This window comes from Aythya fuligula, chromosome 4, assembly GCF_009819795.1.
Source record: "Aythya fuligula isolate bAytFul2 chromosome 4, bAytFul2.pri, whole genome shotgun sequence".
In the NCBI taxonomy this organism is placed as follows: Eukaryota; Metazoa; Chordata; class Aves; order Anseriformes; family Anatidae; genus Aythya; species Aythya fuligula.
The window spans coordinates 36,576,463-36,679,079 of record NC_045562.1 but is presented as its reverse complement, the minus strand read 5'-3'; the positions used below and the strand labels follow the sequence as shown (position 1 = coordinate 36,679,079).

Here is a 102,617-nt window from a genome sequence, read left to right as displayed (position 1 = left end):
CTTGAAGAAATCTTGCTCTCCAAGCTTACATCAGGCTGTCCTTGCTATGTGATGGTGTTAGGAAAGCAATGTCAAGATTACTGCAAATCCAGGAGAATAAACCAGGAGAGACTGATTGATTAAACACATCATTGCCCCTTCAGGGAGGGCCAAACTGCAGAGAGCAACGTGATAACTTGAATACTTCTATGGGAGGACAGATTTCCCTGCTAAAAAATGAAGTTGCAATTCTGTGAATGCACCAGAATCATATTAAAAAATAAAAAAAAAAAAAATCTATCGGTCTTCTTCAGAAATCCTAGCCTGCCTTTTAATCAATCTTGTGCTCTAATGAGCTCTCTTACCTCTCACAAATAGCATGCACTTCACTGGTGTTCTCAGTTTCTGCGCCTGAAGTACCGTCACTCACATCTGCCATTCAGTGCCTTAGATTCAACATCAGCAGTCAGCAACAGGTAAATCTCTCATCTCCCGTGCCGTTTTTTTCACAGGTCTTTGCCATGAGGACCATGCTACCACAGGTTGCAGCTTCTAGTATTTCGATCCTCATACTGCAGAAAGGAACTCATTCCGTAAGGCTGAGGAAAACATCGTTTTGCAATCTCAGTGATTTACCTATGACTGGCTGGGATTTCAGACACACCCCCTGGTGAGGTCCCCAAAAGCCAGTTCTGAGAGTGACTTATCCCCGCAGGATAAAATTAAACAATTCAACAGCTGACTTTAGAACTCATATATATCTACCTATTTTTTATCATAACATTTTCATGATCCAAACCCAAGCAGATTTCCACCACATCCAAGTCACTCTATGGCTTTTTTTCCCCTCCTCTTCTCTCCCAGTTTTCTTTCAGCAGCTCGGGAGAGGGTATTTCTCTTTCATTCATAATGTGGACTGGCTAGACTAGAACACGAACATTTTGTTCTGATTCATTACTAGAAACTAAGTTTGCAAATCATACATTATTCTGCTATCACAGAAACTTTTAACTGCACTAGAGACTAATTGTGATCTCCGTGTTCCTCCTTCCAGGGGATGAGGATATTCCTAGTTCTAAAAAGCAAGAAGGAAATATGACCACCATGCTTTTATCAGCAGCTATATTTCACAGCCATTTCCCTGCTCTCCTACATGGAAATATAACAAAGCACTCACAACGCTGTCTGAAAACACCACGAGCATTATTTTGCGTAAGCCCAGAGCTAATCACAGCAGCTCATCACACCCCTGATGTTCCCAGTCACACAGTGGTATGTCCTGAGAGTTCCTGCATCCAGAGACCCCACCATGGTGATGGCACTTCATCTCCTGCCTCCAGACTTTCTTCACGCAGCTACTGCTGAAAGCTGACTGCTGTAAACTGCAGATAGTGCAACTAGTTTCTCCATGGAGAGTTCAGATCTCTCTTGCAGCAAGCTGGCAACATCGCTGTGTCCAATGTCAGCCTCTAAGTTGTACAAGTGGAGTCCCGGATCAGAAGGGCTCTGAAACACGAGTGAGCTGAAAGAGCCACAAATTCCCTTTTCAGTGCTGAGAAATGTTAAATCATGCTGTTGAGTCCTGGAATGGTTTCCCTTTTTCATCCGGCCTGTGCAGTCGTTTTGAAATATGGGTAAGCTTACAGATAAACCTCCTGTAATGGGAATGAAGCCCTTTAAAATGTCTGCAGATCTGTGAGTTTGGGGGGAGTTAGTTCTGCAGAATTTCAGGCCCCTGCAACCCCTTTTCATCCAAGCGAATTCTTGTCGCGTTGGTTGTGCGGAGGGTAGTTTCTCTCTTACAGAATAACTGCCATTTATTTTGTTTTCATTTCAGATTGGTAGCCTTCAGGTTATCCTAAATCATCATCTGTCAGAGTACTGATACCTTTTCAGAGGAGTGCTGAGCACCAAGACATCTCCTAGCTGTAAAAAGGCTCCTTCCAAGTCTGTATGAACCTCTGAAGCATGGCCCAAGCCAAAAAATATTAATATTGCCACAGGCCATATCCCGCTGTGAATGAATCTATTTCTTCATCCTTTAAAATGATTTGATCTTCAATGGTCCACAGAGAATCTAAGGCTGATAATTTTTCCCAGAGATGTGCAAGACTCCAGAAACGTCCGACAGTGCAGTTACATTATTCTGACAGATTTCCCCAGTGATCTGAAAAGCTTCTGCCCTCTTTGCAGCTGTTTAATTAGCCAGCCCCTGCTCCACATACCCAGTTTGTGCAGGCCCAGCGTAACACTACTCACATCTTTGTTGTGCTGGGGAAAAATCATTCTGATTCCCAAGCAGAAGGGCCCGGACCATCGTGTTGCACCTCACCTGAGCATTCAGCACGGTGCTGAAGTACACCGAACAGAACCATGACCGTCTCCAGATGAGCATTTTTCTGCCAGCTGGTGCTAGCTCTGCTGGCTCACATTTCGTGAAGTCAGCCATCACAGTTACTTCTTGCAGGGCGGGGATATTCAGCAACTGAACACAATCCTGGTGCCGCTCAGACCTACACGAACTTCAGCAGGTGCAGTCCCTTGAGGATTATTCTTCTTAAAATAAATCTTCTCTCTCACCATGAATCCATTGTAACTTCTGAGCCTTGAGCTTTCACCTGTCAGATCTCCCACCCTAGCAATCAAAACATTCACTATGGGCAGCCCTGTGTATTTGAGAGCTCTCCTTCTCCCCTTCTTCCCTTCATCCTTCAGTTATCACCATTTATTCTGCTTCATTTCATTTTTTCACATTTCTGTGCTTTCTCATCTTTAAGAACAAATCTCCCTATCTGCCCAATTTGCCAAACTAACAGGAATCAGATGAAACTCTGCTTCTGTCTTCCCCTACAACTGCACTTACAAGGCTTACAGCAGTCTAACTCCCTCCTCCCCAGCAGCAGCTCCCGCCAGCCCAGGGTGAACTTGCCAGCCCCTGTGGACTGGCACGGTCCTCCTTTCACTGACCTCAGCCAAGCACAGCCCAAGGACCGTGTCCTTCAAGCTGTGCTCAGCAAAGCATTCCTCAGCTCTCAGTCCCCTAAGAGATGATACGCGCTGGAGGAGATATGCTAGCTTTGGGTTTGACCCCAGGAGACACAGAGCTGATCATATAAATGCTTAGAACCACGGAGACTCGCAGTGTTTTGTTCAATTGGACCCAGAGTAGCAAAACATTTTATTCCAAGTGCATTTTCATACACAAACACACGCTGCACTCCTCCGCTCTTTTAGAGACTTCTCCAATACCGTGTTTTAGTTCTTGTGTTCTTAAATAGAGCTTTCCTTAATTTCAGCATAAAGATCTTGAGAATCCTTCTTCTGGCTTTAGAGAGGGTATTACATAATTTTTTTCAAGTTTAAAGAACCGCACTGTTCAGTAAATTCAGCTCTTCATACTCCAAAATTACAAGGATAAGTGAAGTTACATCATGTGAATTATGAAGTGATAATGTCTTTAGTTCTGCCCCAATCAGAAGTGTAACTGTTTAAGGCTTGTAATAATCATGTTCAAACATATTCAGATTATAATTACTTTTCTTCTGATAATGATAGCCCGTCTGATTGGATGATTACCTATTTGACTTTGATAAGTCTCGAAGGTCAAAGAAGATAATTACAGACATCTGTTTTCTAAGAAAAATAAACTCTTGGAAAATAATATTTAAAGTGACATCTGCAAATAAGTGTTTTAGAAGCATGCTGCTCATGCAAAAGTCACAGGCAGGCAAATAAAACAAAAGCAAATTGTCAAGATACCAAGTTACCACACAGCCTTTGTAAATAAAGTGCAAGTTTTCTTTGGTTACTTACGTAAGCATAAATAACTTGTCTGATCAGAATATAGTTGAGTAGACATTAAGAATAAAAATAAATGAAAGAAAAATAATGCATGTTCTATGCATCTTTAAACCATTCTTGCAGGCATTATTTGTTTGAAAAATACAATTGTTAAACAAGAAAGCATCAGATTATGTACACCGCCTGACATTACTTCTAATGAAAGAAGAGGAATAGTGTTCAGAAGAAATAAGCCACAGTATTTTCATGTCCTAACATACAATGATTAGAATCAACTCACTTCTTTAATTTGAGCTGTCATGCTCTCCAGTGGCCAAAGACGTACTGATTACCCATTAGTACCAAGGCTACTACTGCCTGCTGAAGCATTAATAAGTGCTAAATGACCAGATCTGGAGCAAAAGTCACATACATTTGTCTCCAGAAGAGGTGAGAAAAGAGCTGTAGAACCCAACACAAGTTTTCTAGAAAACAAATGCTCTTCACTCACAGATGCTTTCCGTTTGCTTTGTATTGTCTACAATAAGTTCCTCTCCTGTCACATGACCATAAAAATGCCATCAAACCAAAATTTTCTACTCAAACCAATGATAAAGTTTTTCATTGCCAGTCTTCACCTGATATTGTCTACATCAACAAAATCCTGCTTTTAAATAGCTTTCCTCCTCAGCAGGCACTCAAATAGACACTTAACAGAAACTTCTGCACTGCTTTCCTTGCTTGGCTGGCAGCCTCAACAGAATGTGGATTTCAACTTTTTTTTTTTTTTTTTTTTTTTGTAAATATAAACAACCTACTTAACTTTCTGGATGTTCTCCAGCCATGAAGTGCTGCTTTATGTTGTCCAACAACAACAACAAAAAACAGAAACCACCACAACTTCCTAGAGCCAACTGTTGACATAAGACACCTCCTATTCTTTGTAATAAAGCCATAAGATCAGTTTCAGTAGTTATTGGAAAAAATCCAAGAGATTGGTACACACCATCATCCATTTAAATTCATCTGTAACCCTTGTTGTTTTGTGAAACTTTACCTTGAGGTGAAATTCCTAAATTCTTCTGCTTAGAACATAAACAGTAGAAAGAAACCAAGATATTATAACTTATCTGCCAAACTAGTCTCCAGAGATAGGCTGAAATCACGTTAGAATCACCATATCTTGAACAATGCAGTCAGCTGGGTTAGATGATTGCAAGAAGATGAGGATCTCATAAACTGAGAAACATCCATTTTAAAAGAGATCATACTGAGGAAGAAAAAAAAAAAAAAAAAAAGGACTATGCAACAGAACAAGGAAGAACACAAAAGCTTGCATGGTGAAAATGCACCAATGAGCATTCTGTCTTAGGAGGAAATGCAGGAGATAATGCTAGAAACTACTGGCAACATTAAACTGAGGATGCGGACAGCTGCAGAAGGCTTGCATCTTTGGAAAAGCAGCTAGATGGGTTTATAGTTTGTATGTTGAACTAACAAAACAAAAGATCAATGGACTAAACATTTACAATCCATTTCCAAAAGAATAACCACACAGTTGAATTTAGCTTTAAAGCACCAAAAATGCCATAATCTGAAGATAAACAAGTAGAAAACATGGGCAAATAGGTGGCTGTTTTATTTTTTTCTTTACTTTTTAAACATTTCTTGAAAATCTGAAGGTCTAAAAACCCTGGAAGCCACACAATAATGGGTAGAGCCTTTTCAGCTAAGGTCTGATTTACAGTATTGTGCTATAGCCCTCCAAATTATAAGACACCTGTTTTTTAAAATGGAAGACTATCTGTTGTCAAGGAAATGAGATGCTGAAGGAAAGTGTGCTCAAACTTTGTTAATATATGATAATCAAACAGATACTCTCTTGCAAGTGGGAAGATTTTTTAAACAAATGCAAATGAGTATTTGATAATGTTTAGATGCTCTTCCTGTTGCAGTACTTACATGAGAACAAACACAGATGAGTAATGGGATGGATTAACCCCAAATAAAATTGGTATTGTACAAATGTACAATAACAAACAGATCTACAGAGAGGTCTGAACAGATGCACCAGACACATGATAGGAGAAAGCATGTTCCCAAATTAGAGAAAGGGAAAAGAGGACAAGATCCACTAATGACCTTGCCCAAACTCATACTAAACATTTTTATTATTTATTTATTTATTTTTAATCAGGGAAGCGGTTTGAATTTGTCTTCCGATTTTCTACTCTCTTATTCTCTAGGAAGCATTCCCATTCTCCTGCCCCCAGAATAGCACTGATCAAAAGAAATAAATAACAAAGAATATTATTTTCGCCACCACAACTCTAGTATGGCAAGACAACAAGGACCTGTAATGCAGCCAGCAGCAGGCTAAGGCTACAGTTTACATCAGCAGAGGTATTGAAATTACACCAGACATCTTTGCGTGCAGTGGCGCTTCTCATTGTATCTGCCCATTTTCTGATCTCACCAGCTTTCATTTAACTAGATCATGACTTTGAGGTAGGTTTAAAAGAGCACCCAAGGGGCTGGCAGACAGCAGAACGAGGGGGAAAATCTTGTGCGGCTCCTCAGCTGCCAGGATGAAAGCAGGAGGCAGAAAGAGAAAGAGAGAGAGAAGCCTAGGATGTCATACATCTTCCTCCCTGCCCAAAGCGAGTCTTAAAGCAAATCATTACCTTATTACATAATTAGTCATATTACTGTTATGCCAAACAGTGCAAGACACAAATAGAAAGCATTCATCTGGTATCCCCATGTTTACAGAAGGTTACCAGCTGTGACAATGTCCCCAGGCACACATGTGCACTTTAAAAAATAAAATAAATTAAAAAAACAGCAACAAAAAAACCTCGAGGAGCATTTCAACAAACAAGTACGCTGATGTTTTTGTTTCTTTGTACTAGCTCTCAAAATGTTCCATCTGGGCAAAACATTCCAGCACTCCAGCCATGACATGAAAGTAATACACACGAGATCCATCCAGAGATCCGTACTGGGTGTATCTACCTGAAGTCGTATCCAAACCATCATTTTGTCACTGTCGGTGTTACTCTGTCCTATGATTGTATTGGAAAAAACAAACCAACAACTACTGATGCACCTCTTCAAATCACAGCTCAATACTGACCATAAACAAGTCACCTTCTAATGGTTAAACATCACTCAGGGCAAGAAGCCTGCTCACGTTTTCAAGCAGACTTTGAGCTGGCTTTTCAACTCAGGGAGGGGAAAGGAGTTATTTTACAACCCAACTGTATTGTTGGAGCATAAGCCAGGCAGTGGAAGGGAGACTCCTGAATCTGTTTTCACACCTTCTGTGCAAAAGCAGCAAATACTGCAGAAACTAGCAAGAAAATTTAGTTCAAAGTGGGTTTGCCGAAGCCCTCAACACCGGTCCACTTTATGTTCTGATACACAGACATAACTGTATAGTATAAAAATGTGATTGTTTTTACTGACTATCTATCTGTAGGCAAACAATTGTGCTTCAACATCATAAACAACATATTTTAGCTGGCAATAAAACAACACAATTAAAATATACATATGGGAAAGTTTTGAATTGCTTTTGGTCAAAGAAGAATGGCTCTCTGGTAATGAGTAACAAATGGCAAATCCTGGGTCCTGAGGCAGATGGCCATGGCTGTAACTCCACAGAGAGAAAACTGTAATGCACGTACACTTGAACATTGCTGTTCCTGATAAAATTTTTATTGAAATATGAAACCCAGGTATAAAATAACCCCAACATAATTCAAGAGTCAAATGCTAGTGAAGTCTCTCAATTAGTGTTGGAACTATGGGTGAAATTAATGGGCCACTCAAGAAGCAATGGATTATTTTAACTAACAAAATATTATTTCTTGCATGTTTCAGTGTTGTTTTTTTTTCCACAAGCTGTCTAAGCAATGTATAGGAACCTGAGGTCCTTGAAAATATTTGAGAACAGCACGTTAGTCTGATGTAACGCATCTGACAGGAAAGGAATTGCTCCTTCTCTAATGACTGCAGGAGACCTCATCTGATTCCTGGGATTGAAAAAACTTAGCCAGGTAACAGAAAAGAGGTTATTGTGTAATCTATAACCTTGCTTGGCAGGTTAGATGATTTTTGTGTGTCCAAATGAGAGCAGAAGTTCTGAAGCTCCGAGAAGCATTCTGCAGACAGTGACTGGGTAGGGCAGGTCCTGCAGGGCAAAGTCTTTCCTCACATGAAGTCACGGGTGTCCTGGCTTTCCTGACTGCCATGAACAACAGGAAAATGGAAACGATGCAAAAGGCTGTTTGCCTACAGCTGCTGGGAACAAGGGAATTATATGCCATCCATCTCTTTTAAAAATTACTCATCTACATTTGGGGAGCGGTGTGTATATACAGGGCTCCTCATAAAGGCAGCACTACAGGCAGAAATTTTCACGAAGGAGTCACAGGCATTTATTGAAGCTGGTTTTTAAGACCTGTATCTTTACTTCCTGGAGATAATTTGTTTTAGCAACAGATGCTAGACATGGTAACAGTCAGCAAAGTCAAACTTGCCCTGAGAAATGGGAAATATCCTACGAAAAGACGCAGGACTGCTAGTCTCAGTGATACTTCCAGCTGTTAAACTATTTCCTGGAGACAGGACCGTGAGATACCAGGAGTGATGCAATGTGCCACAGAAGACAGAAACAACAGCGGGTACCTCACCGCTGGGACAACATCGCAGCTGTGCTGCAGTGACTGACCCAGGGAGAAGTAACTCAGCCAAACACAGCTGCAATCACTGCCTTCCACCCCTCTGCATCCCACAGAGCATCTCCGTCTGCTCCTCCTCCTGCTTATATCACCCCGTGCTCTTCAAGAACAGAACGAGCCACGCATTTAAGCCAGCCTTTTTATTGTAAAAAGAACTTTCAAAGAGCAGCTGCTTCTCGGCTACCAACACAACCTGCCTGTTAGATTCCTGAGGTTTCCCAGTTCTCTTCCTGCCTCCTCTTCTTGTGCCTCGCCAAGGTGCTCCGTACCGGTCGCACCACGATGCAAGACTGCCTGCCTACTCGATATATTCCTGGGCTTGCTTCCCCTGGTGACTAGGAGATCTCCAAAGATAGCTGCAAGGTATCAGCAATATTACCCCACTACCTTTCTCCATAATTCCCTTCAGAAGGCTCTCCCCCTTGGTGACCAAAAGAAAAGCTTTGACAATGGTCAGACTATCAGCGTGCTGCAAATACCCCCTGGCACGTTGTCAGCATTATCCATCCCACTGCTTCTTCTTGAGTCCTCCTCATTTTAGTTTGTCTTACCTGCACCCTCTTTGGAGCCGTGACCTTTTGGTTCTGTATTTGTATAGCAGCAAACACAGAAATCCCTATCCATGGATCAGGTACACAACATAAATATCAACCATAACAAATCTGCAAAGGCTGAGAGGTTCTTTGAGAAACTCCTGTAGGAGCTGCCAGCAAGCTCAAGTCATATCGGTACGGTGGGCTACATTTATGTAAATGGTGCTGGTGCACCCCCTCATTTCTAAAGGACATCAAAATACTTCTAGGTACCATTTCAGGAAAAACATCAGAGCCATTTTGGCAAAACCTAGATATACTTTAGAGTTAAAAATGTGGAAAAAATCCCCCAATGCATTCTCAAGACTGTTGGCAGAGTTGTAAGAACAAACCTCACAAATTACCACACTCTAGCTCAAATCCAGAGGTAAATTTTACTCTGACAGCAAATATGGTAGTAGGAAACTTTTAGAAAAAAAAGTTTTTAATGTTGTCCCATGAGCTGAAGTATTTGAGATAAAGAGCTCACCTGTCCATCTGCAGAACTTTTCTTTATTCTTTGTCCCACATGACTTAATTTAATAGACCCAATTATGCAACCCAGTCTAATGCTCACCAGCAGCACATTTCCTAGCATTTCACTGTCTGGGTTATGTGAGCTTCTAGCAATGTAGCAGATATACAAGCTTGTTAAAACCTGACTACAGTTGTTCTGTAGTCAAAACAGCCTGATCTGAATTAAATTTTACCCCTTTAAATTTCATCCCTTTGCTTTCAGCATACCACATAACTCTCCTCCATCCTTGCTACTTGCCTAATCCAAATATCCAGAAGGTAGAGCTGTAAAATCCCTCTAATCACTGCTCATAAATAATATTTCTTCTGAAGCTGTATTTCTTATCGTACATAGTACTGACTAGAACATGGGAAAACGTCCTACTCAAGAAGCATTCCCCGTTCTACTCCAGACTTCAGCTTAAGAAGTTATTCACTACGTCCCTTTCTGTCAACAGTATCAGGTTGTTTCGTAAAGCACCTTGTACTGAATGATGGTATTTGAATAAAAAATGTAGTTTGAGGTATGGGGAAATATCATCGATACCAATACTGCTTCCCTTTTCTATAATCTTTAATTCTAGTTTGGGCACATTATCACAAAAATATTGAAACAGCAGAAAATAAATAAAATGTCTGATTTTTTTTTTTAACATTTGTATTGACTTGGCTTCTCATTATTACTTCCATAATTCCACTCAAAAGCCCAGCCTGGAAAGGACCATTTTGTACAAAGAAGTGATGATCATCTCTATTTATGCTTAAAATCAAGCCTGCTGTATGACTACACTTTCTTGTATGTGTCTAGTTTCTTTTGCCATGAATTTAAATCTTATCTACTAAGGCATATTAGCTGAGAAAACAATTCAAAGTCAACTGAATACATTTCTCAATAAGCTTTGGAAGACATAGAAATCAGAAAAAAAAATCTGTAAATCCAAATATCTTCCTTCCAAATCCCTTGCTAATTTCAGCAGCTTTCTATCTTATATGTGATACTGTGGGGCTTTCCAAGATGTATCGTGGCTTTTCTCCTTACCTCTCACTGGTCTTCCTGCATTCCTATTTCCCCCCTGCCCCACACACACCTTGTCACTGCCTGTTTTCATGCAACAGAACAAATTGAAGTACCCAGAAGTACCAAGGCATTCAGAACACCTTTCTCTCACTGAGCTACCGTGCTGAGTTAGGGTGGCTCTCTAACCAGAGCAGCTCATCAGCCAGGTTACTGGGCTCTATTCTCATCCCACTCTTAACAGGTGCAATGTTTGCTTCATCATACTGCTGTTTTTTTTCGGTTTTGTTTTTTTTTTTCATGAAAGGAAGAAAACTGTAAAAATCACCCTTTTAATTATACTGTCACAAATGACTTATGACTCCAAACGCCACTAAAATTGTTTCCAAAACATAAATTAAGTCCGATTGCTGCATTGCATGCGATACATAGCTAGTAAAGCTGCATACAGTGCAACTGCCAACATATAGGGAAGAAAGCTCATGCCCTCCTAAAAAGAGGTCACAGTAAAACTATGTTAAAGACATGGCATTTGTAAGATTTTTGCATTAATTATCCCCATATTTAATGAATGCCCACATGCTTGAGCTACCAGAGAGTAACTGCAAGGATTGCCTCAAGTCTGCACCACACTAAGAGTCCTGAATACAGTGACCTTATGTGACTGAATAGCAACTGACCTATCTCCAAATACAAACACGATAGATACTAAGTTCATAAGATGCTAAATGCTAAAATGAATTAGAGGTAAACAACAAAAAGCAGCGCTAGAAATGCTGAGGTTTGACTTTCTTGACTCTGCAGAAGTAAGAATTCATTGCTGAGTTTTATTACTCTGACACTCCTGGAGCCAACCAAACATTCCCTCCAAAATCAGGAGCTTTTATCAATTTGTTCACTTTCTATTCTGCTCAGAAATACATTCTCTTAAAACAAAACAAAAAAGTGGTTTAATTATATCTAAAAAAACTTTATATAAATATTAGGTGTATTACCAGGATGAAAAGCAACTGAACTACACTTGAACTTCACTGACTCACCTGCAGTAACTGATCATAGAAACACAGCATGGTTTGGGGGTTGGAAGGGACCCTAAAGCCCACCCAGTTCCACCCCCCTGCCATGGGCAGGGACACCTCCCACCACACCAGGTTGCCCAAAGCCCCATCCAGCCTGGCCTTGAACACCTCCAGGGATGGGGCATCCACAGCTTCTCTGGGCAACCCAGTCCGGTGCCTCACCACCCTCATAGTAAAGAATTTCTTTCTAATATTTAATATAAATCTACCTTCATTTAGTTTAATACCAATAACCTTTGCCCTATCACTGCACTGCCTGATAAAGAGTCCCTCATCATCTTTCCTGGAGGCTGCCCTTAAGTGCTGGGTGCTGACAGATGCATTCCTAGTGTGCCATGACTACACCGCAGAACGTGTTCGCTTAACTCACCTTTGTGAACTACCCTCTGAGCGTATGGAAATACTCATTGCCTCATTCATAATTTAAAATCAATGACATAATATCAGGGCAACAGATTAGTAAAACGTACTTCTCCATTTACTGCTGGTAATGGGAGCTAACCGTGCTCTCTGATGACCCAGGCAAGAACTGTCACAGCATCTTCAATTAAAAAAAAAAAAAAAAAGAAAAAAAGAAAAGGAAAGAAAAAAAGTAGAACAGTCTCTCAATCAGACTTCTTTTCCAAACGAACTGCTAGAAACACATTCCTTTTTAAAAAAATGAAAACACTGCCCTCCTTTGGACCAGACATCAACACTCTTCAGCTAGCTCAGAATATAACAGCAAAATCTGCTTCTGGAGGGTCGACGTCTGACAGCAAGGCATTGCATCCTTTAGCTGATTCCTATACAAGGTCCATCTTGCAAATGCCTTACAAACTACGCACCATGTGTTGGTTTAATATACCAGAGTACAACTGTAGTATAAATCACAAGGTGAAAGCTTTCTGGTTTGCTTCTGTAAGACACAGAGAACCATTTTAATACCCCTCATAAAGCTGAAGCATACTGAAAGAAAAAAACAGTAGGTAGCTTTATAAAACAGTATAAAAGTTTTGCCTGTTATTTCTAGATGTATATAAACACAGCTTATGTAAGGTGTAAAAAACAGATGAAAGCTGGAAGCTAGATAAACCATAATTAATCGAATTAGAAGTCCGAGCACCATCAGTGATCAAAATTTAGCAAAAAAAAAAAAACAAAACAAACAAACAAACAAACAAACAAAAAAAAACAAAAAAACAACACACAGGTTTAAAATCTTATCTAAAAGATAATACCCTCTATAAAATAAAATAATCTCACACAATGTTTGCCATGGACCTGTAGACAGAACTATTAATTGAATTGAACACTGTGCAGTAGTCTTTGGAACCAGCCCCAAACTGAAAGAATGGGCACACTTTAGACATTTTTGGACATCACTAGAAGGCTTGGCAATGTTGTCCCTACTTTAAATAGAGGGGATAATTTGCATACAATGCAGTGGACTTCAGAAAACATGTAGGTATCCCTCTCAGCTAATGAAACAAAATAGCTGTAGAGATCTGGTTTCCATACACATGTGAAGTATACAACACACAGAGCATGAATAATTAGCATAAATGAATGTCAAACTCATCACTGAGGACAGGCTGTTGATTTGGAAGGCTGCTGGAGGAGCGTGGGAGTCACTCCGCCGGGAACTAATGCACGGAAAGGGACTGAAGTCTAGTGGGAAAGTCAAAGATGAAGGGGACCTTCTGTGAAAAAAAAAGCATTAAGAGAAAAAAATATGTTTCTTTTTCCCTTTGTCAGGCAAAGACACCCTCTGACAGTTTGATCTGACTAATGAGAAAAAAGTGCTGTTAAAGTCACATTCTGAGAAACTGCTTCATTTTTGCACAGTTCTTCCTCAGAGTTTGTCAAAGGCAAAATTGAGTAGGCACCTCAAGATCTGGCTCTTCATACAGGGGCTGGATGTAGAGAACTAGCAAACCCTCCTTACAAACAATCCACAGAGCTTAGGGAACTTGTTTATCCATTAATTTCTTGCACAGGCAGGCTCAATCTTCACTTTCTGTCTGAAATTGCTTTGCTGGATGCCATCTCTAAAGTTGCTGCATTTCATTACCAAAGGACAGAACTCCTAATCTAATTATAAAGGATTCTTTATCCTCCACTATAAAGGCAGCATTTCATGTTAAGTTGTTCAGTATAATTTCCCTAAATATACAGCCATATTCTCCCTTCCCTCCCCCAGGAGCAAGTACCAGATTCTTGCCTCGTATTTATGATCCAAGAGTAGGGAGCTGCGAACCACGGCACAGAGGTGAGCTGCTGCCCATCGGATGATAATAATTTGCCCCCGTGGGAAGCAGACTACTACACTGTGCCTCCAGAACTCGTCAGGAGTCAGGACTTGCACTAAGTGACTGATGACAGAAACGGGGTCAGGTAAAGAGGGCTGAGAGGGAAAGAAAAGGTAAAGGTACTCAGAGAGAGAGATCGAGCAGAAGCACAGGTGGGGGTAAGCATGGAACTGGGATACAAAGAAGTAAGTGTGCAATATAACGAGGGGAGGAGGGGCGAAACAGATGTCACAGCTCTGCTTTAGGCCACAGAAACATTCTTCCCTAAGTCACAAAAAAACAGGGGTGTTTAGGGGTGCCCTGTATTTGGCTAGGTAAAAAGTTCTGTGACTAATCCTGTGAAACTGCATTAAAGGTCTGATCTCCCTCAGCGGCTAAAACTGCATCTCCTCAGGTGAAACAGAGCAGAGCCAACCCCGCAGGAACAGCTGTATTATTGCCATGCTCCCCATCTCTTTACTGTGAGAGAACAGCTTTCAGGTCCACCCCACGTCATAGAGGAGCTTCAGCTGGGGCACAGAACAAGCAAGGCTTTCTGCTGCTGCTTCACCCGGTAAACTTTTTGGTCTGTAATTCCACCACTAGATGTGCAACGTCTGAAAATAGCTATTCCATCTCTTGGCTTCTGGTGAATGTTTTGATAGCAAGATTTGCATACAGCACGCAGTTGCTATTGCACAGGGCCTGCAGCTAGCTCTCAGTAAATGACACATTACAATTTCATCTTGGATTGCATTAATACAGTGGGACATTTCTTCCAGTATCCAGTCCTGATCCGGGATGCTTTCATAATATCTTTGCTTTGACTCTCTATAAAAAAGGATTTGCTCAGGTCTGAAGAGATCTTAGAAGCGCTAATGCTCATAGTTGAAGAATGCAAAGGCTAACAAAACAATCCCAATATTTATTATTTTTTGAAGCTAAATCATTTACAGAATAGCATTTTTGAATCTTTGGGTTTGGCAATACTATCACAGCTTCATTCTTTCCTTCTTAAATAATTTACTTGGCATGGAAATTGAGTTGGTTCATACACACTGTTGTCTCCTTCCCCCTTCCAATACTTCCAGCTTTCCCAAATCAAAACTGGAAACCTTCATTCCACTGTGACAGGCTCCCCACCCAGGAAAGCTCACAAAGGAACGTCCCCAAAACCCAAAACATACATATAAAAGTCACTACCTCATAACAACCTCTTCCACAGTCTCAAAAGAATTAACTTTCAAAAGAAAGAACCTTAATAAAGTATTTTTCAAACACTGAGATACAGGAACAAAGTAAGCCCGCAGCCATTTAAGTGTTATGACTCATGAAATATGGCTTAAAATAACAGATTTTTTCCTTAATACTTCCTGATATTTCTCAGTTGTGTTCAGGTTCTGCCAGGGTTTACAGTTTTAAAGTTTTTTATCACAAGTCTTGCATTTTTAAAAATGAAATATAAGATTATTTTAATTTCAGGAGCTGAACTTTTTAAGAAAACACCAACTATTGCAAGACTTGCAATAGAACTAAGCTCTGGCAATAATGCTGGATGACACTGAACACAACTCTATTAAAGTCACTGGGATACAGCCCGTTTTATAGGGGCTAAAACGTATCAAAAGATCTCTTCTAGAAACTGTGCTTTTTCTCCCATGCATGAGGTCTCTCTCTGCTGTGATTTCTCTGCTATTGTATTATTATAAGCATTATTGATCATCAAAGTCCATTAAAAACATTTGTCACTTTAAATAATTCATCTCTCTAGCCTAGCTTCAGCCACAGATGCCATCAGCAATAACCTTCCAGGAGACTTGTACTAAAGAAAAACCAGCATAGCTGCAGCTTAAATAGACAACATTCAGGAACAAGCAAGACAAAAATGGTTGAGCAGCCATGTCACATGATTGCAGTATACTGGGGGTTTCTGTGAAGAGCATTAAAGAATCTCAGAGTTTTAAAGACCAGATATGCAACAACAGGAAATGAGAGACCTTCAAATGAGGCATCAGTTGGAGAATGTCAATAACATTTGTAGAATATGTGACCTTGCAAAACAACAACAACAACAAAGACATACAATGAAAGAATTTGTCCTTCTCATTGTCACTCTTAGTATCCGATTGCTGAATGACCAAATCTGACTGCTGAATGACTGACACCTCACTCTGCAGTGCTCACTCTGCAGGCAAAGCGTGGCAGCCTGTTTACTTGCCTTGGCAAGTGTTTCAGGTATGTGGCAGGCCAGGAGGCAGACAGCAGCAGAAAAACGGACAAATGACAAAATTCCCTCAGTGCACAAAGTCAGCAAGGCCAGCATATGCTGTTCCACATGACCCTCTCTTTAAAAGCCTGCAGCAGCAGCAGGCATCCCAGTTAGAGTACTTGCAGCGAAGCTGATCAAGCCCCAGGCAGACAGAATTTAGGCCACAGACCACAGCTGGATTTTTCAAAGTAAATTTGAAATGGCAAAATACTTCAAACTCCCTTATTTTCCCCTGCTAAATGCTAAGATTCATGGAGAAGATACAGAGGAGCCTATGTGCTGACACACTATTGGAATGCAAGCTGGTATCTGTCTTGCCACTGCAGCACAGAGCTTAGTAAAAGCCAACTTGTTGTGCTCCTGCAGCTAGCAGTACTTCTGAAGCCAGCTTCTGTATCGAGATCCACCCAATTTTGTAATCCTCTTGCACAGTAAAATCTATTAGTTTGTTGTTTAACCAACAATTAAATTCACGAACTGATTAGATCTCCCTCACCCATTTAACGATGGCAATTTTAATGGCTACACATTTAAAATCTGAAGTGTTTTCCATTTAACTGCCCTGTGGAACAGAGGAAGTGCACAGGTTAGATGGTTACAGACCTGGAGGACTCCAGGAAGGACTGAGAAGAGGGAAAAGTTCCTATGCTCTGATGGGCCACATTCGCTTCAGAAGGATTGTAATGGTCAACCACACCAGAGAAAAGTATAAGGAACCATCAAAAGCCTAAGGAACAGATACCCTGGAACAGTGTTATGTGCTGCCCCTTTTTCTGCATCAATGTATTGCAAGGTGGTGGAAGAAACATTTAGCATGACTGTAGAGTGATGAAAGAAAAAAAAAATGCTTATTGTCAGTTTCTAAACTAGTACTCTCCAGTGAGCTAACTACTAATTTCCTCGTATCTTTAATGAACACAATGAAACAATTATTACATATGGAGAATTTACCTGAGCCAGCACTGTTCCTGAATTAGTTCCATCTCCAGAACTACAGGTCAATGGAGTGAAGCAGAATGGGCTTTCGTTCAGAGAAAAGCAGACTGATGATCCCTAGCTGTTCCCAAAGTCCAATGAAAAGTCCTGTTCTGCTGCACGTTGCACGTGCCGAGTCACCTAGTTAAGAATTATGAAAAGCTGTATCAAATGAAAGAGAAAGGAGAGGGAAATGGAACACACAGCTATAATTCACACACTAGCAAAATATAGATTGGCTCGATAACTGCCCATTCACTGCCTAGTTTTACAGGAATTGTAATAGATTAAAACTTCAAGGAGTAATTGAAGTACTCTGGAGAAGCACGTTTTTTGTTTTTATTTTTAATTTAGTGGGCAAATGTTCCCCAAGTCTAGACAGACGCATGACAGGAAATCTGAGAGTAGAATGGACAAGTGTGAAGGAAAGTGGGTCTATTTTAAGACACACATTCCAGATGTTATGAACAAGTCACTCATTTTCAGACGGCAGAGGTCTAGATCCAACTTAAAAAAAAAAAAAAAAAAAAAAAAATCAGGCAGAAAACATCATGTACACATTTATCAAAATTAAACATAATAAGTGAGTGGGTCTGAATGCGAGTGGGCAGTTGTCATGGCTGGTTTCCAGGTGGCCAGCTGTCAGTGCAGCTTCAGAAGCAGCATTTGCCAATGCTGATACTCATTTGCATCGCATGCCCTCGGAGTGCATCTCCAAATTTGCAAGACTCTGACACAACATAGCTCGTGAGTATCCTAAACTGGGGTAAGTGCTGAGGCAGGAGGGGAAGGGCATATACAATGAAGAGGCTTGCCGACAAACATTAGCGCACCTCAGCTTACTGGTTAAATCTACAAATGACACATTTAATACACTTACTTCTGTCACCGCCCTAGTAAACTGCTGTTCTGCAAGTAGGTTACTGTCACACGGTGTCAGTCAGATGAGCTTGGCACATGCTGTGAATTTCCTAGCACTAGCACTGCTTTATTAGCATGCACTAAACACGTGCCACGGTGCCTTTCTAAGTTCATCAAGACAGAAACACACTGGCAGCTGTCACTTCCTAACAAGGCACATATTTTTAAAATGTTGTGTTTTATAGACTGTGTGTAACTGATGAAGCGGATGCATTTTTAGAATGTTTTGTGTAAGAAAAATAACTCCAAACACTTTGTTGTATGCAAGAAAATACTGGCAAATTTATACAAATGTGTATTGCACACAATGCAGTCAGAGCTGGGTTCTCCCCTTCACTCACAAATTCTTACCAGAAACAAATACAATGTTTTTAAACAGGATAAAAGCAGGATAGTGTATCTCCTAAGGATACAAAAATCCTTTTCCTACTGCAGAATCCCCTACTTACTCACTCCATACACCGTGCTGCTTACCTCGTACACATCCATGTTTGCAGAACTTACTTTTATCTTGGACTCCCATTCAAATCAGCAGAGCCCACCAAAACATCAGCCACAAGCTGTGTTACAACACGGATCTCCCCTGCCCGGAGGTGATGTCCCACTATTCTCTGAAATTAACATAAACCCATGCCTTCAGCGTTTCTGTGACTTCACCAAAAAAAAAAAAAAATCTTTTCTATTACTGACAGTGAAAAAGCATCAGAGCAGCACCAGGCATCTCTGTACAATTACACCTTTGGAACAAGGGGTCAGGAGGTCTGCTGAGCGGTACACACAGCAAAAACATCTCTTGGCTGACCAACCTCCTGTCTCTGACCCCACTCTTTCCTCTTGGCTTTCCAAGCTAGCAAAATATTTGAAAGAGAAGCCCTGAGAAGTGTTTCTGCAAGGTACCCCAGCTGGGGACTCCCAGAGATAAGAGAGCAGCACTGTGACAGGAAACAACTGCGGGAGGCGGAGGGGCTTTCTGAAAGTTGCAATGTTATAACTCACTTCATAAGAGCAAATTAGTGCTGGGCCCTGAACAGGTTAAGCCCTATTGAAACCTACCTCGACCGAGATACAAGCGCTGTTACACTCTTAGCAGAAACAGGGGGCACGGCGCACACTGCGTTTCAGCTCAGCGTTCACACATCTGTGCTTAACTCTGAGCCAGCTTCCTTTTCAGGTCACCATTAAATCATTTTAATGAGCAAATTAGTTACATGCCACTTACAGAATTAAAAACGTGAACAAGCCACAACCAGGCACATCTATACACAGGTTTTACACGGAAGGGCCAGGAGCCTCCTGCAATTTTACACAGGGGGCCTTACCGACTACACAGCCCTGAGCTCGGAGAATCATTGCAGGGCCAAAGCTGAAGGCATCCTTGGGCATTGATCTGTTGCTTTCAGCCAGGCAGCAACCTGCTCGTGTGCCTGCTGTTGGTACTCACCACGACAGGCCCAGCACAGGGTCTGTCCCCGTCCCGCTCCGGCCCTCAGCTTCCTCTGACCAAGGGCAGCCACGCAGCTGCCAGGTACTCCCCGGCCCCTCCTCAATGTGGTACTGAACCCCCAGAAAGAGGAACCGAAATTTTATAACCAAAGTAACTTTTACATTTCTGTCCACCATTCTCCAGTGAAGGTGGTTTTTTGGCCAAAACTGGCCAAATGGCCAAACTCTTGGTGCTGATGGCGAAGCCCACCACACAGCTCGGCGTTGGTCAGCCCCTCTGCTTGCAGCTGCTCCTTTCCGCTCTTCCTCACCAAACAAGCGTGAGGACAGCAAGGAAGGGGTACTTCTACCTCACGTTTGCATGGCTTCTCCTATCCAAATACCTTATTTCGCTAAGCAGCAGGCCCCAACCAAAGGAAGTGTTCCTGACCACGGCACTCATGGAGCCAAACAAGCCCCAGCTGTAACTGCAGGGCCTTTAACATCACGGAAGACGCAGGTGTGTGTGTGAAACATGAAAAACCTTGTTTCTGGCTCCAGAAGCTGCAGGGATCAGAGCAGCCCACATGAGGCAGCCAAACCGCTCCATGAACCATACCCACCTTCACCCTGAGGAGCCCCTCTTACTTGTTCCTGTTAAAATACCTCTCTTACTCTGCATCACTTCCACTGATGACTTTGATCTAGGCACGAACAGCAGCTGCACAACATCCATATTCACTACGCTACTGCGAGAGCCCGTGTCCAAAACCAGCTAATGATTTACCTGGAAACTGCACCTACCAGAGGGAGGCCGTGTGGCCAATACAACAGAACAATATTGACACAGGTGAGAGAAGCTAATTAAACATTTTAGACGAGAGTTACACAGTTCAGACAAGATACAACACATTCAGTTCTACAGCTGTATGATTTTACAAAATTCAGAGGTACAGAACGTATAATTGCAGGAGCTTGTAGGATATGCCCTTCCAAGCAGAGTTGTTGAAACGCTTCAACCATACAAAACATGTCTGAGAAGAATAAAGGACAAAGACAAAAGAACAAAATGCTTCCTACCTTTAATGGGAGGGCTCTGAAGCATGCTATTGCATCACAGTGGAGGAAGAAAAATGATATGGAATCCTTTCCACCAGAGCAAAAACAATCAAATTTCAACATGAGGACAAATAAGGATTAAAGCAGCTGCAACCAGCAGTGGCAAAGAGCAGAGCAATGAACACCAGCTGACCCCCCACTGGACCTGTGGAAGATTGCATTAACTGCCCATTTTCTCCTTTCTCCCATTCTTCTCTTCTTTTCTCATTTGGAATTTACAGGTCAATTTAAAACTGTATAGAAAATCATATAGGAAGGACCATGCACTCCATCTTTTGCCAGTGGAACTGATCGAGCACACAACATGCAGACTGTTCAGGACCAGTAAGGGAAATTTTTAGCTCCACTTGGAGAAGAACTAAGTTTGAGTAACACTCACCATTACTCTGAAAATTCAAGACGTGCTTGATTTTCAGTAATCTCTGAAATCAGTCATCAGTGCCTTCACCGACACCAACAGAAAAGCTTTATCAAAACTAAAACCACACGCACAAGCAGTTACAGGATCAGAAGAAAAACCAAAAAGCATTGCATTTACCATTTCTGTAAGTTGGGCAATGCTTCACAAAACTAAGTTCATTTTTCAGCAAGACTCCAGAGATGTTCCCAATTAAGAAAAAATTGTCAACATCCTAAACTTGGTCTTTTTCTGAATACAAATTTTGATTAAAAAAGATCCAAGTCAGGTGGACTCTGAACATGCAACCCCCTGAGCAGGAAGTGGTTCCACCGTTCACTACACCCTTTAATCAAGACCAGGGCCATTTATACTTTTAAATTAATTGCAAACAAATATTCTATTCCATGAGTGCAAAAGGAAGCTATTTTTATGTATGTGTATTTCTTCTTTTTTCTTTTTCTTTTTTTTTTTTTTTTTTAATACATGTTCAAACCATGTTCAGTTTTCTTTAAGAAGCGAAAACAAACTGCCCTCATAAGCGAGGTTTTCTTTGATCTCATTTTCTCTTCCTTCCTCCCACCTACTACCAGAGAACACCACATGCTCATATATAACTAACTTGTACACGTTAGCCAATTGGTTTTGATGTGACTGTTCAAGTGAAATTACTCACATTCCTAAGTATTTGAAGATTATATTTTAAAATGGTGGCTCCAAAATCTGTTCATTGCGTTTGCTTGGGCCATGAGTAACATTTTTGAACATTTAACGTTAAGACTTTCCATCTTTTCTTATCAAAAGATGGGAAAAAAAAAAAAAAAAAGAAAAAAAAGAAAAAACAGCGAACCACCACATGCAGCCCAAAAAAGAAAACAACAAAACCAACAAAAACCCGATTCAGGTGACGGCACAGCTCCTTCACAGAAAGAGCGTGCAATAATAGTGTTTGCTCAGCACATATCTGACGAAGCTGCTACAGCTCTTCAGCCTTCTGGCTGAACGATTTCCGGAAAGGAGCTCAAGGTTCAGCCGAGATATCGCACAGCACAACGTGTGTAGTTGCCAGCAGGATCGGGTAACACCTCCGTGGTGGACTCATTAAGGATTTAACAGGAGAAGTCACGTGCGCACTGAAAGATGGCTGCAAACGGCCATGCTTAATGCACTTCCCAGAAAACTTCAAGAGAAGGAAGCAAAATGGATTTACCCTTGGACGAGGAGGACGGCACTTTCACCAACATTTCTTTGGCAGATGATTCAGGTAAGAAGCTCTGGTTACCTACTGATACAATACAAATTCCATGGTCCAGATAACAATACCGTGCGAGCACACCAATCTGTAGATCCCAGTTATGAGGTACAATGCGGCTTTAGAAAACACCCTCATGTACCCTCACTTTTCTAATTCTGCAGTTGAATAAGCCTTGTGATTAATTAAGACTTGAGATTTCGGGGGAGGTGGGGCCTGCCAGAGTTTTGCTATAATAACGTATGGTAATATACATGCACCATCTGACAATATATAGCCTTTCATGGTTTAGAAAGTTACAGAAATGTTAGCAGTAGTTACCTCTTTCAAAGAAAATACAGATGTTGCTGGCCCTTCCACCTGAACATAGTGATGATCTCCGACATACTCTAGTGAGAGTTCACAAGAAGCAATGCAAATTAAGTGGTAACTGAAATGAGCAGATCCACTTGAACCCCAACTATTAAGCAGTAACTGTTTTAAAGGAAACTACAAAAAGCAAAGATTGCCTCCCCTTGCCCTTCCAGTTTGTGGAACAGAAATGATTTGGAATGGGAAGTACAATAGCTCTACATACTGGAAAAAATTGAGTTAATTGACAATAATTTACTTAGAAAGGTGCAGCCAGAGTATCAACTTGATCATATCATTGGCCATCATGCAGCTGTGCTAATTTACACCAGCTAGAAATTTGGATTGCTGATTAACGAATGCTACAAGTCCTTTACGTTTTATTTTTCAGAGGACTGTTTTGCTTTGTCTGGTTGTTTTAGCTTAATGAATTCAGTGTACTTGCTGCCTTTACCACGTATTTTAAAAAACCTCAGAGCGGATCTTTAAAATGCCATAAGCTCATCCAGTGCATAGCCCTGTGCTGATGTCATGAGGCTGGCCCTTCACAGTCAGACGAGTCTGCAGACGCTGCCACAAGCTGTGCTGTCGGGAGAGCCCCCTGCTTCTGCAGGTCTGGCTCTTTCTGTGCGAGAAGGAGCGGAACGGTGAGGGAAAGCTGCCCTGCCACACGGCTTCATGACTCGCCGCACAGCCGGTAGCGTGGCAGGAAGAGATGAGGGGCAGCACACAAGCTTGTCGAGGCTTTGCGTGGCAGCCACAGTGCTGCATGAGCTTGAATCTGCCTGGTCTCAGCTGTTGTTTTTTTTTTTGCTGCGTTGCTTGCTTGGTCTCTCCCCCAAGCCTCCTCTCTCCTCTAACCTCAGCATCCTTGCAGGTTGGAAAACGTTAACACGCATGAGAAAACACAGGCAGAAAGTTAAAACCTCTCTCGTTCGGACACAAACAAAGCTTCTTTATGCAAGATCTGATACCAATACCAGAGCTTCCACCACCCCAAGAGAAATGGGGTGGGGAGAGTCACTCACAAGTACAGAAAGAAATTCAGGGTAACTGAGAATAAGTGGTGTTTTCAGGCAAGCTTCTAATGTGAAGGCATATAGACAGAATACAGTAAGATACGGGGTGAATACGATAGCCCTGGTCCATTTTTTCTGCCAGAGGGCAACACCTAGAGGCCAGAAAGACAGGTGTAAGAAATTTTTTAATCTATATCAGGAAGAGACTGTTATATGCTTTCTAGCAAGCAGTCTTCCTTTCCTCTCCCACCTGAAGTCACAACCAATTACCATGACTTCGGAGCACAGAGGCTAACAAACAGAATGGGTCTCACTGCTGTAACTGCCCGCCTGCAGAAGAAGATTGATTCCACAAGAGCAGGGAGGACAACAAAAAGTTTTATACAGTGAGACAGAACATGTTTCCTTAAGATGGACAACAGAATCTCAAACAAGGACTAAAGAAACAGGGCTAACATAAGGCTTTCCCCCATCTCTTGGAGCATACTGACAAAAATACTACACAAGGACAAGCAGAACAACACGCTATGTATGCACAGTCTGATAACCTAATTGGAAAACAGCCTTCATATCAAAGATCCTTTAGTACACTGAAAAGCTGTTGTGGAAAAGCAACAGGGGTTACTGAGCCTGATTAACTGAGTGCAATCCATGAATGTTTCATAGCTATTGTTCTTTCAAAACAGCAGCATTTTTCTAGTTGTTAAATATACAGGTATTAAAAAAAAGAAAAAAAAAATCATTCTCATGTAAATCAAGATGAACATAAAAGGGCAGCAAGACAGAAACTTCTCAGTCAATATTTGAATAGCAATATCAAAAGCACTTGAAACAAGGGAAAGCATTCATTAACAGCATTTGTTAAAAGGTGAAAATATTTTAATCTTTAGTGAAAGTAATACCTTTTTCAGTAAGAAACTCAGCACTTGATAGAGTTCCCTCAAAAGAAAAGTACAGCAACAGAGGAAATCAAGCCAGAAATAAAACAAAACAGGGAGATGACACCCAACACCTGCAAAGATTTCTGCATTGCTCTTCTCACCAACGCTCAGTAAGTCAAGTTTCTGTTCATTGCAAGGAACCCCAAAATTATCTTTCCTATTTTTTCCCCTCCAAATACAGTTTCCAGAAAGCCAGTTTTAATGTCTGCATTTCTTACACATAACCCTCTTAAAAAGCAGAAACGACCCCCTAGATGTTCAGGCCTAGCTTAAAGAAACGCAAAATAGTTTTTCATCTCCGAGTTACCCATCAAGCCTTGTGGAACCTCACTAAAAAGTCCTTCCACAACCATTTGTACCAAACCTGCAGCTGGTGATTACAAGGAAGATCAGACAGTTCACAGGCCAACATGATGTCATGCACGTTGGTGTTCACAGCCTAACACTGCAAGGAGTTCAGTGCTTCATTCTGTTTAGAAATGCATTTTGGTGGAGTTAGCATAAAAATGGAAACATCTGCACTCCTGCACAACCTTGCAGAAGTCAGGATGCGGTTTCATTGGAAGGAGGACCACTTCAGCATTAAAGAGAAAACAAGGCCTTCTAGGCTTCCTTTCTGTAGGCTTTTCTAAAGAAAATGGTTTTTTTCCCCACAACTGAATGCACACAGGTTACCTCACCTGGCAAGGATCCATTCTCATATGGGGCCTAAAGAACTGCCAAAGCCTGGTCAATAAATAGGGACAGAGATGACACTTAGAGCAATGTAAGCCAAAATAGCTGTTCTTTTTCATAATTTGATTTGGTTGGAAAAAGCGCAAACTAAGAACTACTCATATTCTGCATCTGACAGAAGTCTTTCTTCAAGCTGTACATGTAAATTTGTACAAGGACGTTCTGTACTACAAAAGCCTTTTGAGGGTGCTGGGAAAAAGTAACAATAACTGCACAGAATTCTAGCGTAGAGCAAGATGAAAAAAAAAATCCTCAGAGGCTGTCATTTCTGCAGAGAAACAAAATGCAGATTTGACGCAAAGGGTGTGGCAGGGAAAAAGTATGAAGCCAATTGTCATCCTTTTCATCTTTTTCTTTGTGGAAATATTAAAGGAGAAAAAAGTACAGCTCAAATAGAAAACATCTTAGAAATATGTACAATATCTTCTTCTGTTAATGAGAAGGAGAATACGTTTCTATTCTAATGGTGAACAGTGAAGCCTCTGTCACCAGCTGGTTTACGCAGGCGCCTTTGGTGCCTGTAACGGTGCCAAAAAGGAAGTGAAAGGCTTGTTGGTTTGCACTGTGTACCATGGAAAAACAGGACATACACCAGACTTTTAGAAACGAAACATCTGAAAAATGTTTGTCATTAGCAGCAAGGACTGTTGGAATTGGAGTCCAGGGCAATGAGATTGACAGTGTGAGTGAAACCTCCTGTAGCTTTGTAACTGTGCAGATACATGCACTCAGGGTAACGATTAACGATGCCTGATCTCCTAGGGAGATTGTTGCTATTTTAAACAAAAAAAGGTTTTGCAGTGACATTGAGTAAATTAATTCCTTTTGCCAGCAATGTCAACTAGTTTTAGGAAATCTTAATTGGAACTTAGGATATGTGTAAGTATAGATAATTGCATTTGTAAAGTGAGAGGTGCTGTTCTTCTAAATTGAATGTAATATAAGTGACAACACCATGAATGCCCCCTGGCTTTGACAAAATGCCTTAGAAGATACAAAATGAATTAGTAAGACAGAAAGGGATTAGCACTGGATCTTGATTGGTTCAGATTTGACTTCAAGAGCTCTGACACACTGGTAAAAATTACAAGCTTTCTTTGTAACTCTTCAGTCAGAAACCCACTTACCTGAAGCGAGTGACCTAGCGTGTAAGTGCACAAACAGTTTAATAAACTCACCAGCAGAGCATTACTGAGGGCAGCATTCAGATGTTCCACCAATAAAGAGAATCCTCTTATTTCTTCTTAAAACTGCACTCTGGATGTCTGACTATGGAGTCACGTTGCTCCACAAGAGAAAACAATTAATTTCCAGAGTTTGTTAATAAAAAATTCTGTGATTCTGTGATTCTGTGATTCTGTGAATATCATTTCATTTTCTTTAGACTGTATTTCCTCTGAAGTAGAAAGCAGTAAGTTCATAAATAAAAACAAAGCAGAAGAGCTCTGTGAACACAGGTTACACCAAATCAGTTTGCCACGCAAAGTGACCCGATTGGCACAAACCTGTGCGTAATTAACATTTACCCCACTACTGCTGCCCCTCCATCCTAGGGTTTGAGATGGTGTTTTCTGTGAGGGCATAGACAAGAGCCAGGGTCAGCACTGCCGTTCGGGCAAATTCATCAACGGAAGGGGTAAATACAGCTCTCATGTGAAGTGTATGAAGTCCCTAGGCAAGGCTTGCCACGCTCTAAGAACAAACACGCTTCAGGAACAAACAAATTATTGACTGTAACGCCCCCACTGTAACGCAGGCGGGGGCGCAGAGCGGGGCTGAGGGGAGCCCGGCCCCGCTGAGGCGGCTCTTCCCGCCCTCCCCTCCCGTCGCCGCGCAGGCGCGTTGCGGAGCTCGGCGCAGGGCTGCGGCCGGGCCGGGCCGTGCCGGGGGCTGTGTGCGCGGGGCGGCCCGCGGGGAGCCTGAGGTGGGGCGCGGCCGCGGGGCGCGGGGGGAGGCTGCGGGGCTGAGGGGAGGGGGAGAAGGGGCCGGAGCGTGCCCGGGGGGGGGGCGTTATTTAACGGGGGGGCCCGGGAGGCGCTTCCAGAAGGATCCGCGCCGAGCCCGGCCTCGCTGCTTGAGGCCGGGTGCTGCTGACCGCCGCTCTCCGCTTCTCCCCCCGCAGAGCGCCGCTGGGGACGACGCCGGCCGGCCGCGGGGACAGCCCGTGCTGCGGGGATGAACGCGGAGATGGACGGTAACGGCGCGCTGCGTGCCTCTCCGGCGCCGGGTCGCTGCTTCGCGTGGCGCCCGGCGCTGCCAGAGGTTGCATTAAAGCTCCTGTGATTTGTTGCAGCTGTGGAGGCTGAGAATCAGGTGGAGCTGGAAGAGAAAACGCGGCTTATTAACCAGGTTTTGGAACTGCAGCACACGCTCGAAGGTTAGCAGTTTGGCTCCTCAGGTTTTTGATAAGCATGGTGTTAAGCAGAAGAGGAGAACCTTGCTGTTCTGCCCTGTCCTAGGCTGAGAGTGCTGCTGTCTGGATGTGTGTCACTTACGTACATGAAGGTACATAAACAAGGTCTCAGAAGTTTTAGTGATGCCAGCCGCTTCCCCCTCCCTCTTTCTGCAATGTATTATTTGCTTGATTCTGATAATACACAGCCTTTGAGTCTGCTCGTCACTGGACTTCCATTTCCAAGTAGCTCAGTTTGCAGTAACTTAATTCAAAAAGTCAAGAGAATACAGGTTAGCAATTAGTTTGTGTGACACACTTGTCATAAAATACTATACTACAACGTAGTTTAGGGAAAATGGGTTTCAGATAACACCTGAGAGTAACACAGTGGGAATACCTTAAGGTATTCAAGGTAATACCTTAAAGCAGTGTTTCACATATTAAGAGATGTGAATGGTTTGATGTAGGAACATAAAATATATTTGTTATTATATGCAATACTGTCTAACTTTTTTTCTTATAATATCACCTTTGCAGATCTCTCAGCACGAGTAGATGCTGTTAAGGAAGAAAACTTGAAACTGAAATCAGAAAACCAAGTTCTTGGACAGTATATAGAAAATCTGATGTCAGCATCTAGCGTTTTCCAAACCACTGACACAAAAAGCAAAAGGAAGTAAGGGTTGACTCACAAATGATGTCATTGTATTGCTGCTGTCTTTTTTTGTTTTAATTGGCATAGGCTTCATGAGCTAAAATACCTTAGTTTGTGGCTTTACTGGATACCTGAAAAGCATAAACTTCAGTGATAAGCAGAATTAAGAACATCATCATGAACAGGAGACATAAGTTTGTATATTGTTAAGATTAAGCAATGTGCAAATATAGTATAGAGATTTACTAGATTTTCATATTTGTTTTAAATGAGCATATCTTGTTAAAAACTGGATTCAGTTTGTCAGGTTAAACGTGTATGTTGGCTCTCTTTGAGGTCTTAGGGTAGTGTTCTTGACTAGCAAAATAATAGTTATAAAATGGTGTTGAAAACTTACTTGATAAAACTATTCCAAGTCTAATGGCATCACCTTTTTCACCTCGAGTATAGTTAGATTACTGTATAGTACCGTCCATATCTCTGCAAAGTAACTTTAAACAGAAGCCTATAAACCAGTTAGGAATTTTTGTGAAGTAGAAACAATACGACATAGTTTGCAGGGTTTGCATACAAAGTTACAAGATTTTTTTGGAAGGACGAAGGTAAGGGAAGGGGAACAAGGATAAGCAATGAGTATCAGGTAAATACCAAATTGATGCAATATTAATGTGTCTCATTTGCAAGATCTACCCTTCAAACTGTTTTTATTTCTTTGTTTCATCAAAGTATGATCATCTGCATCATAATGTATGATCTTCCTGAAGTTTTCCAGTTGTGTAGTTAACAGATACAAAAAAAAATAAATATCCTAAGTAATAAGCTTGACAGAAATAGAAAGCCAGCAGTGTTCTTCCTCATGCTCATTGTGAACAATGTGCAGAGAGGTAGTAAGAACAAGTCTTTCCTTACCACCTTTTTACTTTGTTCCTGAAGTGCCAAACTTGTCTTTGCTTCAGGCCTTAGAGCAGCTGTTTACCTGACTCAGAGCTAGCTGGAGCTTGTGAAGCACCTCCTGAGGCGCAGCACAAAAACATCCAAGGCATGAGAGGCAGCAGCAGCTGTTGCCTTAGATCTGTGCTGCTCTGAGCAATGCCTAGCATCAAGGTATCCTGTTTTTCACTGGCTTGGTTTTGCTAGAAGGTTTTGGAAAGGAGCTCAGCCCAGATTCTGGGCACCAGCACTTCCCATAGAGGGGTATGTCTAGCATCATCAGTATTAAGGAAGAGCAGAAGCTGAAATACAAAACGTAAGTTTTAGGTCAGTACTCGGTTGCATGTTTCACCTTGCCATATAGCACCACGGCAGACCTGTTTACGGATGTTACCTAAAGCTGAGGTCTGTCTCGTAATGAAGCTGTTTTACTTTAGCTTTTAAAAAGAGGAAGCCATTCAACTTTGTTGTGATGGATCCTGTAAAATAAAGCTGCAGGAAGTGAATCAGTGGATGTCACGGCAGAATAAGTCCATCTCAAAACACACTTCTTGGCAGCTAAGTGCTGCTATTTCTCAACTGTAAGCTGATAGTGTGAGGTCTCCCCCTCCCAAAGGAGAGTCCTCCCATACAGGTCGGTATAGCACTCACTGGAGTGTCAGCGGAGTCAAATGACTGCGAACAAAGCACTAACAGTTTGTCTCAAAGGCTGCTTACGAGTCTGTGTCAAGAAATCAGATTATGAAGAAAGTTTTACCTGCCAAGGCACAAGTGGCTGATACTGTTTTTGTCACAGGGTCCTATAACCATCTAACATTACTTGTAAATGTCTCTGGACTGCTTTGTCACTTTACTGCCAATCTGAAAATTTGATTAAGTCCAAGAACTTCTAGCAGATAGAATAAATTGCATGGCTAGTCCAGGGTTCGAGCATTAAAAAAAAACACCCAAGCACTTGACTTCTAAAAAATTTATTTCATTATAGCCATCCTAGCTTTAAAGCTGTGTCACTTCCACATCTCCATCTGCACTGTAGGAGATACCCACAAACACCAAGTGGCGACAGAGCATGCACTTTGTTAGACTTCAGCAATTCTCCCAAGATCACGTAATCTTAAAATCACAGTTGTGTATTGTAAGATTGGATAGTGATATTTTATCTATCGGTCTGTATATAGTAGTCATTTCATCTATATACCATTTTACATCCCACTGCTGTGGCCTTCATTTAACTTATGAGCATTTTAAAAGATGTTGTATTTCTGACTTTACACTAAATAAAAACTTGATTTGTCTCACTTTGGTTCAGTATTTATAAACCCTAAAACTTCCTGCAACTATCTGTAGTCAGAAGGTGGAAAAGTAGGTTTGCTATTATCTTAATTGTTTCTACACAGTTGAAGTGTCTGAGAGATGAGATGTAATTATCAAGAGTTGAGATTAAAACTGGGTTAATTACCATTTTCCATAAGCTTCCAGTTCCTGACTCACTTGGTATTTCCACCCATGAATCTTAGTATACTTTGCTGTTCAAACTAAAAGGAAACAAAACAAAACAAAAGGCTTGGCAGACAGCATCCACTGTTTTCAAAACTAAAACTTGCCAATCTCTATGTGGGGTTAACTTTAAGTTGGAAGATTTTACCTTTTCCTATCCAGTTAGCTAGCTCTAACATTAGACAGGAACTGGAATTCTTATTTCACCATGCTTTTATAACAGAGGAAGCTAATAGGAGGAAATCAAGTTGGAAGAAGCCAACCCATGTTCCCCCAGTCCTACATAGCCTCCCCTGAATGTAAAGATTCTCCATCTGGGCCTTGCTGCTGTCTGTAAGGCTGCCTGACTCAGCTGTGGCATAGCTGCTGGGAATGCAGGCTGTGGAGGTCGGCTGCTCATGTGGTTCCAAAGATGACTGACAGCTTTAATAGCAAGGCACCCTGTAAGAGGGTTATCATTAGTTGATTAATTTCAAAGCACTTTCAAGCAACCAGGATCAAGTACTTTTCTTGAAATGTGTTTGGTGATAAGTGAGCTACACTCACAAACTACAGGATAAAATCTCAGAGTTAAAAGTATCAACAGAAGGGTTCCTCTTTTGCCTTTTTTCTCATCTAGAGCCTCAAGTCCACTAAGCTCTGATATTTCTCCCCTAATTACTAGCGTAAGACTAGATCCAAGTAAACTGATGTGCATGAGGATGTCTTTTATCTGCAGGTTCCAGGTAATGGAAGTCATTAAGCCAGTATTAAAGAGCGAGATAGGCCTTACAAAGCCAGTACTGTTGCAAAGAGCACTCTCGAGTCATGACCTCCTAAAACAATTTTACCTGTAATAAATGAGTCTGTCCTTCTTGAAATAAGATACAAAAGATACTGATACGGCATCAATGAAGACAAATCCAAGTTCAAGAACTTAAGGGAAGACTAACATCCCCTATAAGGTGACCAATCCCTGAAGTAACTATATCATTACCAAGAAATCAATGTGCAGTGATTTAAAAACAATTGTCGTTGACTTCATATGCTGAGAAGATATTTCTTTTTAAGTGAACGAACTTCTTGCCAGTCACAAGAAAATTTGTCAGATTGAATATAAACTAATGTATTTCTCTGGTTTCAGCATATGACTGCTTTTGCTAGCAGTTTACATACCACCAGTATAGGCAGCTGCCAAGCAGCAAGAGGATTCCAGTAACTGGTTTTATTGTTTGTTTTAATGTACAGTTGAACTATTTCAATATACAGTTGAACACAGTAACAAAACAAAGTTTTTCTTATGATGCGCAGTTTATTTAAACTATATTAAGAGAATGCCCAGGTACTCACATCTGTAAAAAAAAAACAAAAAACTTAATCCATCAAAAATTTGTATCTATGTTAATAAATTTCATGTTAAGCAAGAATTATTAAATATTTTCAGGATGTAATGTACATTTAGCAAGTATTCTATAACCAAAGCCTATACCGTTCTGGCTTGGAACGTGAGAACTATAAAAGTTTGAAAAAAATCATTTGTATTTCAGTTCTGTAGATTTGATATCTGCATTCAAAAAAGCAAAACAAGTCACATTAGTTAACCACTTGTTCTATGAGTATTCTATTTTGAAATAGCTCTTAAAATACTGTAACCAATGTCTAAAGTGAACAGATGACTACCCATGTAACAGTATCAACAGAAATAAATAATGTACAATAAAAATTGTTACTAGCACTAAATCATCATACAAAAACAATTATTGCATTTAGCTCTGCACAGGAAAAAAAACACATCTTTTCTCTTAGCAGTGTGAACTGCTGTAGATGCTACATCTATACCACAATCCTCTTTTAGCTGAAATGTGTCAACAGCTAAAATGTGTGCTAGAGCTGCAAAAATATTATAATTTATTCATGTTTTTAAAAATATTTAGAGTAAAAGTTTATCTCCAACTAATACTAATTTCTAAGAATCCTCAAATCTTAAGAATCTTAATTTTTAAATCAGTTGGCCAACTTTCAATTTCGCTTTTATTCTAGATTTGAAGCATCAGCTAACTCATCACAGATGGTGTTTCCTCTTAAAAAAGGGAATCGACGTTTGGGAAGGTTAAAAGAGGTTAGGGCTTTAAAAGAGCTTAAGTCGCAATGAGTCTCATTTCTCCCTTCAAATCTCAGGAACCTGCAGGCTATCAGGCCCGCTGCAGTGACATGCCAGAAGTTACTATTATCTAGACCTAAAAATACTAGCTGGAAATAACTCAGTCCTTTCGTACTCTTCTTTTGCGCACTGATTTCAGTGGACCATCTCCAGAACTTGTGCTTTCATCATCTTCTTTCATCTGAAGAAAAAAAAAAAAAAGAGAGACCATTTCAGCACTAGCATCTTAAAGCAATTTTAATTTAATTATTGAAACTGGCATATTACTTTATTCCCCCCCCAGTCATAGTATCACCTGCTACTACACTTAAATGATGGATTTTTTTTTTCCCCTTCAATATTACCCTAGTGATAAATGAAGTGGGTAAAAGGCTTTTCCTTTCTATATTCAGAAGGAAGAGAATAGTGCATCTAAACTAACACCAGAAATTTGGTTTTGTCCATTTACTCAACAGTTTAAAAGCATGGACTTTTTAATGACTATAGCAATTTCCTTGAAGTGCTAATCTTATGCTAATTTTAATTTCCACTTCTTAAGCAAGAAGCATTTAAAACATTCTAACTGCCTGCCTTGGAGAGGTACAAATAGAACAAACTGTTCTTAAATCGGGTGTTTGTTCTTTGGAGTGATTGGCTTCGAAAGGTCCACAAAAAGCCCTCCCTATAGGAGCTCCATTCAGAGACAATGCATTGCTTCCTCCCTTTCCTGCATCTCCCAAGGGCAAGCGCCTCGTTTAGAAGGCAGCACTTCCTGAGTGACAACATGGCACACATGACATCTCCAAAGTAGGTCACTAGCTAAGTGATAGAAACTTGTACACCCTGCAAATGCCCAGATAAGAGCAAGCCATAAGCTCACCGTGATTGATACTATGTAATGGAATATACATGTTCAGATTGTGTTACTACTTTCATAAAGAATCACACGCATCTTAATAGGTTCATCAGACTGTATTCCTAGGTAATGCACAAGAAAAATGAGCTTCCTATGGGAACAAGAGGAAGTACTGAGTAATGGCTAAGTAATGAAGAATTTCAGTGCTGAAGCAATGCAATCTCATACAACGTACACTCTCAGAGAAGTTTTATATAAAAAGGATTTAACATTACATTAAGCAACTCCCGTCATCCGGGAAGACAATTATCTAGGGAGTCAAAAGCACAAGATGACCAACAGAAATACTGCGGGTGAATATAAAGTGTTTTAGACATACTATAGTTTCTAAATGGAAGTATGATAAGTGTCTGATTAGCAAAAAAAAAAAAAAAAAAAAAAAAAAAAAAAGGACAAACTCCATTCTATAATTTTATTTTCTGAAAAATAAATAAATAAATAAAAATCAGACTATCTGGTCACTGAATTAACCTGCACAAGAAAAATGAAACTGCAGGTGCTGAATTCAAAACCACTTATCTTGTTCAGCCTAAAACCTTACTTTGGAATAATAATGGTGATTAAAACAGATAACTGAAGGCTTATGGCTTTTCTAGATCTCACAGAAGGACTATTCTGTTGGAAGCAAATGTCCAAGCAATTAAGTAGCCTGATAAAAAAGACTGGACACTTACCTTGGCATCTGATTTTTCAAACTACAATTCAGTTACCAACCTCTTAAAAACCTCAGTCCTGTAAAAACTACACACTTGTAGCAATAGTTCAAGTTTAGAGACCTGCAAGATCACTCCTATACTATAGCTGTATTTGAGAATAAATACCACCTCCTGGCCAAAATGACATGGAAAGAGACTTACGTCACAAGCCTATACAGAGTACAGGAGGTGTGAAATTCAAGTAAGAACACATTCCCATCACATAATATCTTATATGACTCAACAGACAAAAAAACTTCTTATAGGTTAACTGTGCTTTGTTAGAATTGTGATGATGGAAAGAGGCAAGAAGAAAACAAGGGAAAAGAACTCACCTCATCTTCTGAACCAGATTTATTTGACTTATCACCTTCTTCTTGACTTCCATCTGCAACTCCGTTTTCTTCCTCTTCATCAACATCTTCAACACCTTCACCCTCATCTTCTGCAGGACAAATTAATTTTACTTTGTAAACAGAACTATATAAATATGAACTGCAGACACACTAGTAAGAAAAAGAATCATGGAATCATAGAATGATCACTGCAGACAAACTAGTAAGAAAAAGAAGACAGTTTCAGTTTTAGAATGAACTGCTTGTTTGCAATAACCCAAAAAACCATGAGTGATAAAGAGAATAGAATTCTTATGAATTGGTATAAATCTATCACTGTCAAATTTGATCTCTAAATTTAAAATTTTCAGCCTAGTCTCTTTTCACAATAGTATACAGTCTGCCGTACAGTTGATTTCCTTTAGGGAAGTCCTTCTATTTGTCACATTAGACAGTTCTAAGAGCAGACATAGGACCAGATGAAATAGGACAACGTGAATATCCCAAATCTGATTTAATTCTGACTCAAGTAGCCAACTACATACTAGAGTCATCAGTCACCCACCTCAGGGGATACCCACATCCTAAGGGATCTTCCTCGTCAGCATGGAGTTCCTTTGGCATACTGTTTTGTACAGCTGTTGAGGGCTAAGCAGCCTAGCACTTACTCCAAATTTATGTATTGTTCCAAAGCAAAAACTAGCCAGAAAAGCACTGTACTCCCCTGTAGCTCAAGTACGTCCAGCTTGTACTACTAGGACAAAACCATTGACACAAAGCTGTCAGCTTTCTGCAAGACCTGCCGTCAGGTAGATCTACGAATTGAAGAGGACTGGGGTGGGGAGGAGGGGAATAGCTTTCTACTCTCTAACAATTCCCTGGATAAACTATGGGCTAAAACAAAGCAGAAATACCTTCTACTTTCTTACTGAACCTGCACTACTGCACTGAACTAAAGGGAGCAATGAATGCACCACACAGTGCAAATTCTAAGCTGCTCTCTGATCAACACAGGTTACTCTTCTGGGGTATCTATATTCCATACATTTTGAGAAGGTGACCAGGCACCCAACTGTTCTGATTTCCACTTTGGGCCTCAGTACTTACAAGCTGACACTCCCACGCCTGCATTTTAGCTATCTATGTTCGTTACAAGAACTTGAACTCAGCAACCACAGCACGATTCAAATAAATGTTACGTGGGTTTGGCATTTCTCTTCCTTTACTTCAAACTGAGAACTCAAAGTGAGAATTCCCAGAAACTGAGACCCGTTTGCAATATGTTCTATCAAAGAGTAACAAGAAATCACAGCTACACCTGACAACAAGGATATGAGATGGCATATTACAACGGAACAGGCTCAATTAAAAACAGTAATTAAAATTAAAACAGCAATTAAAACAGCTGTAAAGGATGACTACCCCAAACATCGCTCAATTCTACTTTTCTCATGTCATGCCCCATCTCATAAACACTACTTAAATGTAAAAAAAGATAAATATCTGAACTTCTTAGCTCAGTAATGACCAAACAAAAGCATACAGAAACCAAAAAACTTAGCTCACAGTATACTAGTAAATTGAGCCAATCAGTTGAGCACAATTAGTTAAGGTCTAAGAGTTTTCCCACCTTTAAGAACACCTCATACATGTCTACACTAATATGTCCCTACTATTGGCATCAAAAGTAGAAATATGACCAAAAAGTGGAGTCCACAGTCTAAGAGAAATGTAGACAAAGATTTCTGTTCTAAAAATAAATTCTTAAGGGAGAAACATGGCAGAAAAAAAAATATCACAAAACCTTTGCTCATATTCTGGTCAAGCAGTTAGAAATTTTAAGTGATACAAATCCAGAACCTCCTGTAAGCGTTCATTTCAGTAGAGTGGAAAAAGAAAAAAAGTTCAGGCATCAAAAGTACTAAAAGCCCAAATGGGATAACTACAGTATTAACAATTATATATTCTAATTTATTCTAATTTAATCAGTATTTTATATAATTTCATGTCTGTAACTTAATAAATAAGGCTCAGACTATGCCCCTGAAATTCCTTTTCCTGGCAAGATTCTTTTACTCCCTGGGATGTTTTTTCTAGAGGGTAAGGAATGCCAGGAGAATAATACAGATGACTGGACAAGTCAAGAGCAGATCACCTTTTAGCTATGCCACAAAAATTAACATAGAACACAATAAAGAATTCAGTCCCATGGACAGTGCCCTTCAAGAAGCACTCTGCCAGCAATTCATTCTCACTGGAGCCAAAGAAATCTACAAGTGTTTATGAAACTTGCAATTGTGCCATGCTGTTAAAGTCCCTGTGATAAAATGTCTCTCAAATCATCCAGTGTTTCATGGCTCAAAGCCAGTTACCTTCAACTACAGGAAACAAAGAAGCAGATGACTACAAATGAATTGCAAAAGTGATTAGGATCCAAACGAAGAAACTAGTACAAAAATATTGATGACTACAGATACCATGTTAAGAGATCTCACAGGAAACTCACATCCATATCTGATGAAGGCTGGCATCCACCAGCTTGAAGTTCTACCATCAGCAATGAAGCAGAGAAAAAAGAGAAAGGACAGACCGTTCTCAAGTCTGGGCCCAAACTACTTCCCTTTCCCAGTACCTGAAGGAGAAGCCTCCCTTTCCATCTTCTGCGTATCCTTTACCAACTCTCCTTTTGTCTCCTCTGGTTCTCTTCTCTCTGTAGCAAAAAGAATCATAGGAAGACAGAAGACAAATACTCTGTGCTTTGAGATACAAGGAGGCAAGAGAGTGATGGAAAGAAAAAAAGGAAGAATTCAACCTGCAAACATAAGAGGAGGCAGAAAGCTAAGGGAAGCTAAGCAATTATTTTTGAAGACACAAAAACCCAGAAAGTCACCTGACAGCAAAGTATAACCCTTTCCTCTTTGAAGACTGGAATTTACTTGAAAATCTTGGAAGAGTCATACAAAAGCTAGCTATGCTAGTTTTGCTCTGTATTCAGGTCAGTAACCAGAAGTAAAGCTCTAAAATGGAATGTACTTCTGAAATAACATGAACACTGTTCCAGGTGGAATTTTAAAAATGTAGGAGCAGAAGTTTTCCTCTCTGATTGCCTAGGCCTTATATCTAACTTTCAAATGTACCATTTAACATACTACATGACATGCACTGATTTTACTCAAATAGGTAAGTGGAGATATAAGAACTAAGTCTCCACTCCCCCCCTGACAATTTGAAGTTCCCCTCCTTCTCAAGTCAAACTCTATATTAATAACTAAGGGAAAAAATGGTGATCTAGTCAAGTCTTCTTGCATAAAGAAATTGTCTGTAGCTTAAGGAATGTATGATGCTCTCCTTGGACTGCTAGATGCTTGAGACCAGTCATTTCTACAGGTTACAATGGAAACTACAACAGATGACATTTTGAGGGGATAACTGATGTATCAAACTTCCTTCTGCTCTCACTTTACACCAGAACATTGGTTAAGAATGAGGTCTATGATGTTAGAGGCCTGTAAGTTTGGGGCCATATTTTGACATAAGAATGATTCTTTCTCCTATCCTTCCATTAATGCAAAAGCGAAAGTTAGCTTGAAGAAAAATCAAGTAATGAGGAAAAGGTAGAAAATACACAGCGCAGAATAAGATGCATATATACCCACATTAAAAAATAAAAATAAAAAAATAATAACAATAATAAAAAACCACATCTACCTGGAAGTTCTTGAAAGCTTAAAAAGGTAGGCAAATACTTAATGCAATAAAAGTGAGTGTCAAATACCCAGCAGAACAGGATAAAGGATGCAGAAAGGGCTAAGATGGGATGGGAGCCAACAGCATCTTCTGAAGTGGACTGACAGAATGATTTTGGAATACAGCTATCTCATACAGCCTTGCTGACAGTAGTACATTAAGCACAAGAAGTACCTATCAAGCCATCAAGACTGGGCAAAAGAAAAGAGATTCTTTAATTCATAGGCAAAGAGCATGTAAAGTAGAACAAGATCAAAGGGAAAATGTAGGAAGATAACAATGCTGGAGTGCTGTACCTGCAATTCATGATTAATGTAAAAAATAAATTTAGCATAACTATAATAGTTAATGCCTAGGTAAGGCTCTCTAATGGTAAGGCAGATGAGCTATATTTGGTGTGGTAAAGCATTACGCCAAAGCACTCAATTCTGTAAGTACGGGAACATTTGATGCTAAGTTAAATATTAAGTCATACAGGCAAAAGCCATCAATACTCATGACATACAGTGCAGAGATGGACAAAAATCTCCAAGTTCCAATCAGTAATACAAAATGAGTTATCTACTAACAAAAAAGCATGAATGAATGTCTGCTAGGTTTCTAACTTTTGATGCCAGTCACTTACAACATTTTTGTTTTTACCAAAGAAGAGTGAGATAAGAGGCAGAATCTTGCAGAGGTCTGAGGCTAAGGATCTTCTCATAGAAGTCAGAATAATACACTATAAGTTATGTGATTCACTTTCCATTCATTAACTAGAGACTTTGGGAAATGCTAACACAACATCAAAGCCATAGCTGAATAGTACCAGTTGTATTTGATACAGTAATGAAAGATGATTTTGTCAATCTTTGAATGCCAAAGTGCATCTTAACCTACTAATCATTCATTTCTCCCTTGGAAGAGCAGGACAGGCCTCTGCAGGCTAGCAATGCATTCCTAGATAGCAATACAAAACAAGCAGTAGACATTAGTATTTCACGTCCACCGTATTTTCAGACTTTAACAAGAGTTACTAAAAAACAGTGGCCAACAAAATAGTTCAGGGTTATTATATATTCCCACAGAGGAATAAGTGAAAAGACTTATGTCTGCCAAAAGCACTTTAATTTCTTGAGAGTGAAGAAATGCTGAGGAGAACCTTACTTTCAGCTTGTACTTATCAAAACACTATTACCATGGAATGCCAATCACTAAAGAGAAGACGACAGATTTTGCAGTCTTAAGACAATTGGTTGCAATTATTGCGATACAATCCATGACCTATTCCTATTCATGTCTTGATATTTATTGAACTGCAGACTGGCTTGCTCATCTTACCATCTTCAACAATATCTTCATTGTCTTTTTCTTCTTCTAAATCTATTTCATCATCTTCTAACTCTTCTCTGTCTTGTTTTATTTCTCCTTTTGTAATTGCCTTAGATATAGAAGATTTTTTGAACTCAATATCTTCATCTGTTTTCTACAAGAAATTAAGAATTAATTTATACTGAAACTCAGATTAAGAATTAAACACAACAGCCACTGTAGGCTAACTAATATTAATGGCCCAGTAAAAGAGCATACTGTTGCACATGTTTTAAAAGTTTTATATAAAGTATTAAGAATGAAAATGAATAAAAATGCACCGAGTTTCTCTAACCTTTGCTGGCCAGCAGAACAACACACCTAGACCAACGGGGAGTGCTAAAGTCAAGATGTAAAGAACCCAGAGCCATGGGTGGTCTTCTGCAGCTGTCACCAGTTGACTAAACATTCCAGGCTACATTTAAAAAGGAAAAAAAAAAAAAAAAAGGTATTTACATTCCTCTGAACACCTTGGTAAGCTTATAAAGTATATATTTTTAATTTTATGTTGCCTAAAGAAAAACATTTTTTCCTTTTTTTTTTTTTTTTTTTAATTACGAAGTATTGGATTCCAACTTCAGAAAGCAACCACTTGTCAGATTGCCCATATGCAAGTCCTAGCAAACAGCATACAGTAAGAAAGAACCAACAAAGCTAGTACTCCAAAACTACTAGGCTGCCCCCTGCTCATTCTGTGAAGTGACACTTGTCTCCACGACCTCACGCTTTCCACCCTCCCCGACTATTCTGCTCTTAAATGCTGTGTTAACTCAGCTGAAGTCTCCCAAAGCATCAAGAACCTCACAGGAGCTGCAAGCAACCTGAAGAGCAATGCCTTGCTCTGTGTGTACTACCACACTGTCTCCTCCAACAGACAATTATTCAGGGAGTAAAGTGTCTTCCTAACCAAGTTCTGACTTATGTAGTAGAAGAAGGTAGGGAGGTAGAGTGCCTAGTCTAGTTAGACTCTGAAAAGGGTACATCTATCTATGTATATTTTGAAAGGTGGTTCATGCTCCTTGGCTGTCTGAGTTCAAGAGATATTTGGACAATGCCCTCATTGATAGGCTTTAACTTTTAGTTAGCTGTGAAGTGGTCAGACTAGATGATCTTTTTTAGGTCCATTCCAACTGAACTACTCTCTCTAAACTGCAGTCAGTAAAGGCGGCCGCTAGAGGGGCTCATGATCCCGTATGTTAGGACAAATTCATCCTACCACAGGGTAGAGATCTAGAAAAGCTTGTGGCTGGCTAACTGCGGTATACAAAAAAAAAGGGGGATACACATAGAGACGAAAGAACACATGCAGCTCCATATACATATGCACATTACTGTCATAGTTGCATAATATACATCTGAGCAGCCAAAGTCCTAAGAGTATTAAACACAAAAAACACGACTATCATCCATTCCTGATAACAGGGAAACGTATCTAAAAATATATATAAAGGAGTTGTCCAAAAGTGAAAAGTTAAAAAATAAAAGGTCTTTTTGAGCAAATAATTCAGCTTTCATTTGCTGACATACTGAATTCTAGTACCACCATTAACAGTGGAAGACTCATTAAGATCAAGTTATAGACACTTGCTAGGTGCTTGAGGAAAACATTGTACCCTTTTAACTTCAGGAAAATAGAGATCTGTGAAAGCTAAACCAGCCAAACTTGACATAAAAACATCATGACTATTCAGTAAGATTACTAATTGCCAATAAATTCTATTATGTCAGCATTAACTGATAGAAAATTCTTCCAACAGCACTCCTTCTTGGTAGGCAAAAGTAGTGACGAACATAATGAAGTTTATACCTCATTAGCACTTGCTACTAATTTCTTCAAGCCCCAGCCATCTGCTGCCCAACGATCAGCTACTTCTTTTTCTGAACATATAATGAAGTTATCAAAGTAGATATCAGATGTCATAGACCAGAGTTCTAAACCAATAGCACTGACAGCTGTCATCTCAAATGGGTGAGAATCTTCAAAATAGTCTGGGTTAGGTATTTTCCGAGGACTCCAGATTCCCTTTTAAGAAAAAAAGTACAATCACTTTATCTATTCCCCAAAACCATTTAAAAAAATAAAACAAAACAAAACAAACAACACCAACACCGTGAAATACATTTTAAAGTAATTAACGCTTTCTGGTTCTTTTAAATGCATGATTTTAAAAAGAGATGGAGTAGTCTCTGACCTTCAGGAAAACTGAGCTGAAAACAGCCTATAGGATTTTGGCAGATAGGTATCTGATTTCAGGCTTAGGGCAGACTTCTTAAATTCAAAACTTTTTGTCCGCATGGGGTTACAGTAGTTAACTGACTGCACAAAGCACCTCTGTTCTACCTTGTAGTGGAAATGCCAAGCATAGTCTGTGAACTTTCAAGAATAAATCTATTTCCTAATACTGCAGGAAAATAAGACGCTAGAGGAAGAAGTAATACCAGTGTCTCCTCGTATAATATAGTTTTGGCTTTTGTTCATCAATATAGCATATACATTTTTCTAAGTGCACTCACTGGTCAACATTTTGTGGCCAGAAATGGGCTCTTCTGAGCTAAGTCTCTATTGTCTGGTTACCTAAGATTGCAGAGGAACTACATCCTGTGATCCACGCAGTCCCTTCAGATATGTATAGGTAAGTAAGTTTATTACACTAGTATATTCATATAAATTGACAACTACTGTAACCAGAAGCATTAGGGAAAATTTTAGGGAAGAAAAACTCAGCCTTATGATACCTGTGCAAATTAGTTAAAGCCATATGCTTTTTGGTTTACAAACTTGCCTAAGATCTTAAGCTAAAATAAATCAGATTCAAGTTGTCCCCAACTGTAATTAATACAAAGTAACTCTTTCTAATACCCAGCTTTGCTCTTTTATCTGGAGGGGATAATTTAATTATCTAAAATTGATGCTTCCACTAAAATAGAATTAATAAGTTAATCTGCTTACTGCAGGGTTTCATTTTTATTTTATCAAATAAAATGTATTAATTTATAACTTTCACACTTAAAACCCAGTAAAAAATAAACTAGTTCATTACATGACAATTTTAGTCTAAATGAAATGCTATAGAGCATACTAAATGTGCGGTACCAACTTTTAAAAGAGATTGTTTTAATACAGGAAGTATTTCTGTCTAACAGTATACCTAAATAAAAAAAATAAAATATTATAGGTGAATACATAAAAAACTGAAAATGTTTGCTGAGGGTGTTCAGACACACTGTAAAAAATAAATATACTGTATGAAATACCAAATAAATACACTACTTTGATTTGCCTGCTTGGTTGAAGTCTGTACCTCCTTATCAATAACCTACAATATTGCTAGTACCTGATAATTAGGATTATCTATCATAGGTGCTTTCCATTTTCCTTTATACTTTGGGTTATTCTTCATGGGACGCACCCAGATTCCGCAACCAGGTGCGGTCTCACACTTTGGATTAGGGATCTGAGGAGCTTCCCACTCCCCATCCATTTCTTCATCCCTACAGAAAGAAAGTTACAAACAACTGATTTCAGACTGATCTGAACACTAACTTTCAGTCTAAAGTTAGGTTCCATACATTTTGCTCTAACAACCTCCGAATTTATTAGATCAGCCCATAGAAGTTTACCCAACAGCATAATGCTTCTTTAAAAAAAAAAAGCATATTTCCAGAGTACTGAAAATAAAATGTGCTAAAGCCACATGTTTGTAAATAACTGTATGTAATTATACTCCTGCAGGTGCAAACAGCTTGCAACACTTCACTGCAACATGCTTTCAGACTACAATATAACTTCATGTATCAATTTATAATGTTGATACCATGAAACAGTTTGGTAAGCCATGAAACAGTTTCAGTCCTTTCATCAAGTTCCTTAATACTTTGTTTTTGTTTATAAATCTTTAGAATACAAGGCAATCAGCAATTACTGACATTTGTGTGTTTTTCTAAAAGCAGCTCCCCAGAACAACAAATATTTGGCCATACCTTGTATGTTTCAACTTACTACATTAAAATACAATGACATTTGAGTTAAGCTCTAATCAACTCATAATTTGCCAGAGAATAGGTGGGCTTATCTGCAAAATACATTAACAAAACTGCACTTATTGAATTAAGTTCTTACCAGTCCTTTGGTTTTTTTGCATTAGGGTCTGGAACATATTGTGGTTCATCATCAAGCCATCCCTCAGGCTTAACGGCATCAAGATCTTCTATTTTGGAAGGTTCATCTTCATCCCTTCAATTACAGATTAATGTTAGAAAATACATCAGCTTGACTTTAAAACAGTATTCTGTTCAGAGGACTGCAACTGGCATGAAAGGGATGATATTCAATGGCACAACAGAATTAGACACACCTATAATGAGAATTAGGTATCTGATTAATTGTTTATAAATTTTGAAACTATGTTTAATTTGTTGCAAGTCATTAGTTAGCCCAGAAATTGCTACCATCAACTAGCAGGTGTCAATCGGGTCTCCCCCTTTAAATTTTTCCCTCCTCTGAGATGCTCTATGAACACTACTTGACACAGGAGGAAGTACTTATATAATAGTGGGAAAAAAAACAAAACACAAAAAAAAACCAACACAACTCTTTCTAATCTTTTAAGTATTGTAATCTTTGTTACTAACTACAACAACAAAGGGTACAAATCAGCAAAAAGCGTAGTTATTATTTCTTTCCTTAAAAGATGACCAGATCCTTGTACTCCCATCTCAATTACATTTTGGAAGTATTAGTACTTTTAGTAGTGAAACATATCCTAGCTGCCATTAGCAAAAAAAGCCAGTCAAGTCTTTCAGAAGAATAACCTGCTGTACAGATAAATTTTTGCCCCTACCAGTCATCTGGTTTGACAGCGTTGGGATCAGGTATTTTTGGTCTTTCATCCCAATCATCAGGCTTCTTGTCAGCAGGATCCTCTATTTCTCTAGGAGGGTTTACTGGAGGAACCATATCCTCAAGGAGACTTCCTTTACTGACAACTGTTTGGTCGATTAACATTTCAAATGTATCATCTGGTTTTAGCACTAAATTAAAAAGAAAAAAAAAAAAAAAAAGAAGTATTTAAGAAATAAGGGAAACATTAATTTTACAAATTAATTTACCTTTAACCAAAACCTATATAATATGCATAGACAAATAAGAGCAGACAGACTCCATTCAGGTACTGGATTTGGACACAATAAAGTTCCCACTGTAGCAATGTCATGACCAGTATCAGGACTAGAAAAATGATACCTTCTGCAAATCAAGTGTTGAAACACCTCAGAACACATGCTAACAGTTTTTCAAACACCTACCACTTAGTCAAAATTCTGCTTTCTTTTTCTTCCTCCCAAGGACAATAAAAGACAAACCTTCAACCTCAAAATCATCTCTGCTAACAAGTTACAAGTCCACACTTGAAAGCGTGAAAACACCAGAACTGTGTAAATATCACAGCTGAAGGATCATGAAAACAGTATTTTCTTTCCGACTCAAATATCTGACAGCCAGTTCCCTTAATTGCCAGACGGTGAATAGAGAAATTTCTCTTCAAATTTTTAAAAATTTTAGCAAGTACCTGATAAATAATGGTCAAAGAATTGAGCAGTGTCAGACTCAATAACAGAAACTGGATCCAGATCCATGTCTAATGGTGAGCACATTATTAGCGCTTAACAAGTATATTTAAATGTCCATTCAATACAAGCAAGATTACTAATTTGAATACTATTCCAGTTTTATGAAGATGGGTGATGAAAACCAGAATAACACACCTATAATGACGATTTGTTAATACCTAACTAAGCTCTTGCAGCTTAAAATTTTTACTTGTATTAAAACGTCAACAAATGCAAAAATTAAAACCCCATTGATTTTAGATACAATAAAATTGATTTTTCTACTTATGTTATCGGTCACAAATGCATTAGATGGTACAAAGCTGTACCGAGGTCTAGCTGAGCAATTATAATAGCATAAATGCAATTTAAATATCTTTAATCATCATCTCTAATGAACAGCCCAAATACAGGAACACATTCATTCCTTTACTGTAAGAATAGGATGGTGGGAAGGATTTTTGTGTTTTCTTTGGTTCTATTGCTTTGTTTCACTTATTCTTATGATCTAAAAGTGACAGTTTGTTGTAGCACTCTACTGTAAGTTATTTTAAGAACGATACATTTTTCCATGGCACAGCAGTCGAGCACATCTTCCATTATTATTCCATTACTATTATTCAATGGAAGTTCTAAAGTATAGTCAATTCGGCTGGATTTGCAGTATGCCACAGATTAGCCCATTTTCTCTGACTGCTTGTTCTTTTTCAGAAATTAGAACAAGGGGGGAAAAAAATAAGAAATTAAACTTCCATTGCTGCTATACTGTTCATTAGAACAGAAACAGATGTCACATGGATTAAAACCAGACCAAATTTCATCTTTTTATCTCCAGTGAAAGCAGCAACCTATCTGTTCATGCACACCTTTGCTGATGCAGGCACTACTGGGAATTCAATGCGCAGAGGAGAGTGGTGTTCAATATGCTGCAGATCTCACTGAACTCCAGTAAACTCATGATCCTTTCCTAGAATACTGGACTTTTATATATATTTATATATATATATATGTGTGTGTGTGTGTATATGTATATATATATCTATATATCTATAGATATAGATATATATGTACATACATACACACATACACATTTCTTAACAGATTTTATCGTAGTATGTACTGAAAGTATTAATCAGTTCTTCAGGTTAAAGGCTAGCCAAGGCTGGTAATGCTTTTTCCTGTAATTGAATATTAAACAGCAGCATTTCAAAGCCACTTACGCCCTGCAGTTAAGCTCAGTCATTAAATCATTCAAGCCCAAATCATTAAGCAACCATCCCCCAGAATTAACAGACTATTACAAACAAAAAGCAGAGTCAAATACAAAGCTTCAGTGAACTAAGTTCAGAAACTAATTTTTAATCTGTTTTCTGATTTAAACTTGTAAGAATTAAACAATACCAAGCGTGTATAGATGAGTCTTCTTGTCCAAATAGAACTTTTTTAGGTCTACATCAGGGCGTTTTGCATGTTTTTCATCATATTCTCCAGTTTTAGGATTCTTATGTCTGAAGATAAAGTGTAGTTTGTAATCTTCTCCACATTTATCTGGTCCAAACATAATAGTATAAGGTGTTTTGTCAAAAAAGTATTCCTGTAGAAGCAAAAAAGCTGAGCATGCGTTACACCGTACATTTTACGAAGTCATTTTAGGTACTACTTTTCCTCGATACTGTGGCATATACACAGTATAATTCCCCTTTTCTAAAAGCTGTTTCATGAAGCATCGGCTCTAACACTGACAACTGGTAGGGTAAATCATGAAAGGAAATGAACAGTCCCCACATGTTGTTAGATGCTTTCCATTCTCAGTGAGCAGTCTAACCACAGAGATCACTGAAGCTTCTTCAGGGAAGAAGAATATGCTTACTTAGGCCTTATTCTTACACATCATGTGGAAATCCCTGCCACAAATCAAGGCATCCAAATATCCATACCCTTCTGCATACACTACACTAAAAGCCAGAAGGGAACTATTGATCTTCATAGCAATTTACATTTCAATAAAGACTGTAAACAGGGTATTATCCAGTATTTCAGCACTGTTTTCTTGCTCCACACTAACAATAAATAACCCTGAAAACACCAGATATAGTTTCCTTCAGAGTATGGTGCATTAAGGTGTTCAGATTTTATTTTTAACTAGATGATTTTTGTAGTTGGAATACACAGTATCATGCTCTATTCTTACGCAACTGCTTGAAGAAAGATCACGATTTCTGAAACTTTTAGTCTTTCAAGAAATATTCTAACAGAGATGTATTGTTTGCAATGAGTTCATATTTTCAAGTATGCAGCAGTTATTGAATACAAAGTTAAACGTTTTCAGTTTAGATATAAGCACTACAGAAATGAACGCATTTTAAGTTCGGTCCTTTTCTATAACTTTCATCCTCATTTGAAAATGTCACTGTTAAGAATTAACAAGAATTAATTTATTATTCCAGTATGTTCAATTTTGAAGTTAAAAGGATACGAAAGAGAAAATGTTGACTCAAACCTACAAAAAAAAAAATAAAAATGTATAGGAAGAACCACGAGCCAGGTCATAAAAAGATAAAATTTGCATTTGCAGTCTTTTTGTTCACTTTCTAGAATAAGACAACAGATGTTGGAGAACTTCAGTTTCATGTGTAACTGAGCAGAGTGTCTTGGTCTCACAACTTCTTTTACAAAGTAAGATTTTTCAGTTTTAGTATCATTTACATATCTTTCCATTATGAAAGATGCCCTACCTCTACTAGTTTTCCTACCATCTGTATTTTTAATACAGATCTATTAGTACTTAAGTTTGAGTACAACTCACGCTGGCATACAAATCTGAGAAAAAAGGAAAAGCATTTGGAAGTTGCTTTAAAGCTTTTACTTAAATATTTCACGAATGCTTACAAGAAACTTCTTATACATGCCATCATCTCTTAGACTCTTGCAGGCACACATATTACCCCTTACACGTCACAAAAAATCCCAGTGTTAAGAGGTTCCTTCTGACTGCTGATTTGCAGGTGAGGACAAGCAATGCCTTGAGCCTGTCCAAGCAACTTTCCCTTCCTTTTGCACATAAACAAGGCATCACACTTCACTGCAATACAGTATTGGGTAATCCAGCATCCAAACAGGTTGCTGATGATGCCACCTCCACTCAAGCTAGCAATTCTATCCTTTCAAGTTTGCTCAATAAGCAACTACAATGCTGTTCTGCTCAGTACTTACAATGTTGTAGCTTCGTGGGTCATGGCAGCAATGGTAGATACGTTCAGACAGCTCAGGAATAAAAGCACAGATGGAAAATCTCACCCAGGGAGAAAATTATGAGTTCTGCCCACACTTCTGTTTCCAAGTTTTTTTTAAGACTAGTCTCTATTTTTTCTTTTTCCATTAAGTTGCCTTTCCACCTTACCAAATCTTATTGAGCAAACAGGATAGCTTGATGCATCTTAAGATCAACAGTTTCTAAAGCCAATACTAGCTGTAACTGTGATTGCCTCATCAACTTCTGCCTGAATGTTGTCTAGTACTGAATGTTGGGTCAACACCACCAATTAGCTTCAAAACTAGCGTCGGAGCTAGCAGCTTTTGAATGGCCAGAGCAATCTGCTTCATGACTGGAAGTACCCTTACCACTTTTGAATCCTGACTGGTCATTTCAAGTCTATCCAAATATGTAAAACTATTCTGTAACTGCTGCTATGTATAGCAAAGCATCAACTTTGCACCTGATCACTGAGAGCGTCCCTGGTAAGAAAAAGTCTTCCCCATAGAGAGACACTTCATTACTTGCAGTTTCTAAATCCACATTCTACCCCCCTCTGAGGTGACACGCTGTATACCATGCAGTAAAAAAAATTGTTTCACAAGTTATGAGTTGAAATTCTATGGCTTGTGTTATTGCAAAAAGGCAGACTAAACAGATATAAAGCTCCATTGTCCTAGATATAAGACTAATAGCTAAGGTAGTATCACTCGTAAAGAACTAAGAGGAATATGTTAATCCATACACTGCTCTCTCTGACCTTTGGAAGTTCACATTTTGAGATTTCTTGTGTGAACACAGATTTTAACAGTGTACTTTAAATTTCAGACTACCTGCATTTTTCATTAAAATAAATGATAACTTTAACAAGAATAATGTTATCAAATATTCCAGTAAAATGCACAACTATGAAGGCTTTGTAATATATATAAACTATAATATATATATGGTTATCTTGCCCAATCTCCTAATGACACTGCACAAGAACAATTACGCATTGCTCAGATGAGCAACCAACAGTAAACATTAAGTAAGAGGACATACCAGATTCAAGTCATTACTACTGGAGAGAAGTTTAATATATGCACCACCACAGTCAATGCCTTCTTGAAAATTCACTTCGTATCTGAGCAAAGAGCAAGTTAAAAAAACATTCCACATCAGACAAATACAAATTCAATTCTGATCTCCAGAATGAGAAGAATACAATAATATCATCAACTAGCCACTTCATTTTTTTTTTATTAGTCATTACTGTCAAAACGTTTCTACATGACCAAACAGGTTTTAGTTGCCACACAAACTAACACAGCAGTGATGTCAGCCAAAAAAAGCCACGGTAACATTAGATACTGTTGGTATCACCAGTAAGAAAAGTTTCAAAGTGGTATTGACCAACATGCAAAACACCAAAGTGAAGCAGAAATCAGGAATAGTTCTAAAACTTTTGTGCTGTCTTTGAAATGGCCAATATAACCCACTCAATTTAGCTGAGGAGTTACCTGGATATGTCTGTAAGTACAACAAATCTAGTCTGTTGTCAGAAAAAAAAAGTCCTATTGTCATGACACTCATCATCACTAATACTGCTATAATACTTGCAAGATTCAGGTTTTACATGATTTAGATCTTTTAGATCTAAGACAGAAAATTAATTAGCTTTTTAAGAAATTTCATAAAGTATTAATTTCTGTCCAAAATATTCTATAAGAGTTTAAATACTACTTCTTAACACTTGTATTCCAATTTTACTTGATTATTATATCATTCATACTTACAGTTCTGGTAGCTCTGGATATGAAGCCAATGCTACGTGAAAGACAGGTGTTTTTTTTTTTTTTTTTGTTTTTGTTTTTTTTTTTACAACAATTTACATTATTTTCTTGACTTAATGAATAATAAAAATTAAGTAAAAAGTCTGAGAGAATACTTACTGAACAATCAAAGGTTTATTATCAAAAATAAATGCCTTTGTTAGCATAGTTGATATTGCATGATGCTTTGCCACCGATTTTAACACTAATCCTCTGTCTCCAGGTACTGTGTTTTCTTTCAGCTCTTCTACTTCCCATCTTCCTAAAACAAACAAACGTACAATCTTTGAAAAAAAAAAATTAGAAGTCAAGAAACTGTAGCCTTGTAGAAAGTAAAAAGTTAAGAGCATATAAGACTAATTGCCGAAGTAGAGAAGTCATCTTGACATTTGATGTCAAAGTTAGAAGTTAAATAATAATCATCCAATTCAATACCAATAATTCTACTCTGGATACAAACAATTATACATGCTCAGCCTACCCATCTCCAGACTTTAACTGCTCTAAACATTAATAAACTAAATACAAAAAGAATGTTCATGGCACACAAATCTGATGCTCACACCTTTCTACTGAAACCCTGATCCAGTGTTTTAGGCAGTACTTTTCAAGAATTAGAAACCATCAGAATTCCAATTCACAGTTAAGACTGTAAAATGAGATCCATTTAACGAAATGGTTTGGTTCAGACAGCAAGGAAGGAAGAAAGCTTAGGGAAAAAGACTGTAAGGAATATGGCAAGTAGAACAAGCAACAAGTAATGACAAGGTTCTGCTTTCAAGTAGACATTTTCAACATAGAAAACAAAACACCCTTCCATAACTGCTATAACCAAATGAAAGAAAGCTATCAAAACCTCAATTTCACATGTAATAAGAATTTTTGATTAAAAAAAGCTGGCCATGTACCCCAAAGTAGGAAAGAAACATGTCCTTACCGTAATCCGCCATGTAACAGTGAAATTAAATAGAATAACTTATACATTTAACATAGGATATTTTTACATCCCAAAATGTATTTTCTTATTACACAATCCTGTAGCATGTGTGAATATCCACTGAATTTCTGATTAATTGCAATACTGTACAAAGGAATCAAGAATACAGTTCAGATAGAGAGAGACCTACATTTTGGATATGCATAGCTCTACACAGAGAAGCCCACTCTCTCATTTCACCAAAAAGGTATTGCTTCTAGCCAGTTAAGATAATGCCAGCTTTCAGTATTTTGGAGATGGTAAATGTGTAGCACACACATTCCTTGCTACTTCCAGCCTAGGAATGTACAAGTCAAATACAAGCCCAAATGACAAAAATCATCCAAACAACTTCCTCATTTTCACTTTCCATTTATTTTTTATTTTCTTTAGAAAACTGTAAGAATAAAGTGTACAAGAAACACTGGAGAATCCTACACTTAAGCACAGACAATCTGACAGAAGTATTCCAAAGAAATAACATTCATTCAATTTCAATTATTTTTGGTTCAGAGGCTAAGCTTTGAGATCAATTGCTGCATCGGTAGGAGATACAAAGACATAGAACAGGCTACTTTAGAAATGTGCTTAACAACTGAAATTGAAGTGGTAAATACCTGACAATTTCAGGAAAATGTAGTTTTCAAGAGGCACTGTTCATAAACAATTAATACTGAATATTCAGATTTCAGAACGTGTATATCACAGTAAAATTATTGCGATGACAGAAATATTTATCTCCATGGTAAGTAACCAAACAAGCAACCTTTCATATCTCACTTTCATATCTCAGTAACAGTCATTATACAAAGTAAGATATTGTTGATCCATGTCATCTAGGTTTTCAAAGGTAAGTTCAGTGCAAGGGATAGTTACTTCTCAAAAAGCAAGAGAACATCAGAAACTATGTAGTGAAAGTAAACACTAAAAAGGCTTACCATCATATTTAGCAATGTTATCATCTGTGTCTTCTTTCTTGGTTTTAGACAATATCCACCTAAACCAAGAAGGGTACTAGTCATTTAACTACATATGCAAAGCTCTATTATTCAGCAAGCACAGGAAAAACAGATTTAGCTGCTAGGATGTGAATCTGTGACACTGATTTTGACAGTCAGCATTACAGAACTTTGTGTAATTTAAAGAATGTGAAACAAAAAAAATAAGTGTTAGTCTAATACAACATTGATTTTGAAATATTTCCTAAGAATCTAAATGAATATACAATTATAACTCTAAAGTAATTCACATTTACTCTGAATAATCTTCAGTTTTATCTACAAGCTGAGGCTGACGATGTAAGACTATTACTTGAGCATGTAACTTGAAATAATATTTGAAGTAATACTTGAAAATAGCAAAGTTCATGTGTAAAGCCTTCAATGTGATAAAGAACAGCAAAAAATCACTAAAACCTTAACGCTATCTGATATTAACAGTAGCAGTGCACAGAAGAGGGAGGGAAGAAATAGAAGTTTCCAAATGACAAGTGCAATTATGCAGTAAGAAGACTCAAATTTTATCGCACACGGGGATTATAACAGGACAAATTCCTGATCTCCTTGAAAGATCTCCTTGAACAAGGCGGATGCAGCTTACCAAAATCAGCTCACCAAAAATAAAGATATGCACACACCCTGTACAAAATGCTCATTTGGAGAAAAAATAAAAGGCAATCCAGCCTCATTCAGTCATACAGTGGTTCTATCCCGAGCCATGCACAGGAATATCTTAAGCCAACAGTGCTTCTGAACTCTTCCTTGTATCAACTACAATGCTATATTCTCATAGTGACTTCTGTAGAGAACTAAGTTCATTCATTCTGAACGACTCTCTGCATGGAGTATGTCAGGGATGAATACTTTATCTTTCCTGCTTGAATTTCAGCCATATCTGTGTTAATAGAGATGGTAGAAAAGCACCACAGTGTAAATGGCAAACTAGATCCTTGGTCTTCCTCTGGAAAGCCCAATGCTAAAATAACTAATACTAATCAAAGTTTCCAGTTGTTTGTTTGTTTTTAAACCACCATTTTCACCTTTTCCTTTTAATCATTTTTCCTACCATCACTGGTACTGCTTTTGTATTGCGCTTCTTAACATTTAGAAGTGACATGCTGAAGATGAAAGAAAATTTTATAGAAAATTATTTTCCTTCTACATGTGGTCTAAATATGTAACAAAAATGAAAACAAAAATCGAAGAACATAATGTGAAAAACGACAAATCCATGTTCAGTGGCCTGAAGTTCCTTGTAACCCTGCAGAAGAGAACAGTAGGAACAATTGGAAAAAGGGAGTAAGATTCAATCTTGTGAAAGTTTCTGGTGCCTGCTACCATTCTACTTGGTTTCAAGTTCATGTTGTGCATCCTCATCAGACAGGTGTCTTATGATAGTTTACCTCACACCTACAGCTGTTGCTTCTCAGTCTTTTCACAGGAAGACAAAAATAAGCAGCTTTAAGTTCTATGATAAAGATGCATCTTACTGCATCTCCTTTCACCTCTGGCTGGCTGCCACTTCATGAGAGCTGGCTTTTGTTCTTTTAATTTTAGTAACATACAAATATACCTTTTTCATGATCACTTGCAAAACAAGGTATTTTGTCCACCCACCAAGTAGTAGTTACACCTTACATTGCTGTACTGGGTGGGGGAACAGAAAATGCAGACAACTTGAATATTTCTGGCTTAAGAATTGTTGACCTAAACCTTAATATTTTTCTGAAATATCAGTGCAGTGTGGTCAAACTACCTAGGAACATTTCAGCAATCATATAAATATCTAATTCCCCTCGATAGTATAAAAGCACAATGGGAAGCAGTACCATAAATCAATTAAATACAGTCCTCCCCAACAGAGTTTTTAATCTGTAATGTAGAAAAGTGCTGCCTCCTTCTTGCACATAATCTAAGTATACATGAAGAAGAAGAAATAGTCTGCTAACAATTTCTGACTCTGTAAGCTACTGCAGTGCAATGCGCCTCACCTTGCAGTTCACTTTTAATTCAAGTGGCATTGCATTACCTTTTAACGTCCATAAATCCAAAGTCTATTACAGGTTTCATTATATCACAAAATATAGCTACATGCCTGAAACGTCAACTGTTTAGCTTAAGCTTATGAAGAATTTGGAGCAAGTATGACCACTCTTCTCAATTCTAAACTCTGAACTTTTTGTTTTGAATGTACTAGCAGAAAAATGAATAAAAAATAAGTCCTGCCACTGTAAGTTAAATTGCTGAAATGAAAAGTTTGTAAGTTTAAGGTACACCTTACCCTGTCAATACTCCATCGAAGGTTTCTGTAAAATACACTTCCCCAGTTGGCTTTGGTGTCTGGTACACAATCTAAAAAACATTTACAAACATAACATATCATAAATTCATTTTTTTCAGTAATTTCTATTTTTCAGTTGAAATACACTATCATATCTCGGGAAGCAGCCCACCCAGCCAGACCACAAGAGTTACACCTAAGGGAATAAAACACTCTTTCCCTGGGGCCCTCTCATTTCTACAGTTTGGGTGCATTCCTCTACCAGTGTGCAATTTCATACCTGTGAAGCATCGTGCGACCAGGGGACAGCGATGAATAGCACAGAAACAAATCAAGACTATGATTAAGAGCTCTTAAAAGGCAGGAGGATCTCATGGTTTCATTTCTAGTGGTATGTTTATGATGGTTAAAGAGACTGTTAGGTTAGTTTTAGACTCACTTTCAGATATCAGAAAAACACTTTTCCCCAGTTTTTTTGAAAAGTAAACAGTGGTCCTCCTACTAAACACAGTACAGAGCTCAAATGCACACGCGGTTATCAGTAGTTGTTTTGTCTCTGTTTTTGTGCCCTAGCAGCTTACCATCTTTGAAAGCACCTGCAGAAAGTTTCAGATACTGTGATAAAAGCATAGATACAGCTTACAAATTTGCTTTCTGTGGTCAAAACTCATAACTGAAGTACCGTTATACATCTTGTGCGTAACATGAAAACAGAAAATTTACACAACTTGCACCAGTTATCTGCTTCCTATTTTTTAATACACATGGTTCCATTTTTTTTGTTTTCCTATCTACTTGGCACATTACAGTTGGGCTACACTGTTAAAAAAAAAATAGAAAAAAACAATCTACGACTATTGTGCAAACCTATTATGAAGCACAGCAAGACAAATGCATAAAGATTTTCTAGGAACAAAGACCGTGTTAAAAGGCAGATATGACTGATGACATTAAGAAACCAATCTAAATGAAAAATGTCAATAAGCATAAGGTGCTTTCTTCTCTAGTAACAGCATGTTAGGCTACAGGGTATGTTATCTATCAAGGAGGGCTTCAGACACAAGGTTCCATACCTAGATTGAAAAACTAGCAAGACCTTCTTCATGACTATTGGCCACAGGTTGCAGTTTGATATAGGAGGATACTTAAGGCACACACAACAAATGAAAAACTCATTCTGGTGAGTTTGACACTCACCAAGTTGTCAACTGTATATTGACTTGCTCTTTTTAAAATAAATTTGTGCACCGATTCTTCTACTAGTTACAACTACGTAACCTAAATTACACAAGCTTTAGCTAAAGGCATCTATAATCTTACCCCTAAGGAAGATTCATCTTCGTCAACATCAGCTTCCTGAGAATGTTTGTCAAAATCCTCCACTTCAACATCTGCACCCAAAATTTCTTCATTTTCAATTTCTGCAGTTACCGAGCCAATTATCAGGACACCCAAGCACAGCCAGTCCCACTGGAAATGCATCCTGGTTTATCTGAAGAACTGAAAGTTTTAAATTACAATTATTGTTGGTGGAATATTATCAATATTAGTTCAATCTTACCCATGATTTTATCTAGGAAAGAAAAAAAATAAGAAATGATGACCATTAAGCATTTGCACTACTTTAGTACAGTGCTGTATTTATGAGCTTTTAGAACCAAGTAAAACTGCTTGAATTTTTCTCAATCCTTATCAATCCAAAAATAATTCAAACTGAATCAATCTCTACAGTGTAGCAAGAAGCCTGGAAAAGACCCTTCAGATCATCAAGCCCAACCATCACCTAACACTGCCAAGTCCACCACTAAACTGAGTCCCTAAGCACCACATCCATACATCTCAAATACATGCAGAATGGCAACTCCATCATTTTCCTGGGCAGCCTGTTCCAATGCCTGACCCCTTCACCCCTTCTGTGAAGAAATTCTTCCTACTGTCTCATCTACACCTTCCCTGGCACCACTTGAGGCCATTTCCAGTTCTATCAATTGTCGCCTGAGAAAGAGACCAAAACCCTCCTCACTGCAACCTCTCTTCAGGTAGCTGTTGAGAGCAATGAGCCTCCTGTCAGCCTCTTTCTCTCTAGACTAAACAGCCCCAGGTCCCTCAGCTGTTCCTCCTAAGCCTTGTCTCCTGGTCCCTTCACCAGCTCTGTTGCACTTCTCTAAAGATGTTCCAGCAACTCAGCATCCCTCCTACAGTGAGGGGCAAGTACCCTTCTAATTGCAGGGAAACACGCAAATCACTGATCTGTAAATATTACCAAAAGTATGAATATCAACAGCAGGTAACTAACTCAACCTCTCAATCTGTACTGTTATGAAAAAGAAAACATTGTTGCCCAGATGCATTTGCTTCACATCCATAAGCTAAAATATATGCAAATGCACTTTTATATTGAAGTATGGAATGGTTTGGAGCAATGCAATTCCAAGCATGTGCCTATGCAAGTCTTCTTAAAGGTCTTGCCAAACATGCTTCTTTCTGAACTTGCTTTTATCTGAATTTGGAAACAGAAGGAAGACAGACTCCAGATACCATTGTGTAGGTGTTTATCCTTTGATTGTTAATTTCTATCCACAGAAAGCTTAAAAAGAAAGACAAACAGTGACATTTAGCCTGTTGCTGTAATGCATTTTCAAGACTTGCATTATTTTGGCCACCAGTGCTCACGCTAAATATTCTGCTACTGGGACACTTTCTGTGCCTTAAAAAGCAGTCACCCTTTTAAGCTGGATCACTGCTCTCCAGAGATTGCTTGTTTACTACTACAAACCCTAAGTACCACAGCAACTCCAGATACTGTCTTATATTCTAGAAATCTTAGATCCTCTCTTACTGGCTTTATCAGATTTGCTAAGCACTGCAAACATTAGAAGCGCCCTAATAATTATTTATCTATTGACAACATCTACTAATTCTATCAAGCAATAAACATAGAGATCAAATAGTGTCAAGGCAAAAAAAAACTACATCCCAATAGAGCTATCCAAAAAAGAAAACTAATTTTTTTTCCTTATTCATTTTAAAATCTATTCACTTAATATTGACTGTACTGATTACATCTAAAGCCAAAAGTAAACTGTTTCAGGTACTAGTACTAGACACTATGTCAACATCTCTTAGAACACAAAAAGCCTCACCTCTTGGGACAGACACCTATTTTCCACAAAACTACCAAATTATGTTACCATTCTTTTTTTTCCTTTTTTTTTTTTTTTCCAACTAATCTATGCCATTCTTTGCTTTGGATCCTTTCCATCTGTTTTGTTTTGAGGATGGTAAGTCTATGGTTCCCTCTTTGCATCATCGTGTTAGTAACTGAGAAACCTTAAGTCTTCCGAAAATTTTACTGTTCTTTTAAGAAAATCTTAGTTATAAAACTACAGAGATTGTTAATTCATAGACCTCCCTGGCCAGTTCTAGAACTTGAAATATTTGTGTCCTGAAGATTTAAAGTCATTCAGCTTGTTGCATGTAAACATTCAACCTCCAAGCACGCTTTAGAAGACCCCTGTCCGGAGGCTATTGCACTCAGTTTTACCATGCCCATTTTCTTGTTCTTAATCATCACATTAGGACAAACAGTTAAGGAACGTCACATCACACATTACTGTTTCACTCCACTACAGCAGCATGTATTAGGTATTAGAATTAACTTTTTGCATGAACTTGCCCTACCTTACTTAAGGTAGCTTGTCATGCAGTTCTGCTCCTCTTCTCCTAAAGCAGATGAAAATAAAAAGCAGACACACGTTCGTCAACACATTTCAGTTGCATTTTATGTATGAAGCAAAATGCCTACTCCCACTTCCATAGCTGTAATTTATTACAACTAGCCTCTCTCTGTTATTTTCATACACAGAAAAGTGAGGGCATCCAAGAAACCACCTTTCTACACAGTTCCCTTCTAAAACTCCCGATGCCTACAACACACTGCACTTTTTCAAGTCACTCAAGCCTAACTACATAGCAACTCCCTGATCCTAGCCAAGGACATTCCTAATGTCATTCAGTCTTCAATCAGATCTCTTAGTTTCCCTTCAACAAGGGAAAGCATACTTCTTTGACTCATCCCAAATTAAGATATTCCAGAAACACTGAAATCCAATACCATGAACAATTAAGTTCTTGCTTAATTGCCAGATAGGGACAAACCCAAACAAAACCATTAAATGTTTTAATTTTTGTGAATTGTTCATAACCACAGTCTTACAATGATAAATCTTTAAGCCTAAAGAGCTTCTGGACTCAAAATATTACACATTTAATAAGAAAGTCCACTAGATTTTAAAGATTAATTAGCACATGAACGTCCATGAAAATCTTCACACTTGTAATTTTAAGCTATTTTGTATAGCTTGGTCTCCTCACTATGGGAACACGGCTAACTACAGCGTTTCTATGCATCAGGAGAGACACTCGAGCCCAGGGTACTGCTGTAGAGCAGGCTCCTGGGACCGGCAGCAGTGCTGCAATATGTGCCTCTGAAGTAATCAGCCACTGTCTGTGGGACGTGTGCTAGACGACGGTCCAAGACAACAGGCACCAATTGAAGGATAAGAGGTTCTGATGGGGTATTAGCGTTTCTGTTCCTAATGAGAGCAGCCAGGCAGTGGGTCAGGCTGCCTCGGATGCAGCCTCAGCCCTTGGTGCTCTCCAGCACGGAGGGGATAAAGCCCTGAGCGCTCAGCCTGAGGAGCTGGCCCTGCTGCGAGCACCTGGTCTGATTTCTACAGCAGGCACAAGCATGGCAATTTGTGCCATGGTCTTTACAGTGCTCTATGCGTGCTGTTAAATTAATGGCATCGCAGGTCGTTATCCCACTCGATGCGGAACTAAATAACAGCCAGGATCTTTAATGTGACTGGGAACTCACGCTTAGAATAGGGCCAAGCCTCCCTGCAGCCACCTCCTCAAGCAGCAGGCAGCAAGGCTGCCCTCAGCACCCCCCTCACCCAGCCCAAAGCTCCCGCAGCCCCCAGCAGCGCAGGGCGGCCACATACCAGCTCCACACGGGGCAACGGCCAGGGAAGCGCCCAACGGTCCCCAACGGCCACCAACGGCCGGCGCGCGAGAAGCCCCCCCACTCCCCACACGCGCGCGCCCTCCCCTCACGGCCGCAGCCCCCCCCCCCCGCCCCAGTTACAAAGCGCGTCCCCGCGCCGCCGGCCCCTACCGGTGTGCGCGTGCCCGCGGCCGGTTCCCGGTTCCCGGCTCCCCTCCGAGCCCCGCCGCCGTCCCCCAGCGCATCCCCGGCCGCGCATGCGCCCTCCCGGGCTCCCCTCGCGGGCGGCCGGCAGCAGGTGCCGCGGCTCGCGGCGGCCGGGTCGCGGGGCGGGGCCACCGGCAGGTATAAAGGGCCGGCAAGATGGCGGCGGTGCGCGGGAAGCGGCTGAGGCGAAAGGGAAGCTCCGTGAGGTGCTCTGCCCTGGCTGGGGGAAGGTGTTAGGAGAAACGGCGGATTCCGTCAAATTGGTGTTTAAAATGGTAAATGCGTGCTCCGCTGTGGAGTTTTCAAGGGCAGCCGCCGTCATAGTCACTGGGATTTTAGATGTACTCGCTGTGGTAACCACGCACCTCTGAGCATTTAGCAGACTGCTCAAAGCCAAGCCTTTGTTCCAGTGCTAATTGAAACGATTTAGGTCAAATTAACAAAACCCTTTACTGACGTGAAGACTCAGTCAAGCAATCCAACCCAGATTCCAGGAATAGTAAAGCGGAGGGACTGCCCTGTGATTCTGGAGACTGTACAAGTTGAGAGAATTTACAACATGACACATGGCAGCAGTATGCAAAATGGGGAGATGGCACAGAGAAAAGCAGTTCCTTGAGAGACCACTAGAAACTTCTTGGCACTAGAGCTGTGCAGCTAGTGACAAACCAGATCAGGGTTTAGGGTGTTTCCATGTAACATTGTGTCATTCAATTCACATCATCAAAGAAGGCCTCCTCACCAAAAGCCGTACCGGTTCCATTTTACATTATTTGATTCTTACCACGTTCAGGAAACAGTCTTACGGATGTAATAGTTATGGCCCACACAAAATACTTTATAACTTGAGGTAATTTTTATAGATGTCTCCATTTGGTTATTCTACCACATACTAGTTTGCTAACTAGCCTAAATAACTCAAGTAACTCAGAACTGTTTGGAATTAACACTAGAACATGTAATTTGAACTGTCAATCCAAATGCTTTTTGCTTTTTTTTTTTTTTTTTTTTTTTTTTTTTGTGATATTCCACCTTTCAAGCATTATAAGGTCATTGTAAACTAATGCAAAAGCTTCAAACTTGATTACATTTCTTCTTTGACAACATCATCAAAACTTACAACCACTACAGGTCATTTCAATTATGAGCTCTAAAGATCAATGTAAATACCACAACAGTGTATACTTATGTCATAGAAAAGCCATACCATTTCTTCTCTTGTTAAGGTGTAGTAATACTGATCAGAAGGATCTTTTAAGCCTCAATTCAAATCCTTATTTAATGTACTTTTCTGAAACAGCACCATACTCCTACAGAATCTTCAATCTTTAGACACCTCCAGCTTAAAAGGAAGTGGGGAATGTTCTTGTGCATTCCATCATGAAAAAAGACAGATGAAAACTATCATTGCAGCTTGAGATACACATACGTCCTTTTAGAAGTAATTGGAGAATTCAAGAATTCTGCTCACTGAAGAATTCATTTTTAATATTCCTACTGTTTATTGTAAGACATCTATGAAAGATACATCTGCAATTTTCCATTAATGAAAATAAATAATATTTATTTAAAAACAACCTGAAACACAGGACTCTCAAAGAAAACAGTTTGTGTAACCAATAGGACAGCTAACAGATGCGTGACAGAGCAATGCAAAAAATAAATGTCAGGGAAAATTAAGATCCTTGTGTATGGGATGCTATACGCTCAACATTCATGCAAATGGGAGAGAAAATTTCAAATTCAGTAAGCAAATCCATCTTCAACTTTAGATTAAGTCTCTCCTAATTAATTTTAATAGATATTCCTGTTGAGTCTAGTCTCTTCCCAGTGTAAATCTATCCTCCATTTGCATTTAGAGGAGATGTGTACTTGTATTTAGCTGCACAAAGAGTCACAGTAACACTGATGAGATTAGAGCTCACATAATTAATGGAAATAAAAACATTAAAAAAAAAAAATCAGTAAAGCCAAGTTCATAATTGCCTTTTGTATCAGAAACAAATGTTACCAGTTCCCTTTCAAAAGTCCCTCAAAGGATTTAAGACAAGAATAGAGTCACACTTCTCAGAGAAAGGAATAACTTCACTTCAGTAGAAATCAAAATAGGTACAATAAATCATGATTCATATTGAATTAGCTTGCAAAATGGGCTTTCTTCCCACATATGCATTTAACCTAATTATGAACATGTAAAATGAGGTAGCCAGTATTTTGGAGACTGTGTATTAAACCACATGAAAATACTGAAGTAGAATACCCTAATGAAAGAGGTCAGTGATATGATAGGGAACCTGGAATGCCTCTTAAGAGAGTTGTTTTTTTAACTTACTGTCTTTGTTTTGTAAGTTAATCAGAACGCCTATGGCACAAAAACAGTCACCTGCAAAGTTAAAGGATGTTCTGTATCCCATAGGTCAGTTACCTGAACTGAAAATTCTCTTGAGGAGCCCTTAATCTGGCCTTAGAGACGTGGTGTGGGAAGGTGTGTGCAGGTTCAGTACAGCTTATTAAATGGGAAACCACAGGTAGGAGCTTCCTTTCAGGATCAAAAGGCTATATAAACATACAAATATTCTGTAACCACTCCATGCATAACAGAGGTTGTTATGAACACACAGAGCTAATTGTTGACATTAACATGCAAAAGTACATAAGTATACTTCTATTACACTGTTCTCTCAAAATTACTAGGGCTGTAGCACTCATAACTTAGTTATCATTTCTTCAGTGAAAATCCATAGTTCGTCTCACAAGGTTCCTTCAATTTTGTAGAGGAGCTGAGGTTCTACAGACTGGCCAAAAGCCCTCTGCACTCCATAAAGCACCAGGAAGAATGGGGACTACGCAAAATTTGACTCAACAGTGCATAAGCGAGCATTTGTTATTTACTCTTTCCACATCTGCAAAGCTCGTTTACATCAAAGTGTATTCAAGGATTGCAATGGTTAGGTAAAATAAGTAAAAACCGAAACATCATAAATGAAGTACATAGCAGGATGTACAGAATGAAAAAAAAATATATGTATACAAAAGTCCAGTCACTTCCTAATATAATTTCAGGTACTCTGATAAGCTCTTTGAAATTATCCTTTAACAGTTAGAAATTTCATTTCACTGTGAAAATAAAAGGCTTTGGTAACAAAATCTTTTACCTCTGTACTTTGTGTTTTCTTGATTAATAATTGACCTGAAATTTCATCCTATACAATATCTCTTACCTGTAATGACTGGCTGCTAGACAGTCCAAATGCAGACATTGCTCCCAGCCTATGACTGTTCCAGTGAAAGCAATAGCAAAAGATTTAAGTTTCTACTACATATAGTACTTAATTAGCAAGATGTTCAACAATAAATGCTCCTTGCTGTTTGATTTCTACTTCTTTCACATGTTGATAACAGGTGCATCATGCCTTATAACAGGATTATAAATAGGGGTAAACCCTATTCAGGTCAGTTCCCCAAAGATGCTAAAGCATTTCAGGTTAAGACAAGAATGACTTCAAAAATCATTTGTTTCCCCTTAGTGTAACGTAAGTTGTGTTTTATTCCCTAATACAAGTTTTCACAGTTATATACCATTCTTACTCCTGTATCAGCAGAGAAAAAAAAATAAAAATCTGAAAGGCTATTTTGATCCTGGTCAGAGCTCTGCCCTTCGTGTGCCACATAGCCGTATGCAGAGCCACCTGGTTTCCCTTCAATCCCTAGCTGTAGTTTTAGCTAGTGCATTTTAATGATCCAGTGTTCTCAGTGTTATTCAACCTCCCCTTTACTGTAAATGCTTATGGAAAATAAAGGTGTCTCTCTGTGCATCTTCAAGCACCTCACATTACTACAATAATTCTTAACCTGCGTTAAATTCTTATCCAAGTGAAGGCTGCAATATTTGGTCCAAGAAATAACACATTATTTACACAATCACATGCATATATAGCATCACAGCATATATTTTGAGTACTGTAAATTATCAAACTATTATTGGAGATGGTCTTTTAAAAAACTTCCCCTCTGAACTGTTTTAATGTATGCAAAAGAACTCATTTTATATTATTCTAAATGAAATAATCTAATATTAAAAATACTGTTATGCATTAGTTTTACCCATTTAACACAAACCCATACAAAAGAGTACAGTGCAGCTTATAACGTTAGGGATGCAATGCTTGTGCTGGCGAATGAGGGCGCACTCGTGCCTCAAGTGCTAAGGAAGCAATACCGGAATGCTCCACATCACGGGTAGGTATCCAAGGCGCAATTTCCCGGCAACACTTCAAATGAGGTTACAGTGGTTTAGCTGGTTTTTCAAACTTGTATTGAGCAGGATTGAAGTATCAGGACAGACCGATCAAATAACAGGATCCAAAATTTTATTTAAATAGATTTTCTTTCTACAAAAATATAGTTACATGTGATACCCTGATTATTTCCTTTAGTTAATTCAATGCACGATTCACAGAAAAGTTTTACACTCCTCTCAACAATACGTATTTAATTTTCAAGTTATTCAAATGGTAACTTGTAGGCACTTCCCGTTTAAAGAAATATATTAAGTATCTGTTATGCTACATTAAGGCTGAAACACATGGTAACTTTGGGATCCATTTTCATGTTGTTAAATTGTTCCTTTCTCCAGTGGACTGCTCTAAGTACTTGCAAGGAATATGGACAACTTTTCCTGCAGTTCTATTTTCCCTCCAAAACTGACCAGTGTTCTTCCTGGAGTTACAAACCATGTCCTTAATATTTTCCCCAAATGCCCATATGTTTAGTTCTAGTGAAACTTGTCCTACTTTTATGTTTTAGTCCCTGAGACAACCTGTAATGCCTTATCAATTGTTTATAGTAATACATAATCAATGTTGCTAAACTAAGACGGGATTTATTTTTTATATGTATATATATTAACAGCTTAGTCAATAACAGTTTATGGAACTTTCTAATGTGATCATTTTTTTCACAGCTTTTAATATTCTTTATATTACAGAAATATTTAACAGTTATCTCCACTCTTTCCCAATACACAGTATTAAGAATGAAATGGGTCTGGATTTATTCTTTGTACCCACTCAGGTTTTTGTTGCTGTTAGCCTGGTTTCAAGCAAGTCCATTAACAAGTGACATGTCAAAAATATATTTTTTTCCAGTTTTCAGTTTTCAGATGTCTCGATAAGTACCTGGGAAAAAAAATACCAAAAAATATATATATATTATTTTCTAAAATGTGCAGAAATGTTTCCTAAGACATTAGCTTTTCCTTCCTTCCAAGTATGACTACAGTAATTCTCTTCAGTGATTTCTGCTGAATGTTTTCTATTTATGGGTTCACACACATTCAGGCATTTCATTCATACTTGAAAGAAAAAAAGTCATCTGTTTGCATATAGTAATTAATATCCAAAATGGTGACTGAAAAATGCTAGAAAATCCTCCTTCAGTTGGTTGATATATCATGACCCAAATTCTACTGGCCATATTTACAGCATTGCAAAAACTGGAGAATTATCCCATTTAAGCATTGTCAACACTTTTTGTATGAAGAAAATAAGTAAATTCTCCTCCCTTTAGTAATCAATATACTTCTCCACTTGTGTACTTTTTTTTCCCCGCACAGAATCCCACTCAAAATTAGATAAAAAATTATGACCATCAATTCCTATATGATAGGAGGAACTAAAACTGATTTAATGGAGCTTTTATTAATATCCTTTTATTAACATGCTTACCTCACTAAGTATTACCCACACAGGAGAATCAGAATTGACTGACAAACGAATAGCCTGTATTTTTTTTGGCAGGTTGATGCTGCCTTCTGCAATTCCATTTACAAAAGCCCCTAAATGAAAAATAAAACAACATCAGTACAAGCCTATATTAGGATGAAATATATTTCCAGGTGAACTTAGTGAAAGTTCTAAATTACAAATTATAAATTAACACCAGCGATGCACCAGTAGAGGAAAAATGTCTTTTGAAAAAGTTCAAACTGTAGCTGCTGAAAAATAAAGGTATAAACAAGACAATTTCTGCTGTACACGAGGATTCATTTATTCAGCTAAAATGATTAGGAACTGGAGAAGAGCACAAGTAAATAAGGAACCTGCAGCTACAAATGTTAGAAAATAAATACGTTAGTACTGACTGTACACATCTGACCCACAGGTCACGTTAAAGAATCTAGAAGAGCTTTTCTGATATACACAACTATTTCAAAAAGAGATATAAGGGATCATGGATCAATTCTAATATATTCCTTCACTAGTTCTACGCTTGTTAGGTACCCTTGTCAAACTGGCATAAAATCAGCACAGACAAAAGAAAAACACTCATTGCATCTGATATTCATTTCCTAAGAACTTGCACATACAACTCGGAGTTGACAACATTTGGTTTTCGATCTCTAATTAGAACAAAACAGCCAAGAGGAGGTGGGGGGAAATTAAAGCAAGCAAGAAGTGATGGTGAGCTGAAAGTGGCTCACTGGGGGAAAAAGAGCAATTATATGATAGAAGAGACAGAAGAAAAGTGGCAAGCAAAGCAGATCTCCCAATAGTTCATTTTTATTCATGTAATGATATTTTAGTTTAGGTTACAGTAGACAACAAGCTTTGGCAGGTTTGTGGAGAATCTGCAGTTCACTTACAGAAGTCAATTGCTACCCCGAGGAAGGAAGAAGGGGAAGCTGGGGTTGGGCAAAAATGCATTGTGTTATGCTTTATCTCTTGATTTCAGGGGGGAGCACAAGTTAAGTCTGTCGTAATCAATAAGGAATCATTTTCTTTAGCTAAGGACGCAAAATCTAAACCAGAATCAATCACCCTATTAAAACCTTGCAGAGGCCAAGTTTTTCCTATCAAAAGATGTCCTGACTTTTGCCACCAGCATCGGGGTTTTTCATTATTTAAAACAAAATAGGATCATCAATGGTCAAACCACGTACTACAACAAGCAGCAGTGCAAAATATTTGTTTTCCTTACTAGTTACTACATTGAAATGGTGCGTTTATTACAGAGTTAATGAAATTCTCAAACACAGAAGCATTTTACATGGAAAATCAAAATTTCTGGTTTTGAAGTGACAATAAACAAATTACCTATCTTTAAATATCCATCTTTGGTTGCTGGGTAGTTAAATTTACTTCCATTGTCAAGCAATCCTTTTCTTTCAGCTTCCTGTAACAAACAAAACAATACTCAGCAGTGTTTTCTAGGACATGACCTTCCATGCCAAATATCATTCTTAAACTGAAATAGCATTGTGTTGCGGGTAGAAATAAGAGACTTACATCAGCTAGCAACACTTCCACAGTAGTGTTATGTAGTATATCACCAGGGTGCTCTATGTTTCCACTTCTAAAGAAGTACCTGATGAAAAAAGGTATATTATTTGCAGGTATTTCCTTTTCTGAAGGAAACTTTTAAACATCTTCACTTTAATCAGTTGTGGGCTACAAAGAACATAAGTAGGCATTGATGTGTGTGACCAAACCACATTAAAACCTTTTTGTTTTAAATGAAACAAGCATTAAAGTCATCTTTCTCTGGAACTGTGGACATAAGCATTCCTCCCTTTCAGTGCTCAAAATCCAAAACAATTACTTTGTCCAGGTTTAAAATGCTATGGAAGATCCACTTTAAAACTCTCTCCTATCATCCTAAGGCCTAGGTAAAACGGGATTCTGAAATACAGTGACAGAAAAAATCCCTGTCTTTAGAAGATTATATACTACATGCCAAGAGACTCCCCCTCTTTATCAATACTGATCAGTTCAGGAGCTCTAAATGAACTCCAATTGTTGCCAATGAGCAACAGCAATGTCACAGAATGACTTCAATTATCAACATTGAGCAAAAACACCTGTGAGATTAAAAAATCAATTTGGTTTTGATTTTCTGGCATTAGAGTTCTTAGTTTTTATGTCTGAAAAGAGCTACAGAAATGTAAAGCATTAACCTTTCTCCTTCAGTATGAATCAAACAATGGAGACCTAAGAAATCCACCAAGTATTATAAGGTTAGCTGTACATTTTCACAGGTTAGTCATGGGGGTAGATCTCTTTGAATGAGAAAATGTTTAAGGTGGAACTTAGCTACAGATACAAACACCTAACTCAAAGTTAGATGTCTGGCCGTGACCCAAATGTTTACCTGTTCATAGGCAATACAAATACACTTAAAATAGTCAGTGAAGTCCAGCAAATGACTCAGATGACCAAATGGATGATGAGATGAATATCTGTCTTGCTTCCACTGGCTGTATCAAGCAGATTGCTGTCAAGTACAGTGGGAGCTTATGTAGACATCTCTGCTGTAGATACTACATTCATGTTTCTGAATCTGCAACTGAATTCCACCTTTATTAATTCACTCTTCAGTTTCCCCACACTTGCTCTGTGCTTTCACCTGCACTGGGAAGTGACCTTTGAGCTGACATTATGCCAACGGCCTTTCTGTTGGCAACTATACAAACAAAGCTTTCACTGGCTTCATTGATGAAACTCGTTAGTTAAAACCAAATTCATTTGAGAGCTACTGTAAGCTATTTAATATTTTAATGAAGAAATAAAAGGAGGAAAAAAAAAAAAAAAAGCTCTCTAATTACCATGGAAGAAATGTATTTGAGGAGTGGAATTCAAGAAGGGGAGTAGGTACATAGCAAATCACAGCAACTCCTCAGTAACCAGGCCATGCTTTATGCAAACAGTTGAGCACTAGTGATTTTGAACAGACTCAGTCATTTCCAAAGTGAATACATGTAAGCTACCATATTCCATACCAAGCAATACTTACTTTTCTACCTTAAGTGGTTTTAAAAAGGTGAATCGGATATAGTCCCCAGCCACTGGAGCCGAAGCCCAAAAATAATCTTTTCCTTCATAAATTTTTTCCAGGGTATATTGCTGGTATGCTTTTAGGCTTGTATACACTTTTGCAGGCGGATTATTATGTGCTTTATATAGCACATTACTGCCAAAATCTTTATCCTGTTGGATACAAAGAAATGCAAGTACACTCATAAAAATACAATAAAAAGAAGTGCTCCAATATCTTGAATTATTACAGGTAACTATTCCAGAAAACATACTTGTCAAAAGTGTCAAAAAATATACCATCTATTTCTGATAGAAATAGGATATTCATTTCAGTGTTATCACTGAAACTCAGTGTTATAGTTTGTACACTGAGCTTTACTGATTATTTCTCAGCTGTCTAGATTGAAAAAGAAACATCTCCAGGGTAGACTATTTTGTGGTTGTCTCCTATACCTTCTGCCAGAACATCCAATATTGGCCTCTGCTAGAGGCTACCTGAACATCCAGTCTGATCCAATGGTGCATTTCTAATTATCTCACGAGTGGTCTAAATGGCACTAACAGAACATCCCTGAAATCTGGTGCTTCACTGCTCTTTAACTTATCAGATACTTGGCAGATCTACTGCTTGCCCTCCAAACTCTAACAACCTACTGCCATCAGCAGAGCTATACCCGTATCTTACCAGTAACCTTTTCTTATTAGTAATCCTCCTTGTTGGTATCATGGACTATTCAACCAAAACAGACCATCATAACCCTTCATGTTTGGATGGTGCATGGCACACAAAACCTTGCACTGTGCGGAGGATTCCTACACGCCATGAAATGCTACTGCAACTAGTGCAATTGTTCGGATTAGAGATTCAAAGATGTTTCTGCAGAAGCAGTCTGTCCTATCTGTAACTCAGATGTTAGATCGATACTACACACACAATCTGTAAGCCATCATTTCTTGGAAATGCAAGCCCCAACTAATGCCAAAGATGAAATGCTTGATACCAATATGAGAAACAAGCCAGAACATAAGCATATAATTTAGAAATACAACAGTAATTTCTTATCCATACTTTCAAATTCTGTATCTTCCCAGACAATGATGAATGAATTCCCATATGCTGAAAGAGAGATGGTTTAGCACGGATACGTATCTTTGCCTTTTCCTTTTCACAATGTGCCTGGAAAGAAAGAAAAAAGGGTGAAATTTTACTTAAATAAAGGAGATGAAAACTAATCAGGTGAATTCATTATGTCATTGAGGGTATGGGCCAGGTTTTTAACCATATTTACATGAGTAATCCTCAGATTAACAGACACCTTATTTCACATACAGTTTCCAGACAAAAGCTCATAATTCCGCTCATGGTGCTATGTAGACTTTCAGGCTCAACCACCACTAATTCAGGGATTTCTGTGCTGTGCCCATCATCAATCGCATTTGGAACAACAAAAATGCACTTCAGATCTGAAAGTGATTTTTTTGTGTGCGCTTTGTGTTTGTTTTTTTTTTTTTTTTTCCTGTTTCTGTCAAATTTAATTTCAAGTTTTGGCCTTGCCATATCATTCTATTTTGACCAAAACTGGCTGTCTTGAGATAGGAGTGTAACCAGAATCCATCCTTATCATTTGGCTCTTTCTGCTATGTTTGAGAAGGTTATAATGTAATATACAGTACCATATTATATGTTACATATATTGTACCCTAAAACTAAGTAAATCCCCTAGATACTGTATTTATATCCCCATTTTCTGGTTTATATACACTTTGTGACATTATATATACACCAAAGAATTAAATATACATTATATATGTATATGTATATTATATATAATATACATTATATACACACCAAAGAATTAAATAACTATACTTGGTACTAATTTGGGGGTTTCCTTCTTTTTGTATGATAGCAAATAATTTCTTTAAATGCAATTTTTGCTCTATATGCATAGAGCATCAATGTTAGATACAATGAAGCAAACACACTACAATATTATACTATATTATGTCTTATTCACATAAGACATGTGAATAAGACATATTATAAGATATAATGACATAATTATAAGACATATTATAAGACATAATGAGGCATAATGGCATAGAAGAGTGCAGAGTAAAAATTAGACTCCCTGAGACTCTTGGTTCTGCCACAGAATAATTGCATGAGTTTGGAAGATCGTTTAACCTCTTATATCACAGGTTTCACATCTTTAGATTTTAGAGGGTAATGTGTTTATGTCTTCAATAACACATTTCCAGTTCTATAAAGAAAAATGTTACATAACTATATCAATGCCTTCTAAAGCTAGAAGTGATAATCTTCACTCAGCTGGCTTAAATAGCAAAATTCATAGGGGATTTATGGTTCTCACAGAAGCACTAACTAAAAGTACAAAACCACCTGGAAGAAGGATCTCAGCAGAACTAAGTATTTTTATATTTGTCCACAGCAGATGTTCAGCAAAACAACATAAGAACATAACACATGAAAATTGACTTACTGGCAGCTTTTTCTTTGGAAAAAGTGCTGTATATCTGCTATGAAAAAAAATGTAGTCTTTCTCCTGACTGGGTTGCCGGTTCATCCTCTAAAATAATGTAGTCTCTAATACATCTCTTTTCATGCCACAGCAGCAGCTGAGCACACTTAGTACAACGGGATGACCCATTGTATTCAGTTGTACAGAAAATGAAACAAGGCTCCTGAATGAGCCACGGCTCCCATCTTTGCAGCCCACTAGTCCCTGTGCTCCACTGGGTAGAGATATGCCACTGCTAGTCAAAGTGGCAGATGATTGTTCACAGGAGGTACACATGATAAAGTTGTTGAACCACACAGAGATCTGAGGAATCATCTTCCAACTTGGTGGACAGAAGTGGCTGGATCTTGAGATGTGACTACTCAGTCCAGACTGAAAACGTGCCAGGCACCCATCATCACGGAATGGCACATAAAAGACGTGAACAGGTACCCGCTGACTCTCCCATGAGGCATATTGTGCAATCACTCAGCGACACACTCAGTTGCTTGGAAGAGGGAAAGCATGAGGACTTCTGTCATCTCACCTTTTCTATAGGAAACTCCAGCTTTCAAATCATTTCGTTAATCTATATGGGAAGAAGATCAGCAGGGATCCTTGTCCTTCTCCCAGCCTCCGTTTTCTGTACCCTTATGAGCAGCTCCAGTAGGTTTCTGTCCCTGGTCATTCTTTCCCAGCAGAAAACACAAGGCTGGCTTGAATCAATGTTTGTTTGCTACCCACAGCAATTGAAATTGCAATTGCAGAAGTGAAACTCACTAGAAACTTGCTGGTACTGGTCTGCTTTGGTTTGGCCAGGGCAGGCTCGCGCAATCCACCTGCCTGCCTTTCAGGAACACCACATTGTTTTAGATATGATTCAGATATGATTTATATATGAAATAAACTAGTACAGTCGTTTAAAAATGAAAGTAGAATGTTTAATACACAGGAGTTGAGGTTGGCACACATGAGACAGATCTGGAAGGGGGGATATTAACTTTTGTTTTTTAAAGTTATTGCAGGTGGGCAAGAGCATATATTAGAGGTACTTATGGATCACTAACTCCTATAAGCCAGCCTCAGAAAAGTATAATTTCAAAGCTTAATCCTATCTGCATGAATTGGGAATGGAGACTCTTCAGTGGCGTTACTGAAGTGTAAAACCAGGCAACTTCTGCGGTCCCCAGGAGTTACCTCCACTACACATTTGTAGCAGAGGAGGCCCCTTTTGTTCAACTCTCCTCACTCTCCTGCTCTGCACAACTCCTATCTATCTCCTCCTCCTTATCAACACAAAAATAACACACATGCAAACAACTGGTGTGGGAACTCACTACGCTAATCAAACAAAACTCTTGAACCTTAAAAAAAAAAAAAAAAAAAAAAACAAGGAGAGAAACTCTGTTAGTTCCTCTGTGGCACAGCCTGTTATACAGGAAGACTGAGTAGTGACCATCGCCAAAAGCTAGTTAAAGAAGTCAAAGGGATATAAAGTAATCCTTAACATGTCAACATGTCATCGGGTTCACCTACAATGCTACAAATGTGTTTTTGTTTGTTTGTTTGTTTTTACAATTCAACACAAGCCTCTCTTTCATTTTGAGTGAAAAGTATCATTTCATCCTTTCAGTCTACATATTTCCCTCTTTTCTTTGTTAAGCAAAGAATCGAGTTTTTTTCCCAGGCAGTAAATGATTTAAAACAAAACACAAGTTCTGCTTCCTGAAAGAAAGGAAATGGTATGTAAAATTCATAACTGTGATCTTAAGATTGTATGCTTTACGAGCTTTCATATTAGAAGGTCAGTAAAAGGTTATGAGGAGTGCCAGTCCCATACAGGTTTATATATTCAAAATTTTCTTTGATGATTCAGTATTGCATAAAATGACTAGTTGCAGGAAGATGAGCACTTGCACTTGACCTTGCTCTGAGCTGACAGATGTAAAACAGCTCTGATGTGGAAATTTGAATTTCTGTGAATCAGATCTCTCCATACGTCCCAGTGGGTTCCAACAAAGTTACACACTATGAAGGTCTATATCAGCTCTTGAGTCATCTGAGAGATTTTGATTCTGCTTTTTCAAAATGTTGTGGGGTTTCTTTTTGGTCACAGAGACTGCTTGAATGTTATATGTATTCATAAATTCATAGGCATACTTACTGCATCTTTTTCTGGATTGCACACTTTGACCCAGAGCAGGTGGTCCAGAAGCCAGTCTATGGGCTTATCTTCATAGAACATGAGAAAAAATTCCACTATGAGTGGCAAGTCTTCTGATTTAAACAGTTTTCCTGAAAGCAAGACAAGAAGGTGCATATTCAAATATGTTTATTGCTGCACAGTAATCACCATTTTATCTTTATTTCAGCCTTAAATACACAGATGCAATTCTGATATTTAGTGGAAATTTTACACAGACTCCAACTTTGGTACTTAGTTGCTTGTTCTCCAACTTGTTGTAATTTTGAAAAGATTTCCATCCCATACTTGGAGATATTCTCACACAGTCAACCAGCTGAGTAATCAAGCACGCAATTATGTCCTAGTTCAAACACAAGTCTGCCCATCACTTGTATCAGCACGTCAGATTAAACAAAGTCTGAACAATCTCTCAAAATGCTAAGCATACAGTTTCAATGGTAATAGTATACTAATATATTTAAGTTAAGACCTAGATATAAAATACTTTGTCTTTAAAATACTATCACTATTAATTTAGTTCTCTTGCTATTTTTATTAGCAGATCTTGTTAGATTTTTTGTTTAACTTAACACTTATAAGGTGTTATCACAAGTCAATATCATGTGTAAATCGCATTATAACCTAAGAAAAAATATAATAGGAAACTGACTATTATAAAAATAGTATAAATAAATAAATAAATGTGTATATATATATATATATATATATATACACACACGCGCGCGCATACATACACTACCAATATGGGATGCATGTTCTCCAGAAAAGAAAGGAAACATTTTATAAACTGTGGAAATTCCACTCTTGAAAGGAAGGCTACGTGTTGCATGAGCATGTAGCACCTTGATGTGGAAGAATTTGCTTCTTATGGGAACCCAGCTATAGATCCTATATTCCGTTAAAAAGACAGTGCCAAAGAACACAGAAAGTAAAGGGCTTGCAGTGGGAGTTTTGCTGAAGAGCCGGGGAAGTTTTGATATGCAAGTCCTTCCATACATGAACTGTAATTCTGAATGAGACCTACTCTACTTACATAGCTCCAAATCAATTGACCTTCCTGAGGCCTTAGTACTTACCAATAAATCCAAGCTGGGAAAACTCAAGAATCATCCACTCTTGGGACTGTTCAGCCGCAAACTTTTTTATACTTTGAATATAATCAGGTTTGGCTATAATATCATCTTCCAACTGGGAAAAACAATAACAACAAAAGGCAGCTGGTGGCTTTGTTTGCAGAAGAGGTGGTGATGTTGCTACGTGAATGATAACCGCACTGTGCATGACTGCTGCACAGTTTGTACTGAAGCTGTGCCAGACTACACTGGATTGCTATTTAGCTTCTAAATATCTCTCTGTTCCAGTATCATTCATTAAATATTTATTTACAGGATTGACTACAACACCATGAGTGCTTCTCATTTTTTCTCCCTACCTTATAGGGCTACCACATACAAGAAAACTTTAAGCAAGAAGACAGAGGTTAAGGAAGATGATAGACAGTTTGTACTGAAGTTGTATAAGCACTGATAAGCAGCAGGAGCTAATTCTTCGGAAAGAAAGACGCCTAAAGCAGATGGTCAGAGGCTCTGCAGATTAGCCTGGGCAGACTCTATCGTACCTAAAAGGTGACAGAGGAGAAGAACTGGGGATGATTACTGAGAGGGGCTAGCGGAAAGCAAGATGTTTCAGGGAATACTAGTCATGGAAGAAGAAAAACGCTGTGAAACACTGAAGAAGAGAAATACATAGAGCTCAACACATTGTAAAGGCTGAAACCAAACACGACAGTAAAGCCAACTAAAGGACAGTCAGAGAAGGAGAGTGATATCCATCAAGGAAATGGGAAAGGACTTGGCAGCGTTTTTGCACAGTTTTCAGAGAAGAATGGGGGATATGAAAAGCCAGAAGCTATGCTAGTTACCAATACTGTAGATAATGATTTCAAACAAGGAGTTTAAAGTCAATCACACAAATAAACAGATTCCAGAAATAACTAAGGAGCAAGTAGTACAGGGTTTGAATTTGGTATGGAGGTGAAAAACACAGGAAGAGGAGTCTAAGCCTTCAGAAAATGTTGTTGGGTACAGCGAAACAATACAGTTAATTTGATCTAACCGCTGTACTTTATTGGCCCTGGTGTTTTTCTGATGGCATTGAAATCTAGGTCAGGGAGCTAAATAGGTAGAAAACAAATGCTATAGGGAAAAAATGCATGGTTTCCTGCAAGTTTTACACCCTCAACAGATTCAGTGCAGTGTCAGCAAGAGCAGTTTGAGGGAGCAGGCCTACAGCTTTTAGCTGAATTTGGCCATTACAAGCATGTAAGTGTAAGGCTGGTGGGGGAGAAGTGTCAACACTGAAACAAGGAGGAAGTAGAACAAAATTCAAAGACACGATTAAGAGATTTGTTAGCTTGCTGACAGTAAGATATCAAAAAATGGAGATGAACTGATATCAAGATGAACTGTTCTTACCAGACTCTGAGATCTGAGGTTTGAGTTGAGAAGACAGTTAAGCAGAAGAGAACAGCAAAACAAACAAACAAACAAAAAAGCACCAACTTGCAAGAAGTGTTGCGTAGAATTATATGAGCTAAGAGGATTATCCAGGGGCTACGTGTAAAGGGAGAAGGTAAAGAATCAGAAAGAGTTTCAAAGAACCCTCAGAGAAGTTGAGGGGACACCCAAAAAAGGAGGAAAAACAGAGCGCGCAGTATCTTAAACATTTGGTGAAACTACTGTACAAAGAAACACTAAAAGAAAGCATACAAAGGTTCCAGGGATGACAAACATAGAGGTTCTGACGGCTGCAAGCGTGGCTCTGAACTGCACGTAGTTCTGACTAGGGAGAAGTCTGAAATGGTCTCTGCATGGCAACAAGGCCATGCAAAGTAATGTAATGAGCCCTGTGCTGAGCCTCATGATTTGCATTCAGCTAAAGCATATCTTCTTGAAGAACATTTGCCATTGCTTGGGGATTTCAGTATCAGGTATTTTTCAGTAACTTACACTGTGTGCAGCTACCATTAACATTCAATACACTGTACCCACTTGGAATTTTTCTGGTTTCAGCTTACAGCCACTTGTTCTTTATATGCTCTTATCTGCTAAAGGAAGTTATGCAGTGGCTGTGCACAGCTTGCTCAGGAAATTTATGATAAGAACTGTCTAGTCCATTAGCCCAATTGCCTTCTAAAGACCAGCAGAACATGTGGCCACAGCTAATTTCCCTTTACTCATCAGTGCTTTTTCATGAAAAAAAGATACATACACAATAGCAAGCCTTGTCAGTTTCCTAAAAGACAGACAACTAATATCTTTCTTTTTTTCTCTCTCTTTTTTTTTTTTTTTTTTTTTTTTTTTTTTTTTTTTTTTTGGTGTGTGTACTATCTCCATAGAGAAAACAGAATAAAGAAGTGACAAAAAAAGTGGTAGCATACAGTGGAAGTGCAGGCATCAGACAGGAACACATCTTCCTTTCTAAACTATACTAGTGTATTTTTCTGTTTTGAATCAGTGTTTGACAAATCTGTGAATGAAAAATCTTATTCTCTCATTTTCCAGACAACAAACCCCTACTAGCTCATTCCATTAAAATCCATTTTATTTTTTGTTACATATAAAGAATTTTTCAGATAAAAATGCACTTTCATGAAAGTTATTCCTTCTAGAGTTCTACTAAATAGAAGGCTTAACTTACAGTCTACTGGGAAAAACATATCAATAAAAAGAGTCCTAATGACTTAATTGAGCTTTTGCTCAGGCCTTAAAACCACTAGAGAGAGACACAAAAAATGACAATAAAGGTGAAGAGATGCAGCAATAACTATCACCAAACCATTACAACCCAGGCTTTACTCCAAATGACATACTTCAGTCCTTATATGATGTCCCAGGTAAGAAAACACACATTCTTTTTTTTTTTTTTTTTTTTTTAATTTTAAAGGAATTTGAGAATACAGGGGTCATTTCCAGGCAAATATGAATGCTTAGAAACTTCATAATTCTACAACATCGGTAACAGAAAGAGATAATATGTGTCTGCCAGCACGCTTAACATTTGTCTTCACCATGTTGCCTAGGCCTTAATACGCTAGGCACACTTACTAAATTTGGGTAGGGTTCTTAAATATACAAAAATCCCAGGAAAATACCTCATCTTCTAGTAACTCTCATGTGTTTAGCAGACAACATCTCTTTGTTTTTTGTCTCTTTGTCTTCTTAGTACCTGTACCTAATTTGAAAGTGGACCATAGACTCTCGAGTAGCCCAGCCCAAATATGCTTTTGCTAACTTCTGAAAAGATTTGTACAAGATTCCTGCTCTTGTGGTTTCCTCTTCTGCTTCTGGGAATCTTGTGAGGTACTTATGTGATACAGAGCCTGAGGACTGTTTGAGCTGCAGAAGACTCAGGAAAAAATTAAGAACTAAGCAAAATGCTGTTCTGAGCTTTTTAAAGACTGCTGACATTCATGAGCTATGAGAAACGGTACGGATCTGTTCTATTATTAAACAATCATGATAATTTTTGAAAATTCTAATGAAAGAAAAAAATCCATATTCCGATTCAAATTTCATCTCAGTTCAGGAGAAAAAAAATTAACATTGTCAGATTTCTGCACCAGGTCCCTTCTGGTTTAAATTATACTGAAACCAAACCAGACATTTCTTTACCTGATTTTATTGAAAATGAGTTGAAAACTCACTTCCCAGAATTGCCACTGTTCCTTTTATCACATGCGTTCTACAAAGCTGCCCAAGTCACAATAGTGTTCTAAAACTTCATCATTATGGAGTGCAAATTATAACAAATCCAGAACGATGGCTAAATCTAGCCCTGAATGCTTGGGGATCTTCTTAAAATCTTAAATCATCTGGAGAATTTAGGATCCGTACCAATTTGCAGTATAACCTTGACTCCAGTGTCGCTATACTGGTACATTTCCCTATCTGGAAAAGTTCTTTATGGTATTTTGCTTCATGACGATCCAGGCTATAATATGGACCTACCATCACTATTCTGTCTTTATGCACCAAGTGAAAACATGTTGACCTCTGACTCGCTTAACCTAAAGAAATAAGGGTTTAATGCTTCAATTACCTTTGGCATCACAAATGTCAGGAAGGAACGTGGATAGATTTATTCAAATACCTAGCTGCAAGATGTATATAAACACAGAAGTAGTATGGGTGCTTGTAAAGAGTACAGGCAAAATACATGGAAAATGGTATTTATTTTTTTCTTTTGAGGCCTTAGGAACAAATTAAAATTGCCAAAGCTAATAAGCAGTACAGATGTATTGCAGCAAGTTAATGATAATGTGAACATACCTGTAAATAAAATGTTCCCTTAGGTTGGGCATATAGCATTAAAAAGCTATAATCCAAATTCTGTTTCGTTCTCCACCTAAATATAAGCGGCAAATTCTGAAAATCTTCTTTGGTGGATTCCAAGAGTTATTTGTATAATAAAAACATTAGAATAGTAAAATCATAAGGTTGAGTATTCTAACTCCTTGTTAAGAGAAAAAAAATGAAGAGGTACTCAAGTGGTATTTTTGATCTAAAATTTCCTCTGTAATCAGTGTAAACATTAGTAAATAATCTGACTTTCCCATAAAAGTTAATGTTAACTAAGCAAGACATTCCAATCTGTATCAACTCTACTGAAATGAAATGTTTAATAAGCATATTCATGTCAAATTATTAAGAGTCTACTCACTATATTATGAACAGTAGAAACTAATACACAATGATTATTTAAAGGTGATTCACAACATTATAAAGCTGAATGTTTTTACCGATCAACAACACAGAAACTAGTTGATACACTTCATTTTCTCATTTAAATGTAAGCACAGATTTTTCTCTATGAAGTACAATATCTCATTTTACCAAAGGATGAAGGTGACATTTAATACTCAATGCTAAGACTTGAGCTAGAGAGTTATTTATATATAAAACAATTATTTTTAATTTGTTTTAATTTTATATAAAACAATTAACCTAAGATCATATTCACAATGTGTCTGATTAAAATCAACTCATACCTTAAGTATACAGTGTGTATGCATGTTTATGCTCTGGAAGGTACAGGGCTTATCTATAAATTATACGTGCATAAATACACTTGCTGATTTCACTCAGCCTAAGGTCTAAGTACTTCAGCTCTCTTGATGGCACTGTTTGTGTAGCTCCCAGAGACATTTTATCTTCTGATAAACTACAGTTATTGTTGGTAAAAATATTTGTTTTCCTCCAATAAATTTATTATCCTCCAATAATCAACTTTGTTAAGGTATAACCTGTCTTTGTGAATTTGAATGAAATCACCAGAAGTTAGGATATACCATTTACAGTACTATGACATGTCCATAATCACCACGAGTTAGGTCATTAAACCCACATTAGTTGACGAGTTAGTTAAGGAGACACTAGGGCTTCCTTTGTGTGTTCTTAAAGCTTCTCCCTTATCTGTTCGGTAAAATATTTTCCTATTTTTCCTTTCTCACCAGATCATCTAGTCTATCATCTCTACACATTATCCATCTTCTTTAAAACCTGTGAGATGCCCAGAGACAACTTGAAGCTGATGTGCAGCACCTTTTCTCAAGAGCTCCTTGCATAATAGTTATAAATAAATAAATAAGAGTGCACTTGAAGTCCATTAGCTCTGAAATGCAAAGATCATTATCACCTCAAACAACATTAACTTCCACAGCATTCTCCATTTTTATGCTCTTAGAAAAGAATTCTTAGGTTTTATGCAGCTATCTTACCTTACTCTGTCCTCCGAATCTCCTAATGTTTTCCTCAGATTGGAAAGATCTGGATAATAAGAAGCAGGAGGAGAAATGATCTCTAGGACACCAGACTGGATTTCTTTGGGGAAACTGTGAAGAAAAGTTTAGTGAGACACCATTCCCCAAAAAAGACGTTTGACCGCAACCACATACAGCAGCTCCCAAAAATTTGGTCTGCTCTTCCAGAAGCAGAATTTACAACTAGAAAACAACATTTTCACATGTATTGACAATTAGGGACATTTGGAACCAAGAAGGGATTCCTGACAATCATCAGAACAGGCAAGACAGTGACTCATACAAGTCACAGAAAAACTAGAGAAGTGAATCAGAAATCCTACCAAAATACAGCAGTAATTCATGAAAGCAAATCCACTACCTAGAATTATGCCCAACTGTGTGAGAGCCACCATGTTCCTTCCTCTTGCTCTAACTCTAATTCTACCTTCCAGCCAAAATGATGCTGTCTTGGAACAAGGAGGATTGGTGTAGGGAGTCTGGGTCTCAGCTCCAAATCGTACATTTTCCATTTTATAAGAAATTGAAAAAACATGTAATTTAGGGAGCCAGACCTGGAAATCAAGTATACCTTACCTTTATAATATGCTAAAAAACAAATACTCTTTAGTTTTTAATTTTTATAGGATCACTGAAATAAGGAGTTCTCAGAACTGAGTACCCCATTCTCTGTAATTAATTAAAAAAGGCTAACATTAAAAGATAAGTGCATTACAGTACAAGCATGTTTATGAAAAGCAGTCTCAATCTTACCATATAACACTGACAAAGTGTTAAACAACACTTCGCAAAATTATTTTTAATAACCACAAGGACAGCATAAAATGATGCAAATGCTGAAGTTGTTGTACATATTTTACCTTGTGGTCCTAAATAGTACTGAGGAGGACTGCATCTTGATCTTGTCCAAACTGCAGTACTCCTAGCTGAGCTAAACCCTCTGGAGGGAGGAAGCTAATGATGCTACTTAGCCAGTAGGCTCAGCTTGGGGAGAAAACTATACGGTCAATACAGTCTGGGAAACCCGGGTGGAGCAGGAGGAGCAAAACCCCAAAAGTGAAGGAAAAGGGCAACCTCTCTGGGGAGCTTGTTCAACTGTTTGTTTTCTTGTTAGTATTCTAGGAAAGCACTGTTAGATTGAGAGCACTGATGCCGTCATTTTAAAGGACAGAGGGGAAAAGGCCGTTCAACTTCAAATGCTGGCCAACTTGGGGCTCTGTCAGAGTAACTAACTCACAAAGCAGCTTGTGCACCACAGAAACTAGCAACGTGAGTGCTGCAACACAATGCAGATATCATCTTGCTTTCTATCACTCAACTGTGCTTTAGGGCCTTAGCCTTATCTGTTTTGTGATTGTTAGCTACACTGTACCATTTCTTAGAAAGCAGTTTTCATAAGACCAAATGAATCCACCAACAAATGTATTCTTTTACCTCAGCACTTTAATTTAGTAGTGTTCTTCTCAAAGTACTTTAAGGATTTTCACATGCACATCATGTTGTAAATATCTATGTCAAAGAATGGTAAGAGCAAGCAGATCTGCATCGGGATCCAAACCTTCATTTGATAACTGACATTAATTTTGCATGGCAAAGAATATCCATCTCGTGTTGCCCATCATTTAATAGTGTTTCACATTATATTATAATCTGATTACTGCCCAAAGTCTGCTGCCTTCATGAAAAAGAGGCAAACGAGGAAAAAAAAACACACAGAAAACATGATAAACATCAGAATACATTGTAGGGCTGTGAAGTCAGGAGAGACCTAATACATGGATGTAGCCCCAGGTGCTTTACATTGCATCATTAATTTCACAGGGAAAAGACTTACGTTCAAGTAAATATTTATCAGATGCTTAAGCTGAAACCTCATCTGATTAGCTAAAGCATATTTATGAAAAGAAAAAGAAAAATAAACTGATATATATGGTTGAGTTCTGAATCCTTGTGTTCACACATACTAAGAGAGCACCTCTGCCTCATTTCTTAGCAGTTCCATTTCAGTATGGCGGAGTTGTAATTTATTGCTGAAATGTTCTAATTCTTTCCATAAAAGATCAAAATGTGTTTATTAGCTTTTGAAAGTTACACTATATAGGACTTACCTGCTTTTAACACTTTCTGCAACACTGTTAACGTATTCTTCATTGACCTAAAGAAAAGAAGCAGGTTTTCATTTCAAGTCACCCGTGTCTGTATTAAGCATTAAGCGATATTTTGTAGGAAATATTTACATGCAAATACTTCATTTTTACTTTCTAATTCATTTCATTCCAGGCAAGAGCATTTCAGTATGTTACAGTAGCATTTCTATTACAGGACAGTATAGAATTTTGCTTTTTCATTACTTCTGCAGGTGGCCAAGCCATTTTCTGCATAAACTATTCTACAGCTTTCACTTATGCCAGAAAAGCACAGTTGTACATGTATAATTGTAACTAAAATGAACTGTTTTGGGTTAATCATCCAAAAAGTCACAAAAGAGGCCTGTGACTGTAGAGAAAAGCCACCTAAGCAAAATTTTCTAAAGCTAACAATACCTAAAACATTTACAGAGAGTTTCTTCCTATGGTAACAAACCTAGGACTCCTTGTCTGGGAGGACATACTTATTCATTGCTCATGTTTCATAAATTTAATGATTTTAGTGTGGAAAACACTTCTGCTAACAACATTAAGCAATTGTGAGTTTAATGGATGTGTGATTTCCAGAGCAATATAATACCTGTCTTGGAAGTTAAGATTTATTTATTATTTTTTTAACACACAAGTAATCATTACCAATTATACAATAAAATTGTAATATACATATACATCCATATATATATATATGGATGTATATATACATATATGTATATATGTATATATCTTTTATATATATATATAAAAGAGATTTGACACGTGAAGAACTGTGGCAAGAAAAAAATACCAGAAACTTTGTTAATCACTTCCAGCCAATAAATTACTCTGACTTAACTCATGATGTAAACAATTACCTTGATCTTCTAAAGCTTTGCGGGAAAAAGACAGGTGTGCTATCATGATCAGTGAACATGCCTGCACTTTTCCCATAACTACGTGTTCTTATCACTTCCCATATCAGCACAACCATCCTGTTCTAATTTTACTGCATGGCTGAAAAATGAAGGCTGCATGAACGTGACTTTGAGGATGATAGAAAGGGCAGAGACATTCTTACAGCAGCATTTTAATCCTGAATTGGCTGAATTGGACTGCTAATAAAACTTAGACTGTTTGTTAAAAGTGCACTTTATAACTGTCCACAGTGGGAAACTGTACAATTTCAGAAGTTAACCCCCAGAAATTCAAAGAACTCTCTAAAGGACTGTAATAGAAGGTTTATCCAAATGGCAGCTAGGCAAAGCTCACAGTGCCAGGACTCTTCACTAGGAAATAAACAACGATAATGTAAGTTCATCTTCTGAAATTTTTACTTAGGAGGAAGCAGAGCCAGTAAAATCAGACCTAATTATCATGTTATCCAAACAGAAACCTGAAAGTCATGACCCAATTTAATAAAGTGAACTATGGTCTGTTTGATAGTGTTAGAATTGCAAAAGTTGTTTTAAGTAGTGATTCAACTAAAAAAGCAAGCTTTAACTCCTAATAAATATCTTCATATTTTCACTAAGAATATATTCATTAAGCATACATTCAATTCATTGGTGAAATTTAATGCTGTTTATGGAAGCACAAGGAAATATGAAGAATAAATATGAGTTTTGAATAATTGCACAGTCTTTCACCTGCAAGTAAGTATGAACAGCTAATTCTCTTCTGTAGCTTTTTCCAATGCGCTCAAGACATTTTGGAACGAGGAAAATTTAATTTACCTCTAATATTCTACCTTGAGAAACGTTTACTTTTCCAAACATGGAATATTCATATTTCTGAATGATTTAAAGCGATTTTCTTTTTCACAAGAGTCTCCAATATGTCAAGGTACTTTGCAAGATATGATTTCAAAATGGCAGATAAACAATCCGTATTTTTGTTAGACAGAATAAGTTTACTTTTTTCAGGTTCTATGAAACTTTTCTGTGAAGGACTTACTTTTCATTCTTTCAGTAGAGCACAACTTTCAGAAATAGTAAGTTCATATGATTTTATATCAAAATCTGACTGCAACAACTGTATTTATACACGTAATATGACTTTCCCTCCCCCCTTCAGCCATCTGGGTTGCAGAGTTTTCTCCACATACGAAGACCAAGACATTAAGTGGTGTCTCCTCCAGCACCAAAGAAACTCCTCCCAAAGGCCTGGTGTATTGCAGCATCTCCTACAATTTTATACTAAGACATGAATTTCCATGTTGTATTTCTACTAGTATGCTGTACCTTTCTACAAAAACTTACCTCTGCTACAAAGATGATTATTACACAGTCATTCTTTTGCTCTTCAGAAAGTTCATAGAACAAGGAATGCAGTGTGGTCATCAGGTAACTTTGTTTTTCCCTTTTCACAGTAGGAATACCCATCACAAGTGAGACTGCAAAGAAAGAAATGAAAAGCCACATCGTCTTAAATCAGGTAAAGGGAAACTTTAATTCCATTTTAATTTTGGTCTGACACAACCATGGGAACATCTGAATGTGACTAACACGTTAGAAGATAATTACTACCATGAACATTCATTAATTAGTTTACTTGGTGACAGTTAATATTCCTATAAGAATACAGAAAAATTAGTCAGCATATTCCTATATTCTATGACAGCATTTGACTTACTACCTGGAAGAAGAGAGACATTCAGGCAGGTTTAGGTTACAGATACCTGTGTTTGTGTTACAAGCACCAGTCTATACTAGGTAGATGGTAAATATCTGGGAACTCAGATATTACTTCTGGTAAACACAGATGTATCTGCTACTGAGTTTCAGAAGTGGGTATAGAAAGACAAATACTAGCTCTTGGTATGGAGCTGGAGATCTGACTATTAAGAGTTAAAACAATGCTGCTGAAGTGAGGAAATTCTCACAGGACATGAGTGCAGAGTATCTCAGAAAGGAATCTAACTCAAAAATCCTTCTGAGTAGTTAAACTGACAGGAACCAATGGCTTTAACACAGTCAATAAGAACAAAGAAATGTTTGTATAATCAGTATTAAGAAGAAAGGAAATTAAAGTGACTCTGGCAAAGACATTGCTACTGTTAATATCATTAGCTGGTAAGCAGGACCATTCTTTTTTCATTGGTGAGGGCATTACTGAAGTCAGTGACCACATATGGCTCAATAAACCTATGCAATACTTAGTCCATACAGACTATTCCCATTCACAACAACCTTAGGAGGCTGGCAAGGAAGCAAAAGGTTTTGAAGAATAGGTGCAGTTAGTGACTTGCTCCAGACTTTATCATCAGTGACAGTGTTAACTCGAAAATACAGAAGTTACAATGTTCTTTTCCAGCACGTAACTTGCTAAACCACTGGGGCTTTTTTTGTTCTTACACGCTGAAGGTCAACCTGTACTTTCTAAAGCGTGGTCTTGCTATTGTGATTTTCATTTACCAATACATTACAAATTAAACATGGTGTGTTCTTTCAGTACTTATTACTTTTCTTCCAATGTTTTTTTTTTTGCTTGCTTACCTGTGCATCTGGACCCTCCCAACCCAACTTTGAACATGCTAGAACTTAATACAAAATAAAAACATGCATAAAATATAAATTGAATTTTATTTCCTACCTCCAGTTCTCTGCTGCCCAACAATAACATTTGGAAAAATGGCATCTTCATATTCTCGAAGATGAGGTAGGTAGTAGTACATGTTTGTAAGGTGCAGGGGAAGTTTTCTGGTGAGGTTTAATACTTTCTCATCATCTTAAAGAAACATAAAATAAGAAGCTGTTAGCCATTACTTTACCTATTTTAACTAGCTATTACTATAGCTGTTTTCCTCAATTCAATATTAGCAGATTACCACAGACAAGGTTATTCAATCAGAACCATTCATCAAAAATGACTATATGCCACATAGTTCATAACGATTAATAATTACCCTGCGTGGTGGTCAAGTCCTGTTTCAGTCTAATGCCACTGTCCTAGTTTCTCCTGTCTGTCTCAGAAATGGGCCTGACAAGATCTCACAGGTGAGCTTACGGTAATGCTGCAGCACATATGTGCTGCGGTCAGCCTGAGCCCCTCCTGTGGAAGATAAACTGAGGATGGCACAGTACAAACCCACCACACAGGAGATCATGCAAAGCTCCATGCCAGAACGTTCTGGGAGCTCCGCCTGCATTTCTCTGTGCCTAAACAGTTGCAGAACTGGGCCATCTTAAAATCAAGTGAACAGTTATTTTAAAAGCAGTGGGGAAATAAAAAAAAAAAAAAAAATCCAATTTTTGCACTTTTTACAAGTTGTTTACTGAAGTTTTAAACAAATATATATTCTAATTAATAACTTTCTTAATTGTTTAAGAAAGTTAAGTGCTTTCCCCAGAATTTAATGCACAGTGGTTTTCAGATTTCAATCAGAAGTTCCCAGGTTATAAAAAGTCCTATGGTGAAAGAGACAACAAGATCCAGGCCTTAAAAAAACAAAACAAAACAAAACCAAACCAACGTGGGAAACAAAAGACTGTTTAGCTTGGAGAAAAATAAGGAATATTTATTTTGCTTTACTAGAGTAAAATGAAGGTGAAAATAATTAGTTTATTCATGTTGAATTAACTGAAGTGTGACCTGATAAAAGTAATATATCTATTTTTTAAAAAGCCATATGAAAACCAGACACCAATCATTTACTAGTTTCTCTTCCTTGATATACACATTCCCAATGTTCCAGCAGTAGTGAAAATTCTTTAAAATAAATTTGTTGAAAACTCAAACAACTTGATTCTTGAATCAATAAAAATTCAATTATAAAATTATATATTCAATTTCAAAAAAGCAAAAAACATAATGTAAGATACCCATAGAATCAGAAAAGATGTGCACAAGTCAATTAAAAAAAATAATTGAATGGATTAAAATGAAGACTACATTTCATTGTAGGAAGAATAAAAAATGGCCTTTCTTATCTTTAAGTAAACTTCCTGGAAACAGAACCGAAGGTCACTCCAGGCTTTATTCTACCAGTTGCCTCAAGGCTGAAATCTCTCTTTCATGACATATGGCTCCCACACTAGGATTCTGGCAGTCATTCTCTGCTACTGACTTTACTAGCTACCTACAACGTGCATGAAAATACAGAAAAACTGAAAGAAAATACAGCTCCTGTGAATTTATCTAGGGAGTCATTCCTACTTCAGTGGTTGCCTCCTCCAGATACTTTATCAGTTGTGCAAAGAGGCTGGCACACTACATGGTATCAGAACAACACCTCAATTAGTTTCAGCCAACAAAATTGTGTTAACAGCCTTTCAGGGTGGTTTGTCATTAAATGTACTCGAATTTTGCTGCACAGAAGCATTTTTCCCCCCATTTAAACATCTTTGCAACTTCCTAGGGACTTCAGTTCTTATTAGAAAGTAGTATCTATCAAGGGCTGGGCTTTATTGTGGAGGACTTTGCCTTTATTGCATACAATAAAAGTATAAAAAATAAATTCAATAAAAAACATTCAGCAATTTTAACAAATTGCTGCTTTGAACCCTATGAAGCAAAAACTTAAACACTTCCTCACATTCAGCTGTTTTCAGTAAGGGTAAAAAGCAGAGAGGAAAAACTTGCATTCTCCTCTGCTGCTATTGTACATTAGGCAATAACTCTTAGTCCACAGCATGCGACACTACTGGTGGCTGACAACGCAGTCTCCAGTCTAACACTTAGAAGGCCTACCCCACAGTTAAACATTTGCTCGTACGTATCTGAACAGTCCCACTGAATATTGAATAAACAAACAAAGAGAGGCAGGGAAGACCAGGATTAAAAAAAAAGAAAAGCTAACTACCCCAAACCAGAATGCACCTTGTTGTTTTTTTTTTTCCCCTCTCCAACAGTCCTGGTTAATTCTCTATTCTAATCAGATACCACCCTGCTGCACTGAATGCAAACAAGGTTTTTAAAGTAGCAGTTTTCAGTAGCATCCAGACTCTTTTTTTTAAGTCTGAGTGTGCTGTGGAATGCTTTCAGGGCAGAGACACCCCCTTCTGGGTTTCCTCCTCTCCCCAGGGAAGTAGGTCTTGCAGTCTGAACAGGGAGGAAGGCAGATCCTGCACTACTACATCATTTCTTTTAGGGAACAGAATTTCATTGGCTGATCTGTTGTATGCAACTACCAGCGTGCAGATAGGCAAAAATGTACAATAGCCCGTAAGGCAAAGATATAATATGTTTTTCAAATAAATGTGAACTTTTAATTAAACGATGGGAAGAAGCCAGATCACTACAGTGAATTTGATTGCATTTTGGTGTTCCTCTCACAAAAAAAGGCACAGAAACTCCCTTTCAAAGGTTTGTGTTTCTTCTCTTAAATAAGCTTCACTTATAAGCAGTAGCCTTCCTTGTTCACTTTAATAAAAAAAAAAAAAATGCATTTACATTTTCCTTCATATTGTTAACAAACTACTTGCAAGATAAACATAATTTCTAGAAGGAAGATTCCTAGGCTATACCTAGCTAGCAGGACCTCACAGGACTTCTCAGCCCCTGGGTTCAGGCAAGCACTCAGCTGCGTGCAGTCTGCCTGCGGGGATGAGACTGTGCATCCTCCATGCACAACGCTGTGCCTTGGGTTTACCAGAAGGAAACCCAGCACAAGAGAGGATGGCAAAGTACTCGTGGCAAAAACATCCCTCACCTGGAGAGGAGGGAACCAGGATTGTGCAACACATGAGGAGGTATACCTGCATTCCAGAGTAGGTCCTAATATTATCAGCGTGTGGTGGCAAAAGCTAGAAAAAATAGCTTATTCAGTGTTCTGTAGTTGGCAGTAGCAGAGTTCAAACACTGTAAAAAGCTAGATTAACAATATCACAGGTTTGACTTGTGCTTGCCCCTATGACACCACTGCAGTCAGTTCCTTTTATTTTTTTCCCCATATTTTTAAATTATCAACTGATACTATTTAAAGATGGGTTACAGGTTGCTTTACCACCTTTTTGGTTTCATTCCATAGAAACTTTTACCTAATATTGTTATCAACAAAGCATTACTTTTTCTCCCCACACCAATGATAAAGAAACATGAGCACACAAAACTAGAAATTTTTGACACAGTAGATTTTCATGCATACAAACCTGTATGATTTGTTGTCGAGTTCATTCTTTTTGCAACTATACGCTTAATTTCATCCAGGGCACTGCTCAATTCATGGGATCTTTTTTTATTTTCTTTTTCAGCATACAGCAGTCTTTGCCGGAGTTCCAGAAACTGGCTTTGATACATGGCGAGGTCATTGTCTGCAATGAGAACATAACTTCTTTTCAGAGAGGTGAGCATATAAAATACATGATGGTATAAAGTGAAAGTTGAAGAATAGGAGACAGTCCAAAAGAACGCATGACCAAGACTGTAAGACTGTATGAGACCACTGAAAGTTTTTTACTCACAGAATGAAGAAGCCTGGAAGAGCATTCAGAAGTAGGGAGTTTAGGCACTACTGCTGGGTAAAGGTTTGGAATTGAAGCCAAGAACTAGAGTATGACATTAGTAACAAGGAAAAATAATAAATGCAAGACTATGAGTCTCAAGTAAAGGCACTATCCAGTAAACCCAACATTTTTGGTAAGTGTCTAATGCAGATGACCCCTTGTCACACTTAGGAGTGTAATTATGTAGTGTCTTATTTTGCATAAAACATTAGTAAGATTGAAAAAATATATTAAGGTATTCAGTCTTCACTTATGATTTAAAAAGTGTCTGGAGTATACAAACTATTAGTAGAGATGGTTATTTGAACTATATATATATCGATATATACTATATGAACTACATATATTAATATTGCTATATTTACTTCTCTAGATAACAACTGAAATTGTGCTCTGGATTGAAAGATGTCTTCATAATTTATAGCCCGCCTCTAACTAAATACCCTCAAATCATACTGATATTAGAAACACTTTACTCTCTGTAACAGTTATCAGATGCCTCTGCTGTTCTCCATCGTTTCAGATGATGTCAAGGTTATGTTTAGGCAAGATCCACATTCATAAGAAGCAAGTACTGTTAATTTCATACACAGGACTTCTCAGTTGTCACAGATGACGTACAAGACCCATAACCCTCCGCTGCCTCATCTCCATGTAAACAAAGATTGTAAGACTTGTTAAAATTAATGTAAGGAAACATTTCAATAATACTACTCACTTAGAGAGCAAAGAAAGTAGAGGGCATGGTTAACAATGGGAGAGGAATAAAGCAGTTACTGCCTTTAGCAAATGATGAAAATAAAATAGATACTGCTTCCATGCAATTGGCAGGTTAGGTAAACCAAATTTTCAAACTCGGGTTAGTGTAGGTCCACATGAAAAAAAAAACGCTTGTGTACTCAGCTGAGGAATTGAACCCCATGAAAAAATAGTATCAAAAGAATAGGTGAAATTTCAGAACGTTGCTGTTCAAAGCTATGTTATTTCTGCAGGGATGCTCGCATGCAAATTAAACATCACGGTAATAACCAAAAAGTTATTTTACTGTTTGACAATATAATGACATGCAACTTAATGTGAAGAGATTGTCTCTGCTGCCAGAAAAAACTTTGCAAGGTCAACTATTTAAAAATAGCTTTTGCTACTGAAACACATCAGAAAAAGCACTAGAACTTCAGGCAAATTAAGGATTTTGTGAGAGTTTTAACAGAGAAAAAATAAAAAAAGAGCTTCGAAAAAAAAAAAACAGTGAAGAATAGGATCTCTACTTCACTTTACAATGTTTTATAATTAAAGCCGGTTCTTTGTTGGTAGTAGTTTTAAGTTAAATGTTTTTATACAGACACTTCCATTCTATTCATGGACTGTGCTGAGTCCGAACCTTGGCAGGAGTGTCTTTCTAGGACCCACTCTTGTCTCCAAGCAGAGTGAGTTCCCAGGGAGTCTAGCCTGCTGAAGAGACTAAGAGCAAAATGTGCATGTAATACAAATTGGTGAGTGTTTGCAGAGGCCTTTCAATCAGAAATGGTTTTGATTTTTGGCTAAACAGTAATTCCATTTGCATTAACTCAAATAGTCAATCAATAAATTAGACAAAATCTGGAAAGATATACGAAGGAAGCAGTTAGGGAAAAGTATTTGAATAGTAAACATGATCTGCATTATTGTTATTATTATTTTTATTAGTGGTCTCAGTTAAAAAGTCAACATTAATATCAGTATGTAAATTAAAGATACAGTAATTGTAATTTTAACCTTCGGCAAAAAATAAAACGTATGTTTGGAACACAGTACTGAACCTTTTGTATTTTGCTTTATAAGAAGAAACTGCCATAATCAGTATTTATTACTGACATAATGTTATTAAACTAAGAAGATAAAATTAGAAGCATTTACAAAGCTCAATACCCTATATATTTAAATGGTCATTAAGCTTAGATGGATTTTAGTGTGTGCGTGGAAAGTGTTGCTCCTTAAGTTTCTACAGAGGTACACAGAACCAAAACAATGTCTTCCAATAGCTTGCTTAGAAAGAACCAGACGGAGCATTTCCACAAATATAACTCTAGCAAAGCTGGGAGAGCCAGGAGGAAGGAGCCTCAGATGTCTCACAAAGCACTCTGTCCTCAGTGATAGCCTTACTTAGCAACACCTCTCGGAAGACTTCTTTCTGCAACTGGGACTGTCAGGAGAAAGAGATAGATGAAGACCCACGGCAAAACTACAAAAAATAACTGAAGATAAAGGCTTTATTTCCCCTTGGAGAGCTGAGGATTAATCACTGCGATGGGCTAAGAAAATCCTACCAGGAAATGTCAATGGGGTTATACTAGCTAAAAGCCTGGGTGAAAAACAACCAGAATCAGAAGCAGCATTTAAAGCTTTTGCAATGAATCTTCAGCTCTGCTACATTTCTTCTGACCCTTCACCACACTGTCATATACATTTTTGGGTGCTGTAGTTCTAAAATGGTAATACTTGAAGTGGTTTTAACTGTAATCTTATCTCCTCATATATACATAAATATAACTTTCTGCACTGGAAACTGAAGTTGTTTAGAAACAATACTAATCTCTAAAACAAATACTGATTCTGAAATTCAGACAATTATTTCTCTTAGCTCCACACACATATACTTCCTATTATCATAAATGCTTCCAGGTTTATTAATAATAGATTTCCAGGTATATATAAGGAGCTCTGGAACAATCATCAAAACCCCCTTCTAATATTCAAGGAGGGGAAAAAAAAAAAAGGAAAACTGGGGGTGACAGAAACGGTAGAAGAACTTCCCTCCCCATAGTCTAGCAGTTACCCTTGCTCCTATTTCTTTGTGACAAGCTACATTCTCTACCATACCTATGGACACTTCCTTCTGGAAACTGAATTTTGGTTAACGCCCTCTTTAAAGAAAACTATATAAAGCAACTGCAAAAGATCTTGTCCTACACTGCACTTGGAACCACTGCTCGGGTTAATGAAGCATATTAAACCACTGAGGCATGCGTTGCGTTAATAACTGTGGTGGTTTATTGTCTTCCTGTAACCGATCTAAAATAGAATAGAATAACAAGACTTCTAAATCTTGTAAGACATATAACAAGCTGAGTGTTGTTCTTTCAGAATGAGGAGAAAAAAATCCCCCAAACAATGTGTCTGTCTTCGTTCCGAACGGCCCGTTCTTACGCAAACACTTTGATTCAACAATGTGCTAAAGTCTAAGGGTATTTAAGCACCCTCCTCAATAAGGACACCTCCCTGAAATTGTGTATGACTGTTAAATACATTGTTTATAGCATTACAGCACAGTAACTTGTCCCTACCAGTAGGCTAGAGATAACCAAGAGAAACTACCATGAAGCCAGAAGCAGCGTCACCTGCACTAGGTACATTTATCCCTTAAGAACAGCCTGAGCCAGAACTGGGGTAGCCTCAATTGCTGAGCCTTAACTAGAGGACACAGCAGGTCCTAATGCATATCTTAAACTTTCAGGAGCCTTTGAAGTCAGTCAGTGTTCATGTTTTGTCTGCCCCCTGATAGCAAGCGGGCTACAGAGGCTATGGCTACAGTGTATGGTGGAGTCCAGAAGTAGGAGAAGGAGAAAAATTAAGGCACATGCCTCAGCTGGCTGGTTGAAACCTTTGCCCCACTATGATGCAGCAGCGTCAAACATGCAAGCTTGGCAGGCCAAACTATGGGCTTAACATGCAGTGAGGGTTCTCTCACCGTGTTTTTACAGCTTGGTCTACAGGCGTCTAGCTAGGCCGAGTAACCAGGCAGCAGTATGCTCTCCCAGTCAGTCTACTTGTCTTTGACAGTCTCCATGTCAAGAGCTTCAGGAGAGCGGAGGCCAGCAGGGCAACGTTTTATTAACACAGTGACATCCAATAAAGACTGTGCCAGCAGTTTTTGGTGGGAAGCTAGGGTTCCTCCACACAGCAACTAGGAAGAGAATCGAATCAGAATCACTTTCCAATACTAAAATGAACAAACGAGACAAAACAAACAAACTTCATGAAGTTAAAAGCAGATCAAAGATAATAACTGAATTTTAAATATACATGAAATTCCATAAAGAGCAAAGAGTCGCTACTGGTTTTAGCACAGAATAAATTTTACTAACCCCATTTACACTCTGTATCTAACTGAATTAGAGATGGAAACAAACTTATTTTAGAGAAAACACAACTAGAGTTCTGATATTTTCTAAAACACTGGCACAAACAGTCCTCGTTCTATAGCGAAGTCTCTTCCTGTATTAGTACCTAGTGAACAGGGATTTTAAAACATTCAGTCAAAACATTTCTATGTAGAAAGCATTATTAAAATAAGTGGAGAAATGTATGACTTGAATAGATATACTTTGGTGTTTGCCCATAATTAGTATCTATTGGTTTTATCATAGCAAAGTTATGGACACAATAAAGGTTCTTATTAGCAGTGGAAAATTCTGATTTGAATATGGTCTTTATCAGATAAATAAGAACTCATTCACTTCAGACAATTAAATGGTTATTACTTCTTTGTGGTTAGCATTTTATATATTTTTACTGTTCTGCCTGATGTAGCAACAATCACACATTTATATACACATTTAATTAAATGCCTATCAACTAACTAAATTATTTCTGGATAAAAGTGTTTCTCAAGACTGAGTGTACAATGTTAGGAAAGCATGAAGGTCATGTTTACACTTGTTTAAGTAGAGGTCGTGATAATGCACTGTGCAGCAAACAAAGAGTGGTCAGAAATTTTCCTTATTCCTTCCTCAACAAAAAAAAAAACACAACAGTAACTAGTTTCATTTTTTTACCTGAATCTTTTTAGAATTTATAACTCAATTCCTCTACTTCTGAAGACAAGGCAGCCACTATTACACCTAAATTAACTGCAAAAAGCAGCAGTCTCTTAGTTTAGTAAATGACACATTTGGAAGGCAGTAAAGCCATACAGCTTTTGTAAGTGTTGGATACCAATTTTGGTATAAAATTTGGGATCAGTGAATACTCAGTCTCAATTTCCATCTGAAGTTGTTGTAGTTTGTTTTTGTTTGTTTTTTAAAGACTGAAATGGAGAACCACGTAAAGAAACCAAATAATGCCCACTGTGCATTTTGGTCACATCCCAACTGTGTGCTGGGGCAATACCAGGCTGTGTATTAACTTCTGTATGCTTTTGGTTCCACTGGAAGGAAACGGATGCAGGAAGGATGATGTAGACCATCATTCAAGCCCCTGATCTGGACAACTGGGCGCCCGGGCTTGGTGGCTGGAAACTGCCTAACAGGCCTAGAGAAGACAGGAAAACTCTTTTCTGCTTGTTCATAAAACCTAACAAGCTGTATTGGCTGAAATGAGATTGGTGTAATTCAAGGCTCCTTATCAGCCCATCAATTTGCCACTACTTAATTGAAGCTTTAGACCACAGTGTGCCAGTTGGGTCTGGATAGGAAACCCACAAAGAGCTCCGTCACAAATAACGATCACACAGGGAGCTCCACTTGGGTGCACAGCAGGGGCTGGCCAGCGGCAGCAATGTCACACCACGTACAGAAGGTTAGTGGAAATAAAGGGAAGAAACATGTAGCCTGCTGTTTGTACTGGCACGTACATTACATTATTTCAACTGCAAACAACTGGCATTCATTAGAAACTTCTTTGTAACCCTTTGCACCCCTTCTTGCTGCTGTGTTAAGCTTTGTGAAATAATGAAACATTTACTATATTAGACAATTTGATAAACCTTAAGTATACTTCTGTGAGTGTGATTAAGCATGAACAGTTCCCTTTTTCTTTCCCCAATCTTAAAGAGATAAATAGAGAAACACAGGTTTCACAATGTTTGTCTCAAACCATATATATTAAGATGCTTACATGTGACATCGTATTTTAGTGTTGCTGTCTCCTAACTTCCAGACGAACCTTAATCTTAATTTACTTGGATTAAGCATCCCACAAATTTAGGTAAAGAGGGCATCAACACCTTATAAATCAATTCTAAGGGATCTAATCCTGTTACCTTTACAAGCAACACTAAGAAGCACTGCCCCATGAGATGATTCTATTTACCTCGCTGCCATGACAAGTAAATAAATAAATAAAATAATCACTGTTATTCAGTTAAGTCACTGAAGTTGACTAGAGGGAAGTTGACTAGAGGGAATGGCCTCAAGTTCTACCAGGGGAGGTTTAGGTTAGAAATTGAGACATTTCTCCTCAGAAAGAGCAGTCAGGCATTGGAACGGGTTTGCCCAGGGAGGTGGTGGAGTCACCGTCCCTGGGAGTGTTCAAGGAAAGGTTGGACGTGGTGCTTAGGGACATGGTTTAGTGGGTGATGTTAGTAGTAGGGGGATGGTTGGACCAGATGATCTTGGAGGGCTTAATGATTCTAAGTTTTTATTTGGGAATAGTCTTTCCAGAGAAGAAACTTCATGTAAATTCATAATGAGAATGCACTCTTGCCTTCTTTACTGTTTATAAAATGGAGGGAAAAAAAAAAAAAAAAGATTTGCTACCTGCTTACTACTTTTTTTATACCTATATTTTATGTTGATTAACACTTCCATGGATAAAACCATGTGAGAAAATCACTACATAAATTATAAGTTATTTACTAGTTGCTATAACTACAAATTCATATAAAGAGTATTTACATGAGAGCAAATACTTTTGGTCAGGTGAACTAACAAGTGGATTGTAATTCGGTTGCATAACAGTAGGAACATCTGCATCATCCTGATAACAGCCTTTCCTATCCTCAGTTGCAAAGTGCTTGCTTCAGACAGGTTTTGCTTAGGGCCTGGGGAGGGACCAAGAAGCTCATGGCAAAACCATGCAGGATGTGGAGCAGGTATTGCTACACCAGTCAAACCCATTACTGGCTAACAACAGCCTGCATTTGCAAGCACTCTAGAGGATGCTAAAGGAATCACCATACAAGCTTAGATGCAGTATCAAGATTTGCTGAAGATGTGGTGACTACCAATTGTCTCTGTAATTACTTTTTCTGCCACAAAATACAGTCAGCCTATTGAAACTGAAACCTCTGCTCGTACATATTTATTAAGCAATGGAAACAATGAATACACAGCTTTTTAAGGATAGCTAAAACGTTTATAATAAGACAGTATCAAAGTCCAAAATAGCTGAAGTTTAATGACTGTCAGATTCTGTACTTTCATTTAAAGTGCATAAGTTATGCATGAACATCTTCCTTGCTGTGCCAGTTCAAGTTACCTGTTGTTGAATTAAGTCTCAAAATTTCAGTTAGAATCTCTCAAGCTAGCTAGCCCCTTACTATAAGGCATCTAAAGGTCTCTGTGTTTTGTTTCCCCCCCCGCCCCCACTGAAATCAGGACAGAGCTAATACGTGATTTACACTTCAGGCTAACACTGAAGGGCTGAAAGGCTCTAAGACAGCAGGCACATCAAACACTGGTTTACAGGGCTATTATATACTTCACATATTAGAGTACGTAGCTAGGATGCCCTGTCCTAGCTTTAAAACAAATTTTTTTTTTTTTTTTTTTTTTTTTTACGATCCCAGTATCAACGCAATCCAAGAAACAATAAATGTCTAGAAACCAAAGTGCACACTACAGACTGCAACTGCTGAGTGTGAAACTGATTTCAAATATCAAGACCAGCTGGCACATTTTGATAGGTAAGTCAGAGAAGCAAACTGGAGTAACTGCAGATCTAACAAATGCGTAGAAGAAAATGAGACAGAGAAGAACTTCCGACAAACAGGTAAAAGAAGTGGGAGCTGACAAGCATTAGAGACAGTACTTGACGTCTCAGTAACAGGTGAGATAAGTGAAAAGGGCTTTAGAAAAGAAAACAAACGGATCATGTTTGAGGTGTGAGAAAAGTAGGAACTCCAGCACTGCTCTAGGCATGTTGCTTGAGGGGTAAGTTCAGCAGGGAGGACAGGAAGAAGAAGAGAGGTTTAACAATACCTAAGCAGAGCTATATGCCTGCTGTGGGGGAGAGATTTGTTTCAGCTCCTTAGATATTGTCATGTCTTAGTCATGATGGAGCAGCATTTGGTTTGCTCCCAATTCTCCTCTTCGTGGAAAAAAGTAACAACATAGGATGGTTCTTGGGGGTTTTCTTGGTATAGGTAGGACATTTCTGTATTCTAGCACCCCTCAGGAACAAAAATTGCACTTTTCCAGTGAAATAAACTTAATACAAACTCATTTACCACGTACACCTTTACTTACAATTATCTACTCTTTGTTGAACACTGTAAATTAATATTAATAATGGTTAAAAGTTTGTTAATTAAAAAAAGGTGCTAAAATAAATAGAAAAATACATCGCTTGAGAAGAATTAGTTACCCTGTTGTGGAGAAGGAGACATCTGTGGAAAGACAAAAGTTAAGTCAATACACACAGAGAAGGAAACACCACCACCACCACCACCCCCCCAAAAAAAAAGGGAACAAACAAACAAACAAAAGGAACAAACAAACAAAACCATAGACACGGAACACCAGCAGAGAAAGGTCAAAAAGAAAGGTGACTGAAAATGGTACTTCAGCAAAGGAGCCAGAAAATAGAAGTCACGAAAGAACATGGAGATACATGGATGTAGGCTGTGGCTGGGACAAACCCTCTCTTTCTATTATCTTTTGAATCTTAGTTTCTTAAGACACACCCTGTTTTTTCTTTGCTTATCATTCCCTGCTCGTAGCAGAACTGCCACTTTAAAAAAGCGTCAAGTGCTGTAAGATCGACAGCTGCCTAGCTGAGGAGAAACAACGGAGGCAGGAGGGTCGGCATTGCCTCAGCTCCATTCAACACTGCATTACGAGGCTGAGGGCTCTACTGGCACCTCAGTCGGTCACAAAACCTACCAATATAAGAAAAATCTAACAGCTAGCACAAGTTCTGTCTTCATCCCAGCAATTACTAATTGGCTTAATTCTTCTGCATCCATCAAGCCAGACCTTTCTGAACGCATATGTAGCAAACTCTTCAAAATCCATTCTTTCTGCCCCATCCCAAGCGAACTGCCACATTAACGAGCTGTCTGCCAGCCTTCACGGCGTTACTGGGAGAGACTATCAATTTATTTTTGGAAAATAACATCAGCTTTACCTTTCCTGTGCCGGCGCAGAGGACCTTAAGGTGATCTGGCAGGTGCCACTTACATAGCCCATTAAAAAGACGCACCGTTTATAAACAGAAATAAGGGTCAGATGCTTCTCTGCGGACTGAGCATTCCCTCGTAGCGCTGGAAGTGCCTGCAGGTGAGGCACAAACACCACGGGTAGCGCTGCTCTGTCCTCCTTGAGTACCGCCACAAACAAACCCACGTAAGGAGCGACAACCACGGCGCTCACCCCCTCCCCATCCTAACCCTAGGAGAAGAGCGCTGTTGGGGGGACCTCGGACAGGACCTCACGGGGCATTTTTCGTGTCACCTGCGCCCACGCCCGGCCGCGGAGCCCCGGCAGCGCCCCCGGCAGCGCCCCCCTCGCCTCTCCAGCCCCCTTGGCAGCTCTCACCTGGCTCCCCCGGCCACGCCGCGTACCACAGCAGGGAGCCGGCGGCGCCCAGGCACAGCGCGGCCAGCATCGGGCCCTGCCGGAGCCGCATCTCCCGGCGGGGAGCTCCCGCAGCCCCGGCCCAGCCCAGCCCGGCCCGGGCAGCAGCCGCCGGGCGGGGCCGCGCCGCCCTCAGCGCCCACGGGGCCGGGCAGCGCCGGGGAGGAGCCGCCGAGGGGACCGGGACGGGGACCGGGACCGGGACGGGGACCGGGACCGGGACGGGGCGGCGGCGCCTCAGGTGCTCGAGCGCGGGGGGCATTGGGGGTGAGGGGCGCCTGGGGGGCTCCCGCAGCACCGAACCTAACGGGATTCCTGCGTGCACGGCTGAACCTTAACGTGCCGGCGGCTGCCGTCGTGCCCCCTGATGGCAGGCAACGCGTGGGGACAGGGAGCTGGCCACAGGGCGGCTGTAACGCCGGGGGGGATGCAGCTGTCCTAGCCGCATCCGAGCTTTATGTGAAAAAAGCCCTCCTCTCCCTGCCTTTCCTTTGCTGGGACACCTGCACCAACTGCTCGCAAAGCCACTCAAATTGGGGATTTAAAAAAAAAGTAATTTCCAGTTTGGTATCACAAAGACATAAAGGACCAATTGAGAAATCATACTGGACTTTGTTAGCTGAGAAGAGCAGTAATTTACTAGCTGCTACCTGTTTCCTTATTGCCACCGTATATTATTCATTACCTTTTTTTTACCCAAATGATGCAGTATTTTCTATCGTTTGCTTTATAAAAATATGCTTGTATTTTTAACACAATAGCTCCTTTTCTCTAAGCTTACTTAACAACTGCATCTCATCTTAAACCAAAACACTGAATCACTTGGAACAGTGTTGTGTAAAGCAAACCCCAAACCTACAGCACTGTTTGGTGTCCGGACACAACTATGCTGGAGTCCTAACGTGAACACTGCCTCTATGCTCCACTCTATTACTACACTAACATTATAAGTACACCGTCTTTTGAAAGCTAATCTTAGACTATCAAAATTCCCATCACTGCTCTTGCTGGTTAGTGTAATCTTCCCATGTTCGAACTTTTATGTGGATAGGTTTACTTCTCCCTTTGCAATTACTTGGAATTGTGAATGTTACTCATTAATAATGCAGGAGAGTGCTAAGTAGCCTGCATCAGGATACAAACGGAGAGCTACAAATCTCAGCACAGCTCCTTGAATCACTAGGAAACTTGGAGTTAGGCTTCCTATTCCTGATCTGTCCTCATTCAATAAACTAAGCTTCCCCTTTCCTTCTGTTACTGACTGTATCTTGCTTTGATATTTTTACTGAGAAATCTTCTAAACTACACTTACTTTAAAAACGTTTACAGTTCTTGTTGTTAACCAACACAATTACAACTCAGTGCCCTTATGCTCTATTGCCTGCTCATCAGCATTGCTCTCTCCAAGTTAACACATTAAAAGACCAAGACAATACTCTTAAAGGAAGATCAACGTAAGTTTTGGCACATTTTTAATAAAGTAGAGATTTAGACCTGAGAGGAACAAGTAAATATTAAGTATGTCATATGTAATGAATTAAATACCTGTTAATTGACTGGCCAGTGTGTGTTTGTTACAGAGCCAATGTGAACCAGTATTTGATGTTGTCAAGCAGGAGGGTTATCAAAGATATGAATAATAGAAAGCTAACACACACTTAATTTTAGTCCATTTTCAGAGCCAGTAAGAAAAATATTTTCATCACACACTTGTAGAAACTACATACTGTACAGGAAACATCTGTGGAGACTGGCACTGAATGCATTAGATGTTATTTATTGAGGCTGACTCTAAAGCAGACCCAGTTACTACTCAGCCATGCTGAATTGTGGTGATCATTTACTTAATGCTGACTTAGACTGGTGTATTAACTTTTGATGAGGTAGTACATTAACTGTTCCTCTAAAAAATCAAAATACCAGATCACTGGAAACATAATGAACTTCCACTGCCTTGGGACCTACTTGCAATGAAGCCCTCTTATTTGCTTCATGTTTTCCTAAAATCTTCCTCCCAATGTTCTCGTCATATGTTATTTTATATACTCAAGAAATAACTAATAAATAAATAAATAAAATGTGCAGTATTTTTGTTTGTTTGTTTTTGGAAGGGGCTAAACAGCTCAGACCAGTTTTACCTCCCAGCAGCATTTCTGGCAAACTAATAACCTTAAAAAATAAACAACTGTATAGAACATAACACTGGGGAACTCCTACCACCTGCTAAGCAAGTCAATCATTCAGTGAGATAGTTCCATTGAGACAGCTTACCTGCAAGACAAGGTTTCTACGCTTGTCCTCATGCTTTTTAAATGAAAATCCTTTCTTGTACGTTGCTATGTAACTTGAGCGTCTTGCGTTTTCAGTGTTGTTTTCACACATCTCTGTGTATACAAACATAGAGATAAGAAAGTTCAAAATAAATATTTGACAAAATAAACACTCATGGGTGAAACAACTATTGGATTATTCTGCGTGTAAGTTGTAGCTGTCCTTCATCTACAGGGTACACGAACAAAGCATAGCTACTGGTAACAATAGGTGATAGTCACTGCCATGGAAAGTTTTCTGATAGTGCAGAGATCCAGCTGATATTGCTGGTTAAAGTCCCCTTTTATTTGCCCTGCTATCATTTAAGAAAGGTAACTTTAAAAGGTAAACAGTAGTTCATTATCTTTCCCTCAGCCAAAGTCTCTGCGAAGGTAGCCTTGGAAGGCAACCACTGAACACAAAAGGAATAAGCTAGATTTTTTTTTTTTTTTTTTTTTTTTTAAGCTACCCCCTTATGTTTTTGAATGTCCTAATAAAAATTATGAATTGACTGAACATGATGATACAGCACGGTCTTACATGAGTCAAGTAGTAACATTTGGGTAAATTGGCCACATTCTCTACTGGATCACTCAGTCATGTAAACAAGGTTTAAGTCAAGAGTTTACACTTGCTTGTTATACACCAAAAAGATGATCAAGATCAAGTTTGGAACTCAACGTGAAA

At 38.5% G+C, this 102,617-nt stretch overlaps 3 protein-coding genes across 5 annotated transcripts; 1 reads left to right on the top strand and 2 right to left on the bottom strand.

The window, feature by feature from the left end:
• Nucleotides 1–22,191: 22,191 nt before the first annotated feature.
• Nucleotides 22,192–30,635, top strand: SCOC (short coiled-coil protein). The gene is made up of 4 exons (XM_032187453.1): nt 22,192–22,323; nt 27,480–27,551; nt 27,651–27,734; nt 28,290–30,635. Exons 1-4 carry the CDS (start codon nt 22,260–22,262, stop codon nt 28,430–28,432), a joined length of 363 nt encoding a protein of 120 aa, XP_032043344.1. The 5' UTR covers nt 22,192–22,259; the 3' UTR covers nt 28,433–30,635.
• Nucleotides 30,636–30,877: 242 nt separating this feature from the next.
• CLGN (calmegin) lies at nt 30,878–60,167 on the bottom strand. Of its 2 annotated transcripts, XM_032187448.1 has the most exons (17): nt 60,105–60,167; nt 58,607–58,648; nt 56,246–56,425; nt 54,926–54,996; nt 52,585–52,643; nt 50,791–50,932; nt 49,901–49,982; nt 47,005–47,197; nt 44,838–45,027; nt 44,117–44,230; nt 43,332–43,488; nt 41,804–42,019; nt 40,292–40,411; nt 39,967–40,111; nt 37,532–37,609; nt 34,900–35,009; nt 30,878–33,155 (listed from the first exon to the last, which is right to left on the bottom strand). In XM_032187448.1, the coding sequence occupies exons 3-17, from the start codon at nt 56,405–56,407 to the stop codon at nt 33,075–33,077; spliced, it is 1,920 nt and encodes a 639-aa protein (XP_032043339.1). In that variant the 5' UTR covers nt 56,408–56,425; nt 58,607–58,648; nt 60,105–60,167; the 3' UTR covers nt 30,878–33,074. The 2 variants fall into 2 exon arrangements, with proteins under 2 accessions (XP_032043339.1, XP_032043340.1); XM_032187449.1 differs by lacking the exon at nt 37,532–37,609.
• Nucleotides 60,168–64,488: 4,321 nt separating this feature from the next.
• On the bottom strand, nt 64,489–99,672 carry MGAT4D (MGAT4 family member D). Of its 2 annotated transcripts, none has more exons than XM_032187450.1 (15): nt 99,582–99,672; nt 89,713–89,874; nt 86,216–86,350; nt 84,883–85,016; nt 82,610–82,656; nt 80,460–80,573; nt 79,012–79,087; nt 74,758–74,869; nt 73,640–73,770; nt 70,023–70,130; nt 68,931–69,124; nt 67,427–67,505; nt 67,235–67,313; nt 65,867–65,976; nt 64,489–65,317 (listed from the first exon to the last, which is right to left on the bottom strand). In XM_032187450.1, exons 1-15 carry the CDS (start codon nt 99,670–99,672, stop codon nt 65,291–65,293), a joined length of 1,599 nt encoding a protein of 532 aa, XP_032043341.1. In that variant the 3' UTR covers nt 64,489–65,290. The 2 variants fall into 2 exon arrangements, with proteins under 2 accessions (XP_032043341.1, XP_032043342.1); XM_032187451.1 differs by lacking the exon at nt 99,582–99,672 and adding an exon at nt 93,794–93,995.
• Nucleotides 99,673–102,617: the final 2,945 nt, after the last annotated feature.

Bases quoted from the DNA above. Each gene is read 5' to 3' on its own strand.
- SCOC (XM_032187453.1), top strand. From the start codon at position 22,260: ATGGATTTACCCTTGGACGAGGAGGACGGCACTTTCACCAACATTTCT. The intron at 27,552-27,650 runs GTAACGGCGCGC...GATTTGTTGCAG, and splicing joins GATGAACGCGGAGATGGACG to CTGTGGAGGCTGAGAATCAG. The intron at 27,735-28,289 runs GTTAGCAGTTTG...TCACCTTTGCAG, and splicing joins ACTGCAGCACACGCTCGAAG to ATCTCTCAGCACGAGTAGAT.
- CLGN (XM_032187448.1), bottom strand. From the start codon at position 56,407: ATGCATTTCCAGTGGGACTGGCTGTGCTTGGGTGTCCTGATAATTGGC. The intron at 40,412-41,803 runs GTATAAACTTCA...TTTTAAATGTAG, and splicing joins TAGTAGCAAGTGCTAATGAG to CCTGGAATGTTTAGTCAACT. The intron at 35,010-37,531 runs GTACTGGGAAAG...TTTGTCCTGCAG, and splicing joins AAGGGAGGCTTCTCCTTCAG to AAGATGAGGGTGAAGGTGTT.
- MGAT4D (XM_032187450.1), bottom strand. From the start codon at position 99,672: ATGCGGCTCCGGCAGGGCCCGATGCTGGCCGCGCTGTGCCTGGGCGCC. The intron at 82,657-84,882 runs GTAAGTTTTTGT...TCTTTTCTTTAG, and splicing joins TAATCATCTTTGTAGCAGAG to GTCAATGAAGAATACGTTAA. The intron at 67,506-68,930 runs GTAAGTATTGCT...TTTTTTCATCAG, and splicing joins AAACCACTTAAGGTAGAAAA to GTACTTCTTTAGAAGTGGAA.